This window comes from Emys orbicularis, chromosome 4 (assembly GCF_028017835.1).
Source record: "Emys orbicularis isolate rEmyOrb1 chromosome 4, rEmyOrb1.hap1, whole genome shotgun sequence".
In the NCBI taxonomy this organism is placed as follows: Eukaryota; Metazoa; Chordata; order Testudines; family Emydidae; genus Emys; species Emys orbicularis.
In genome coordinates, this window is record NC_088686.1 from 84918956 (window position 1) to 85063134 (window position 144179).

At 40.4% G+C, this 144179-nt stretch overlaps 2 protein-coding genes across 7 annotated transcripts; both read left to right on the plus strand.

Moving 5' to 3' along the window:
• The first annotated feature begins 26659 nt into the window (after positions 1 to 26659).
• Positions 26660 to 89157, plus strand: LOC135877570 (golgin subfamily B member 1-like). Its single transcript, XM_065403058.1, has 28 exons — positions 26660 to 26717; positions 28426 to 28569; positions 29849 to 29998; positions 33200 to 33322; positions 33924 to 34091; positions 34514 to 34699; positions 36551 to 36673; positions 36872 to 36985; positions 39709 to 40030; positions 40431 to 40546; positions 40939 to 41056; positions 41828 to 41919; positions 42953 to 43104; positions 49123 to 49276; positions 50003 to 50126; positions 52876 to 53006; positions 55871 to 55980; positions 57921 to 58089; positions 59641 to 59745; positions 60937 to 71775; positions 72190 to 72341; positions 77820 to 77979; positions 80727 to 80879; positions 81620 to 81787; positions 84416 to 84513; positions 86761 to 86895; positions 87781 to 87895; positions 88887 to 89157. The coding sequence occupies exons 1-28, from the start codon at positions 26673 to 26675 to the stop codon at positions 89043 to 89045; spliced, it is 14625 nt and encodes a 4874-aa protein (XP_065259130.1). The 5' UTR covers positions 26660 to 26672; the 3' UTR covers positions 89046 to 89157.
• Positions 89158 to 98473: 9316 nt separating this feature from the next.
• On the plus strand, positions 98474 to 113655 carry LOC135877208 (actin, aortic smooth muscle). Of its 6 annotated transcripts, XM_065402593.1 has the most exons (9): positions 98504 to 98602; positions 100540 to 100548; positions 100633 to 100668; positions 102183 to 102293; positions 106497 to 106581; positions 108720 to 108881; positions 109930 to 110121; positions 111665 to 111846; positions 113512 to 113655. In XM_065402593.1, exons 2-9 carry the CDS (start codon positions 100546 to 100548, stop codon positions 113653 to 113655), a joined length of 915 nt encoding a protein of 304 aa, XP_065258665.1. In that variant the 5' UTR covers positions 98504 to 98602; positions 100540 to 100545. The 6 variants fall into 6 exon arrangements, with proteins under 6 accessions (XP_065258660.1, XP_065258661.1, XP_065258664.1 ...); XM_065402588.1 differs by having other exon boundaries at positions 98474 to 98602; positions 100540 to 100668; XM_065402589.1 differs by having other exon boundaries at positions 98474 to 98602; positions 100540 to 100668; positions 102270 to 102293.
• Positions 113656 to 144179: the final 30524 nt, after the last annotated feature.

The following is a 144179-nucleotide window of genomic DNA, read 5'->3' on the forward strand; positions in this document are numbered from 1 at the left end:
GGGGCACCTGTCCTAAACCAGGAGCCAGAAAGAGGCCAAACGGACAGTTCCCCAGACCACCCCACAGAGGTAGTGGCAATGGTGAGAGGTCCAGAGCTATGGAGGCTTGAGTGGAAAAGGGTGCTAGGGATGGAGAGAAGGATCGAGCTGGAGACCAGGTGGCAGAGTGAGGCGGCAGAGCAGGAGCAACAGAAGCATGCTGACCAGGATAAACAGGCAGCTTGAACAGGAGAAGAGGGTCAAATAAATCATGCCTATGGGACCCAGGAGGAAAGACATAAGGGAGTGCTCGAGCAGGGGGCTAGTAAGCAAACCAATGTGGGTGTGAGGGACCCCATCACTCTGCCAGTAGCCTGAGTCATTATGCACATTAATGGGATTCTGACTGCATGGAGTTATTTTTCTTGATGTGTTATTTTCTATAATGATGTAACAGGATAAAAGCCTGACGACTCAGGTGCAAGCGCACTATAGCCAGACTCAGTGGTTGAAGGGTGAGCTTGCTATCTATCCTTACCAGGGAAACTGAGTCAGTACTGTGTGTATCAGTGGTACAGCTAAGAGGTGCTGTGGCCCAGAATCTGCTGGGAGAAGGGAAGACTGTGGTACAGCTAGGAAATGCTGGGGGCTAGAAAGCCACTAAAAGCAAGGAAAATGAGGCACAAATAAAAGATCTCTAGCCCAGAATCTGCTAGGAGTGGTGAGTCTCTGGTACAGCTAGGAAATAGCTGTGGGCTAGGACTCCACTGGGAACAGGGGAAAACTGCTGGGTACAGTGAGACACTGGCACTTCTAGTACCTATGAGCTAGAAGGGAGAGCAGACACCCCAAATTATCTCCCCCTTCCTCTCTGCCCATGACATCAATAACACTTGAAGAACAAAGGAAGCAGGATTGGACTGCGGGAGGGTTCCTGACTGAAAGAGGTTCAGCTAGTAAGATTGCTGAAACATGTGGTGAGAGAGACCTTTGCTTTAAATTCACTTACCATGTGAAGTTAGGCATTAGTTGCATTTTACTTTTATTTCTTGTAACCAGTTCTGACTTTTATGCCTCGTTACTTGTAATCACTTAAAATCTATCTTTCTGTAACTAATACATTTGTTTGTTTTATCTAATCCAGTGTGTTGGACTGAAGTATTTGGGAAACTCCATTTGCGATAACAGGATTTGTGCATGTCGTTTTCTATTAATAAAATGATAGACTTTACATGAGCTTGTATTGTCCAGGAGAGAGCTGGGCAGTACAAGATGTACATTTCTGGGAAAATCTCGGAATTAGCTGGTGTTGCTCTGCAGTGTAATTCAAGAGTGGCTGGCTGCATCACTCATATGCTATAACTGGGAGTAATTTACATGTTGGAGGCTGTGTGAGAGCAGACCAGGAGTGGTTTCTCTCACAGCAAAGTAGTGTAAAAGGCACCTCAGGTTAGAGAACTGAGGGAACATGGCTGTTCAACAGTCCCAATTGTACCGTGGGTAATGTCACAGCCTCTACTACTGACTTTTACAAAATTAGGCCTATTTCTGAAGTTGATGATAAGTCTTGTTGAATTTCAGAGGACTTACTTTGCTGCATTTTGTTTGCTGAAAAGTTGACATTGTCAATGATAATTTGCTTGATATTTTTAAAACTATATTTTAGCTACTTGTATTCAGAAATGGGGGGCCTCCCAGACAGGGGCCCAGGTCAGGCGCCTCTTGCAGGCTACTATTTTGGACTAGTCTAGGCTGACCTCCCAGGCTAGCTTCCTCTTCCTGGCTGAGTCTATGTAACAGTAAAGAGTTGAGGAGGGAGGGCAGGCAGGCAGTGCAGGTCCATAGCCCAAGCCCAGGGGAGATTGCTTGGAAAAGGAAAGGATCCTCTGCACATGGAGAGGCTATATTATCTTTTCAGGAATAATATAAACTACTTTTTGGAGTAGGTAGCAGTCTTAGATATAAATATGTCCCCGGCCAGGCAGCTTGGGGATCTGGCCTTGCTGGGAGCAGCTCCCTCTCACCTACCTTCTTTGGCTCCTGGTTGCTGAGGGGGGATATGGAGGGGAATTGGGGGGAGGGACTGGGAGTGTGCAGGAAAGTGAGAGAAAGTGTATGTGACTGTCTTTGAATTGCAGCCACTTGGCCTTCAGGGATATTCCCCCAAGCAAGCAGGGACACAGGATAGTCATTGGTATGAATGGCACTTCCATTGGTGTGTGTCCTGTAGGCTGTGCATTTCAGCAGCAATTGCTCTGCTCTTTGAGGTAAGGAACTACCTGCTTGTATTTACTAATCACTCCCATACCACAATAAGGGAAGAAACCATCTCTGCTGTTATTCTTCTCTGGTCAGGTGGGGTAGTGGATGGGATAGTAGGATATATTTTGAGGGGGCACCTGCTACCCCCTGACACCGTTTGGTGTCATCACTGATAGCTAGACTAGCTCTCCCTACCCTTGCATCTCCTTAGATATCACTGGTGATATTACTGTGCCATGGAGAAGGGCCAAATTGCTGATGTTATTTATATTGACCTTTCCAAGGCATTTGAGAGCTTATTCATCTCCTATAAAAACTGAATCATGATCTTGGCAAAGTTTCATCAGTCTATTTTAACTTCCTATTTCTTGGCACTATGTGTCGACTGTAAATTGTCATGGTTGCAAGTGAGTTTAAATTCTGGGGGATTGAGAGGAACGAGTCAGTCCTTTAATGGTCAGATGCTAAACCCACTGTCATTTAGCGAAATGGTGCAGTGGATGATATAACTCACAAGCCCCAACTTTTCTCCCTCCAAAACATCCAGAGTTGCTTTATTGGTAATAATTTAATTCTTTAGAGTAAAAATAAAATTCTGGTCACCCTGCTGTTATGTTCTATGTTGAGAGTGAGGAATTGTGAACTGCAGTATACTACCTTGAATTATAATCTTGATGGATCTCTTAAATTAGCCAGGGTCAAACTGGGGTCTTTGCTTTCCAAGAAAACATCAAGGTGCTACAGGGAACAATGCTAAATATGCAAAATGTCAGTAAATAAAGTATGAAATTAAGGTTGGCACTTAGTTCTAGAAAGGGAAGGTAAAAAAATAAATATAATAAACCAGTGTCTGATTTTATTTTACATTGGTCTAAATCAAGGGTCTCAAACTTTAATTTACCTTAGGGCAGGTGCCAGTCCTGCCAGCGGGCCAGTAATGTCACTGAATATGGTGTTCAGAAAAGAAAATGTTTATATTGTATTTTTTATTTTTAAGAAATTCAAAATAAAAAATACGTCATACAACTGTATACAATTCTTCGCCTGCCAGAGAGCTTTTAGTGTTTACCAGACACCTGGCAACACTTCAATTCTGTCAGTTTGTTGATGTTTGGCCTCAGTGACTGAGCAGTTGAAACCTTCAGGATTGCAGCAAGGTGTGCATCAGATAGTTGTGTTCGGTATTTAGACTTATTTATATTCATTGTGGGGGGGAAAAGTGATGCTGCCTCCATGGCTGACTCTGCCTGGCAACTAATGATGCTGACTCTGCCCGGCGACTAGTGATGGTATCTCTGGCCCTCTCCCCCAGCCAATAGGAGCTGCGGGGGGCAGTGCCTGCTGCAGACATTGCCGGCAACATGGCTGCATGCGTCCCTCCTCCACGGGCCGCAGTGGGGAGGTTCTCGGGCTGCAGATGGCCCGCGGGCCAGGACTTTGAGACCTATACAATTTCATGGACCTCCAAACAGCTGATAATTTGACAAGAGTTCCCATTTAAATCCTAGCAGTTAGCTAAGTTTTATGTAACCATCATGGGGACTGGAAGGGCCCTTGAGAGATCATCTAGTCCAGTCCCCTGCACTCATAGCAGAATTAAGTATTATCTAGACCATCCCTGACAGGTGTTTGTCTAACCTGCTCTTAAAAATCTCCAATGATGGAAATTCCATGACCTCCCTAGGCAATTTAGTCCAGTACTTAACCACCCTGACAGTTAGGAAGTTTTTCCTAATGTCCAACCTAAACCTCCCTTGCTGCAATTTAAGCCCATTGCTGCTTGTCCTATCCTCAGAGGTTAAAAATAACAATTCTTCTCCCTCCTCCTTGTAACAACTTTTTACGTACCTGAGAACTGCTATCATGTCCCCTCTCAGTCTTCTCTTTACCAGACTAAACAAACCCAATATTTTCAATCTTCCCTCATAGGAAGTAGCATAGCTGGGGGGGAGTGGGGCAGCGGCCGCTCCCCCACTGAGCATCTTGGCACCTTTTTAATTTTTACTCACCCGGTGGCGCTCCGGGTCTTCGGCGGCACTTTGGCGGTGGACCCTCACTCGCTTTCTTCTGAAGAAAATGCCGCCAAAGATCCGTGGAGCGAGTGAAGGTCCCGCCACCAAGGTGCCGCCGAAGACCCGGAGCGCTGCCGGGTGAGTAAAAGCACCGCCCCGTCAGTAAAAGCGCCGCAGCGGGTGGCTTTTTTTTTTTTTTTTTTGATGCTCCTCCTGTTCCCTCCACCTGGCTACGCCAAGCCACTGCTCATAGGTCATGTTTTCTAGACCTTTAATCACTTTTGTTGCTCTTCTCTGGACTTTCTCCAATTTGTCCACATCTTTCCTGAAATGTGGCGCCCAGAACTGGACACAATACTCCAGTTAAGGCCTAATTCAGCACATAGTAGAGTGGAAGAGTTACTTTTCTTGTCTTGCCTACAACACTCCTGCTAATACATCCCAGAATGATGTTCACTTTTTTTTTTTTTCCCAACAATGTTACACTGTTGACTCATATTTAGCTTGTGGTCTACTCTGAACCTCAGAACCCTTTCTGCAGTACTCCTTCCTAGGCAGTCATTTCCCATTTTGTATGTGTGCACCTGATTCTTCCTTTCTAAATGGAGTACTTTGCATTTGCCCTTATTGAGTTTCATCCTATTTACTTCAGATCATTTCTCCAGTTTGTCCAGATCATTTTGAATTTTAATCCTGTCCTCCAAAGCACTAGCAAACCCCTCCCAGCTTGGTATCGTCTGCAAACTTTATAAGTGTACTCTCTATGCCATTATCTAAATCATTGATGAAGCTATTGAACAGAACCAGATCCAGAACTGATCCCTGCGGGACCCCACTCGTTATGCCCCTCCAGCATGACTGTGAACCACTGATAACTACTCTTTGGGAATGGTTTTCCAACCAGTTTTGCACCCACCTTATAGTAGCTCCACCTAGGTTGCATTTCCCTACTTTATGAGAAGGTCATGCGAGACAGGATCAAAAGCTTTACTAAAGTCAAGATATACCATGTCTACCACTTCCCCCCTATCAACAAGGCTTGTTACCCTGTTGGTTTGACACAATTTGTTCTTGACAAATCCATGCTGACTGGTACTTATCACCTTATTAACTTCTAGATGTTTGCCAACTGATTGCTTAATTATTTGCTCCATTATCTTTCCAGGTACAGAAGTTAAGCTGACTGGTTTGTAATTCCCTGGGTTGTACTAATTTCCCATTTTATAGACTGGCACTATATTTGCCCTTTTCTAGTCTTCTGGAATCTTTCCCCTCTTCCATGACTTTTCAAAGATAATCGCTAATGACTCAGTCAGCTCCTTGAGTATTCTAGGATGCATTTCATCAGACCCTGGTGGCTTAGAGACATCTAATTTGTCTAAGTAATTTTTAACTTGTTCTTTCCCTATTTTAGCCTCTGATCCTACCACATTTTCACTGGCATTCACTATGTTAGATGTCCATTTGCTACTAACAGTTTTGGTCAAAACTGAAACAAAAAAGTTATCTAGCACTTCTGCCATTTCCACATTTTCTGTTATTGTCTCTCCCCTCCCTCATTGAGTAACAGATCTACCCTGTCCTTGGCCTTCCTCTTGCTTCTAATGTATTTGTAGAAGGTTTTCTTGTTACCCTTTATGTCTCTAGCTAGTTTGATCTTGTTTTGTGCCTTGGTCTTTCTAATTTTGTCCCTACATACTTGTTGTTTGTTTATATTCATCCTTTGTAATTTGACCTAGTTTCCACTTTTTGTAGGATATTTTTTTTTTAAGATCATTGAAGAACTCCTGGTTAAGCCAGGGTGGCCTCTTGCCATACTTCCTATCTCTCCTGCGCATTGGGATAGTTTGCTCTTGTGCCCTTAATAATGTCTCTTTGAAAAACTGCCAACTGTCTTCAGTTGGTTTTCCCCATAGATTTGCTTCCCTTGGGATTTTACCTACCAGCTCCCTGAGTTTGCTAAAGTCTGCCTTCTTGAAATCCATTGTCTTTATTGCGCTGTTCTCCCTCCTACCATTCCTTAGAATAATGAACTGTACCATTTCATGATCACTTTCACCCAAGCTGCCTTCCACTTTCAACTTCTCAACCAGTTCCTCCCTATTTGTCAAAATCAAATCTAGGACAGCCTTTCTCCTTGTGAGTTCCACCCCAATCAAATTATAACATGATACTTGGTAATGGTGTTTAATATGGTTTCGTTTATTGTCCGCCATTTTCGTTTGTAAAGGACAAGTAATCCGCCATGTTAGACAGCCTTCTTGTTCCCTTAGAAGAGAAAAGGTGAGAAATCTAGTGGCTTCTTGCTAGGCAACGGGACGGATTATATAGGCTGGGAAAAAGCAGGAAAGGGTTCTTCCTCTGCTCTTACCTTGGAGAGAAGGGAGGAGGTTCTCTCCAGAGCTGTTGCTTGGGAAGAGATCCAAAACCAGTTATCTGCATAGATAACAGCTCAACTCTAATTGTGTTGGAAAGGATCTAGTTTATTGTTGGGGTTTATTGTTTTTAAGGGAAGCATACCTCCTACCTTGAGTGGCTAGGGCTTTTACTCACAGACAGGATGTTGCAAAAGGGGTTAGGGTGGGAAGTTCGTTAGGCCTCTTACCTGATTCCTCATCGTCATTCTCCGGTATGGTAGTCCTGTCCTGTTCCAACAGTGATCGTGGTCTGGTGAGTCATTCATCGAATCCTGGTCTCAGCAGCAGCAGCAGCATCTGGACACGATATAGAACAGCCATCATTTACCCTTTTGTAATCTCTGTGTGAAAGAGTGCAGGGTTATAAAATCTGTTCAGTATTATTAATCCTCCCTCCCCATTCCCTTCTTGTCTATCCTATTCCTAATTCCCTAATTAATAAAGAATCGATTGTTTAAGTTGTGGTCTCTGTGATTAGTTCGGATAAGCTCTGATAGATTGGGAGACTTCTGTTAGCTCCCCGCAGTCTTTTGGAAGTAGGATCCTGAAATCCTGAAATAATAAAGATTAACAAACTAACACCCTAGTAGCTTTCTCCACCTTCTAAAATAAAAAATTGTCTCCAATACATTCCAAGAACTTGTTGGATAATCTGTGCCCTGCTGTGTTCTCTTCCCAACAGATGTCTGAGTAGTTGAAGTCCCCCATCACCACCAAGTCCTGTGCTTTGGATGATTTTGTTAGTTGTTTAAAAAAAGCCTCATCCACTTCTTCCTGGTTAGGTGGACTGTAGTAGACCCCCTACCATGACATCACCCTTGTTTTTATTCCTTTTATTCCTAGCAAGAGATTTTCAACATGTCTGCCTCCTATTTCCATCTCAACCTCAGTCCAAGTGTATACATTTTTAATATATAGGGAAACACCTACTCCCTTTTTCCTCTGCCTGTCCTTCTTGAGGAAGCTGTAACCTGGTATACCAATATTAATTTCCAATTATGCGTATAATCCCACCAAGTCTCTGTGATGACAACTATGTCATAGTTGTGTTTATTTACTAACATTCGGAATTCTTCCTGCTTATTCCTCATACTTCTCGCATTAGTATACAGACATCTAAGATACTGATTTGATTCCCCCACTCTTGCCTTGTCTCTCCTTTATCCCTGCTATAACAGCCCATGCTCCCACTCCTCCCACCCCCCAATTCCAACCCTTCACCCAGGTCTCCATGTTTTTGATTTACCTGTGGGCTTTGTCCTTCTTCCTGGAACAGCATCCCATGGTCAAGGAAACCAAAGCCCTCCGGGCGACACCATCTTCGCAGCCAGGCATTCACCTCCAGGATGCATCTGTCTCTGCCTGGGCCCCTATCCTTGACCAGAAGGATTGAAGAGAACACCACCTGCTCTCCCAACTCCTTCACCCTTACTCCCAGAGCCCTGTAGTCACTTCTGATCAGCTGAGGGTCATACCTTGCAGTATCATTAGTGCCCACATGAATGAGAAACATGGGGTAGTAGTCAGAGGGCTGAATGATCCTTGACAATCCCTCCATAACATCTCAGATACGGGCCCCTGGCAGGCAGCATACCTCCTGGGATGCCATATCAGGGTAACCGATGGGTGCCTCTGTTCCCATCAGAAGAGTCACCAACCACCACTACCCTATGTTTCCTCCTGGGAGTGGTGGCTGCAATCCTCCCAGCCTTGTGGGTTTTTTCCTCAACATTGGGGGTTATTCCTCAACATTCATTGCCAGGGCAACATATTGGGTTTTCAGTCACCATGGTAGGTGGGTTGGGAGTATGGGTGGAACACTGCCTGCTGCCAGAAGTAACCATCAGCCAGTGTCCTCCCTGTGACAGAGCCATATATGCTTCCCATGGTGGTGTGACAGCAATCCTCTGTAGCTAGATAGTTTCCTCGGCCTTGGATGTCTCCATGTGAATACTCTCAAGGAATTCCTTGTGGGCATGAATGCTCCTCAGCCTAGCCACCTCCTCCTGTAGCTCTCCCACCCGCTTTCCGAGAGATTCCACCAGCAGGCACCTTTCACATTGGATGGTCCCCCCGAGCCTGGCTTTCTGAGAGTGGGAAATTCAGGCCACACTCTCTGCAAATCCACACCAGGATCTGGGTAGAGGCAGCCATGGTTAGGTTGTCTGTCTGGATACAGGCACAGGTGGAGGAGACAGGAGCAATGTAGGCACTGGCAATATGCCCCTTCCTAACAATAGTGATTATGTTACGTCTTCCTCCCACAAACTCCCTCTCAAACTCCCCTGTTTGCGGTCCCTTGATCTCTTAGCCTCTGGCTTTTAAAGCTTTCTCTCCTAGGTCAGCCCTACCCCCTCGTTAATCACACGGGGAGGGTGATCACAAGGCTGATGGAGGCTGATCAAAGATGATCAAGGATGATCCAGGGAACAAAGGCTCAGACAGTCACCAGACACACAATCCCAACTGACCCTGTAACTGAAATAACTAAAATAACCTGAAAGAGAGAGAAAAACACAAACAGCCAAACAAACTCACTCACCCCGAGGTTAGTATTCGCACCTTGTTCATTCAGAAGGGGGATCTCCTTCTCCCCCTCTCAAACTTCCCTATTTGCGGTCCCCTGTTCGCTAGCTCATATACTGAGTGTAATTCTTAGACTTCAATAAAACACATTTCCGTAATGCAAAGTCTCTAATAGTGCAGCTATAAAGCTGCTGCAATTCACTAAGAAAAGTCCTGGCTAGTTTGTTGAATTATTTTTACCATAAGCATCTTCATACTTTTCCAGCTAAAAGCAAAGCAACACTATTCATCATAGCAAAACAAGAATATCAATTTCTCCAATCCTCCCAAGTAATGGCAGTATTAAACTTGTAACATGAAAGCAATTGATGTGGTAAAGTTGCAGGAAATGCACAGGAAACTTGTTTTGAAATGTCCCAGCAAGGGTCTCTGTTTACATAAATTCAAGCAATTCTTTGGAAACCCTGGCCAAAATGAGGCATCTGAATATGCAGACAGTGTATTTCAGTACTTTGACAGAAATGGGCTGAATTTCTCTTACAATGAACATTCTGTTTGGAATTATGTATGGAGTTTAAATACCATAGCAACGGGTGCCTTAGAAATACCTAGCGAGACAAGGTGGATGATGTAATATCTTTTATTGGAACAGTATCTGTTGGTGAAAGAGACAAGCTTTCAAGATGAAGAAGAGCTTTGTGTAAGACTGAAAGCTTGTCTCTGAGGCCTGGTCTACACTGGGGGTGGGAGGGATCGATCTAAGATACACAACTTCAGCTACAAGAATAGCGTAGCTGAAGTCGACGTATCTTAGATCGAATTAAAATCACTTACTTCACGTCCTCGCAGCACGGGATCGATGGCCGCCGCTCCCCCGTCGACTTTGCTTCCGCCTCTTTCCAAGCTGGAGTTCAGCAGTCGACGGGAGAGTGATCGGGGATCGATTTATCGTATCTGCACTACACGCGATAAATCGATCCCCGATAGATAGATCGCTACCCGCTGTTCAATAAAAGATTTTACATCACCCACCTTGTCTCTCTGATACCCTGGGATTGACATGGCTACAGCAACACTGCATATATAAAATTCATAGATTAGAATACATGGATATGAAAGAGCCTTGCTGCATTACCTGGAAGCTGTTCTACTAAATATTTTAAAAGGTTTCACAACAGGAATAGCAGAAATATGTTTTTCTTTCTTTCTTTTCAGGATAATATAATCAACATTTTGGAGTAGGTAGCAGTCTTAACTATACCATAAAGGGACTAGTTTGAGCATAAACGGAAGTGGTCATTCAAAGTATATGACACAGTGGAATGGCTATCTTCATAAGGAAGAAATAAGGAAAATTATAGAAGTAAGAATCAGTCGGACACAGAAGAATCACTGTAAGCATTTTTGATGTAAAGTGAATAAGTAATTTCCATTTAAAAAAATCCTATCCTAAAGACCAGGTTGTAGTTTATTGCTGTATAATGCTCTCAAGTCTTCTCTCCAAAACTTTTAGCCTCCATTTTTATACATTAAGGAATCATATTTAGACCCATGTCTTGTACTCCTTTACAGTTAGGACTGGTTGAATTTTTTTTAACTGAAAATGGGGTTTCATAAAAAACATTTTTAAATAATAAATTAATGGTTTTTGAAAAAAAAATCTTATTGAAAATTAGGAAGACTTGTTTTGAAATAGTGGGAAGAGTCCTACTTTTCTCAATTTTAACTTGTCTCCCCTTTTTCCAAAGGACACCAAGATTAAAATAAAGTTAGAGAAAATGAGGGGGAAAAACCCATACCCATCTTTCTACTTTTTCCTACTTGAAAAAGTTGGGGGTGAAAAGGAAAAAAGAAGTGAGAGAAAATGGAGGAAAAGCCCATCTCCTTAAAAAAACCAAAAAACCACCCAACCAAAACCTCCCCCTTTTCCACTGGCAGTGGGAAAAGTTTAAATAAACCTTAAAAATATGAAAGAATTGGAACACTTCCTTGTTCTCTCGCTCTTTTTTTTTTCTTTTCACTTTTCTAATGCAAAAGTTTAAAAAGAGAGAGAAATGGAAAAAAGAGCAGTTTTGAAAAAATGAAATGTTAGGTTTTTAATTTTTTTTTTTGTTGCAATGATAAACAAACTGACCAGCTCTACTTAAGCTCCACTCTGTTGCACTGATGCAAATGAAAGCAGAATTTGGCCCATGCTTCTTAAATTGGAAGAACAGATAATCAGTTCTGAATTTGTGCCATGTTTCTCATGAGCTGTCTGGAATTCTTCAAAGCTAATTGACATACAAGCAAAGGCATGATCCTGAAAGGACCTGCATCTCCAGTTGTCCCTTTGTAGTTGTAGGCCCAATCCTACAATTGTGTATTCAAAACTCCACTGAAGTTAATAGAGCATTTCCCATTTCAGTGCTCTTCAACATTTCAACTGCTTGCTACGTTACCACTATTTGGGGTAGACATGTATAGCCCCCATCACTGTGATATATGAGCGCTTCAGAATCTTTGAATGCATTTATCCTCACAATAGTTTTGTGAAGTATGTACAGAAGTGCTTTTATCCCCCGTTTTTAGATAGAGAACTGAGACACAGTATGCATCATAAGACGCTGTACAGAAGTTATTTCTTTTGCTAATTTATGGAGGTTAATTATATAAACCAAGGTCAGGTAATACACTCTGTACTTTGTTTCCTGAAACACATCCTGATGTGCATTGTATTCATCCTGTATTGGACCTCAGGAAATTCACTGAGCTCCTTTAAAAAGAGCGAGTTGTGTGAGTTCTAGTAAGTGCAGCTGCAATATATTGTCCTTCCCACGCTCATTCTAAAGGCATCAATCACCATCATAAATACTTTAAAAAAATAGCAGATCAGTCTTCTTGTCAAAGTATTTACAATGTCAGACAAAGATGGACAACAGCTATGGATATCCAGCTTTTAACCGCAATGAAGTGTATTTCAACTAATGGATGAAAATGGAGATGGCACATATATTTTTTTTCTCTGGGGATCTCCCAAGGTGTAGTAACACAGCTTCATGCATGTACAGACACACACACACATATGTGTTGTGTTGTGTTGTCCCTGGAGTAATATGCTCTATTAATAATATACAGTAATGTGGGATTTTAGACAGTCAACTGAAATTTTGGGGCAGCTTGACCAGTCTTGTTTGGTCTGAAAAGATGGTACAACTTGCATGTTGCCCCAGAAGCTACTACACTAAACCAGCATTGAACAGGGCAACGAGAAGATTATAGATTACAGCATTTCAGATAAATTATTTTAGAAGTTAAGGGGACAATGCAGACAAATATTTGTCATGGTTATTCCTTATACATTTGTAACAACAACAAAAAGCTCATATAGACCAGTGTTTGTTAAATGTATAACACTGGCATAATTTGATTGCATGTGATTTTTTTTAAACATAGCAACAATATCTGCTTCTGACTTTCAACACAGAAAAGTATTTTTTGGCTAGAATAAAGGCTGTGGAGCCAGGGCTCTCAGGATTCAGCCCTAATTCTATTTTACTACATGCCTCAGACAGTTGCTCTTTCCACTGCAGTCTCTTTCCACTTTGCCTTTACACTCATTTTACGCACCCCCATCCCTCAAACACTTATGTAGGTGCTTAACTTTACTACCATGAATAGTCCCATTGACTTCAGTGGGACTACTCACAACAGTAAAATTAAGTATTCGCAAAAGTATGTGAAGGATGAGGGCTAAGATACCAAACTGCTTCAAGCTGCACTACTTTACCCCTTATATCTGTTTCCCAGCCTACTTACACTTGGAGCCAAATTTTGCTCTCTGTTATGATGGCATCAGTCCAAAGTGACTCCACTGGCCATTGTAAATGGAAGCAGAATTTAGACTCAATGTGCAATTTCACTATCATTTTCACCATTGCAGCATTTGGCCTAAAAGCTTATGCTTAAGGCTTATGCTCGGTCTGAATTTGCATGCAAAATGCAGAACATTGAGCAGCAACCTGAAAATCATGGGACCAACAAGATTGTTGTGCCCAAGAGGTGGAAAATATTTCTTCTCCCCACACAGTGGATGGTTTTCACACCACCATGGGGAATGTGATTTATTAGCTGTAAGACCCTTACTCAGCACAGACTGTGACTGTGCAACTGCTTTTCAATTTACTCAATGCTTTGAAAATCAAACATTAATTATTTAGTGCCATTTAGGTAAGGAAGGCATGTCAGTAGGAAACTTCACCAATAATGCTGCTGCTTTCAGCAATACTGTAGACACAGTGGCCTAGTTGTCTACAGTAGACTTTTATAGAAACATTTGCCAGTTGTTTACTATCACTCAAAAGTAGCAATAGCAGGTGCTTGTGTAGTCAGGGCACAGGTGTCTATTGCCAGTTTTTACCTAAATGCTGTCTAAATTCACTTTGAGCTTAGGGGGCAAATAAAAAGCAAAAGATTTTATCTGTGCTGCAAAGCACACAGGGTTAGTCCTATGGATTTGCTAGAACAACATTCTCTGGGAATTATTTTGGAGAAAGTATATAAAATTATGACACAATAAAAACCCAGGGCTTGATCTGATCTTATGCCAGTTTTACACTGATGTAACTCCATTGATTTTGATGGAATTACTCCTGCTTTACATTAATGTAAGAGCCACATTAGTCCCCAGACTCCAAGGAAAACATCTCTGCATGTAAACATAGTGTTTTAATATAAGGTGTAATTTATATCTCTGCATGGAAGCTTAAATCAATTTGATCAAACTATCAATATGTCAATTTTCTTTATTTGTACAAGAAAGTTTTCACTGAATGAAGCACAAACAGATAACTGGGTGCTGAAAATGCTGCAACTAGACAACAGAAGAAAAGCGAGGTGATCTGTGATGCAATTGCAAAAGAACAAAAATAAAAACAAAAGAGATATCAGAACATCAACTCCAGTGTACATATTATATGTGATTTACCTTGTCAAGCCAGAGAGGAAGCCTGTTATAATTTTACACATTAGGGAACAAATAGTCCTTCCGCTGCAGATCTTTTATTCACTCAGACACAAAGGATGAAACCATTTTCATGTCACGTTGCAGTGTTTGGTACAGTATATAATTTATCAATATGTGGGATTGAAAAGATGGGAGGGAGGCACAAGGTTCCATCCCATTCTCTCCCCTGACCTCAACAAACATGAGAATTGTTGGAGAGTCATGTGTGGGAAAGGGATAATGTCATGGCTTTTTCTTATATTTATTTTTGTTCATTGGTGGCCAGTGTTGGGACATGTTTTTCACCCCCCCTTTCATTGCTGAGCTGATGTATTAGGTAATCTCAATATTAAGAAGGAGGATCTTCAAAGAGTTCCATACAGAAGTTATTCTATTTACCTACCTACCTGTATTGCCATCATCATTGTAGTATCTGAGCACCTAAATTGAATACACTCAGGTCTTGGATAATTAAGGATATCTTTTGGGTAATGTAGTAAAATATGGACATTATGTTTTGAATACCCTCCAATGGTAGCTCTAATTATAACATTTCTTCATACAGGAAATTGGTATCCAGAATTCTTAATAGGAAGTTGAATATGTCTGTTTGGAGAACAGTAAAATAAAGCATAATGGATTCTTAAATAGAATATCTGACAGTATGCTTTTTCTTTAGCTTAAATGAAAGATAGAGAAACAATTTTATCTCGATTTCAAAATATACAGGACTTTATCCATTAGTGATCTAAAAAAATCACTCACTTGGAGCCCAACCCTACATTTTTGTGCCTGTAATTCTCCCACTGAAGTCATATATTTAAACAAACTATATGGAAATTATAAATATGCCAGGAAGCCATCAATTATCGCTAACACATCCAAGCTCTTGCTTCACTTTGAATCTTTTTATGTTTCTACATATGTGTTCCCTCCATGTTGATGGCTTGCCATTTTTTTGAATGGTTGGTTTTCCTTATGAAAAAGTATTTGCTACATCTGTCTCATTTCCCTTATCCCTTATTTTCCTTCTGCACCCAAAATTAGTGAAATTCCACCAAACTGTTTCAATTGTAAATTATCCTCCTTGCCCTTCACAAGCACAATCACTAGAACACATGCAGTTAGCACCAAATGTAATATAAATTTCAGGAAAAGAAAAGTTAAGGCATAAACCAGGGGAAATCAGAGCAAGTTTTGTGAGACCGGATAGACAGAAACCCAAAGGTACTAAGAAATTTCTAGAGGCAGGAAATCCAACTTCATGGAGCCTTCAAATAATTTCTGTTTATAAAAATCAGTTTTCCAGCAGATACATATGTCAAAGTATAAATACCATGGAACACTACTGAGCACAGCTGTAGTGAAACTCTATTTATACTCTGTCTCTGGGTGAAAACAAACAAAAAAGGGAGGCAATGTCACAGTAGGGGCAGTAGCTCACTAAATCAGGAGGAAAAGGTGAATTAGGCATTTCTAGCACAAATAATAGAAATATCCAACACACAAGTCCTGGCAATAATGAAGGACTTTAAATACCCAGATATCTGTTGGAAACGTAGTACAGCAAAACACAAAATCTCCCATAAGTTATTGGAATGTGTTGGGGACAACTTCTTGTTCCAGCTGGTGGAGGAAATAACCAGGAGGAACCATTTTAGACTTGATTCTGATTAACAGGAAGGAATTAGTTGTAAATCTGAAAGTTGAAGGCAAGTTGGGTGAAAGTATTCATAAAATAATAAACTCCGTGGTTCTAAGGAAAGGAAAGAGTAAGAGCAGCAGAATAAGGACAATGGACTTTAAAAAAGCCGACTTTACCAGACTCAGACAACTAATAGATAAGGTCCCATGGGAGGAAAATCAAACAGGAAAAGGAGTTCAGGGGAGCCAGCAATTTTTCAGACAGATAATATTAAAGGCACAACAGCAAACTATCCCGATTAAAGGAAAGAAAGGAAGAATGATAAGAAGCCAATATGGCTCCTTCAGGACATGACTTGAAAATCAAAAAGAAATCCTAAAAAAGTGGAAACATGGACAAATTGTTAAGGATGAATACAAAAGAATAGGACAAACTTGTAGGGACAAAATCAGAAAGGCTAAGGCACGAAATGAATTACATTTAGCAAGGGACATAAAAGGCAATAAGAGATTCTATAAATTACATTATGACCAAAAGAAAGGAAAGCATAGGTCCACTATTTAGCAGGGAAGGATGACATCAAAAAGCCTGTGGTGTTTAATGCCTATTTTCCTTCAGTCTCCTCTGAAAGAATTATTGTGACCTGATGCTTAACACAGTTAATATTAACAAGAAGGGGGAAGAATAGGCTAAAGAATATTTAGATAAGTTAGATAAATTCAAGTTAGCAGGGCCTGATGATCACCCTAGGGTACTTAAGAAGCTATATGAAACAATCTCTGAACTATTAGCGATTATCTTTGAGAACTCATGGAGTAAGAGTGAGGTCCCAGAGGACTGGGGAAGGGCAAACATAGTTCATATCTTTAAAATGGGGAACAAAGAGGACCTAGGGAATTAGAGACCAGTCAACCTAATTTCAATGCCAGGCAAGATACTGGAACAAATTATTAAACAATCAGTTTGTAATCACCTAGAGGTTAGTAGGGTTATAAGGAATAGCCAGCAGGTATTTGTCAAGAACAAATAATGCCAAACCAATCTAATTTCACTCGTTGACAAAGTTATTGGTCTAATGGATAAGGGGAAGCAAATAAATATGATTTATCTTGATTTTAGTAAAGCTTTTGACACTGTCCCACATGAATTCTCGTAAACAATCTAGGGAAATATGGTCTATATGAAATTACTATAAGGTGGGTGAATAACTGTTTGAAAGACTGTACTCACAGCATAGTTATAAATGATTCACTGTATCTAGTGGGATTCTGCAGGGGGTCTTTTCTGGGTCTGGTACTATTCAATATTTTCATTAATAACTTCGATAATGGAGTGGAGAGTATGCTTATAAAATTTGTGGATGACATCAAACTGGGAAGGATTGCAAGCGCTATGGAGGAAGGATTAAAATTCAAAATGACCATGATAAACTGGAGAATTGGTCTGAAATCAACAAGTTGAAATTCAATAACAGCAATTGCAAAATCCTACAATTAGGAAGGAAAAATCTAAAGCATAACTACAAAATGGGGAATAATGGCTAAGGCAGGGGTCGGCAACCTACAGCATGCGTGCCAAAGGTGGCATGCGAGCCGATTTTTGATGGCACGCAGCGCAGGCTGAGCTTCTTTGCCCGCCACCGTTCTGGGGTTCCTGCTGCTGGTCCTTTGCCAGACGGGGTCCCGCCGCCGGTCCCACTCATCGCCCGCTGCCTACCTGGGTGAAGGAACCCCAGACTGGCAGTGGGCTGAGTCCCCGGCTGGCAGGAGCTGACGGCTGAAACCCCAGATCTGGGGCGGGCTGAGCCGCTCAGTCACTGCTCTGGGGTTCTGGCTGCTAACCCTTGCCAGCCGGGGTCCCCCCTGCCGCAGCCCCACTCACCTTGCTTCCGGTTGGAGTTCCAGCGCAGGCCCCCTGCCAGACAGGGTCCAGGCCTCCAGCCCTGCTCAGCCCTACCAGCCACCAGCTCCACTCACCTCAGCTGCCAATCTGGGGTTCCAGCCGGTTAACAACTGATCACTCAGAAGACTGTGTGCAGCTTAAAGTATCCAAATAGGTGCCAGACATTGGAAAACTCAGCAAGGAAAAGCAAGGGCAAGGATCACACTAAACTGATAAGATCTGCATTTTAATTTAATTTTAAATAAAGCCTCTGAAACATTTTGAAAACCTTGTTTACTTTACATATAACAGTAGTTTGGTTATATATTATAGACTTATAGAGAGATCTTCTAAAAAACATTAAAATGTATTACCGGCACGCGAAGCCTTAAATTAAGAGTGTATAAATGAAGACTTGGCACACCACCGCTGAAAGGTTGCCGACCGCTGGGCTAGGTGCTTGTACTGCTGAAAAGGATCTGGGAGTTCTAGTGGGTCACAAATTGAATATGAGTCAATGTGATGCAGTTGAGAAAAAGGCAGATGAGGGTATATTAACAGGACAGCCCTTTGTAAGATAAAGGAGGTAATTGTCCCACTCTATTCAGCACTGGTGAGGCCTGAGCAGAAGTATTGTATTCACTTTTGGGCACCACACTTTAGGAAAGCTGTGGACAAATTGGAGAGAGTGAGAGGAGAGCAACAAAAATGATAAAAGGGTTAGAAAACCTGAGAGGGGAAAAGGTTAAAAAAACTGGGTAAATTTAGTTCTGAGAAAAGAAAACCAAGGGGGGACCTGATAAAAGTCTTCAAATATGTTAAGGGCTGTTATAAAGAGGACTGTGATCAATTGTTCTCCCTTCTACTGGAGGTAGGACAAGAAGTAATCAGCTTAAATCTGCAGCAGGGAAGATTTAAATTAGATATTAGGAAAAAATCTCTAACTACACCTCTACCCTGATATAACGCTGTCCCCGGGAGCCAAAAAATCTTACCGTGTTATAGGTGAAACCACGTTATATTGAACTTGCTTTGATCCGCTGGAGTGCGCAGCCCCGCCCTCCCGGAGCACTGCTTTACCGCGTTATATCTGAATTCGTGTTATATCGGGTCGCATTATATCGGGGTAGAGGTGTATAAGAATATTTAGTACTGGAACAGGTTACCAAGGAAGGTTGTGGAATCCTCATCATTGGAGGCTTTTAAGAACAGGCTAGACAAATACGTTTCAGGGATGGTCTTGGTATACTTGGTCCTGTCTTATTACAGGGGGATGGATTAGATAACCTCTTGAAGTCTCTGCCAGCCCTACGTTTCTTTTGATTCTGTAGTAAAGTGGAATGAAAGTCTCAAATTGTTTGTATGGATTGCATTGTACAAATTGCACTTCAGGTTAATGGGAAATTGTGTATACCGTAAAGAAAACTACTTCACCATAAGAGGTACCCACTCTATAGGAAATTCAGCAAGTATTTTAGCAGTAAGGAAGAGTTTTGCTATCTAACATACTTTTTTAACTTACATGCAGAAGAGGATTAGATAAATTTATATGCCAGTAGATGGCGCTTTTGCCTTGCTTAAACTGTCTAAACTAGCATAAATCATCTTTACCTGTCTTGTGACCATTTCTCCTAACATTGTTGCTTTTTAATGTGTTTTTTCCTTTCTGAGAGGGGAAAGTTTTCACTTTGTGCAACAGCTCCTTCCTTTAGGTTTCTGTTTGTTTGTTTGTTTGTTTTGCCTGAAGGTTTCATTTAAAAGATCTAAGCATCATATCTGCAGTAAACTAATCTCCCTGGAAGCATAGGTTCAAATTCAGCCAGGTGCTTTGCTTACAGTTAAAATATACAGGGCCCATTCTTCAGAAGTGCTGACTACTGACCACTCCTGTTAAAGTCAATAGGAATGAAGTCAGCACCAGGCCTATATGCCTATGTTTCTGTGAAAAGGTGTTTGGGTGGCTGAGCTAAGAGATCAGGAATCCTGTCAGCTTTGTGCTGATTGCACATGGTGTATATTTAGGTGCTGTTATATAAATAAAAAGATGGGTCCAGATACACAGGCCCACAAGGTGCTGAGACACAGCCGGCCTCGCTGGTGAGGGGGGCCTCCAGGATCTTGTAAAGGGATTGTTATCCCTGTTTGATTGATGGGGAAACTGAGGTACAAAGTGGAACATGCACTTAAGGTGACACAGTGAGTCTTCCCAAAGCTGGGACTAGGGTCTGTGAGGAACATCTGTTCAGCAAGGGCAAGTGAGGCTCCTGCCTGCCCCAGGACATGCCCTGGAAATGGAGTCTGGGGGATCCTAGCCCCGAGTAGGGTGACCAGATGTCCCGATTTTATAGGGACAGTCCGGATATTTGGAGCTTTGTCTTATATGGGCGCCAATTCCCCCCACCTGATTTTTCACACTTGCTGTTTGTTCATCCTAGCCCCGAGCCCCATCCCTCCACACAAGTGTGGGAACACCCCCCTCCTTCCCTTCTCCGCTTGACAGCTCCCTGCCCTGTACAAGCCCCGCCCCCATGCCGGAGGCTCCACCCCCGGCAGCTTCCCTCCCCGCGCGCACTCCTGGGGGCGATGACGCGACTGGGAGCGGGGGCGTCTCGCCATTGGCTGCGCTCTGAGAGACGACGACGCGCTGACGTATGCCCGGCCGTGGTGCTGCTGACGCCGGGATGGTGGCGAGTTGTTGTGCCTGCAGCACCTGGGCCGGGCCGAAGAGGAGGAGCCGGAGCCCCTGCTGCTGCTGCAGCCGGCACCGCCGCCCCTAGGGCCCGCTCCTCCTCCCCGGATACCCTCGCGGCCCAGCCCCCCCCCCTCCGGTGCGGCTCGCAGGTGAGCGGGGCCCGGATTCCCTCCCCCCTCCCCTCCGGTGCGACTCGCAGGTGAGCGGGGCCCGGATTCCCTCCCTCCCTCCCTCCCCCCCCCTCCGGTGCGGCTCGCAGGTGAGCGGGGCCCGGATTCCCTCCCCCCTCCCCTCCCCTCCGGTGCGGCTCGCAGGTGAGCGGGGCCCGGATTCCCTCCCCCCTCCCCTCCCCTCCGGTGCGGCTCGCAGGTGAGCGGGGCCCGGATTCCCTCCCCCCTCCCCTCCCCTCCGGTGCGACTCGCAGGTGAGCGGGGCCCGGATTCCCTCCCCCCTCCCCTCCGGTGCGGCTCGCAGGTGAGCGGGGCCCGGATTCCCTCCCCCCTCCCCTCCGGTGCGGCTCGCAGGGGAGCGGCACCGGGATCCCGGACCGGCCTGGGCTCAGCTGTAGCAGGGGGAGGGGGGTGACTCCTCCTCAGCCGGGTCCTGCCCCGGCCTGCGGGGAGGGGCGGAGGTCGGGCTCCCATTGTCTGCAGCCAGGCCCCGTCCGCCCCGGGCAGCTTGCCCGCCCCCAAGGACATAGTGGCTGGGCCGGCGGCAGCACTCAGCGGTGCCCTCCAGCTTCCTGGATCCTGATAATAACTCGGGACGCTCTTGTTGCGTTGCTTTGTGACGCCCTGGCAGGGCAGGGACTGGCCAGTGCTGGAACAAGTGACTTCAGTACGCCCTGGGTTCACACCGCCACTGGGGAATACCCCTTCCTCTCCCAAACATGGCATGTGGCCTGGAAACCCGGTTGGGGAGAGGGTGCCACTGTAGTGCAGCTGTTGCCTGGGTTATGGGCTCAGGCTAGAGCTGCAGTGGGCTCCCAAGACTGTGGTGTAGTTATGATTGAACAGGAAATATTCAGGAGATGTATAAGCCATTGCATCTGAGTTCCTGGGGCATCTCACAAAGAAGGGCATGCCCAGTGTAGCATGGGGGAAGGAAGCATTGGGGATATTGAGGGAAGAGAGACGGCAAGTGGAATTTCTCTTAGATTAAAACCTAAGTAAATCATAAAGCTGCATATGTTGCCCTGGGAGAGAAGCATCTCAGAGTCTGGCGGGTACCGAATGGCTTTAAACAGTGTAGAAGTTGGACTAAATTCAAGTCTTTGCAAGTGTGATTTGTTAGTGATGCAAAAAGAAATCAGAGAAAGCTGAAAAAAAACACCAAATCCATGTTCTTTCCAGTGGAAGCCAATGGATCTAAAGAAGGATTTATAGATGGGGTGGAGATAGTTGGCTCACAGATTATAGAGTTCAAAGTGGAGTGGTGCCCGTTTGAGGATTTTGTTACCATACACACTTTCCAGAATTATAATGAAGGCTACATCTTTGTCATGGAAAACTTAAGGGGAAGCCAGGGTGAAAATGGGAGATGTTAGAAAAATGTATTTCTATTCACATGCTCTGGTGTCCACTCAGTATGTTTCTATTTTTAATTAAAGGGACACTTCAATATGGAACTTTGCCAAGGGTTTTAAAAAAAAGAATGTTACATGTAATTCCAGGCACTACACACCCACCTGAATTCCACTGTAGCTTTACAATTATATTTTCTTATTTTTTTGAAACAAGTCTTTCTTCCCTTGCTTTGTTAAAATCCTGTATGGACAATGAAAGTGGAGTTACTATAGAGGAGAAATAATTAAACTAAATACCAAGTGCTATAAACTTCATACTGTGAACAAAGTGTTTTCTAATTTTTCAGCTATGTTAATTTATGCTCTACTTGCAACTTGTAGTACGCTTGAATTCAGATGAACCTATGTAGGCTAAAAGGACCAGTTTGAATAATTATCTCCCCTATTTACAAATAGTAAGCCTACATGTCAGACCTAGCTTCTGACCCTTCTTTCAGAACAGTAAAAATGATGCAAAACAATCAAAAATAACTTTAGATCAAAACATCACTGTTTCTCTTCATAAGCCTGTGTTCTGGGACTAAAAACTTGTTAATTTAAAGGATATTTTACTTTTGTTCTTAGCCTAAGATTGAACTGTTCAGTCTGAAATCCTATTTAGGTATTAGTTTTAATACATTAAAGACAATTTTGTGGTGTTTTTAATATAGTGTGCAGAAATTTTTGAGCTTCCGATTTTCCATGACCATTCTCAATGAGGACAAAATTCATTTGGCATTTGTGGAGAAATCTTGACTTGCAAATAACATTTGTTTGCTAACATACATACAGCACAGCTTTCCATTAACTGAGCATATTTAAGGATGGAGCTCCAGATGTATGAAAACGTCCTGTGTTTCTGGTGCCCTACACACTCAAATACATGTGACTAATTACTCCATGTATGTTAATGTAAGAAATATAAGAAGGTATTCAGAAATGTAGAATGCACCTTACACACAAATATCTGAGTTACCTTTTGCTGTGGGTTTCATAACCTTGAGTTTGCTGACTTCATTTATATTCTCAACCACAATGTTGACTTTTAACATAGTTTTTTTTTTTGGCAAAGTGGAGGAATGACTGCCCATGCAGGCAGCACCAAACTTAGGATTCACTGAATGTGGAGAGGATGGAAGCAAGATAATGCTATGGCAATGAACAAATAAACTATTAAAAAGGTATATTTCCTCCTAAATTTACACATATCAAGTACAAAATAATGGATTTTTTAACATTAAAAACACTTAGGAGGGTCTTACTTACAAATTGCACCATTGTACATAGTGTGCTCCTTTGCTCTCACTGGTGGTATGGGGAGAACTACCATTCACACCTATGGTTGGGATAGAAAGGAGTACCTTTATGGTTTCATTCTTTGCCATCCCAGTATTTATGGAACGGGGTCCGAGAGAAGCACATAAGTCCCTGACAGCCCCTTGAGGACAATTAAATGACTACTCATGCGTATACAACTCTATCTGTAAGTGATATTTAGGGTTGGGGCAATTTTACAAATACATGAGTGACACTATACACATGCATACAGCACATGTGAGTGTTTGTAGGAGTGGGACCCTGCTTAGCAATCATTTCTTTCTGCTCCTCCCTCTTACGGTGTGTTATAGTAACCACTCAGTTAGAGCCATACTGCTTCCATGGCTCAGTGGAGACCAACATGATGTCCCAGAGCCTGGATGGAGGCACAGGCCCTTTGTAGTTTCTCCCAAGTTCTGTTAAGGTTTTGTGGGCTGTTTTCCTGTCATAGTGGAAAGTGGTGCATAGTGCAGTTAAATCAAAGATGTCATCAAAGCAGAGTGCATGAGGTGAGGTAATAAGGACTGAAATGGATGCTGTACTAGGGCTGTGCGGAGATTTGAACATGGGTGTGAGGAGTTTGGAATTGATTTGGAAAGACAGAGGAAATCAGAACTTTTATAACTTCAGGAATGGTCACTAAGAACATTGGGGCCTATGGATAATTAATGTCCTGCATAGCAGACCAGCATTTGCTAGTTAAGGTCACATCTGAAAAATGCACACATGGTAAGCTAAGTAGAGCTCCATTTAACTACTTTGGAAGGAGAAAGAATTGAGTTGTGTGTGCCAGGATTTGATTCCAAAGGGTTCAGTTCTTATAAACTTTAATATATGGAGATATACCCTATCTCATAGAGCTGGAAGGGACCCTGAAAGGGCATAGGAGTCCAGCCCCCTGCCTTCACTAGCAGGACCAAGTACTGTTTTTGTCCCAGATCCCTAAGTGGCCCCCTCAAGGATTGAACTCACAACCCTGGGTTTAGCAGGCCAATGCTCAAACCACTGAGCTATCCCTCCCCTCCTTGATGCTCCTGCTCCTACAAACCATTTCTTCTGGCTGATTTAAGAAAAACAACCCCGATCAGTATCTCCCAGTTGGACTGGATAGTTAAAGAGAGTTCAGTTGTAAAGAGAGTCCAATGCAGCTGTGCTGCCCAACTTGTTTTGGTACACTTGCCCTTCCTGAAAGCCCCTTAATTAACATCCGTAATGTAAATAACATGTCAAAACTATTGGTCAGGGTATCCAAGGGGATGTGGTATGTAGTGAACTAAACTTGTTGCATCCGCTAATGCTTGTTGGGTTCTAAAGCATTTACAAGTAAAAAAAATTTACACACAGCCCCAAGGTACACTGAGCCAGATTCTGCCCTCATTGTACCCTTTCCTGTTACTAGGAATGCATAGGTGTTACTGAGGGCAAAATTGGGTCTTGTGACTCAAGAGGGATGCAGGAAGGAGAGTTTTATACTATATATAAAGTAATGATATCCACATCCTTTTTAAAGCCAGAAGAGACTGTTATGATTCCTGCATAACACTCTGTGATCCCTGCTTCTAGCTCATCAGTGGTAAATGCTTAGCTTTAATAACAATCTGTGCTCTCATTCTTCATTTCCTTTCAGATAAAGTATGTGCCAGCACTTTTAATAAATTGATCAGCTGAATTCAGAAGCGCAGCTGCTCTGCTGTGCTTTTACTGAAACTTGTGCATGCAGATTTGAAAAGGCAAAATACATTCCATTGAAAAGTGTTGCTTGTGGGGACAGGTGACTGAACAGATACAGTTTGGCTTCTCATTTGTTGTTGCAGCTTGAAGACTGGTCAAAGTGAGAAGTACAGCAAGATGGGTGGTAGTATTCTTAATGCAGGCCATCAAACCAAATCTGATAAATTATAGCACAGGCCTCTCTTGAAGAGTTAACTAAATTCTGTCAGACGAGTCAGACGTTCTTAGTGCTGCAGTACATATCAGTTGACATTTGAGCTGCCTGTACTGTGGGATTAGCTTTCATGTACATGCTGTCAAAATGGATCTAATAGGAAACTTGCTTTAGAAAGATGTGATTAAATTCAGGAAGGCCTGTTCTTGCAATGTGTGGCAGAGCCATTAGTGTGAGTAATCCCTGCATCAAGGGGAAAAACACTTCAAGGGCCTTGAAATGTTTGAAATAGAGGAGCCCCAAAGCTGCATGGTATCAAGTTGGCTACTAAATTTAAAAATTACTTATAATTTAGGTATCAGGCTCTTTGAAAGCTTGTGTTTGGGTCTGAACCAGAGAGGTGCTGAGCACCTACAATTCCTAGTTAGTGCCCTTCTCAAGATTTAGGCCCTTAGGCATATGAATGGGAGATGCTCAGTTGTTGTACAGTGTGATATGCCATAGTTAAGGCTACGATTTAGTCATGGGTATTTTTAGTAAAAGTCACCTGTCCATGACTTATACTAAAAATACCTGCAATTAAATCTCGGGAAGGGGGATCACGGGAGGGGGCCGGGGGGGGGGGGGGCGGCAGCGGCACCAGCTGCTGGGGGCTGCGGAGAGTGGCTGCACTGGCTGGCCAGCCATGGACCGCAGCTGTTCCAGCTGGCCAGGCACCGCTGCCTGGGGCCGTGGCTGTTCCGGCCGGCTGGGGACCAGGGCTGCGGCTGTTCCTGGGGTCCACCTGAGCAACTGACCCCCGAGCCAGCTGTGTGGGCGGCCCTGGGGTCAGCCACGCTGGCCCCTGCAGAAGTCACGGAGGTCGCAGAAAGTCACAGAATCTGTGATTTCTGCGACCTTTGTGACAGACATGGAGCTTTAGTCACAGTGTCTTTATTTTTTGTGCACAGCAGTCTGTTCATTCTGTAGAAATATGAATTGGAATAATATTTGTCATACTGCAGAGGCAAATACAGCATGAGTCTAAGGTCAGGTTATATGTTAGCAAACTGAGTACAGTCTGTACCTTTTATTTGTAGGCGGAAGTAGCACTAGTGCCAAAAAGTACTTTAAGGCACTTATATTTTTAAGATTGTCTTTTTCAATTTAATTTCTGAAAATATTTGGAACGATAATGTTGGTACTTTATGGCTTCCCTGTCTGCAGAAGTAACATAATGTACAAAAGAATTAAACAGCACTTTCTTAATAATCAATAGCAACTCGTGATGTGACTCGGGTGTCAAAGTTCCTATCGGGTTTCAGCAAATGCAATCCTGTTTTTTTTTGTTTTTTTTTTTTGTTTTTTTTAAACGATATTAAATTAGCTTGAATTATCTTGAACTGAAAGGCCTGGAGAAAAAAATAGCAGAAAACAAGCCTGTTATGTATATAGTTTTCTAAGTGGTACTAATATTCATAGCAATATAATTGTATTTCCTTATTCCTTCTCACAGCCATCTTGAAACTATGTGGAAATGGGGCACTGGAGATGATTCATCCCCTAAAGCAGCAGTAAGTATTAAAACAAACAAACAAACAAACAAAAAAACCAACCTTGTAAGTGCTGACTTTTTAAAAAACTTGTGAATTTTGAAAATTTCAATTCAAGATGCAGTAATAAGTATCTGCTTTTTTGCAAGGATGGTGGTTTAACCTGCTTAACCTGTTCTTCTAAGGCTAGGTCTACACTACCCGCCTGAATCGGCGGGTAGAAATCAATCTCTCGGGGATCAAATTATCACGTCTTGTCGGGACGCGACAATTGATCCCCGAATCGACGCTCTTACTCCACCAGCGGAGGTGGGAGTAAGCGCCGTCGACGGGGAGCCGCAGAGGTCAATTTTGCCGCCGTCCTCACAGCGGGGTAAGTTGGCTCTGATACGTCGAATTCAGCTACGCTATTTGCGTAGCTGAATTTGCGTATCTTAAATCGACCCCCCCCCCCCCGTAGTGAAGACCTGCCCTCTGATAGTCACTAAAGGTCATGGTGGCTTCATGCTCCCAGTCCAATTAGCTTCAATCCTCAGAGTCTAGCCATAACTACACTGCTCACCTTCAGCGTGTTTATCTTGACTTAAGAAAAGATCAGTAGAAGCCATGTAAACATTAAATCAATCCCTTTTTGCAGGCTAGCACTTGGCTGTACAGATCATTAGTTGCAGTAACACGAGCAGAGAACCTCAAGAATTAAAATCATACTGACTATTTAAACATCAGTATTAGCTTTAAAATGCAAACTCTTGCGGCTTTTTGCCATTTTCCAGATTATTATATTTAATGGTATGACTCTTATAGCTTGTAATGGGAAGAGTTTTTCTCTCTTCTGCTGAAAGTACTGCCAGGTATCTAAAATTAGGCAACATTCAGTGAAACTGTTAATCTCTTCTAGTAATGGGTAAAAATCTCTGTGTATCACATCTCATCCCTCTATAAAAGAAAAGTTTCTAAATGGATTTGTAAAGTAACTAGTGCTGTAATTTTGTGTCAACTCTTTTTGAAAACAATTTTTTGTGGTGAGAGGGAGGAGAAATGCCTCTTTTCTCCCCTTAGTTTTTTTTAGTTTTTAAGCTGGCTCTGTTGTTTTAAAACGGTAGGGTGGTGTGGATTCTTTGGATATTTTCAAGAACTCTCCCTTGACCCTTGTCCTGATAGGTGCATGTGTTCCACCCACCGCCTAGATTTCTGCCATCATGCCTTCTTTTGGCAAGTAATCACACTTAAGTTGAGAAGTTGAGGCTTCTAATTTTGCAGTGGAATTGACTGGAAATGAGAGATTTTTATTGTTTACGGTAGCACCTACAATGTGCTAGCTGCTTTCCAGTCAGACAGAAAGGGACAGTCTGTGCTCCAAGGAGTTCAGAATGTAAAGACAGACACTCATACAGAGAGTAATGGAAGGGGAAAAACAAACAGGGGTTTCGTTATCATGTCAGGTTATAACAGCATAGTGTCCCCACTGTATTACAGTACAGTTGGCACTGAAGGGAACAATCTGTGTTACAGAGATTTCAGTTACCAGGGTTTCATTTCAGTGCTGCTTCTGTGGCTCATATTTGACAAATTATCCTGAAGCTGTCTAGACAGTATGTTTAAGTTTTAAAAATACTACCCTCTGCCTAAATTTGATTGGGTTGGCTGAAAAGCTGACGACTGTGATTTGTGCACAGCCAGCATTGTCTGCACCATTTTGTCTGTTCAAAAGTATACTTAATGTCTGTAGGCTCATGGCTCGCAAGATGCAGCAAACATGTCGGTGGCTGATTTGACTGAACAGCTGACACGTACTGAACAGCTGGTAACGCAGCTCAAAGAACTTATCAGAGAGAAGGATAATGAACTTCGGAATAGAGATAATCGGTTAAAGGTACTGTGTGTACACATCAGTGTGATTGTCCGACTACAGAAGAAAATGAACTGCAGTCATGTTTTCTTGGGTGAATAAGCTGTTTTCCTAAAAACAGGCTTAAGAGTCAGTTATATCAATATTAGGGACTGAGGAAGCAGTGATCACAGTTTGCAGGTGCATGGGGATACGTTACAGCTTCCTACCAATTTACCTCCTGTTTCCAGAATTTTTAACCAGCTTTGGGTATAGACAACAAATGGTTCCCTAAAAAGAACAGATGCTCTTGATAAATGTGGGGGACTATTATCAGTTGCAAATTTAAGGTTGTGCAAAGCTGGACAGGGACATTTTCCTCCTTTTAGGCTAATATTGTCCAAAATATTGTTTGGCATTTAGTTAGGATGCAGACTTATCCCAGACTGAGCTGCTTTAGATACAAAAATTTTTCCTCCAAATTTCCTTCAATCATAATTTCTGTATTCCTTATGGTACTGCATGTCACCCTTGATTTTTGGCCACAGTAAATGGAAGGAATTTATACTAGATGCCCTATATACTGTTGAGGGGTTTTCACCATTGACTTCTTCGATTAGAGCTCATATTTGTAGTGAGTTTTTGAAAGGTATGTTTTCACCCTTCTGTTTTAATGGGACATTTTCATATTAGTCTAAAAATAAGTTTCAAAATATGGCCTTTTACAAAACCTAATATTGAACAAAGATTTTTTTGTTAAAACAAATCAAACCAAACTATTTTAAATTAAACATTCCACTGCAGTGTTGTGAATCTAAATGTAGCTGACCAGAGGTACAAATGATCAAGTGACCAGCATTCATAATATCAGTGTAATATTTAGTTTGTCATCAAAGAAGTGGAGCACCTCATCCCAGTTACATTGTCCGAGATGAGTAAAAAGCTGAGATAGTGTAAGATGAGTCACCTGTCTTACAAAAATAGGGGTCTTTAGGTGTCTGCAGTGGGGCATCTGAAAATTAAGGCACTCCAAATCACTATTTACTTTTGAAGGTTTAGGCCTTGAAGTAGTATTACTAACAAAGGAAAGGAAAAAATTTGTAATATGTAATTTTTAATGTGACGCTCCCCCTTAAGTTACAATACCTGTGAGTATCATAGTAGTCCAGTGCAGATACTTTGCAGTAATGAAAGGAATATTATCAGGCTGCCTTATAGTTGCAGGGCTTCTGGGCATGAAGTTAAAATGTCCTTGTGGAGGTAGGAGTTCTTGGTAACTGTTTTAGATTTATGATTTTATATATATATACTCTGATGTTGGTAGGAAGAAAAAGAAGCTTCTGAAGCCAAGCTTTCAAAAGTAAAGCTGCAAAACAAAGCCAAGGTAACATCACTAACCTCACAACTGGAAGAACTTAAGAAGCAATTATCAGGATCGGAAGGACAAGAGAAAAAAGCAGAGGAAAAAAAGAGAGTGAGTTTGTCCTTCCATTTTTAAAGTTAGACTTCAGTTTACCATGATCCTGAAATCAGATCTGCATGGGTGGACCTGATTTTAAAATCCAGGATCCGAGATGAACTATTTGGGTCAAATTAAGGCTTTGTGTGTGTTTTCCATCCATCTTGTATATTCATCCACCCATCCACTTTTTTATAGCTGTTTACAAAAGTTAAGAACTGTTTCCATGGACATTCCATTCAAAATATAATGGAAACTATTTTTAAAGGAGTAATGATTCCTTTTGGATGTTTGCACTCCACATTTTCCTCCATCTTGCTAACACATGAGAACTAGAAAAGGAAATTGGTTAGAAAATAACTAGAGCTGCCAAGCGATTAAAAAAATTAATTGTGATTACTCATGCAATTAAGAAAATTAATTGTGATTAATCGCGCAATTAATCACGCTGTTAAATAATAATAGAATACCATTTATTTCAATATTTTTCACATTTTCAAATATATTGATTTAAATTACAACACAATACAAAGTTTACGTTCTCACTTCACATTTATTTTTGATTAAAAATATTTGCACTGTAAAAAAAAAATAGTATTTTTAAATTCACCTAATACAAGTACTGTAATGTAATCTTTCTATCATGAAAGTTGAACTTACAAATGTAGAATTATGTACCAAAAAACCCTGCATTCAAAAACAAAACAATGTAAAACTTTAGAGCCTACAAGTCCATTCAGTCCTACTTCAGCCAATCGCTCAGACAAACAAGTTTGGTTACAATTTGCAGGAGATGATGTTGCCCGCTTCTTGTTTACAATGTCACCTGAAAGTGAGAACGGGCATTCGCATGGCACTGTCGTAGCTGGCGGCGCAAGATATTTACGTGCCAGATGTGCTGAAGATTCCTGTGTCCCTTCATGCTTCAACCACCATTCCAGAGGATATGCGTCCACGCTGATGATGGGTTCTGCTCAATAAAGATCCACAGCAGAGCGCACCGACGGATGTTCATTTTTATCATCTGAGTCAGATGCCACCAGCAGAAGGTTTTATTCTCTTTTGGTAGTTCGGGTTCTGTAGTTTTTGCATTGGAGTGTCGCTCTTCTAAGACTTCTGAAAGCATGCTCCACACCTCGTCCCTCTCAGATTTTGGAAGGCACTTCAGATTCTTAAACCTTGGGTCGAGTGCTGTAGCTATTTTTAGAAATCTCACATTGGTACCTTCTTTGCGTTTTGTCAAATCTGCTGTGAAAGTGTTCTTAACATGAACATGTGCTGGGTCATCATCTGAGATTGCTATAACATGAAATATATGGCAGAATGCAGGTAAAACAGAGCAGGGGACATACAGTTCTCCCCCAACGAGTTCAGTCACAAATTTAATTAACACACTACTGTATTTTTGTAACAAACATCAGCATGGAAGCATGTCCTCCGGAATGGTGGCCGAAGCATGAAGGGACATATAAATGTTTAGCATATCTGGCACTTAAATAGGTTATAACGCTGGCTACAAAAGTGCCATGCGAATGCCTGTTCTCACTTTCAGGTGGCATTGTAAATAAGAAGCAGGCAGCAGTATCGCCTATAAATGTAAACTAACTTGTTTGTCTTAGCAATTGGCTGAACAAGAAGAAGGGCGGAGTGGACTTGTAGGCTCTAAAGAAGCGGTTCTCAAACTGTGGGTTGGGACCCCAGAGAGGCTCACGACCCCATTTTAATTGGATCACGAGGGCTGGCATTAGACTTGCTGGGGTCTGGTGCTTTGGCTTTGGGCCCCCCAGCCTGGGGTGGTGGGGCTTCGGCTTTGGCCCTCCCACCCGGGATGGCAGGGCTCAGGCAGGCTCAGGCTTTGGTCTCACCTCCTGGGGTTGTGTAGTAATTTTTGTTGTCAGAAGGGGGTCACGGTGCAATGAAGTTTGAGAACTGCTGCTCTAAAGTTTTACATTGTTTTGTTTTTGAGTGCAGTTACATAACAAACAAAAAAATCTACATTTGTAAGTTACAGTTTCACGATAAAGAGATTGCACTACAGTACTTATGAGGTGAATTGAAAAATACTATTTCTTTTGTTTATCATTTTTACAGTGCAAATATTTGTAATAGAAAATAATAATATAAAGTGAGCACTGTCCACTCTGTATTCTATGTTGTACTAGAAACCAGTATATTTGAAAATGTAGAAAAACATCCAAAATATTTAATAAATTTTAATTGATATTTTATTGTTTAACAATGCAATTAATTGCGATTAATTTTTTGAGTTAATCGTGAGTTAACTGTAATTAATCGACAGTCCTAAAAATAACTACTCGCAAAAGTGAAGGGGTCTAGTCAGTTTTTATTATCCAAGGGCAAATGTGAAAAATTATACAAATGGCAAATTAAATTAGATAAGAATCTTTCATTTCAGTAATTGAAGTTTTATCATAAACGGGTTTAAAAATGTTTTAAAAATTATATCAGTATTTCTTTAAAACAGCATGATGTTTGGCACATTAGTACAATTGTTGTACATGCAGCTTGTAAAACAATTGTATTTAATACTTAAAAGATTTTTTTTGTTTTAGAGAAATTAGACATAACTTTATAGGGCTAATAGATTTTATGCATGTCTTCCAAAGCATACATAATTTAACAGTTAACCTACTAATACAGTTGTGATCTATGATAAAGATCACTGGTCCTTGCTCGGAAAGCGTATAATTAGGTTGTCAGATTTGTAGATGCATGGTTTGTGATTGTAAATTGTAAATAATTTCTACAAATTAGTTATCTAGGACATTTTTTTACAGAATTCCAGGTAGTAATGTTTTACTTCAGGATAGTTTGATATAGACTCAATAACCCTTTTCCTCTTCTCTCTACATCCCTTTCTTTTCTGTTCTTTCCTGGCTATGTGGGTTGTGCTTGCCAAGAGAAATGTGTGGACTTTTTTTACAGGATGATGCATGTCCATCCAGCATATGTGGTCAGCATGATATACTTAAACTTTGGCGGTTTTGCACAGACTTGACATAAATACTGTGGCTTCTTTGTTTAGTATCTTGTTGGGACATTAAAAATACTGGGGTCCTGAGAGGAACTCTGAAATATGCAGTAGTATTTCATAAGTAGGATGACAATTTGCCTTCCAGTATTGTCTGAATTAGTGGAGTTGTGGGAATCTTTTATTTTGCCTTTAGAGGCTAAAATCTCCCTATTTACATATAGGTATCTAGAGATGGTGACCAGGAAAATGCTGCAGCTAACCGTGGGAAATTATTAGTACTTAGAAGGAAGGTTGAAGAACTAGAACTCCAGAACACACACAAAAATGAAGAACTACAAAAAAAGGTAGGATTTTATGTGATGTTAACAAGGGTTTTTCATCTACTCAGTGTAGAATTACTTTTAAAGACTGAACAGATGTATTGTGAAAATAGCATGTAGAGATATCAGTAGAGGCTAAATGCCAGATCCTGCCCCATTGAAGGAAATGGAAGTTTTGCCATTCATTTTATTGGTGAGGAGTTAGGCCTTAAATTTGTTTTTGCTGTGGTTTACAAATAGTTGGAATTGGGAACACTGTGAATAGGGATAATGGTAGCTTGCCAACTCTCTGATTCTGGCTGAAAATGCTGCCTGACTTCTGTTTTCTTTGTGGCCTAGTATTTTTTTGGCAACAACAGGAGTAAATTTAAACAAGTGATAGCATCCTCCAGGCTGTAGCTGTGCTGTACAGAGGCCTCACCTGTGAACATTTCTGTTGGCGATGCAAAACTGCAGGAATGCTGATTGTGCAGAAATTGCATGGATAATAGGGCCAATATCAGGCTCATTATTTATACCATTGCAGTCAAAATTTGATCATGTCAGAAACTTGACTTTCAGTAACCTGGAAGAGGGTGGGTGATAGAAATGTAAGTTACAAGTATAGCCATCTTTTCATTCCCAGATTGCCGAATTGGAGGCCCAGCATCAGCGAGGGGCTGAAATGGATGCCATGCTTGCAGAGAAGGAAAAGAAACTAGCTGAAAAAGAAGCCTACATCATTGATTTGCAGCTAGCATGTGACTCAAGCAACGTTGCCAAAGAAACGCTTGCCCCTAGTGAAGAATTAAAGGTATACCATTAGTATATGTTTGTTAATGGCAGCTCAAGTGGCAAATCTGCATAGACCTATATGGGTTCCCCCCACCAGATGTTAGAGTCAAAGGATCCTGCTCCATTATACTAAGGAGCATACCCCTATGTCTTGCACCATTGCTTATATGAGAAAAGTCCTATTCTGATGAGTTCCAGTTAAGCTGATTAATTTTTATTTGTGCATAACTTTTTTCCAGTCCAACTTGCAAAAACATCATGAAATAATTCTTAGTAATATTTTGGAATGAGCTGGCAAATTTCACTGACAACTTAAAACAAAAGTTGAAAACTAACTCTAAGCTAGCTTTAGCTGTGTAGAGCCTAATGAATTCACGATGCTGTCATTTTTTTTAGCCCAGGTTACATTTCTCTAATTGTCTTATGTCTTGCACTCCAAAGAATCAGCTGTCTGTGAAAGAGTCTTCACTGCAGAGCATGCAGATTCTAGTTCAAAACCTTACCAAGAAGGTTGGAGATAGTGAAGAAAGATGTAGCCTACTCCAGGAACAGATTGAGAGTCTTAAAAACCTTCAGAGCAAAGAGAGAGATCACTTCCAGGAAAGAGAAGCCATGTATATAGAAAATGTAGGTGAACAAATCGTAAATTCTTTGGTGCCCAGAGTTGATACAGTGGATGTACCAGTTACCACTATATCTCAACAATTAATTTACATCTGCAGTTCTTGATTTTTTTGAAGATCCTTTCAACAGTGATCTAGCTGGTAATTAGAGCTTATGTAACAGTGAATTAGGAAACAGTTTTTAGTGTACTATGGGTGGCTTGTGTCACTGAAATGAATGGGGATTTAAACATGGTGGGAAGAGGAAATCTAATGGGTAACTGTGTGATATGAGTTGAACTGAGCTAAAATCGAAAAGCTACTTATCCCTCTTTGCCCTCCCTTCCTCCCAAAATTCACCACCAAAATATGTACATGCCATGACTAATAGTGTCGTCCTCTTACTGTAACCCTTGTCCTCTGTCATCCCTTCTCCTAGTTGTTTAGACCCTAGCCTAACAGCATGTCTAAAACTAGCTATTCAGGGCAGGGACTCCCTTTTTATTTGTTCTGTGAAGTACCTTGGCACACTTTTGAGCACAATTAAATAAAACTAGTGCTTTTTTTTTTCTGCTTCATTTGATCAAAGCAGCTTTCTTGTTCAGCTGCTAAAGGAGCTGTATAGAGTTATAAAAGAACTTAGTTAGAACTGAGACAGCTGATTAACTAAGGGGAGAATGGGCAAGAGAATCTTGAAGTGCCTTAAAGATGTGGAAGTGAAAGAGCAAATCAGTTTACAAGTAGTACACCTCTACCTCGATATAACGCTGTCCTCGGGAGCCAAAAAATCTTACCGCATTATAGATGAAACCGCGTTATATTGAACTTGCTTTGATCTGCCGGAGTGCGCACCCCTCCCCCCCCCACCCCCCCGGAGCACTGCTTTACTGCGTTATATCCGAATTCGTGTTATATCGGGTCGCGTTATATCAAGGTAGTGGTGTAGTAACAATTGTGTCCATTCCTGAATGGTGCTGAATACCTTCAACTCCCACTGAGATCAGCTTGCTGAGCACCTCCAAGATTAAGCCCTTATATTGATAAAGTACTTTCCATCCCAATACTCCCAAAGTGTTTTACAGACTATATTTAGATATCACTTTACCCACATCAGAAATGCTGATTTTCACCACAGAGGTCACTGCAGCTGTTTAGTGGCCTGCAGTACTGCTAATCATTTTGGGACAGGAAATAAAGAATAATATATCCAGGTGAAATTACAGAGGCTATTTTGAAGATGCAGAATGTAATCATTCAAATAAAAATCTAGCTGGAACACTGGAGGTAACATGACTGTTCATCTTAAAAAAGAAAATGTTTTTTTTAATATTCGTTAATGGTCAGGCCGCTGTGGTTTTATATCTGTTCCTGACAAAACTTGTGAGGTGACCAGGAAAGACAAGTTTGGAAATGTAAAACAAGTAGTTAAGGGGGGGGAGGTAGCTGTCCTACATGGCTTCAATTTGGGAAGGGTTGGGAGAGCCAGGATAGAAGTGGCCAAAGGTCAGGCATGTGTATATGGAGATGAAATGTTAAAGAATCATAAGGGAAACAACCAAGGCAAGAGGGTCGAGGTGTGTGAGGCCAAACAAAAGCAGATACTTTCATTATATTTGTAATGGTCATTCACTACAGTGTGATATTCCCTAGGGGCAAAATTCTACCCTTACTAAAGTTGTACTTACTCTGGTCAAACTCCGTTGGCTTCATTGGAGTTACTTTAGATTTACACTGGTGTAACTGAGAATGGAATCTGGTTCTTGGAATGGTCAATACTAGTACATTTAATTGGTTGCATTTTTTTTAATGATTCTGTCATGCATGTATGTGTGCTTTAGAGGTTGTTTCAAACTAAGTTTGAATAATTTGTTTTCAGATACGCATGTTTCAGAATATTATCCAGGAAAAGGAAAAGGAACTGGTTGGACAAGCCCAGAAACATGAGCAAGAGCTCTTTAAATTAATTGCTAAATCTGATGCCAGTGCTGATCTAGAACAGGTATGTTGGCAATGGGAACTCACTGACTTGCTTTGATTTGGGCAGCTCTGCAGGAGGATAGGCAAGGAAGAAAATGCAGGTTATAGGTAATGCACTTCTGTGAAGTACAGCTCAGGTGATATTTTGGGAAGATGGAAGAAATGCCTCTTTTTATTTTTTCTTTCCTGTAAAATATAATTCCTTTATTTCCTTGGCTAGTTACTAAAGGCGTTGAAACAGAAGCTACATGAAAAGGAGGAAGTCATGCTGGGTAGGACACAGGTGATAGTCATGCTGCAGAAAGAACTAGATGGCAAGGACCAGCTGCTGAAGGTAAGAAACTGTACATGGAGTGTTCATAGTCTAGTCAATTCATGAGTTAAAAAACAAGTTCTTTGATTTTATTTATTCCAATTTATACAAACAGCACTGGGTAGACACACTTTATGTAGGTGCCATTTGTTAAAAACATTGTACCAACAAGTATAAACGCAAAGCTGAAAATAAAATAAAAATCAGCCCTTCCTTCACCCTCCCTCCCCCAAATACTCCATCCCACTCACAAACACCAGCCCTTAGCTTGGCCCTATCCCCTCAGAAGCCTGGAATAAGAGGAGCGTTTTACAGTATGCCCTTAAAGTCAACAGATTGGGGTTATTTCAGGTCAAAGGAGGAGGAGTGAATTGCAAAACTGAGGGCCTTTCCATCAGAATGCCCAGTTGGCAGCCCTCTTTTAAGGATTCCAGCTTGAGTGTTTCTCTTGTTTGTAACTACAATAGCTAACTAGATTGTAGGCTTTCCAAGGAAAAGGTACTTTGTCTTCCTTTGTGTATATACAGTGCCTTGTTGTGCAGTGGAACCCAAACCCTGATTGGGGCTGTTGAGTGCTACTGCATTAGAAACATGGGGTGGGGACAGGGAGGTTAGGAAAGATTATTGCAGGCCAAAACCAACACCTTAAATTCTATCCAGAAACCAATAGGAGGCAGCTAGTGCAAGTCCTGGAGCACTGGGCAAAGTGCTTTTTCCAGGAAATTTCACTCAGTTTGATGGGCTGCCACACTTTCCATCAGTTTCAATGGTTTGAGAATATAGAATACATTGCAGTAGATTGATCCTGAGGTGACAAAAATATGGATCATGATAGCAAGGTCAGAATTGGCCAGATGTAGATGAAAAAAAGTGGCTTGATTACTGCTGCTATAAAATTAATCAAATAAAATTACTCCCTATTGCAATTTCAAGGTTTGGGGAACAGGAACGGAAACTGACTAACCTTTGTCATTGTTTCCATTTTGAAGTTCTCACCTTATGGAATATTTCATTTCTTTTCTTTTTCTTTTAGTTTTAAGATAATTTTTTTTAAAAAGACTTATACTTGATAATATTTTTTTGTGTCAGCGTGTAGCAGTTCTGTTTACCAATCCACCGTAAAGCTTGTTGAATACCACTGTAATCTCATGGCCTTTAAAGAAACCTGGGAAAAAGAGAGCTAGGAAAACACCACTTACCTACTTATGTCTGAAAATTTTCCAGATTAAAATACTTAATAAATCTTGCTGGACTGCAGAACATTTACTTAGTGTTCTTTAACAGGCTATAGTGAATGCTGTTGATACAGGCAGCAAGCTGTCAATCTTTCGCATGCTTTATACTTTTGTTACCAGCTGTATAATTATTGGAACAGCATCTTCTAAGGACTTTCCAGAGTCATGAACACAGATACACATCCTTCATTGAATCTGTATGCACCGAGAACACTTGATGGACTATTATTATCCAAGAAAGATATTTTTTTTAGCCGTTTCTACTCTGGTAATCAAAATTGTCATTGGGTATGCATATCAGGATCTCCCTTGTGATTTTTATACACACTGTCTGAGTTGTCTACTATATCTCTGATGGAAAAGTTCAGCTGTTTAAGATGGAATAATCCCTGGGGGGGAGGGGGAGAGGGAGAGGCCAAGAGTTGGGCACATGTGAAGGTTTCCCCCAGTGGTTATTTCATCTTAATCAAGTGAACTTTTCCATCTTGCTCTCCAGCCATGCTATCCTATTTGCTTTCCTAATTCTCAAATATACACAATGTGCTGTTAGTTTCCTGTCCCAAACTTTCTAGATCAAGGTTTACCAGACAGTGCATAGTCTAGGGCTCATTATGAAAGTACTTGTTTTTTATATAAGTGTCTGATTTGTGCTGGCTATTCATTTATAAATATATTCTGCAGTCTTGTTCTGCCTCTTTATTAGCCTCAAGCAGCTAATGTGAAATCACTAAAAACAAAATTACAAAAAATAGAAAGGACTAGATCACCGGTTCTCAAACTGTGGGTTGGGATCCCAAAGTGGGTCGCAACTCCGTTTTAATGGGGTTGCCAGGGCTGGCGTTAGACTTGCCTGAAGCCCGGGTTACAAGCCGCCCCCCTTCCAACCCGGCCGGGGCAGCGTTGCTCAGCTTCAGTTCCTCTCCTCCTCTTTCCCCCCCCGCCCCCCTTCGGGGCTTGGGTGGGCTCAGGCTTCGGTCCCCCCTCCTGGGGTCGTGTAGTAATTTTTGTTGTCAGAAGGGGGTCATGGTGTAATGAAGTTTGAAAACCCCTGGACTAGACAAAACAGTAGATAATGTAGGGGAAAGACCAGAAGGATGGGTTATAAATGACTTAGACTTTTTCCATCTCTAGTTTCCTGAGTAAGAACTTTAAAAGGGGACCATAGCCAGGGGCTGTCAACTTCTTTTAGTTTTGGTCTTCAGAACTCAGCAGAGCATGATATGGGGTTTTTCCAGAGGACCCTTTCCCTTTTTATTCCCTTTCTTCTTTATAAGGGGACATTTCCTCCTACAGAACCAGTCAGGATGTAGTTAGCACTAGAGCAGTGCAGGCCTTCCATTGTATCTTCAAGCTACTGCTAGGGAGTTCAGACCATAGATATATATGACAGAGCCTTATGCTGCCAATTGACCAGCCCTGAGTGATCTCTTTTTAAAGTGTGTTGCATGTGCAGAGGAACACATAGGGGTATATCTAGAAAATCTGAAACAATTTTCTTTTTTAATACAGGAAATTAATGAAAACCTGAAACGTCTTCAATCAGAGAAAGAGAACCTCCAATCTAAACTGGATGCTGAGAAACATGTAATGAGAGCCCAGCTAAGAGACATGATGGAGAAACATGAACTTGAAATGACGAAGGTCCAGGAGAAACATAATGCTGAAGTGCATGAGATCCAAGAGAAGCATGAAACTGAGCTGCAGGAGAAAGACCAAGCTCTGCTGCAGCTTCAGAAACAAGTGGCAGAATTAAGAAATAATGGAGATAGTAATTCAGAACAGTCTGTAGATGTAGATACTGTAACTAAACAAAAGATGGAACAGCTAGAAGGTATTACATCGAAGAGTAGCTTTTATATTTGAAAAGCTTCCTGTCACTCCACTGTATACTGTGTGCCAAATTCAGACCTAGTATAAACTGGATACAGCTTCACTGACTTTAGTGGAGGAGGAGTTGTGGGTACTTTTTAATTACTTGGGAGATGCTTAGATGCTATGTAGAAGAAGGCCCTAGAAATAAACTAAATACATTACATTACGTTACATGACATCTAAATTTGGCCTAGCATTTCTTAAACAATCTCTTTTCCCTTCTAGCTATGACTATAGCATAGACATTTTTGCAAGTGTAGCTGAGTAAATAGAACGTGCTGAATCCTGAAATATGCGTTATAATTACATTGATCCTTTTACTAGAATTCTAAATGATGATTGTGGTGTTTGTTTGCTAGCTCAAGTGAAGTTGAAAACAGAAGAGGCCAGCAAATCTGAAGCTAAATTCCTTAAAATGAAGGCTTGGTCCAAATCAAAAATCAAACAGCTGGAGGATGAACTGAAAAGCATACATGTAACATTTTTAATTTAACATTATATGCCTGTTTTACAATGGGTTGTGATTGTAGATTTGATTAAAAAACTAAAATGCAGCCTAAAAGGGCCACTAAGTGGGATTCTAAAAAATACCTAACATATGAATAGAAAAGGATTGATGTTCCTGAATTCAAAAAGTTAATACAAGGGAATGTTCTAATAAGTAGTGTAATAGTCTGTAACTTAAACACAGAGGAAGAGGCCTGCCAGTTTACAGTGACCTATTGCACTTGACTATTTTAGAAACATTGTTACTCAAAATCTTATAAAAAGAAAAGGTTAAAGAAACTATTGTATTTGCTTTGTTTTTTATCTTGATTTTGGCATTTCAGTACATTTGAAGGCAATTAACAATGTTTCTCTTTATAGTTATCATCAAAGAATAATGACATATCTGCCTTAAAGAACTGTATCTCAGAATTAGAAATTGAAAAGAAAGAACTACAGTCAAAACTGAAAGCGTTTTCTGAACTCAGAATTCAAAATGGTAAATAATTAATAAAGCAATTGTGCTGGTTTTTTTGTTTTACTCTATCGTCTTGGATTTTGAACTGATAACTTGTAATAAAATAAAGACAAAGGGTTTTTTTGTCTTTGTTATGATAAGGTTTCAAAGGAAGACAACTTGGCAGCTTTAAAATTGAAATACACTGCATAATGGCAGTGTATTTATTCTGCTTTATTCTACAGAGATTACAAAGTTAAATTTTCTTCATTAAATTCAGAATAGCAGCAAGGGATACAGCTACATGTATTTCAGATAGTTACTGTGTAAGCTTCCCCCCTCAGTACCGCCTGTGTATTATACCTGAGTCTTTGACATGCATGCACTTTTGGAGTTGGCCTCTCTGAGCAGAAAGTATCATTGAAGCAAACTGCTGTGGTTTTCTGTGATGTAGACAAGGCACTGCACATGGATTCAGGAGATCTGAGTTTAGATTCCAGGTCTGCTGCAGTTTGACATTGGACAAGTCACTTTATATCTCTGTGCCTCAGTTCCCCATCTATAAAATGGGGGTAATAGTACTTCCCTTTGTAATTTTGATTGTCATTGATGTAGATTTAAAACATTGACTGGTATTAATAATAATCTGAGTTAATTTTGTAGGGAGATGGACTGCAAAGCCCATCATTGATACCTTCCAAGCCAAATGATTCTATGATCTCAGTTGGGGCTTCCACTCTTCCTTTAGATATTTACTGATTTACCATGTTATTTTGGCATCAAATAATGAAGCCAATTCATTTGTTTTTGCAGAAGAACTGCTGGCCAAGCTGGAAGTCTACGAAGAGCAGCAGCGAAAATTGCAGGCTGATCTCGAACAAGTTACAAAGAGGGCAGCTTCACAGGTTTTCTGTTCAAAGTTGATTCATGTGAATTGTTGATTAGCTTCACAGTGCTAACTGTAGCCTTCACAACAGTATTATTGGAAACTTGAATTTGAGTTAAAATTAAATTTACTAGCATACAGAATTGAGACACCAGTTGGGATTCATTCAGCTTAAAAAGCCTCTAGGACAGGTTTTAAATTGTTTTGAAAGTGCTATTGAATTCCTGCATATGTAGAAAATCCATGTAATTTTCAACAGTTTAATGTTCATCTAGTTACAGATAACTCAAGAGATGTCAGAATGGTACTATTTAATGTAAAAACCAAATTGATATAATTAACTAATAAATCTTCTATCACAAATGTATAGTGAGACACAAAAGTGAGAGGGAGAGGGTACTTTAGAAATGTCTGCTAAATAGCCCCTGAGAATGATGGATCTTGTTTGTTAATCCTGATATCTGTAGAACCAGCAGAGCAGGCTGAAAAACATAACCGTATTTTGCAAAAAATTCAAAGGAAATTAATTTTTTGTACTAAATTTTTAATGGCAAAATTTTGAAACTATTTTTAATTTTTTTCCCCATAAACTTTATTTTGGTGGGGGAACAAAAAACCTTCACTTTTTTACTTTGTGTGATTTGGGGGGGAAAAAGGGGTGTGTGTTTTTCCTGTTTTAAAAAAAAAAGGAAATGTTTAATTTCAAAAAGTGAGCAATTTTGACCACAAGATTTTCAATGGAAATACAGTATTTGTTCTGGTCAGTAAGCCATTTTTGTTGAAAAAGCTTTTAAGTAAAAAAAAAAAAGTTGACCACAAGCAGCTTTGGCTTTTTTTTTTAATATAAGATAAACTTACAAGGTCTTCTGTTAACATGGTTTTTAATGTTAAAGAAAATTATCTACTTTATTTGTTGGTCTTAGTTGTATTTGTTATTTATATAAAGCTGTAAGTGAAGCACAGAGGTGAAAGTTCTGTGCCTGAATAGTTTATAATCTAACTGTTGCGTTTATTTTGGTAAATGTTCTTTTCATGTCCAACTTCTCTTGTAGGCCAGTGAATCAGGCAGTGTGGATGAGTTTCAGAGTCAGCTTTTGGAGTGGCAGGAGATTGTACCAGAATCAGAGGAGGTGCATGACCAAGCCAGAGAGGAGAAATCTGCCATAGCCCTGAGAGTGGCACAGATTGAAGAAGAGAGAGAAGGTGAATTGAAGTATTTAAGATGAAACTAGATCATTATGCCAGCATAGCAGGTATTACAAATCTGTTTGTGCAGTTCAGACAAAATTGATATCTTTCCTCCGTGTCTCACTTCTGTAGTCAAGTGAGATTTAGGCAGCTAGTGATGTTAGCAGAATAAAGTGGTTACTGTAATTCAGTTTGTATGTTGGATTGTTCCCTTGACTCTGTCTGTTTCATACATTCATCACTTTGCATCATGTTTATTGGTGGATGTTTTAGTCTGTTAGCCTTTGCAATCTGAGCTGCTTATCTTTGGGGTCATTAGTTGGATTTATTTCAGAACCTTAATGTCTGCATTTGAGTTATCAATGATGAAAATGGCAGCTGCTTGCCTCGAATTAGAGGAGAAGATATGGGGAGTTGTAGCATTGTTTAAAATTTGGTGATGGGATAGAAAGTTGTGCTTTGGCAAAATATACATGAAATTCGGCGCTTCTCTGTAAATGTCAATAACCAGCAAGATTTTTAAAAGATTTTGAGATGTACTAACAGACATGCCATTGATACTGACAAATGGAGAGAACTGGCAACAGATTGCTAGTTTAAAATGTTAAATATTATATCAAAACCACCATTCCAGGTGATCTGAGATTTTATGGTCACCAATGATGGTAAAATTAAAAAAAAGTGTTTTCTGTTTGAAAAATCAAACTTGTGAAAAAGTCTAAGTATTAGATTTCACACTAATTTTTATTTGTTCCCCTCCTCCCCCCACGGCAGTTTACCTTAACTTCTTTTCCCTTTGGTATCGGAATGCGGATTGAAGGCACAAAGGTTAATGTGCACCATCTATAAATAAAATTAATCCAGTTAATTAATTTGCATAGCCTTTTGTTAATCTGTAGTTTGAATGTTTTTGAGACTCAGCTGATGGATTTCAAAGTTCATTCTGTAAGTCCCAAAATCTTTAAGGGCCATTTCTCTTCTCTGTGAGAGATTTATACATGTAACTCCTTGGGCATTGAGAAGAGAATAAACCTTCTTAATTTTAAGTACTACTTATCTCAGGAGTGTTGTAAACAGGTCCTTATGCAATAATATTAACAGTTGTAAAACTTCATCCGTGTCCAGTCATTGTTTAATTTTGCAGTTTTTCCCCCTTGGGATATGCATGACCTTTCTGTTTCTTTTTTCCTGCCGTTACACCTGATGAGCACTCAACGTCCCTTCCCCCTCCACTCCTACCCTACACTGCGATTTGGTCAGCCAATAAGAACGTAGTTTCCCATCAGTTTTGTGCATGCAGGTTCCAGCCGTGACAACCTGTAATGTACTGTTGCTGTTTTCCTCTGTAAACCTTTCTTTGGAGGAAATCGCCAACAGTACCTTATAACAGCTGCTGTTGGTGGTATGTGGTTTTTAATAATACATGTAACAAATGCTAGTTTTTAAACTTGTTTTCCTCTTGCAATGCCTCTTTCTTTGTTTATATTAACAGAATCTTCTTTCTTCATTCTCCTTTGTATTAATAGCTGACTCCATATTTACCTTGTAACCTAGTTTAAAGGAAAACTGTACAACTTGCAGTGATTAATTTTCATAAACAAATAGCTAAGAATCAAATTCTGACCTCTATTTTTTTTAGAGATTACATTAAAAAATTCTTATGGGACTAGATTAGGTTTTTTTTTCTTTTGGTTTTATGTAACCCTGCTTCTCTCCGCCCCTCCCCCCCCCAAAACCCCCAATAACACCCCACACCTTGAATATTCCCTCCACCAAAGGACAATCTTGGAATAAATGTTTACTAAAAATGACTATATATTTGAATAGTATCTTTCAAAGCCATTTGCAGAGATCCTTGTCGCTGCATTGGTAACTCCAGAGAATAGGACTATGGTGGCTTTCACTGGAGGCTGCCATTTTAGGCCCTTATCTTATAGTAGGGTGTACTAGCATGAACCCCTGTATTAGGTACAGTGGGGAGCTCCTTGTGTATAGAGCTCCATGCTATTGGATCCAGTTGCAGATTTGAGATCATTATGATACTTAGTAGTAGGACACTGATGCAGGCTGAACACTTATGCAAGTAACTATACTCATATTATTCATAGTTCTGTTAATGGCAGTGTGTCTGTGTGAGGAAAATTTTGTATAAATGTTTGCAAGATCAAATCATGGGGCTGAAATATCAGCTTTTCTATCAGAAGTAATTGCAGATCAGATTTTCCAAGTTGTAACATGATCTTACTTTAGAAAATTGTATTAACAGCAATTGTTAAATTACTTGTTAAATTAACCAGAAATGTTGTAATAAAATTATACAACTTACCTGACAGCTCTAAGATCCTCCAATTTTTGGTGCTTTGTAATAGGGAAAGTCATTAGTAATTTTGCTATTGACATCATTTATTACGTGATAAGTAGGGCTGTCTATTAATTGCAGTTAACTTACGTGATTAACTAAAAAATTAATAGTGATTAATCGCAATTTTAATAGCACTGTTAAACAATAGTATACCAACTGAAATATATTACTTATTTTAGGATGTTTTTCTACTTTTTCAAATGTATTGATTTCAGTTACAACACAGAATGCAAAGTGTACAGTGCTCACTTTATATTATTATTAGGGCTGTCAAGCGATTAAAAAAAGTAATTGCGATTAATCATGCTGTTAAACAATAATCGAATACCATTTAAATATTTTTGGATGTTTTCTACATTTTCCACTATAATGATTATATTGATTTTAATTACAACATAGAATACAAAATGTACAGTGCTCACTTTATATTTATTTTTATTACAAATTTTTGCACTGTAAAAAAACAAGACATAGTATTTTTCAATTCCCCCATTACAAGTACTGTAGTGCAATCTCTTTATCATGAAAGTTGAACCTACAAATGTAGAATTATGTACAAAAAACCCCTTGCATTCAAAAATAAAACAATGTAAAACTTTAGAGCCTACAAATCCACTCAGTCCTACTTCTTGTTCAGTCAATCGCTCAGACAAACAAGTTTGTTTACATTTTCAGGAGATAATGCTGCCCGCTTCTTGTTTACAATGTCACCTGAAAGCGAAAACAGGCGTTCCCATGGCACTGTTGTAGCTGGCATTGCACAATATTTATGTGTCAGATGCGCTAAAGATTCATATGTCCCTTCATGCTTCAACCACCATTCCAGAGGACATGCGTCCATGCTGATGACGGGTTTTGCACACTAATGATTTAAAACAGTGCGGAACAATGCATGTTCATTTTCATCATCTGAGTCAGATGCCACCAGCAGAAGGTTGATTTTCTTTTTTGGTGGTTCGGGTTCTGTAGTTTCTGCATCGGAGTGTTGCTCTTTTAAGACTTCTGAAAGCATGCTTCACGCCTTGTCCCCCTCAGATTTTGGAAGGCACTTCAGATTCTTAAACCTTGGGTCGAGAGCTGTATCCATCCTTAGAAATCTCACATTGGTATCTTCTTTGCGTTTTGTGTAATCTGCAGTGAAAGTGTTCTTAAAATGAACAACATGCTTGGTCATCATCTGAGACTGCTATAATATAAAGTACATGGCAGAATGTGGGTAAAACAGAGCAGGAGACATGCAGTTCTCCCCCAAATTTAATTAACACATTATTTTTTTTAATAAGCGTTATCAGCACGTCCTCTAGAATGGTGGCCAAAGCATGAAGGGGCATATGTATGTTTAGCAAATCTGGAATGTAAATACCTTGCAATGCTAGCTACAGAAATGTCATGCAAATACCTGTTCTCACTTTCTGGTGACACTGTAAATAAGAAGCGGGCAGCATTATTTTCTGCAAATGTAAACAAATGTGTTTGTCTTAGCGATTGACTGAAGAAGAAGTAGGACTGAGTGGACTTGTAGGCTCTAAAGTTTTACACTGTTTTTGAGTGCAGTTATGTAACAAAAAAAATCTACATTATTTGTAAGTTGCACTTTCAGGATAAAGAGATTGCACTACAGTACTTGTGTGAGGTTAATTGAAAAATACTATTTCTTTTACGAATATTTGCACTCTAAACAGGATAATCAAAAATAATATAAAGTGAGCACTGTACACTTGGTATTCTGTGTTGTAACTGAAGTCAGTCTATTTGAAAACATAGAGAAACGTCCAAAAATATTTAATAAATTTCAATTGGGATTGCATTGTTTAGCAGTGCGATTAAAACTGATTAATTGCGATTAATATTTTTAATCATGATTAATTTTTTTGAGTTAAATACGTGAGTTAACTGTGATTAATCGACAGCCGTAATTATTATTTTTTCATTCCTCCTTTGCATTGCCAAATTATTGGGACACTGTCAAGTTTACTTAAAAAAACATTTGTTTGTTTTTTACAAATTCTGATACTCACATTGAATAGCATCTTGCTTCACAAATCGTTCCATTGATTTCAGTGGGACTATTGGCAAAGAAAGGTACAACTCAATGTGAGTATGGGTATGAGAATTTTTCACTTTTACAAAACCTAAGAAAAGCCTGCATATTTTTTATTTATTTTAATTCTAGTGGAAACCATGTTTAAATAAAATCAAATGAAGATTCCCGAGCAGTATTTGCAACTCAACCCTGAATTATTGTTGTAATGCATAAAACCAAAACATGATTAAAAGCAAAAGTGAAAATGACTACTTTATTTTTACTGTCCAAGGCAAGAAGTAAACAACCAAAATAAATGGCAAAACTTACAAAAACAAGCTCCCACACCAAACTAGGTATCTAAAAAATCTTTTTAGTTTTATTAGTTTAAAGTGGGAGTAGTAACTTAGCCAAGGAAATATTGTAAAAATATGTGAATTTTAACTCAGTGGTGTCCCATACAAAACACTTAAACCCCTTTTTTTTTTTTTTTTTTAATTCGACCTAGTATTGTAGAGTTGCACTAATTGGATCTCTTATTACCTTATAGTTTTCCATTAATTCTATCATTTTGGGGAGGGGGGGGGGGCAAAAAGAATTCCTAACGACATCTAACAGATAAATGTGACAAAAATAAATTTTATGGGTATTGGGTACCGTAACTTGGGTTAAGTCAGGGGCATTCCAGTGGGAATCAGTCTGTCCCAGTGTTACACCAGGAATGAATTTGATCCATTTCTTACCTCATTAAATGCATGAATATAAGTTTTTCTATGAACATCATGGACTGTGGGGAGAGCTGACTTTGAATTAGATTAATTTGTTGAGTGCAGACGCCTTATCTACTCTCAAGTTCAACAGTGATTAAAGTATGGAGCCACCTTTATCTTTATTTCGTCATGCTGTTTTGTCTGCTTTGCATGAAACATCTATTCCCCAACCTATCACACGTTTTGTCATATCACAAAACAGATGGGAATGTACTTAAAATGGAAAAATCATTTCTAACACTGGACAGGATGCATATTTAAGCTTCCATACTCTGAATTTATTCAGGGTGTGTTATTTACAAGTGATTCTATATTTGTTTTACCAAGAATCATATTATTAATGTCTGATAAGATGGTTTGATGCCAGTTTGCAGTGTAACGCGTGCTTGTGACTTCCTCAAATTATCTGGCATTGTAGCTCACACTAAAATTAAAGATACAAGCAAGGAGCATTTAATTTCCATAAAAATGCATATGATTGTTCAGCTGTACAAAAATACAGCAATTTCAGCTGATGTCTTAATCATACAAATTAGTTGTATTTTAACCTGGCAGATTGAACTGAGTTGTAATTTGGCAATTTAATTGGCTGCATTTTTATTTTAGTGTCAAAATACAAATCCCTCTTTCATAGTCAGTCTTTCTAAAATGCTGCTGAAGAAGTAAAATCATACTTCAATAGACTTCTGAAAGAATTACATGAAAGTTATTCTTACATTCTGTGTAACATTGTTGGGGGAAATCACAAGGTGAATGCTATGGATTGCTCCGATAATCTTATTCCTGTCAGTCATTCATAGGAACTTCAGTCTGTCACTGATCTCTTTGTAACTAGTATGTGTGTGATGTGTAAATGTAATTGCTTTCCTGTGGCACAAAACTGATTGAGGATGACTGGTTCTTTCCTGGCTGCTCTGATCCAGCCATAGTCTCAGGGCAGCAGGAGCTGGAGGAGGAACTGACTGCAGTTCAAAGAACTGGCAGGCTGCAGGAGGCAAGAAGGAAGAGCAACCAGGCCAGCGGGAAACATCAGGTAGGTTGGTAGAAATAAAAAACACATTTTACCTATATGTTAATCAAGGACAGTAGTAATTCTGTTATTTATATGGCGCCATAAGTATGCATGGTGCTTTACAGCTGAATACAAAGATATAATTGAAGGACAGGAGGCAAAGAAGGGTTTACAGAGGTAAACAAAACAAAGGTGTGTGTATATAGGCATAAATGATACAGGTAAATTCTAGTAGCATCATAGGTTTCTCTTTAGGTTATGAAATTTACATGTGTTTAATCTCAAGTCATTAAGAAATTTCCCATGGAATAACACGCATGCTGCAAGTTAAGCCAGTGTTTAAATACCTTAGTGAATCAGGGCTGTTTTCAGCTTAGGAACAACTGTTACTTATTCTTCTTGTCAGTGGGATGGCATGGGATGATCTCTAAAGAGCATCAATTAATTCTAGTGTCCTTCTTTGAGGTAATCATTGATTTTTTTTTTCTTATAGATGCTTGTGATCTTTATTCGTTAATGTATATGTAGGGTTAGGAGATATCAATATCATGCTCACATCTTACAGGAAATTTTTTTCTATATTTAATTACCTCTGATATCTCAGACTTAGATTCATTAGCAAAGTTCTGCCTTAATTCAGAAGTCATTCATATAATTTTAATTGCAACTGTCCCTTTTGACAGCTGAGTGTGTATCTTAAGTACATGTCTTTTTTTATTGATCTCTGCTCTCATGTCCTGTGTGTAGGAGGAATACAGCTTTGACAGAAAACAATGCTTTCAAGAGCTGAATGTCACCTTGGATAGCACTGATTCAGCTGAAGGAGAGAACATGGGAGGTTGGTGGCCAGAGTACACTTCTCCTAATGCAGGTGTGATAACCGCTAGACCGTTTATTAAAGCATGCACAGCATCTGTATTTTGTGTTTATTTTTGTTTTTCAAATTTAACTAACAACCCATTTTGTGGTGTATTCTAATCTTTGTTGAATTTTTTTTGGCTTGCATTTTTTTCCATTTCATTTTGAAGCATGTGCGTGCTGGATGAACTGTCTAGTTTTGGTTCAGAACTAGAACACAGTCCTGGTTTAACATCTGGGACTCTCCCAATCCTTGTGCCCGTCAAAATGTATTGTCCTGTATGGTAAGATTATATATATTTTTAAGTTATTAGTCTTGTTCTTGTTGAAGTGGCTCCACTTTATATAATCTTGTTTTCCAACCAAACCATTATATTCCACTTCTGTGTCATTTTAGTTTTAAGATTAAATGCTTGTGTATATGTATGTGCATTATTTCTTCCTCTATTTTCATATCTGTGAAAGATGGTAGTTGTATCTTATTGGCAGTTTATCAGTCAAGTCCATATGTTACAAGTGTTTCTTTAGTTATGATAAAAAATCAAGAACTGTTGCAGGCGTTTCTTAGTACTGTACAATCCAGAGTTTTGTTTTGTTAGCTGATTGATCCATTTAAAAAGCATCTATTTTTTCACATGGCACTGTTAGGTAAAACTTTTCTGAAGAAGCTAATAATTTATGCCATCAGAATTGGCTGCTTTGTGTTTATCAAGGAGATTATTCAACAAGAATAGCATAAGGAATATGCAGATGTGAAACCCTGGTGCTTCTCAACTAGAATGAAACTTGACCTGAAGAAATGTGATAGAAATGGGAGGAAATATAGTTTGACAGTTTTACTTCGTTCGTATGAGACTGGAAATGATTTTGGCCCAGTACCTTAGTTTGGCAGCAGAATGCAGTGATTTAAATCACCAATTTAATGGTTAAAATCAGCAAGCAGGAAACCTTGATTTAAATAATTGAGTTAATTGTGCTTTGCATTTTTACTTTATTTTCATATAAAAAGGTTGAATCTCATTAGTTGATAACCATTAAAACATAGTGATTTGCAGCTAAATATAGCCTGTACATTAAATTCGGTGTTTTTGCTAATCAGGAGGATATACTATACTTATACATATTTATTTAAGCAGTTATATAGCTTACCTTACATTTATACAGATTCTTAATTTTTACATTTTTATGTTAGAAGATGATTAATTTTTTACTTTTGTGTGGATCTATTTGAATGGAAATTCAAATTTGATTTAAAATGCACAAAAACAGCATTTAAAACTTTTTAATTAAATAGGACTACCTTAAGTGCTAGATACATAAACTTTTTTCTTATCAATAAGTTTATCAGAACATGTTTTGCATTTAACACTAACTAATTTAGTAAACAAAGGAAGTCTTATCTGTAGTTAGTGAATTTAACTGATTTTTCTGGTTTCTTAACTCTGAATGAACTAGTCATTGAACTGAATTGGTTGAATAAACTGAAATGAATGGTGGCTGCTGTAAAAGCTGGTTTAACACGTCCACAAACTCTGATTCCAGATGCTTATTCAATGACTTCCAGCAGTTCAGTGGTTTGACTTTAACAGTTGGCAGCAAACCATGTACGGCTTAATATTATTTTTGTATTTAATTTAAATTTTTTTAATAGATTATCAATTTCACATTTAATTTTAAATAGGTTTACTTTAAAAAAATAAACCTATACTTAATTTAAATAAAAAAAAATTGAAACAAGTCAGATTTTTTTTAAAATACCAAAAAAAAAAATTTTTTTTTTAATTACAGTATGTTAGTCTGTAAAATTGACCTATGCTGATGACGGTCCTATCTGGAAGGTGTTGCCTTCTGGACTCCCAAAGCGTTTCTTAAACCATCATATGACTTTGCCTGGCTAATAATATACTGGTGCGCAAAGGTTGCAGTCTCACGCATCCTAGAGCACTGTGCAGTGGTTTCAAGAAGCCACATGTCAGTTATCGTTTACTATGTTTTCCTGTCTAGCATGGATTGGTTCAGCTACTCATCATTCCCACTTCGCTCTCCATAAGGCAAAACTTCCAAGTGTGAGCATTCCAGAGACAAGGTGGCGAGGTGATATCTTTTATTGGACTGAAAATAAAAGATATTGCCTCACCGACCTTGTCTCTCTAACATCCTGGGACCGACACAACTGCAACTACACCACATATAACAAATATGAGCATTGTCATTGTACAGGATAGCTAATTTTTGTCTTTGCAAAGTCAGTGTACCCAGTGAATATTCCTTTGTCAGGTCTGCTTTAAAATAAAATTGCTATTTTCTGTTGAACCGATGAGCTCCCAGCTTTTGATAGTCCACTTCACTTGATATATGTTAATGGTGCTTAGAAGTGGATCCTGCAAACAAACAACTTTACTCAATTGAGTAAAATTACTCAATTCATAAACATTCACAGGATTGGGCCCTTTGCTTGTACATAGCAAGATAACTTTGCTAGTTTTTATAGGGGATCTTGAACTGTGAACTTAATCCCATTATTTGAAAAGTTCAGGGAATATTTGATCATTAAAGCCTTTATAAATATGGTGACCTGTTTTTCAAAGATGCTGAGCATCCAAAATTCCCACTGAAATCCATTGGAACCTGCAGGTGCTCAACACCTCTGAAAATTAAACCAATAATGGTGTGGGTAGTTGCTAGACTTATGTTATCTGTATGTGAAACACGTTGTTTGGAACCATTCTTGAAATAGATATTTTCCCTTTGAAACTACATAGGTTTGCGGACAGTAGTGGAAGAGTTGGAATTGGAAAGAAATCAACTACAGGAACAAATTCTAATCCTGGAGGAACGCTGTCAGGACTTGGAAGACCGAATACAGCTGCAAGGCAGAATGGAAGCCCTTCAGGTGAGCTTTTATATTTGTGTTAGGAGCCGAAGATGATGTAGGGAGACTCATTTAGTGTTCTCTTTATATTTGGATGAAAATAGTCTATAGCAAAGCAAAAATGAAGATTAGCAAAAGATTCTACAGTATATTTTTGTACTTCAAAAATATTATATGGGGTAATATTACAGTCCGATGAACTCATACTATACTGTGTGGTACTGAACAGTGGAAAACTGCACCCATTTTGCTCACTGCAAGAAAGTCACGCAGTGAGAAATATTTCTTACCCTGCAAAAACTGAAAAATATCTTTGAAAATAATTATTCAGTAAAAAAAATAATCGTTGGAAGCCTGTTACTAGTGGTAGCAGCATGTTGAAATTCAATATCATTTTTGTCATCAACAGTATAGGGCCTGTTTCAGAGGTCAAGAACTTGATTCTTCTGTTACTGACACAAGTGTATTTTCACTTACTCTACATCTGCATTTCAGTAGTTACTTCGGTTTTATTCTGATGTGAGTGAGGAATCAAGCCCTAATAACTACTTATCTTTAATATCACTTCTAATATCAATAGTACATCATTTTCTCATAGGCTAAAGGAGGTTGCATAACACTTCATAATCAGAGAAGTTAAAAGCTAATAAGAAAATGAAATTATTGAAGTCAGATTTAATAAGGGAATGGCCTGTAGGTGAAGGGAGGAGAGAGATTTTTCTAGATAGATGGAAGCTCCCAAAGTGGTAGAGCAACCCCCATATTTATGAGAGTTGCAATCAGAGGACACATGTAAACCAAGATGATCTATCAGATAGCAGGCAAATAGGGTGTGAAATAAATACACATGAAAATCTAAAAAGTAGGAGGACACTATGGAGAATAATTTGAACATTCACTTTTGACACTTGAGTAACTTACTATGTCCTGTACAGAGTAGTTGATCTGTAACAGTTGTTGATTCCCTGTCTTGGTAAAATGGTTGGTAGTATCTATTACATTTTTAAAAGCCCCATACATTAAAATTAGAATCCTTCCACGGCAAAGTTTATCTAATGCACAAAAGGATGTAGTTATCCCTACATATAGTTTAAAACCTGTGTGTGAGTATGCTTCTGATGTTTAGCTACCAGCCTACAGAGAGATCCTGGCCCATTTAATTCACTTGCAAAAGTTGCATTGACTTCAGTGATGTCAGGATATCACCCCAAATCTGTCCTTTTTCCACAAGATTGAAATCGCAATAAATTACACCTTCAAAGTATAGAGGGAGTTTCTTAGCAGTTAATGTCTCTATTATTCTTTTTTAATATGGTATGGTATTTAGGTTGTTATGGTAACTGCTTGTGATTTTAAAAAAATAATAGTAATAATTGTTTCACTTATTAATGACTGTTTCTAGAAACCTCCCAAAATTAATCCATGAAGACACCAAATGAAATAATAAATTAAAAGCTTTCCAAACAGATGTTTTAAAAGTTTCCTGGTCCATACATTATTTTGTTTGACAATTTTCTAAGCTTTCAAAATGACATGACTAACTTCTCCCTAAAACTCCACAGTTGTGGTATATATCTAATTGTTCCTTTAGCTAGTAAAATGCATATATTAAATTACTGGGTATTTTTTCTAAATTAAGTTGTTTATATTAAGAGGCAGACAACCATATGTTAATATTTGAGAATCTTGTAACAAAGCCTTTCAATACAGGTAACATTTGGTGTAGAGGAAGAAGGGCAGCCATTGAGGGCTGTACAGGTGTGTTCTGCCCACTCCAAAGTGATAGCATATTTTCCCTAGAGGTGACAGGTTTGCCATATTGTTTGTCCTACCAACTCTTGTTGGTGATTTTGGATTTCTGTATGTTGCTTTTGGTTGTGGTTGCTGGTTGTTTGTTTGTTTTTGTTTTATTTTGTTTTGCAGTTTTACTCATGAACTGGTGCAGTGAAGTTGGCTAGAGTAACAGAGTTATACTGTGTTATAAACTGTGTCAATGGAGCTTGCTTTATTTTTCTTTTCACCTCCTTCCACAGATTATTTTGCAATCTATTGCAGATTGCTGGTTGCCTTTGATCAGAGCAACAACAAAAGTTAAAAAAGATCTGCAGAGAAGCAGTTGGAATTCATTACTGTGTTCAAATCAACATGGAAAATGTTTTCAAAGAATGAGCTGTCTCTGGTGTTCTCCTTTTAGAACTTGTCTTCACTGCAACAGTTAGCTTGAGTAAATAAATACATTAGAGTTACTCCATTCAAGTTAGTCAGTCTTGAGTGAGAATGGAATGAGAGCAGCCACTCTGAAACAACACTCCAGCTACCTAGAGTGACTTGACTGGCACCACAGAATCATTAATTAGCAGCTGATGAGTAGTAACTCCAGCTGCTGAATTCCCATTTTATTACTAGCACCATCAGCACTCAAGCTTCAACCAACCAACCCCCTTATGGGTCAGCTAACTCACCACTTAAAGCACCACTTTATTCGATCTAGAGATTTTGGGTGTGGACAGGAATCAGATTAGGGGCAAAACGTGAGTTATACCTCAAGCTAACAATGTAGTGAAGGCAAGCACAGAAAAGTAAGCTGCTTTTACACAGTACGAGTATTTGTGTTTTGTTGTCTTTTTGTGTAAAGTGTTTAGAGTCTCTTGAGTTTCATGTTATGATGCAATCACTAAGGGAGAAACCTCTCAAAGGTGAGTAACATCTACTGTTTGAACCAGTAATATTTCAGACCTGAATTGGTAATCACTAATATGCTAGAACAATAATCTTTACAGTGTGTAGAATGTGAAACACTATGGGGCAGATTTTCAAGATGTCTATTTTATTGCCATTCTGGATATTTGTGAGCTGTAATCATGTTCACCATTGCTTTGTTGCAGAGTGAAAATGAACGTTTGCAGACCCAGCTCAGTCAACTGCGTACCCAACAAATACGAGATGCAGAAAAGCACCAAGTGCTTGTTTCCAGTTTGAATGAACAGCTTAAAGGGTAAAACATTTTTTTAAAAACATTCAGTACAAAACCAGTTGCAATTATACATGTCTTTTTGCAGCTTTAAATTTACATTTGCAGTGAAACATAAAGAATATAATACTTTCAGCAAGCTTGAAAATAAGTCTTGATTTTCACTACAATAGTAAAATCAGATTATTTCTGGACTTGGTTATTTTTATGGTAAGTGTACAAACAGTGAATTCATAGTAATATAAATTGTATTTAGAAAATTATTAGGGCTTTTGAGTAATCACAGTTAACACACGCAATTAACTCAAAAAAAGTAACCGCAATTAAAAAAATTAATCACGATTAATCGCACTGTTAAACAATAGAATACCAATTGAAATTTATTAAATATTTTTTGATGTTTTTCTACATTTTCAAATATATCAATTTCAATTACAAAACAGAATACAAACTGTACAGTGCTCACTTTATATTATTTTTTATTACAAATATTTGCACTGTAAAAATGATAAAAGAAATATTTTTTTTCAGTTGACCTCATACAAGTACTGTAGTGTAATTTCTTTATCATGAAAGTGCAACTTACAAATGTAGGGGTTTTTTTGTTACATAACTGCACTCAAAAACAAAACAATGTAAAACTTTCAAGCCTACAAGTCCACTCATTCCTTCTTCTTGTTCAGCCAATCACTAAGATAAACAAGTTTGTTTACATTTATGGGAGATAATGCTGCCCACTTCTTAATAACGTCACCTGAAAGTGAGAACAGGTGTTTGCATGGCACTGTTGTAGCTGGCATTGCAAGATATTTACTTGCCAGATGCACTAAAGATTCATATGCTTTGGCCACCGTTCCAGGGGACATGCTCCCATGCTGATGACACTTGTTAAAAAAAATGCATTAATTAAATTTGTGACTGAACTCCTTGGGGGAAAATTGTATGTCTCCTGCTTTACCCGCATTCCGCCATATATTTCATGTTATAGCAGTCTCAGATGTTGATCGTTTTAAAAACACTTTTACTGCAAATGTGACACAAATCTCAGAAGATACCAATGTGAAATTTCTAAAGATAGCTACAGCACTCGACCCAAGATTTAAGAATTTGAAATGCCTTCCAAAATCTGAGAGGGATGAGGTGTGGAGCATGCTTTCAGAAGTCTTAAAAGAGCAACACCCTAATGCAGAAACTACAGAACCCAAACCACCAAAAAAGAAAATCAACTTTCTGCTGGTAGCATCTGACTAAGATGATGAAAATGAACATGCGTCGGTCCACACTGTTTGGATCGTTATCGAGCAGAACCTGTCATCAGGTGGTTGAAGCATGAAGGGACATATGACTCTTTAGTGCATCTGGCATGTAAACATCTTGCGCCGCCGGCTACAACAGTGCCAAGCAAATGTCTGTTCTCACTTTAAGGTGACGTAAACAAGAAGCAGGCAGCATTATCTTCTGCAAATGTACTTGTTTGTCTGAGCGATTGACTGAACAAGAAGTAGGACTGATTGGACTTGTAAGCTCTAAAGTTTTACATTGTTTTATTTTTTAATGCAGGTTTTTTTTGTACATAATTCTACATTTGTACGTTCAACTTTCGTAATAAAGAGATTACACTACAGTACTTGTATTAGGTGAATTGAAAAATACTATTTCTTTTGTTTTTTTACAGTGCAAACATTTGTACTCAAAAATAAATATAAAGTGAGCACCGTACATTTTGTATTGTGTTGTAATTGAAATCAATATACTTGAAAATGTAGAAAACATCCAAAAAATTTAAATAAATGATAATGTATTGTTTAACAGCTCAATTAATTTTTTTAATTGCTTGATAGCCCTAAAAATTATACATTGGCTTTAGAAAGTTAAGACTGGAAAATAACAAGCTCTGTTTTCAAATACTACTTAATAAAATGAACATTGAGTATTAGAGTTCTAAATAAATATTTTCTTGCTAGATTAAGTGATAGAAAAAGCTTCCTTGAAACTTCACTTGCGGAGAAGGAACAAAAGCTGTTGAGTACAACAGAAAAACTAGAGCAGACTGAAAATTTGAGGCAGTTACTTCAAGAAAAAGATCTTCTGAACAAGGAACTTGATGAAAAGCTTTTGCAAACTGAACAGAAGGTAAGTGGAACACACAATGAGGCACTGAACATAATTACTTTTGGAACAATATTGAATTTAAATGCATGTAGCCTTCTTTTGATTTGGAATCTATTGTTTTTTGTAAAAGTCTTGCAAAGAATTAATAGAAATAATGAAAGAAAATATAATCCTGTTATATTGGGTAACAGTTTCCTAATTGAATGCAAGTTTTAGGCCTTTTTTTAAAATGTGTTTTACAATTTGAAGTAAATGTCAATACCTGGAAAAGGTACAGGAGAGACAACACTAGCAACCCGAACCCTTTTATTAATGATATATTGGATACATACATACAATGCACTCCACCTCTTCCGAAGCTGCTCCTTCATATGGGGGAAGTACAATAGTTCAATCTCCATGCCTATTCAACTTTGGTTTCTTAGTTGAGGCTGCTAACCAGGATGCTAGTTTTGATTTTGGCATCTGCTCAGTAGGAGCTGGACTGAGACTTGTCAGTTCATTTCACAAAGGCCACTGAATATCTGTTGGATGGTGTAGGGGGCATGGTTCCCCTCAAATCCTCTCCAGAGTCCTCTTCAGGTCCTTGGACTGTCTTTCTCTCCCCCCATGGCAGATGCCCAAGGTGTTCTTGAAGCAACAAACAGAAAAGAAAAGTTCTTTGCTCTCTTTCTTCCCATATGTGGGGGGGGGGAGAGTCCATGGGAAATTGAAAAGATGCAAGGATGAACTGGAGTTCAGGCAGTCTTCCTGGGTCAGCCCTTTGAGCTTAGTCTACACAGGGTCCCCTTCTTCATCGTTCGTGCTGCTCTGAGTCTGTGTCCTGTGGCTTTGGGAGCAGTGAGGCTCGTTGCTGTCTCCCTCTCGGTGGGCCTATCTCGGTTGTTGAGGTGGGGCAGCCTACTCCCTCTTCACTGCCCCTTCTTATGGCAGGTTTTCCCTTTTAAGCTACTCCTTCCCCCTACACCCTCCCGGCAGAAGAAGCATTGCAGGTGCTCCTCGTTGGTGTTGAACAGGCCGAGCGAAGCTTTTTAGTCCCCTCTCTGTCAGTGTGAGGGTGTGCCCCTTCATAGATGGTAACAACTTCAAATTACCTCAGCCAGCTTGAAACTGATTCCCTGACCCATCTAATCCTATCTCATTTTACATTCCTTTTGAATAATAGTTTGTGTTCTTGTGAATAAATTTTGTTTTGACATCTCTTGGATGAGATATAAATGACCAAAATTTTGGGGTGTTTACCTTGGCTTCCTGGTCATATTCCAATAACACTATTGTCATTTTTCCTATTTAGAATCTTCTGCACTTTCAGTTGAATGTGGTATTACTTACTTACTTGTGCTGAACTGTTGTCTGATGTTGCTGTGACTCATTATACAATTACTATGCTTTATCCCTACAAATCTGTGTCTCATTGGTCAATTAAAAGGTCCCTGCGTGTAGACTGTATATCAGTTTCTTTATAAATCAGAATTACGTAAACTTAAATTCAGGATTGTAATTTACAGACATATAGGCATTATTTCTTTTGTGTACTTACATATCTCCGTGAAAAATTTCTTTTATGTTAAGCTGGATGAAGTCTTGAAGAAGTACAACGCGTATGAAGTGGAGTGCACTGAACAGAAAATAGCTATCAGTGATCTAACAGAAAAAGTTGCCACATTTAAAGAAAAGGTAACTCATTAAAGTGATGTGGAAATTTTTTTACATGTGCTTAGTTTGGCTTGATCCATTATAATTGTCTAGCAGAATATGTAAAAATTAAAAGTACTCGCCATTTAAACTTTTTTGAATATGAAAGTCATCATAAAATAACCCTTAGTTACCGTATATACTCGTTCATAAGCTGAATTTTTTTAGTAAAAAAGGGAAGCACCAGAGATGGGGGTCGGCTTATGATCGGGTATAGAGAGGGAGAGGTGGGACACAGCCCCTCCCCCCAACAGAGGGAGCAAGGAGAGGCAGCACAGCCAGCAGAGCCAGAAGGGAAGAGGCAGGGCCAGAGTCTCTCCGCTTCTGGCCACGCTGCTCTCCCCCAGCCTCCAAAGCAGCTGCAGCTCCGGGGCTGGCAGGCTGCAGCTTTGCCGCTCGGCCCCACCCCCCAGAGCAGGCTGTGGCCGCGCCGCCCGGGTGCTGGAGCACGCTGCGGCCATGCCGCCCGGCCCAGCCCGCTGGAACATGCTGTGGCCATGCCACCCAGTCTGGCCCGCCGGAGCAGGCTGCGGCCGCGCTGCCCAGCCTGCCGGAGCAACTCCAGCTAGGTCAGAGACATCCTCCCCTTGCCCTCCCCAGATAAGGTGGGAAGGGATGGGATGGGGAGAGTGTGGGGGTCCTGAGCTAGGGGTGGGGTCATGTGGGGGGTGGTCACAGGGGTTACTGCCCTGACTCTCAGCTTCCCAGCTTCTCCCCCTCCTCCCTCCCCCCCCCCAAAAAAAAATTTCCCCACCAGTTGCTGTCCCGGCCCGTCAGGGTAAGCAGCTGGTGCGCCGGGACGCTTTGTTTACTTAGGTTTACCTCCGTGCCTGTGGATGCTCAAGGTAAACAAACCATCTCGGCCCACCAGCGGCTTATCCTGATGGCCCGGGAGCCAAAGTTTTCTGACCCCTGAATTATAGGGTCAGCTTATGAACGGGTTATAAAATTTTTCCATTTTTACTTATCCATCTTGGGGGGGTCGGCTTATAAACGAACCAGCTTATGATCAAGTATATATGGTAATTTGTTACTATATCATTATACAGGTTTTTAGTTCAAGCATTGTTTAATGAGACTGATTATTTAGCTTTGGGTACTGGTCTCATAAGCAGGAGAGCAGTTTTTCTTCTCAACTAGCGTATTTTGTAACATTGTTTTCTTGATGTTTAGACCTTGAAACAGGGTGCCGTGGTAGAATTGATGCAACTGGAACTTAACCAGACAAATGAAGAACTTGACAGATTGAACACAAACCATTTAGAGGAGAGATCTCAACTAATTCAAGACCTCCAGCGACGTGAAAGAGAAATTGACAACCTCAAGGAAGTACTAGTGGAAAAAGACAAAGAAATGTCTGCCCTCTCTTCCAGTATGACTGAGTATTCTGAACAGATTGTCATTCTAAAACGCCAGATCCAGTGCAAAGAGGAAGAAATAAGAGAGATGGAAGAAGCATTGACAAAGGCTGAAAGGGAAACCCACTTACTCAAAGAAGTTCAAACAGCTGATGTAAGAGATACAAGCATGAAGATTTCTGTACTTTCTGAGCAGAGTAATATAATGGGGTTGGAACTGGAGAAATCTAAAAGCCAGACTGAAGCTAAAACCAAAGAAAACGAGGAGTTGATAAGGCAAATAAGTGAGAACAGCATAACAATTAAGGATCTACGTTCTGAAATCAAGTCCAACAAGGTTACATACCATAACAAGCTCATGGAGTGTGAGTCACAGATTACTTTGCTGAAAGAACAAATTAATAAAACTTCTGAAAAACTACAAGAAACCGAGGCAAAATACAGGGAAGAAACTAAATATTTGAAATCCCAGCTTGATGAAAACAGCTCTATAAAGGAGAAACTAAAGAGTTTGCTTAAAGAGAAGGAGAACAAAGAACAGAGTTTTGAGAAGGAGTTAAAATCAGTTAAAGATTTATACAACAAGCTAGTTTTGGAATCTGCAAATAAAGATGAAGAATTGGCTAAGTTATCCAGACAACTTGCAGAACATACTGAACACCAAGAAACAGTTAAAAACGTTTTACAAGAGAAACTAGAGACGATTACATCGTTGGAGCAAAAACTTCAGATTGTGGAGCAGCAAAGTGAAGAGACTAAACATAAATTAATTGGAGACCTGAAAGCCAAAGAGATGCAATTTGAAGAACTTAAGAACCACATAACTGAAAGACAAGAAATAGTTAGTAAGATGGAAGCAGAGACACAAACAGTTATTTTAATTAATAAGCAGTTGCAAGCAGCTCTTGAGGGGAAAGAAAAAGATTTGTCAGAGCAAATAAAAGGAAATGAACATCTGAGAAATATCATAGATACTGTGGAAAAAGAAAAGCAACAATTAGTCAGTGAAAATGAGAGTTTGTCCAAACTATTGGACATGAAGGAGTGTGAGCTGTTGAAGAGAAACAAGGCTGTAGCAGAGATGGAGAATAAGGTATCTGTCAGTGAAACAGAGTACCAAAAAACACTTTCAGAGCTAAATTATGATAAAGAGGTGTTAATGAAAAAGGTTGAGCAACTTTCAACATTTGTAGAGCAAAAAGAAAATTCAGTCACAGAGCAGCTGCTAGAGAAAACAAAGGAATGCAATGTGCTAACCAATCAGCTGTCTGAAAGCAGGGTGCTGACACAACAGTTACATGAACAAATACAATCATTCATCATTCAATTGAAGGATGCTAAAGACAGAGAAGTAGAAAAAGAAGAAATGCTAAATAATAAGTTGACTGAATGTAACACACTAGTCCAACAGCTCAGCCAGAGTGAGGAAAAAATATTATTATTGCAGAAAGAAATTCAAGACATAACTGTGGATTTTGAAGCTAAAGAAGAACAAATCCTTCACAATGTTTCCTTACGTAAGCAAGTAGAGGAAAATAAAGTGGATATGGAAAAGTTACAGAATGAAGTTCGAAAGCTTAAGGAGGCAAATATAAAGTTATCTCAGTCAGTGGAAGAGAGAGATTTTACTATAAAAAATCAAGATGTAGAGCTTGAGAATCTACATAAGCAGGTTGCTGAGAAAACCGGAAAAAGTGCAATGTTAAATAACCAAGTGGAACTACTAAGGAAAGAAGGGGATATGCTAAAACATGAAAAGGAAGACATTTCAGTTATATGCAGCAAAAAGTCAAGTGAATGTGCTGATCTTCAGTCTCAGTTGACGCAGCACCAGTCAGAAATTGTGTCAGTTAAGCACCAAGCACACATACTAAATCTAGAAAATGAAAAATTGAAAGTCGATATTGAAACAGTTAATGCTACAGTAATGAAAAAGTCAGATGAAATATCTGCCTTGACTTCACACATGTCTCAGCAAGATTATAATATTTTAGCTTTGAAGCACCAAATTGATAGCCTAACCATTGAAAATGAAAAATTAAAAATTGGTGTTGAGGAAAAAGACGCTCTCCTTTCTGAGAAGGAAGCTTTGATTCAGCAAATGAAAGAAATCAAAGTGGCAGGAGAAGGGCAGCATTTGAAAATAATTTCAGATTTGCAAAACCAGGTACAAGCTCTGAGCTCTGAAACCAGTCAGCTTAGACAGGCAGCACAAGAAAAAGAAAATGAATTTAAGAAGCAAGCCCAAGAATTAAAGTTGTTTAAAGATAAATCTGAGGAGTCTGATTTGCTTAGATTTCAACTGTCTGAGAATATGGAGATAATTTCTGACCTTCAGTGTCAGCTTAAAAATATGATGGAAAAAACAGCAGAATTGAATCAGTCAGTTATACAGAAAGACGAGTCTTTAAAGCAAAAGATAGATGAATATGTTAATTTGAAAGCACACATTTCTGAAGTACAGGAGTCTTTCTGTATGCAGCAAAAACAGTTAGAGTCTTTGACCTCTGAAGCAGAACAGTTAAAAACAATTGTTCTAGAGAAGGAATTGGCTGTCAGTAATGCCACATTAGTCAATGATAAATTGAAGACAGATCTTCATGACAAAGAGAGAGAATGTGAGGTCTTAAGAAACCAGGTTACAGATCTGGAAGAAGCCACACTAAAACTAAAAAAAGAGATAAATGATCAGAAGAAAGTAATAAATGATATTAGCCAGTCCATGCTAGAAAAAGAATCTTCTCTTGTGGAAAAAACAAGTCTCCTCAAAAAGCTAAGTGACAGAGCAAGTGAAGATGAAGAGAAGATACAGTTAGTTTCTCAGCTTCAGAGTCAGATGCATGAACTGACACAAGAAATACAAAAGTCCAAAGAACTGGCACAGGAAAAAGAAAATGCTTTCTTATCTCTGCAGGAAAAATTTGCAGCTCAGTATGAGCAAAGAAACACACTTAATGTATTACTTAGTAAGAAGGAGGAAGTTATAGCTGGGCTACTTAATTCATTAAACAAAAAAGATGTCAGTATACAGCTGGCAGAGAGCAACATTAGTGCTCTTACTAATGAGATAGAGATGCTTAGAGAGGAACTAGAGAAAAGTGCTGCAGCTGTGAAAAGCCTTACTAGTGTTTTGCAGGAAAAAGATGACAATTTTGCTATTAACCAGAAGAAAATTGATTCTCTGACAGTTGAACTGGACTCTGTAAAACGTGAACACCAAAAAGCACAGGACCAAATAAATATATGGAAACAAGATACACAGCAAAAAGAACTAACTTTACAGACTCTCTATGTGCAATGCACTGAACAGGCTAAAAATATTGAACATTTAAAGTCTGAGCTGAACAATGTACATTCCAAATCCTCTCAAGACTGCCGCGACAGCGCTCTTGTAATAGAGAGATTGCAGCAACAGGTGGATTCTTTAGTGAAAGAGAAAATTCTCTTACAAGAGACTATTGATAAGTTGATTGTAGAAAACAAAGAACTTATTACATACCAAAATCAGTTACAGCAAAAAACAGAAGAACTACAAGAAATTCATGAAAAACTAGAAGTCACTGAGAATTACTCAAGAATGCAGATAGATACTGTCAAACTGAAGATGAAGAATGAAAAAGAGCAGTTACAGATGCAGGTTAGTGTGAAGGGTGAAGAAGTCTTTGAATTAAAGCTTAAAATTGAAAAGTTAGAACAAAGTTTAGTTGAGTCAGAAAACAAGTGGGTAACAGAACTTGATAGGGCAACTCAGCAAAATGCCATTCTTAAGGAGCAGCTGAGCAGTTTAGAAAGTGAAATGAAACCAAAGGATGGTAAAATCCAGTCTTTGCAGCAAGAGCTGGATGTTATAAAAGAGGAGCTAACTGAAAGCCTATCTGCATTACTTAGTAGTAGACATTTCTTCAAAGAAAAGGATGCAGAGACTTCAGATGTTGGTCAGCAAGTTAGTAGTAGTAAAACTAAACTGGAAAAATTCTCTGCCATGGTATCCACTATTCTGAGCAAAGAAATGGAAGGAGAGGAATTTCAACTGCTTCTTTTAGAAAAGGAGAAAGAAATGGGTATTATAAAAGATAAGTTAAAAAGTATGCAGTCGATAGAGAAAGAAAAGGAGTTGTTGCAGAATGATCTTGAAAAGGTGAAAAATACCTGTCATTCTGAAATTGAATGTCTGTCAAAAGAAATGGCCACTGTCAAAGACACGTTGTATAAACAACAGTCTCTTGTGGAAGAAAGAGAAAAATTGTTAGCAGAAATGAACAAGGAAGTTAATTTGCTTCAAGAGAAGCTAGATAAATCAGAAAAAGAACTCCAAATCAGTCATGAGAAGTTGAACATTGAAGGTAAAAAAATAGTGAGTCTCCTAGAAGAAATGGAGAAAAAAGACCACCGGGTAGAAAATTTAACTTCACAGACTAACCAGCAGAACGATATAATTTCTGCACTAAATCAGCAGCTGAAAGAAAAGGATTGTTTTGTTGCTCAAGTCATGGAATCCATGTCTAATGAAATGGTGAAGTTTTCTGAAGAGCGAAGTATATTAAACACCAAACTACAGCACCTGGAAGCTGTTCAGAGTAGTTCAGTAGAAAATATTAATAGAGTATCCCAGCAACTTGAAGATTGTAAAACAGAACTGCAACATAATCAGGTTAAATTAAGCAACAAAGAAACTGCATTTAATGACTTAATAAGTGAAAAAGAGCAGCTGCAGTTTAATCTTGAGAAACTAGTTAAGGAAAAAGAGATCCTGAAAAAGAAGCTTCAAGCTGCATTGATAATAAGAAAAGACCTAATGCAAAAAATTGGAAAACTTGAAAGGATTGGACAGGAAGAAATAGAAAAAGAGCATAAAAAAACGGAGGAATTTTTGAAGAGGGTTGATGAGTTAACACATCAGTTGAAACTTGTTGAAACACAAAATAAAGATCTTGAGTCCCATCTTGAAACTCTGAAGCAACAGCTGTTTGAGAAAGAGTCCAAGATAAATAACATGAATGAAAGTTTTTCTGCCAAAGTATCCAGTTTGGAGCAGCTCGAGGACAGTGTTGCAAAGTTAAAAGATATCCTTGCTGAAAAAGAAAAAGTATCTGAGCAAAATCTAAAGTCCATGCAGGAAAAGGACTCTATGCTTGCTCACATGCAGTCTGTACTTAGTGAGAAAGAGAGAGAATATGGAGAGGAACGTTCTCATCTTCTTGCAACTCTTGAAAATCTCAAGGCTGAAATTGTAGACGAGGAGGAATTATTGAAAGATACTAATTTGGTAGAATCTTATGCTGGGGACATTGGTAATAATTCTGTGGATTTCAATAATGAAGTTAGTCAGCCAGGTCAATTAGAAAGAGATAAAGAAATCCTTCAAAAGAAACTTCAGGCATCACTTTTGACCTGGAAAGAAAATATTAAGAAATTGCAGAAAGAAAAGAAAGAATATGCTAAACTTGTAGCGGTATTTGATGAACAAACTAAAGACCTTGAACTCCTCAAAAATGAACACAAAGCACTCCAGGAAGTTCATCAAAGAAAGTGTAAAGAATTTGATTGTAATCAGTTGCTAATATACTCTCTACAGAAAGAGTTGGAGTCTCATGTAGCAGCACTTCAAGAACAAGAAACTATTGACCAAAACAAGTTGGAATCAGATGAACAAAAACATGAGGTTCAAGATGTGTTAGGAGAATCAGAACAGGCAGTGTTTGAAATGACAATGAAAGACAGTGAGTTAGAGGAACTAAGTAATGACTATACAAAACTTTGTGAAGAAACAAAAAGGTTAAAGGATGAGTTGAGAAAGACAGCAGTTGAACTTGGTGAGAAAACAGAAGAGACAGTAAACTTGAAGAATTCTATGAGTCAGCTGGAACAGCACTATAAGCAACACAAAGACAGCCTGTTCGTTGAGATAGGTCAACTGCAAGAAAAGTTGGGAAAATATGAGACTGAGGTAATGGACCTTAAAACTACGATTGAACGTATGAATAACGAGAAGGAAACTGTAATTAAAAAGAGTGTAGAGGATTACAAGACTATCCAGAAGGAATCTGAAAAATTGAAGGTTGATCTTGAACAAGCCAATATACAAGTTGCAGAAAAGAATGAGGAAATTAAGGAACTGCATTGTACTCTAATGGATTTCAAAGATAAGTTTGATCCGGAAAAGGAAATATTGAAAGAAGCTGTGCAGTTACAGCTCAGTTTGCAGGAAAGCCAGAAAGAGGCCAAACATTTTAAAATGGCATTTGAAGACATGAAGCAAGAGAGAGAGGAGTTCATCAACAGTTTGGAGAAATCCAATGCAGAATTACTCAATATGAAAAAGGAATTAAAACATTTCAGCGAAGAAAACAAAGAACTGTTGATGGAGTTAAGTATGCTACGTGAGAAGACTGTAGAAGCTTCTGAGGTTAGCAATACTGTGGTATTATGCAAGAAAGTTAAAGATGAAAATGCCACTGACAAGGAACTGGTACAGTCACATTCAGAAATTAATTTGCTCCACGGGAGATTACAAGACCGAGACATCTGTATTCAGTCACTGGAACATGATCATTCTGGGAGAGCTAAGCTAATAGAAGGAACAAAATATCAAATTCAGAAACAAACAAAAACAACCCCAGAGCAGATGGAGAAAAATATAAATGTGGATGAGTTTCAACCACAAGAGCAAAAGAATGCTGCAGATGAAAAGTCCAGAGAACATCTCCAAAGAAAGCTCCAAGCAGCCTTAATATCACGCAAGGAAGCCCTGAAAGAAAACAAATTTCTGAAAGATCAGGTTGACAGAATAACGTTAGAAAAAGAAGAACTGACCAATAAAGCATATACCCTTGAACGCTTGTTGTCTGAACTTGGCAGAGAAAAACAAAACTCAGATACTATTTCTTCATTGTGTGAAGAGGAGACCCTTGTTTCTGAAAATGCTAGACTGTTAACTGAAAATGAAAACCTAACTGCTGCATGTGAAAGTCTTAAATCTACCATGGAGACTATAGTTCAGGAGAAAGAGGCTTTTTCTTTCCAACTCAATACCTTAAAAGATTCTCAGACAGTTGAATTAACAGGATGGAAAGCTAAACATAATGAATTAAAGCAGGAATATGAGTCACTTCTGCAAGCCTATGAGAATATCAGTAGCAAAATAGCAGAAATGAGGCAGGTTATTGATGTCACTAGAAAAGAAAAGCAAGAAGCTATTCACAGATTCAATGAAAGGGAATCTGAAAAACATGAGCTTGAGAAACAGCTTCAAGAAGTCATTAATGAAAAGAAAGAAATAAAGGACCAATTGAAACAATTTGCTGAATCCAAACAATTGGAAATTGATGAATTACAGAGTGAAGCAGAAAGGCAGACACATGAACATGCATCAAGGATGGAAGAATACCAGCATCATCTTCATGGAGCTGCTCTGCAGAACAAGCAGCTAATGGAGGAAAATGAGCAATTGAAACACACTTCTGAAAACTTAAAGCAGGCTTTAGAGAAAACTGAGAATGAAAATGAGGTCCTTCATAATGACATGAATGTAACTAAATTAGCTTTGGAAAACCTGCAGGTTCAAATGGAAGTGTCCCAGACTGATATGCAGTCTAAAATCAGTGATGTATTAAATGAAAGAGAATCATTATTAAAGCAGATTGCTTTGTTAAATGATGATATTTCAGTAAAAGAGAGAAATATGCATATCCGAGAGCGGGAGAGAGAATTGATTTCCGAAAGAGTAAAAGAAACTGAAGAATCTTTGGACCAGAAAAACAACTGTCTATCAAAGTTAGAAAATGAATCTAGAAGTCTTAAACAAGAAATTGTTAGCTTAAATGAGAGAGTTAAGATTTTAGAAGATGACAAGTGTCTTCTACAGGAAGAACTTGAAAATGTGCAAGAAACTTCTTACAAAGTAAAAAATGAGAGAGAATTTCTGGAGACAGAGTTGCTTAACCATATAAAAAAAGTGGATCAGCTGACAGACAGGCTGAAATCTGCACAGTTACAAAATAGTTTGTTGATTCAACAGTTGGAAGACTTAAAGGCAGAGAAATGCAGTGTGATTAGGGAAAAAGAGGAACAACAGTTGCATCTTGTAAAAGTATTTGAGGAGAAAGTGAAATGTGCCCAGAGGGACAATAGTGGTACAAAAAACAAAACCAAAGAATTGCAAGAACTCTTAAAGGAAAAGCAGCAAGAAGTTAACCAGTTGCAAAAAGATTCTATTAAATTCCAGGAACTGATTCTGGACTTGCAAAGATCTGTGAAATTATCACAGTCAAAGAGTGAAAATTTTGAAAAAGATCTAAATAATACCACAGAAAAGCTCGCCAAGTCAAATGAAGAAATAGACAATCTGAATGAAAAGCTTTCTTCCCAAAAAGCTTTGTTGGATGAGTCAAAGAGTGAACTGGAAAGGCTTGCAGCTGAGAATTTAAGTGGGAAAAGGGAACTTAAGAAGAAAGAAGACCAACTACAAATTCAAAGGAGAGAATTTGAGAAAGAATTAGAGCTTGGCCTTGAGCAACTGAAAACAGTTCACAAAAGAGAATGGTTGAACCTTGAGGAAAGACATAATATTCTTCAGAGGGAGAAAGACAGGGCTGTTAGTGAGCTTCATCAGTTGCAAGAGGAAATCAATATTAAGGACTCTCAAAACAAGAAACTTCAAGCTGATTTGAATGCAACTTTGGCCAGATTAGCAGCTTTTACAAAATGTATGTCCTCTCTTCAAAATGACCGGGACCGGGTAATTGGTGAAATGAAAACCTGGGAAATACAGTTTAAAGAGGTTATTCAAAATAAAGAGAAACAGATGGATGACAGTAGTAAGAAAATAATGTCCTTACAAGAAGAAATGAAGGACAAAGTGGCTCAGATACAGGAACTGAAGATTAAGTATTCCATGTTAGAAGAATCCAAGAATGAAATGCACTTGTGGCAAAAATCTGTAGATACACAACACTACAGTGAGCTGTGTAGAATAAAGGAAGAAAATGTGACTCTTATCAACAGACAACAAGAATTGGAGATTGCTCTTCAGTCAAAAGAAGCAGCTTTGCAAGCACTGCTTAAAGAAAATAATTCTCTTAATCATCTTATAGAGAATAGTAGTGATGCAAGAAGAGAGATAAAAGCATTGGAAAGTAATTTTGCTAGAAAAGAACAGGAATTACAACAACTTCTATTTGAAAAGGAAAAGACCCGTGCAGAGTTGGAAAAACAGATTGCCATTTCTCAGCAAATGAAGGTAATGCTGAACAACAAAGATACAGAAATTTCTCTACTGATTTCTTCTAAGGGTGGGGAGATTTCTGGATATCTAACTCAGATACAGACTCAGCATAGAAAACAGATTAATGAGTATGAACAGCAGATAAGGTCTCTGCAAAAAGAGAGAGAACAATCTGATGAGGCCTGTCAGAGGATGGAAAATGAATTGAAAAATCTCCAGATGAAAGCAGACAAAGCAATTCAAGATAAGGCTGAGATTGCTAGTGAAATTGATGCCTTTAAAAAATCAATGTCATCTCTCCAGTATGACAGAGATGATCTCTTTTCTAAATACAAAGATCTGGAGCATCATCACCAAAATGTTTTAAGTCAGAAAGACAGTCTATTAGTGAACAGTGCTAGTGAGAACAGTGCCCTGAAACAAGAATTAAGAAAACTTTTGAATCGGATAGATGATCTTCATTCTGAAAATGCAATGCAAAGTGCACAACTAATAAAGTACAGGGAAGATCTTAACCAAGTTTTGTCATTGAAAGATCATCAGTTGAAAGAGTTGCTTAAACAGCAACTGGATAGCATTAAGAACCTTGAACAGGAAAAAATTGATCTTCAGAAACAAATCAAAGAAATGCAGCTGACTAATAAATTGCAAAAGGAGAGTACAGAATCTTTAGAACATGAAAATCAAAAATTAACTTCCAAAGTTAAAGACTTAGAGTCTCTAATTGCATCAATAAACAAAGAGAAGCTAGTTTCTGAATCTGGAGAGAAACCACAAACTAGGGGGAGCCGGCAACATAAGCAGAATAAAGATTTCAAGGCTAGTGTACAACCTGGTGAAAAACTTCAGGACAAGTTTCAAGAAGTCCAGAACGTAGTAGGCAAAAATACAAAAGATGTAGAAGATAAATACAGTATGATAGCATTTGAACACGATGCTAACTTCCTGTGGAAGGAAGCTGATGCATCTTCAGAGAAGAGGCTATTAGAAGCACAATTTCAGAATAAAAAATTGAAATCCCAAAATGAGTCCTTTGGAAAAGCAATGACTGCTTTGCAAGATGATAGAGACAGATTAATAGAGGATTTCAAGGTACTTCAGAGTAAATATGCATCTGAACTCAAGTCTGAAAAAAAAAGAGCAGATGAACTTGAAGCTGACCTGAATTATTTTAAATCAAATCTCTTCAGTGTACTCAAAGAACATACTTTTTTGAACCCAGTGCTTATTGATGGTGAAAAGATCACTCTTGATCAGTTCGCTGATGAAATAGAAAATTTGTGCAAGACATTAATCACCCAAGACCGTGAGATTACCAGGCTCTCGTCAGAGTGTGGGAATTATGTTCAACAGATTGATGCCTTTTCCAAGTCCATGGCTAGTCTTCAGGATGACCGAGACAGATTGCTGCAGGAGCTCAGCAAGTCAAAGGTAGTTCATGAAACTAAACAGGGCATGGCTTCATTTCCCATTGCCTCTGATGGCATCAATGAGATAAATTATCTTAAAAGCAATTTGGAAATATTTCAGATGGATAGGGAGTGACTGGTAAACTTTGATTAGATGTGTTATGTAAAGTTCAAAGAAAAATGCAAGGAGTTAGTCTGTCTCTTTTGGAGACTTGTGACGTTTTAATTTACTAATTTAGCAAAATACTAAGAAAAATGCAGGTTGAACAAGGAAAGCACAATTAGAATCAGACTGGTATCTTAGACAACAGGGACCAGTACAAACAAGAGAGGAATGAGAGGAAGCCATGTTTCTACAAATATAGTTTTGGTACTAACAGGGATTTTTCTGTCATACAGTTTTTATTCTTGTTTACCAAACCTGTTTTTCATGTAGGCTAAAGAAGGAGCTAGCCTTGCATCTGTTGAGATAGCAAAACTAAAGACCAAGGTAGATGACCTCGAGAGAGCCTTGCATCAGACAAAAGCCTTCCAAGAGGAAACTGAGATACAGATATCATCATACCAGAATGAACTAGCTGGATTAAGGTACAAATATTGGATTGAACAAAAAGTATAAATTGCTTACGTAAAATAATCTTTAGTGGGATACAGTAGACAAAATGAAACATCCTTATACAATTACCTGACAAACAAAAAAGGTTTACAGTTCACCAAAAAATTGCTGTGGAATGGTTTCCATTATGTGTGATGTATTTCTGTGACCTTTTCTTTTGCTCCTCATTAACTTCATTCCTTTATATAGTGAAATCTTGCTCAACATAAAAGACTCTAATGGGCCTACTTGGGAGCTGAATTTTCTGTCTTGTTTGGTGGCTTTGATATGTAAAATTTTAGTTTGGGTCTTTGTAATTAATTTCTTTGCTAGGTATTATATTGCTCCCTAGAAGATTAACCATTAATCATTTCTATGCAAAAGATGCATTTCCCACAAACAGTAGCTGCTCTTGTAAGACAGCTCGAGATGTTGGAAAGTTTGTAAGCTGTGCAAACTGCTCAGCTTAAGTCATAGTAATACTGAAAGTCATCCCAGGTTGAGGTTTGAGCTGAATCCATGCTCCAGCAGGGGTTCACTTGAATTTTGTTCACATCTCAAACTTTTGGAAAACGTTTTGGCGCTACATGGGTATATGTAAACTTTGGGCCTGATCCTGCAAGAAACTGAGTGCCCTTCACCCGGATGGAAACCAGTGGGAATTTTTTAAATGGTTAGCATCCCTTAGGAGGCACACCACTGGATCTGAATGTTTATTGGGATGCCGGTCAGAGCGTATTTCTAGTTCAAGCCTGTGGGAAAGGACACGTTGAAATTAACAGGGGTTTTTTCTCTCTCTAACTAACTACCTCAGACTCCTCCATACAGTTGGAAGTGGGAAATAGATTGTGATGGTTCATTTCAGCAGAAGCCATTTTCACTCTGTATCTGAGACTGGTGTGCAGTGACCTAGAGCATTTCCCAGCAGTTATTGGAAGCCATCTCATCTTAGTGATATTGTGGTTCAAATAAAGGATCTCAGTGTTTTTACAAGAAATAGTTTATTTTCTTGAGATCGGAGCTCTCCTGTTGCTGACGAGCTGAGGCCCAACCCCACTTTGGTACTAGTAAATACTTGCCAACAGACATGAATCCATCAAACCTAATTCTAGCAGTGAGATTTAACCACGGGGGGACGTGAATGAAGAGCATTCCAAAGTAACCTGCCCACCAATTCCCTCACAGAGCTCACAAATGACTTTCAATCATAAGTGGGAAGGGTTTGCACTCCCCTAATGTCGTGCATGACACTGTCACGCGTAGCAGTGTTGCCCAGAGATACAATTTGTTTCCTTAGTAAAGTGATTTGAGTCTACGTAAAAGCTATCCAGGTCATCAGGATTTCAGTACATTTAAAGTTTAGTAGAAGCCCTCATTCTGGGGGAGTGGCACTATATGTGAAAGAAAATGTAGAATCAAATGAAGTAAAAATCTTAAGTGAATCCACATGTTCCATAGAATCTCTATGGATAGAAATTTCATGCTCTAATAAGAATATAACATTAGGGATCTATTATAGACCACTTGACCAGGACAGTGATAGTGATGATGAAATGCTAAGGGAAATTAGAGATGCTATCAAAATTAAGAACTCAATAATAGTGGGGGGATTTCAATTATCCCCATATCGACTGGGAACATTTCACTTCAGGATGAAATGCAGAGATAAATTTCTCGATACTTTAAATGACTGCTTCATGGAGCAGCTGGTACGGGAACCCACAAGGGGAGAGGCAGCTCTAGATTTAGTCCTGAGTGGAGCGCAGGAGCTGGTCCAAGAGGTAACTATAACAGGACCGCTTGGAAATAGTGACCATAATACAATAGCATTCAACATCCCTGTGGTGGGAAGAACATCTCAACAGCCCAACACTGTGGCATTTAATTTCAAAAGAGGGAACTATGCAAAAATGAGGGGGTTAGTTAAACAGAAGTTAAAAGTACAGTGATTAAAGTGAAATCTCTGCAAGCTGCATGGGCGCTTTTTAAAGACCCCATAATAGAGGCCCAACTTCAATGTATACCCCAAATTAAGAAACACAGTAAAAGAACTAAAAAAGAGCCACCGTAGCTTAACAACCATGTAAAAGAAGCAGTGAGAGATAAAAAGACTTCCTTTAAAAAGTGGAAGTCAAATCCTAGTGAGGCAAATAGAAAGGAGCATAAACACTGCCAAATTAAGTGCAAGAATGTAATAAGAAAAGCCAAAGAGGAGTTTGAAGAACGGCTAGCCAAAAACTCCAAAGGTGGTAATAAAATGTTTTTTAAGTACACCAGAAGCAGGAAGCCTGCTAAACAACCAGTGGGGCCCCTTGATGATCGAGATACAAAAGGAGCGCTTAAAGACGATAAAGTCATTGCGGAGAAACTAAATGGATTCTTTGCTTCAGTCTTCACGGCTGAGGATGTTAGGGAGATTCCCAAACCTGAGCCGGCTTTTGTAGGTGACAAATCTGAGGAACTGTCACAGATTGAAGTGTCATTAGAGGAGGTTTTGGAATTAATTGATAAACTTAACATTAACAAGTCACCGGGACCAGATGGCATTCACCCAAGAGTTCTGAAAGAACTCAAATGTGAAGTTGCGGATCTATTAACTAAGGTTTGTAACCTGTCCTTTAAATCGGCTTCTGTACCCAATGACTGGAAGTTAGCTAATGTAACGGCAATATTTAAAAAGGGCTCAAGAGGTGATCCCAGCAATTACAGACCGGTAAATCTAACGTCGGTACCGGGCAATTTTGTCAAAACAATAGTTAAGAATAAAATTGTCAGATACATAGAAAAACATAAACTGTTGAGCAATAGTCAACATGGTTTCTGTAAAGGGAAATCGTGTCTTACTAATCTATTAGAGTTCTTTGAAGGGGTCAACAAACATGTGGACAAGGGGGATCCAGTGGACATAGTGTACTTAGATTTTCAGAAAGCCTTTGACAAGGTCTCTCACCAAAGGCTCTTACGTAAATTAAGCTGTCATGAGATAAAAGGGAAGGTCCTTCATGGATTGAGAACTGGTTAAAGGACAGGGAACAAAGGGTAGGAATAAATGGTAAATTCTCAGAATGGAGACGGGTAACTAGTGGTGTTCCCCAGGGGTCAGTCCTTGGACCAATCCTATTAAACTTATTCATAAATGATCTGGAGAAAGGGGTAAACAGTGAGGTGGCAAAGTTTGCAGATGATACTAAACTGCTCAAGATAGTTAAGACCAAAGCAGACTGTGACGAACTTCAAAAAGATCTCACAAAACTAGGTGATTGGGCAACAAAATGGCAAATGAAATTTAATGTGGATAAATGTAAAGTAATGCACATTGGAAAAAATAACCCCAACTATACATACAATATGATGGGGGCTAATTTAGCTACAAGAAGTCAGGAAAAAGATCTTGGAGTCATCATGGATAGTTCTCTGAAGATGTCCACGCAGTGTGCAGAGGCAGTCAAAAAAGCAAACAGGATGTTAGGAATCATTAAAAAGGGGATAGAGAATAAGTCTGAGAATATATTATTGCCCTTATGTAAATCGATGGTACGCCCTCATCTCGAATACTGCGTACAGATGTGGTGGTCTCATCTCAAAAAAGATATACTGGCATTAGAAAAGGTTCAGAAAAGGGCAACTAAAATGATTAGGGGTTTGGAACGGGTCCCATATGAGGAGAGATTAAAGAGGCTAGGACTCTTCAGCGTGGAAAAGAGGAGACTAAGGGGGGATATGATAGAGGTATATAAAATCATGAGTGATGTGGAGAAAGTGGATAAGGAAAAGTTATTTACTTATTCCCATAATACAAGAACTAGGGGTCACCAAATGAAATTAATAGGCAGCAGGTTTAAAACAAATACAAGGAAGTTCTTCTTCACGCAGCGCACAGTCAACTTGTGGAACTCCTTACCTGAGGAGGTTGTGAAGGCTAGGACTATAACAGCGTTTAAAAGAGAACTGGATAAATTCATGGTGATGAAGTCCATTAATGGCTATTAGCCAGGATGGGTAAGGAATGGTGTCCCTAGCCTCTGTCAAAGGATGGAGATGGATAGCAGGAGAGAGATCACTTGATCATTGCCTGTTAGGTTCACTCCCTCTGGGGCACCTGGCATTGGCCACTGTCGGTAGACAGGATACTGGGCTAGATGGACCTTTGGTCTGACCCGGTACGGCCGTTTTTATGTTCTTATGTATGTCGTGCTGTATGGAGAGGCTCGTGACCAAAAGTTCCAACCCTTAGGGAAGACTGTCAAAAAGCAGAGCAGATGCCCCAAACTGGTTATATGTTCTATAATTAGATTTCACCAACCCAGTAACAAACATGAAATAAGAGCTACAATAGTCTTATAATGGAGTCATAAACAATCCCTTTGGACACACCAGTCCATCTTTCCACCCAGGCAAGCTGGACTGTGTGATAAATGGTCATTTACACCAAAGATCACAAAATATTCAGGTTGCTCCCAGTCCCAAGAGACCAGTCACTTACCCCAGGTAAATCTGTACCTTAGATCTCACACCAAAGACAATGCTAGGAAACTAGGAAAAGAAATGAGAGAGTTAGTTACAGGTGCAAGCAAGCATATATATATATATATATATATAATATGAGTTTGTCTATGATTCAAAACGTGGTAAAGTTGTAGTAATTTGTCAATTAAAAATGTCTTTCAGGGCTAACCCATGCCAAGCAGCATGGGACTCTCTTTGCTTATTTTTAGGAATCTTTGCCCCAGACAGCATAAAAGATTCAGTTTCTCCTTTTCAGGGATTTTTATCCCCTCCACTCCAGAGTCCAAACTGATGGGATGAGTTCATGTGTAAGTCTCTCATTCCTGGAGGGAATTAGGAATGCAACCATCAGAGCCTTTCTCTCCTTTGATGCTACACAATACCTCATTTGCCTTTAGTGGGCCATCTTGTATTCAAGATGAGCCCTTTCCCTTAATTAATTATTATTTTCTTGTTTAGTACATTATACAATTACAGAGGTTTACAGTGCAAATAATCAATATAACTACACCATGGGCTAGAGAGGTTATAAGTGAGATCAGTATATGCAGCATCCTACAATCTTTACCTGATAAAGTCTAAACACCTATTTATCAACTTAGCATTTAATATCTTTTGATAGTGCTAACACACAGGTAAGCAAGACTGGTTTCCAGCTGTGCATTTGTAAGTGTTCAGGGAGGCCTGGGGCCATGGCATGAGCTGGCACCTGGTCTGCCAACATCACTGTCTCTCCCCTTGTCAGCAAAGTATGTGCAGTATGTTTTTCCATGCCTTGTTCTCTAGGCTTTCTAACAGCAGAAGCCTTCGAAGGGCTTGGGCATGGATTTGTATTTTCAGCTACTGCTCTGTGAGTGTGTGCACAACTTGGAATTTTTCAAAATCAGTGAGGCCAGCTTCATTCTTCACATTAACTTTTATGCAGTAGGTAATAATTAACACCTCGTTTAATATTTTGTGTTCAGAATGGAAAAAAACCTCCTGCTGACAGAGTCCCAAGCACTACGAAATCAGTACCAGATGGCTGTTGCAGACAAGGACCGGCAGATTGCAGAATTACAGAAATTACAGCATGACATGATTGTTAAGGAATCTGTATCCATTGGTAGCAATTACCCAATCAAGGTAAACCAAACCAAATATTTTAAAAAACCAACCAAACAAAAGCCATTTCCAAAAAGAGATCTATGACAAAGCATGAAACCAAAGCATTGGAGGATAGTGTATGAATATTTAAATAAAGCTCAAGGAGTGATCCAGGGCTTTACAGAACAATAAGCCTAACATCTGTACCTGGTTGAATCAATCATTAAAAATAGAATAGTAAAATATCTGGAGATCATGCTATATTGGGTTTCATGGTTTAAGCAAAGGAAAATCATATCTTGTAAGCATTCTTGGAATGTCTCAGTAAAGAAAAACTAGTTGACAAAATTAGACTGTCAAAATGTTGACATGGTCTCTCACAAAAGTACTAAAAAAACTAAGTGTTTGTACGCACCCAATACAATGGGGTCCTGGTCCTCCTAAGTGCTACAATAATATAAATAATAAATAGTCATGTGATAAGAAGCAAAGTATTGTCATGGGTCAAAAACTGGCTAAGAAACAGAAAACAAAGAGTTAGTAATAAATGGTTAATTTTTATCTTGGCCAAAAATTAACAGTGGGGTGGTTCAAAGTTCTGTGTGAGATCCAGTGTTACTTAATGTATTTATTAATGATCTAGAAAGGGGAGTGAGCAAGAAGGTAGCAAAATTTGCAGATGATACAAAGGTTATTTAAACTAGTCCAGTCCAGAGAGAAACTTCAGAGGGACCTAATCAAATTAGGTGAATGGGCGACACAATGGCAGATGAAGTTCTGTGCTGATAAGTGCAAAGTAATGCACATTGTAGAGAAAATATTAAACTAGTTTTCCACCTTACAGGATTCTGAATTAACTGTATCAAATCAAGAAAGGGACCTGGTTGTCATTGTGAACAGTTCAATTAAGAGCTCTGCTCATTGGGCTGTTGAGGACAGAAAAACTATCAAGATGCTAGGATGCATAAGGAAGGGGATGGAGAATGATAGTGAATATATTACCATATCTTTACATAAATCAGTGGTGTGGCCTCATCTGGAATATCGTGTGCAGTAGTGGTCACCCCATCTTGTAAAGGTTGTTGCAAAACTAAAGAGGGTGATAGGAATGATCAAAGGCCTCGCTCTTAGGAAGAGAGATTGAAAAGAATGAGGTTGTTTACATAAGAAAAGAAACAAATCGGAGGGAACATGATAAAAGTATATAAAATAATTAATGGTATACAGAAGTAAATCAGGAGCTTCTGTTTTCCCTTCTCATGCCCCAAGGACAAGGGGACATCCAGTGAAATTAAAAGGTGGCAAATTCTGTTTCACACAAAATGTAGTTAGGTTGAGAAACTCATCCCTACAGTCTGTTACTGAGGCCAAAATACTGAGCAAAATTCCAAAAGGAATTGGTCATTTATATGGATTACAAGAACATCTAGAGCTATAAATATTAACAAATGTTGGGATATTAAACCTCATGTTTCAGGGTGTAAGCCAATCTGTAATTGTTGGAAATTAGGCAGAGACCAGATGTGAGGGGAAGATTATCCCACATGTGTCCAATGCAAGGTTTCTTGCACCTTCCTCTGAAGTATCTGGTAGTGACTGCTGTTGCTGACAGAATACAGAACTAGATGGGCCACAGATCTCATCCAGTCTGATAATTCTTCTGTTCCTCAGATCTTGTGTATGAACAATAACGATCTAAGGAAAAGTGTTATGTTAACCTAATGTCATCTTTGATGTTTCTGACCCAAAGGAAAGTTGGAGTAAGTTAACCTTCTAATTTGGCTAATGACGATAACAGTTAGTAGCCAAGATTAAGACTATTGTGTACTAACCATTTCTGATCATCAAATCAGGAGCAATATGAAAAACTTTCTAACAGTGATGACTGCTGGAGTGTGGAATAGTATCTTGAAGGAAGTGGTAGAAGGCCCATTGTATGATTATATATGTAAAACTGGTACTAGAAATGCTAGGTAGGAAACTGCCCTTCATTGTTGGAGTTGGATAGGATTGTAGAATAGCCAGGCCAAATAGAGATGGACACGGCTCATCTTCTATGATTCAGTGTAATGAATGATGGTGTATTTTTGTAAAGGGATACTCTCTCTTCTTTAAATACATACTTGCAAAATAACCACCTTTCTTTATCAGTGTTTAGAACTTTAAAAATGCTTTTCATAGTTTTTCTTTCGCTCATTTTCCTTCACTTAGACACTTAATCAGTGAAGTTAGTCTAATTTGTTTAGAGTCATTTTCACTTCATGTTCTCAGTGTTGCAGTGGGTGGATTGGAAACACCAGTGGGATGTTAGTTTATGTCAGTGTTCCCCAAACTTTTTGTGTTGCACCCCTCCCTATCCGTAATAGAACCTGTCCGCGCCGCAGCCAAGAGCAGAGCCACAGTCAGGGCCAGGGCTGTGGTCAGGAGTCGAGGCTGAAGGCCACAGCTGGGGCTGTGGTTGGAACTGCAGCTGGGGCCAGGAGCAGAGCCGGCATCGGAGCTGTCACTGGGGGTGGGGCCAGAATGGAGCTGGAGGCAGAGCGGGGGTGGGTGGAACTCCCTCCCTCCTCTCCCTCTGTACTCCTCTGTGGGGGCTGGCCCGGTTTGGGGACCACTGGTTTATGTAAATAAAAACAGTTTTTGTTCGAAACTTGGGACAGGCTTGTGAAAGGGAAATAATAATGGGACTGTAGACATCACTGATTTAAAAGTGTGTTAAAACAATGGATTATATATCATTATCAATTTCTGTAGATTTAACCTTGAATTTTTGGGTGGTGTTTAAGCCATTAGAAACAGTCACTCTGGTCGGAAGTACAAACAGTCCTGAGCAATTGAAACATCTTTTAGCTGAGAAGAGCCAGCTTCAGAATGAACTGCAACGCTGTCTTCAGGAGATGCACCAGAGGGAGCTGCGTTTCCAGCAGATGAACTCAAAGGTAGGGAAGGTGATAGCTGTGACTACTCTGGGTAAATGTGGAGCACAGTTAATGTGAATATAGAAATATTTTCATCTATCTGAATCTGGGAACAAGGCATATTTAATTTGTGTACTGTGTATTTATATTACTACAACATTAGATCACACAACATAGTTGGCTCAGAGTGGAACTGGCAAGCTAAAAATCAAGAATGTCTTTGAACTATAGCTGTTGTTTGACTGAGACAGGGCCACTTGACCCTGCAGTTTGCAGTGCAGAAGTCGCAGCACCAAAACTATATCTCATTCAAAGCAAAAAAGACTACAGTTAAGACGGGAGCAGTTGAAATTCCTCCACACTTAGTACAGTATTTGAGCCTTATTGTGCCAAATTTTCAAAGTGCCTTAAAAATGCATGCATAAAATCAGCAGGTAAACCCATTTGCAATTATAAATCAGGCAAACATGTATGCACAAGCAGTTGTGTGTGCAGTTTTCTATCTTGCACCATTTTGTGAGCAAAACTCTATTTGTGCATGCATGTTTATAGATGACCTTTGGAAAAGGATTCCTTTAAAATCTTTCCTTTGTTTTCTTTTGAAAATTGTCAACTGCTGCCTTTGCCATCACACTGTCTGTTGATGCACTTTTTTCAGCCTATATACAATTGCTCTTCTTAACTATAAATCTCATCTCTACAGTATATCTCTTTAGCGAGAGAATTGTTAGCTCTTGTTTTGAAATGGTGAATTGTTTCAGGTAATGCAGTCAGTAGAAGAGAATGCTGTATTGTCTGCCCAGTTGAAGACAGTATCCCAGACTCTAAGAGAGAATCAGCTGCGTTACACTGATCTGCAAAATCGTTATTTCAGACTTGAGAGGGAATACCAGACAGTGCAAGTTAGTTCCTTTCAAGATACTGCTCAGGTAAAACGAACATACTATTTTTCTGTGCTATCTTTTTAGTCTCGTGACCCAACTCCTGATTTTAAAGGGTTGTGATCTTTCCTAGTTTTCCTTTAGTGCTTAATGTGAAGTAAACACCTCATATAGTATTGGTATTTTTGCTGGTTCATGTATCAGTTATGAGTTAAGGAAAATAGCTCTCTTGTTTTTGTAGCTATATGCCACTTTAGCTACTGTCATTTGAACTTGATTTCTCTTATTACTGTTCACAGATTTACTTGTCTTTGCAGTTGTAAACTGTTTCCATGCTACAGACTGTAACAGACAGATTTTTTTTTTTTAAACCAATGCAAGTTCTGTCTTTGGAGTGTTTAAAGGAAGGAGTCCTATGATTTTTATCTCATTTAAAGAGCAGGCTGTAGCAACTCCACTGAAAAGCTAGCTGCCAAATAGGTGACCTTGGTGGGAAAGTGGTGGAGGTGATGTTGATAAGAGCAATGTTAAAGGATTCATACATTTAGCCTCTATTGCACTTGTATCATACCATGGATCATCTAAGATTAATCATAGCCAACTTTGGCTAAACTTACCTATGAATGTGCTAATGAGTTATTGAGCAGCGTGACATGCCATTTCTGATCAGTCCCTTTGGCATTCTGAAGAGGCCTTCATTTTGCATTGGGATGTGACAAATGTAGATAATTGGATAATGATGTCTGGGGCTCTAGCTTTGTCACAGTAAATTTTGTAAGATGTTAAGGGTAATGCTTATGGAAATTATGAAAAGTCAGATCTTTTTGTGCTAACTGAACTACATTTGCAGAGCCAGCCTTTTAAATTTCTTTTTTGATAAACATGTTGGTACCCTTTGTCATCTTTTACATACATATATATTGGGATGCTCAAGAGTACCCACGGTTGTGAGGCAACTCCCCACTACCAGCCTTTAGCATGAAGTGGTCTTGTCTGTGCCTGATGTAGCTCGGCTCCCTGAAACTAACGTTCTTTGGCAACACAAGCACTGACACCCAGGTCTCTGCAGACCTTGCTGTCTCTGTGCTGGTTAGTGATAGGCCACACCAACCTCCAGTGCTCAGAGCATTCTCTGCAGTGTCCAGCCCTTAACCCCTGGACACTCACAGAAATTACCAGGTTGCCATTTCAAGGGGGTAGTGTACACAGTGGCTTGTTTGTCAACTGAGGATCAGCTCGTGAACATCGCAGCACTGAGATATATTTATCATGAAAACAATCATAAGTTTATTATCAAAAGCTAAGATTTAGAGAGTGTGATTAAGGATAATAATGGAAACAGGTCACATAAAATCAATATATGCTTTCTAGAGACTAAACTTTAACAGGTTAACCGTCTGTCTAAAGAAGTCTGTTCTCACCTAAAGCAGCCTCCCCGTGTTTCCAACCAGTATAGCTGGGAACCTTCTTTCATGAATGCAAAAAAGCTCTGTTCTTGTTTCCTCGGTGAAGGAGCAAATGGTATCCTTTTTCCTTCTCCTTATATCCCCTGAGGTCCATTGCTTTTGTCCCCAGAGAAAGGACGATCCCCTGTGGTTCATTCTCTAGTTTGCTGACTCCAAGTTGGTTTCACATCCTCGTGTTGACATTGAATGCAAATAGGGCTTCGTTTGTATTGACCTACAATGCTTAATTTACTTGTGAACTGAGGCAGGCAGGTGAATATACATGCTTTGTCTGGCAGAAACCTGTTTGTCAACTTTTCCTTGATTCACACATTTTTACAAACTTATTTTGTGTGTGTGTGAGAGTTAGAAGCATATTTTCTGTTGTGTGTGTCTGTAGATGTCCACGTGCACATATAACTTCTTACATGTATTTGTACATGAACCTCACACTGATATTAATGACCATTGTGATCCTGGCTTTATTTAAGATCTCAAATGATATTCTTTATAGATAACTACTATGAAAGCAGTGTGCTAGGTGTAGTGAGATTGTCAGACCTGGTAGGAGTTGTTGTTATAGAACAATGAACACTTTGCCAGCTGTACCAGTAGGCCTCTTTCAAACTTACCACGTTTCAGTTCTCCTGCTTTCCTGTTCTTAACAAACATTGCCTTAAAGCTTTGAAGGGTGCCTTACCACCATCTCGCTCTCTCTCTTTTTTTAAAAACTAGTCTTCCTGTATTACCTTGCTGGTTTATTGGTAGGGATCCCTTAGTGCAAACCCACCATGTCTGTCCTTTTGTGTGTCTGCAGTGTGCTGCTGATCCCCTGCTCACTGAAGGCCTTTCTTTGGGGGTTGTTTTAAGACTTTCTCTCACTTTTCTGTAAGTGTTCAGCCTGCTCACTCACCCCATTTATTTATTCACATGCAGAAATCCCCGAAGGCCAAACAATAAATGTGCAAATGGAAGTCATGGAATCTTTGAGTCTTGTGGCTTGCATAGGAAATGTCCTCCTGGCAGCAAAGGAAAGACTCTGTTTGTGTGTACATTTGGGAAGTTGTAATCCCAGAATTTGAGGATTAAATGACAGAATATTAGATACAAACACTAATGGAACTAGTGGAACTAATGTTTTTCAACTGGCAGAACAGATTTTGTAACTGGAAACATGGTCATCAGGTTCTTATTTTTTAAAAGTATTATTTTAATATTTTATATTTTCTAGGGTGAAACTAGAGCAGAGGTTCCCCCAGGAGCTCCGCAAGAGAGAGCTGCAGTTATTGTTGAAATAGACAATATGGAACTAAATGAACTCAGAAAAAGGTCAGGATTGATGACATCAATTTATGATGTTTCTTTTCTTGTTTATGACAATGCTACTTCTGCTCTACTGCTTCACACTCCTGTTTCTTTGCAAGGCTGTTTTTGGAAGCTAAAATTGATGTTTAAGAAAGGGAATGTTTACAGTGAATTTATAAGAGAGGAGGGATGGTCCAGTGGTTAGGGCGCTGACCTAGGATTTGGGAGACCCAGGTTTAATTTGCTTCTCTGCCACAGACTTCCTGTGTGACCTTGGCACCTCTGTGCCTTGTTCTCCATCTGTAAAATGGGGATAATAATGATTCCCTACCTCACAGGGATGTTTAGGATAAATACATTAAAAAGATTGTGAATCATAGGACTGGAGGGACCTCGAGAGGTCATCTAGTCCAGTCCCCAGGGTTCATTATTATCTAGACCCTCCCTGACAGGTGTTTGTCGACCTGCTCTTGAAAACTTTCAATGATGGAGATTCCACAATCTCCCTAGGTAATTTATTTCAGTGCTTAACCACCAAATTTTTCCCAATGTCCAACCTAAACCTCCCTTGCTGCAATTTAAGCCCGTTGCTTCTTGTCTTATCTTCAGGTTAAGAAGAACAATTCTTCTCCCTCCTCCTTGTAACAACCTTTATGTACTTGAAAACTGTTATCATGTCCCTTCGCAGTCTACTCTTTTCCAGACTAAACAAACCCAATTTTTTCAATCTTCCCTCATAGGTCATGTTTTCTAGACCTTAAATCATTTTTGTTGCTCTTCTCTGGACTTTCCCCAATTTGTCCACATCTTTCCTGAAATGTGGCACACAGAACTGGACACAATACTCCAGTTAAGGCCTAATCAACGCGGAGTAGAGTGGGAGAATTACTTCTCGTGTCTTGCTTACAATACTCCTGCTAATGCATCCCAGAATGATGTTTGCTTTTTTTGCAACAGTGTTACACTGTTGACTCATATTTACCTTGTGGTCCACTATGACCCCCAGATCTTTTTCCGCAATACTCCTTAGGCAGTCATTTCCCATTTTGTATGTGTGCAGCTGATTGTTCCTTCCTAAATGGAGTACTTTGCATTTGTCCTTATTGAATTTTATCCTATTTATTCAGACCATTTCTCCAGTTTGTCTAGATCATTTTGAGTTATAATTATAAGCACTTTGAGATCTACTGATAAAAAGCGTATATAAGAAATAGGCATTATTAAGTGTGTAGTTGAATTAACAGTTTAAATATGAAAAAATTTGAGGTATATTTGGTGATATTTTATTTTTAAAACCAGACCTGTCGTACTCAAGTTACGAGTGACTTGACTTTGACTCCGGGTCAGTATTACAGTTGGGCAAACAATGGATTTTTCAGTTAGTTGGCAGTTCCAAAAAATGTACAAAATGATTTTCAGGTCAAACTGAAAAGGAAATTTTTGAAATTTTGGGGAAATCAAAAAGTAATTTTTTTTTTAATTGGGTCAAAACTGAGCATTTTGTTTCAATTTTGGGGATTTTGACAAGAGCTAAGGAGAACTAGATTCACAGAAAGCCTAGGCAGATGAGGAGAAGAAGGAGTCCTCCTCCCTTATTATCTTTAGGCCAGTGGTTAGGAATCTTTCTTGGGATGTAAGAGAAACCCAGGTTTGATTTTCCCCCTCTGCCTGATGTGGACAAAGGATTTGCACTTGGGTCCCCCACATTGCAGGAGAGTGCCTAGCCACTGGACTACGGGATATTCTGGTGTGGGTCTTTCTCAGTCTCTCCTGTGGAAGTTGTTCCACTGTTTATAAATAATTAGTCTTTGGAGCAGGGACATGAACCTGGCTCTCCCACTTCTTAGGAGAGTGCCCTAACCACTGTGCTATAGAGTCATTCCCACTCTTTTTTCCTGGCCCAGTGACTGAATTGCCTTATGAATGAACTACTTCCCAGCCATTTTGTGACCCTAGTCCTCCTTTGCTTATGTCAAAATACATGAAATCAGAAAGAGAAATTTGGAGTCTGGTCAGAACAAAATATTTTAACATTACAGAAACATTCTGAGTGTTTTGGTTTTCTTGAAACTATTCAGCAAACTCAACATGAATTTGTGATTAGTTTTGGGTAAGCCAAGACTGGTGAAATATTTTCACTGAAAAATGCAGTCTCTAGTCAGCATACCTGAACCTCTGTAATAAATACAAGTAAATTACATAAAAGGATGATCAGGAAATTTAATCTTCCTTTCTGTGCTTAAATTGATTTAGTATTTGCATTTGCTGTAGGCTTGCAGAGACAGAGCAGCAGTATGATTCAGTGCAACAGGCCCTGTCACAGCTGACAGAAACACTGTCAGAAGAAAGGAGTAGGAGAGAAGCTGCAGAAGAGGCCTTAGGACTCACTGAGGAACAATGTAAAAGGTTGGAGATACTTGCACAATATTTTTCCCTTTTCAGACCATATGAGCTGACCCTACAATTGGAGCTATGCAGCAAACCCTTATGTTCACAGGGAATGCCTTTGAAATCAGTGGGGGGCGGGGGAGCTCCACATGGGCACAGAGATTCATTCGTATGGATCTAATTGTAGTATCAGGGCCTAAACAACCAATTGCAGGTTTTTCCCTCTTGGAAGAATGTAAGGATTTTCCTTCTGAGTTACTGTGGCTGATGTTAATACTGAGTGTCTAGTGTGTCTAAAAATTTGAGCTTGAAGTTTTTATTTGTTGTTTGCCACTGTTTTTTTTAGTGAGGTTAGTGATGAAAAACGTTGGATTTCCGTGGCTAGGTACAGAACCAGTTTGACAGCAGTGAAAACTTCTACACTGCTTGGCTAGTGTGCATCAAGTGCAAATTGCAGGGTCTTTGTGCTGATCTAAATTTAAAAATGTCTACCAATTTTCTAGCTGAACTCACTAGTCAGTACTGTTTCCCCCCCCCCCTTGAATTAGCAGAGCATTCCACGTATAACAGATTTTATACATACACTCAGAGAAATAGATAGCCATATATTAATTACATCCAAATAAATAAAATCACCATCCTAATTTGAGAAGTACTAAATAATCAGCTAGAGAGAGGAAAAGAAAGTTTGGGTTAGTATGAATAAGTAAAACATCCAGAATCGAAAATAGAGACTGAAAAAGACAAATAGTTTCCTTTTGTTTTCTTTACCAAAAGCAGTAAGTACTAGCTGAGCTGTACAAAAGAATATTTTCATAGGTAGATGATAATTGATAATGGTACTTCTAAAGAGTAGATAACTCAGTAATGTTTCCCCCTGCCTTTTCAATTTCTTTTCTCTAGACTCGAAATGAGTAGTTACAGGTCTGTACCTAGAGAATACACTGTTCAGATGGAGTCTGAGGAGGAAAGAGAGGCTTTGATCATCAATCCTAGTGAACATATTGTTGTACGTAAGGTAAGTAAATGTGTAACCTGGAAGAAATTCTGAGTCATAAGTTGCCTAAAAATGGGTGCTCACCTTGTACACCGCCAGCTGCAAATGGCTCAGAGAATGGGGAAGTCTTTTCTCTTCAAATTATTTTAATTAAATCATATTTGTAATAAATAACCTGAAAGAATGGAGCAATAAATGAATAATAAAAGAGTAAAACTGTGAACAACTAAACACATTGGCCAGATCCTCAGCTGGTACAAATCATCATAGCTGCTTTGGCTTCATTTATACTAGCTGAGGATCTGCCCATTGTATGTGTAAACACTCTCAGGTGAGAGATTGCTGTTGTAAATATGTATATCTGGAGGTTGTCTTTTCAAGGGATGAACTAAAAGAGAAATATTACAGGTATGTGGGAGTGTAATGAATTTACTGAATATATTTTTGAATCAAACACCTGAAATTGGCCAGCATCTCTCTCTGTACTAAAAATCAAACATCTAAGAATCTTTTATAGTGCCCAGAGATCATGGTGATGGGCATACCCTGGAGAGATACATATGTGTACGTTCAAAATGTCAGTAAAATATTGAAAATAAAACAGTATGTTTGACTTTACCTTTCAGTATGCTGTTATGGATGGTAACCTGTACTTTCATGCAAACATCAATTAAATAAAATATACACCGTTTATGTATATTTTGGGTGTATATTGGGTATTTACATGTATTATATAAATTGTTTGTGTGCATATAATTTAGTCTGTATCTCTGCTCTGTGTGCATGTAATTAAATATTATACTCATCCTGTAGCCTCTTTCCCCTCCCCGCTTATCTTTTGTAACTGCTCCATTCTTTTCCCCATGAATCCCTTATTTTAATGGCATGTGCGCAGACACCCTCTTCTGCAGACCCAGTTGGAAGGATTACAGTACTTCACAAATCTAGAGTATAATGAGAGCTGCTCTTGCATCTTTTTTGATGATTATTTATTTGAAATTGTTTCCTACAGATGAAAGGAGGAGCCCTTTCTTTCAAAAGATGGCTTCGAGGGCGAAGCCTTTACTGCTCCAAGCTGCTGACCTCCAGAGCAAAATCCCGCTATTTATTCCTCACATACTTGGTGACACTACATCTTGTTATTTTTCTGTGCCTCACTGGCATTCTCTAAATGCACTGCAATTGCTGGGTAAATTATTTTCCTTTAGATAATGGTGTGCCAACGCAAGATAATGGACTTTTCACATGCTGTTGTTAAACTATGCACTGGACACAGTTGTATATATCCTCATTATAATATGTGCATTTTGAGCTTCTTGCAAGAAGTTTCTGTATATCACGGTTACTCCAAAGTTGACTTGAATTGCTCCTTAACAATGGAATATTATATTTGCTAAAGAGAAGATATTCCCGTTCAGTGCAACCTATAAAGAAACTGCTGCATTATATTGTTTGGGAATATATAATGATTGAATACTATTGAATTGGGTTGTAAATGGTATCTTTTCTATATAAATTTTATTTTAAGAAAGTTGCATTATAAATTTTAAGCGAATATCAACTATTACTGTTTATTAGCTTCTTGATAATAGCAAGAAGCTTTACAGAGTGCAATAAAAAAAAAGCTGGGTTCATTGTGAGTTTCTTGACTGGAAATAAAACTTTAAGAACTGAACTCCGCTCTATGGGTGTGTGAAGAGTAAATACTTGTAATTGTCTGTGTTGTTGCTAACAGGACGCACAATTATGTAATTATATTAATGAGAAAAGACTGACAGCTAACAACAAGGAGAACTTTGATACTAGGAGTTTGAATATCGAATCAAAATTAAGACATTCCTCCTTAGCTAATCTCAAACTGCTTTTAGCCAGATCACATCACTTCAAACTGCAGTTGCTCTACCCTATCTCAGTTAGCTGAATTACTATTATTTTTTGCTTGTTATACTAGCTTCTGGCATCCCCGGTCAGGATCAGGCTCCACTGCACACATAGGGCATCTGGACTGCTGGCTTTTGAAGTTTTCTTATGTTCTCTTAAACCTTTGGATAAATAGGTTGTGTGTTCATGCACACATTTCAGAACATTTCTTCTAATTCAGTTAAGTGAGAAGCACATAATACATTTTCAAGTAAGTGGTGAGGAGACATACTTTCAGCTGTTTTCTGTATGAGCATAATGAAGCATCTTGTATAAAAATATGCATGCTTTGTTATAATGTACACTGAAGTTGAGTGAAATTTTCTGAGTCCAAAAATAATTTTTTGTGAAGAAGAGAGACTGCTGCTAATGCTGTGACCTGATGATTACTATGTAATAGGGAGTTTTGCATTATTTTACCAGTGATTTCAGCTATAGCAAATTATCTGTAGCAGAGTAGTTCACTTTCTGAACCTGTTTTTAACAGAACAGATTACTGTGTATGCAAAATGTAAATGAGACATTAATATCAGTTGAGGCTTTAGCTGGGATCACAAAAGTCCTTTAATGTAGTATTCCATGTTGGATGTTAAAGTCTTGGAGATGTAGTTTTTTAAACACCAGGTGACCCATCAGAATCAGATTTAGTGCTTTTTTGGCAAATATGATTTTTTTTTCCTTCAAGTTTTACCACCAAAGGCTGCTGTCCTGCTACCTTTTTAGCCTTTTTCTTCAGTTCATTAAATGTTCTTATCTTTTCATCAGATACATTATGCTGCTTGCACCATACATTATTTATAGAATCATTTTTAATTAAAGCCAGAATAGGATATTGGTGCACTTTGAATCAGCTTGATAGTGATAGCAATTGTATTTGTGTTTACATGCACTCTAATTACAGATGACACACAATACAGGTTAAAGTTTAAGTGAAAGCCAGAAAACTAATTAGCTGAGGCCATGCTTTTTGCCATACACAAATAGTTATCTGATCCAGAAGAGCTATGTTAAAGACGTGATACCCATTAAAAGAGCCATGTTAGAAAAAAATTAGCTTATCAAATGACCTTGTTAAAAAGGAATAAATTATGGTCACCTTAACTTTCCTCCTAAGGATCACAAAGGAGTGCTTGCAGTTGGGGAAGGCTGTCTAAGTAAGCTCTAACTGTGTGATTGTCACGTTCTGGGGTGCAGTTCAGATCAGTGAGCGATTGTGTCACTGTTTGTATTATAACCATGAGTGCCCCAAAATGCTTCTGCTCCCTGCCTGTGGGGGACACATAACCAGCATGCACTTCATGTTCTGTATACTGTACACCTGACTCAACGCTTTGAATCCAACAGCCTGCCAGCAGTTACCACAAACACACTCATGTCTTACCAGACTTGGTTAATGTTAGCAGTGACCCCAACACACTCCCAGTCCCAAATGTTCCCCAAACCATGTGCTCTGCAGTGTGTAGCCCTCTCCTGAACAGCTCAGGGAAATAATAGTTTGCTTATTCCTTTAAAGAGACAAAAGCACATTGTAGCTTATTAACTTACAACTGGGTTAGAAACACCCTTCCTTGTAAATACTGCACGGCATAGTAAAAATAAAACAAATTTATTAACACTAGGACATAGGTTAAGTGATGCCAAGAAATAGAAGTAGAGAAGGTTACAAGCAAGTAAAAGTGAAAACATACATCTAAAAGTCTAAAGCTTAATCCAGCAAGTTACAGGCTTTGTTCAAGATGGTTCCTCTCTCTCTCACCAGTCTTCCTTTTTCCTACCCCTGGCTTTCCCTCAGTTAGGATCTTCCACAGAAATACAAGATGATGGCTTCCTTTGTCTTACTAGATGAAAATCTTTATAGGTTTCTTACCTATATTCCATTTCCAGAGATTTAAAACTCTTCCCACCCCCATTGAAGGACTCAGCTTGCAAGAGCTCTGTTACCTTATGTCTGTCTAGTGATGGATAATTTAGGGGTTCTCTGCCCCTCCCTTTATAGTTCAGTAAACCTTTGAAAATCAGATGTCTCAAAGTTCATTGACCTTGCTTCAAGAGGGAGGATAACCTCATGCTCTTCTTCCCTCGTGGTCTTCCCATACCCCTGCTCATTTCTATGTAATTTGGGCTTCCACTGTTTTTGGTCACACCTTGCTTAATTTCTTTGGAGACAGATGACTTGACATTCCCTCTGGTCTTCGAGAAACCAGTTTCTCCCTTTGGGTAAAAGACTGTAAAGCATAATATCTATGAGTATTCATAATCCCTTATGTAGAGTTAGTACATACAGTTCACATTATTAATCAGCAGTGTGTCATGAGCTTTCATAAAGGATCTTGCTCAATGCACTTTTATAATACAATAATATTGTATGTCAGTTGATTTAATTGTTTGAGATTCAGCCCTCTGTCTTTATAGACCAATGTATTTTTTGAAAAGTAAAATTGAGACCAGGCTTCTCTCTCCTGCGGAGTGTAGATGCCAAGCTGTCTCCTCCCACACTTGCTAACCTGATAGCTTTGTTTACCTAATGTGTAAATAGACCTTCATTGTCTCTGCCTGATGACGGACTGGTCAGAGAAGCAAACTTACTCCTTTGTCTAGGGCAGACCTGTTTACTAGCTCCCTCTGACATGCCTGGTTTAAACACATTTTAGTCATAGTTCTAGCATATATCCATAACTCTTAATACCCATTGCGTATGTACATCATGCAAGAATATTAATGATCAGTGAGTTTAGTTTTCCAATGACATTACATGACATCTTTTAGATACCTAACACATTGTTATAATGAGTGTGTCAGGCCTGACACGTTACTGACAGAATAGTGAACCACAAATAAGCCTGCGTGACACAATGATACTTAAATGGTCAAGTTTACCGAGATACATTTAGGACTGACTTGATCCTCCTTTCTAAGTTTGGCACTCCCATGCATATGTGGGTTTAGAAATCCTAGGAAGAAGGCCAGGTTGTAGTTAATTGTGTGTTGTTGTTTTAACTTTGTTATTAAATGGCTAACCCATTTTTGTAAGACCTAACACAAGAAAAGGTATCTCCTAGTTGATAAAAGATCTGCATGCATGCAACATTTCATAAAAATCTCTCTCAACTAGTGTGGACTTTGCAATACCCAAGATTCACAGTCAAATTTGGCCTTTTATAATAGTAATGCTTGTAGCTGTAATGCTCTTGTCTTCAACTTGCTTTCAGCTTCTTGCTGTGGGAATCCTCATCTAAAACCACTTGTCTAAATTAGTTTTGATTTAGCAATACTTTATAGACAAGCAGAACTGTCCAGGTTTATGGTGACATAACTGAAATGAGTAGCTTTCCTAATTGTCTTCAGAAATGCAGTATGCAGTGATTGCACAGCATTCATGAAATTATTGTTGGACCTGAGGATATTCCACACCACACTCCTTGATAGCGCTTGGGTATTGTTCAGTTTAGACCATATAAAAGGCCATAGTTCCACTACTCTTATTGGAGCTTTGCTGAATTATAACAACTGAGAATTTGACCGATTATCTATTCAGAAGTGTTTGTAAAATGTGTTGTTAGGATTCAAGTGACTTCAAATAGTGGGCCTGATTCTGATCTTATTTTACCAGTTTTTACACTGCTGTAGCTTTACTGCGTTCAATGGAATGGCTCCTGATTTATACCAGTGTAAATGGTAACAGAATTGGGACCATTGTTTTGAAGACAAGGAAGGAAGGGAGGAGATGGGTGGGTATTGTGTCGTTCACTATATGACTGATTTTAAATGGTTTCCTATTTCGTACGTTAAAACAAATAGGGACCATGTTTGGAACTTGAGACTGAGATTCAGGACACATGAATTACTTCTTCACTCTGCCACTTCCTCTGTGACCTTGCATGGCAATTGCTTCTACTGTCTCAGTTTTCTCTGTTTGTAAAATGGGGATATACCTAATGACTGACACAAAATAGAGGGAGGACATAAAACTAGATGTTTGCAAAGTGCTGTGATCCTTTTGGATAAAAGGATCTGTATCAGTGGCAGAGTGTTATTTGGAAGTTTGAAAATGACTGCTGTTCAGCTGTGTGAAAGAAAAAGGGAATGATGAACAGTTTAGAAGTCAGTCTGACTGCAACAATGACAGCTGTTCAGAGATCAAGAAAGTTTACATAATCAGGCAAGGGGATACATACGATCACGTGAATAACCTTTCTTCCTGTGTATAAGACCTACTCTCTAGAAGTGAAAGGCACTTCTAGAGAGAGAAGAAAATTGAACACCTGGTGAGTTTTGAAATGGAAAGAGTCTAATGGCTACAGGGATGTGGCAGATACAAAGCTGATTGTAAGAACTTGTCACGTGGACTGAAGTGAATCATCGACTGAGGGTTGAAGGAATCTTGTACTTGAATTCTGCTACATAGTCACATGGCTACATTCGGGGTGGGGTATTTACAAAGTCAACCTTTATTCATAGTAGTGTCTGAGATGAGTAGTGTCTCCTTTTCGGAGAATAGTGAAATAATGCAGAATCTCAATTACTACTGTAGGTAAATGTTGACTCCTTAATAGCAACCACTGTAAGTGCGTCGGCCAACAAAGCTATTGCTTATTCTCTTTAATGGGACTTTATTTCTTGGATTTTGACCAAGACTGTTTATTTTCTATTTAGATTCACCATTTCGTGATCTTATAAAAGTTCAAGAACGTCACAGCCCTTTTGTGATAGACACACTGTATATAATAACCCTCTTTAGATGTAAAATAGTTATCACTCAGTTGGGTGACTTGTTGCTGATTCAACCCCCATTTTCAGGTACAGAGTCATCCAAGCACCAAGATAAGCTGGCTATTTTCTGTCTCTGTACTACAAAAACAGATAACGTGTACAGTTGCAACACCAGTACTGTACATGGTAAGAACTTTTCCTTTAACCAGTGGCAGCTTCTAGGTGGCTGGTTAGAGAATGATAGTAGGCTATTTTTAGTTATTTGTGGTGTAATGAAGCAAAAAGCTTTTCAATGACAGCAATGGATGTACGGATTATTTCAGTCTTATTCAATCCTTGTGTGAGAGGGTTTTTTTTTTTTGTATTTTAGTGGGGGGAAAGTCTACTATTAACCATAACGTAGTGAACAACTTAGTGGGAAAGAATCCAGGGTTGTCAGAAATTCTGCCCTAATTTATCCCGTCCTTTAAGCTGTCACTTTGATAAGCACAAGCTGAAAACAAACGTTTCCAAAAATGGCTTGACAGATGTAGGTATTCTGCGAACTCCATTCCTCAAGCTGATATAAATGTAATAGAAGGTGAGATCATTTCACTTTTACAAAGGAGCTTTTACAAATCCTCGCCATCTCCTGTTCCCTTGGGTAAGTATTGCCCTGAGATAATTTCACATTGTATTTGATGATTTAATGCTACAGGTCTAGGATCTCAAAGGTACCTGAAACTCTTGCTCTATTGTAAACCATGGGCTAGATCTTGCTTGTCTCAGTCATGCAAGTAATGCCAAAAGGACTATTCCTTAAGTGATCAAAATGTAACCCCATAGTTATAAAGAATTATTAAAAAGCGCGCCATAGAACTTCACTTCCTTTGTGACTTGGGAGAACTGGTGCATATAAACTGAGCTGCCAGTTAGTGAGCAACCAGAATAAAAAAAGCAAGGATAACGGAGCACAAAATGAACTTTCTTTATGTATTCTGTTGCTTGCAGTTATTTGACATTTCATAGTACAACAGTAAATGTGCTGCATATTTTGTAAAAGAAATATAATGTCTTAGTAATACAAGACCTTTTCAGTACTTAATTTAATTTTGCGAGTTTGAGAGGGATGGGCAGGTTTTTGTGTGTATATACTAACAAGACTTTAATGTCATATAATTGTTTTAATATTAAAGATTTGAATTCAATATGAATGGAATTATGTACTCCTAATGCATATGGGAGTCCACTTGTATGGATGGTGAAACTGCACACACCTTCCAGAAAGATTTATTTAGGAAGGGCTAAGTACTCTTGGCTATAAAATGCAGGACTGAACTGCAGTAGATTTAGAACCTTATTAGTGTTTTCTGGCTGGATAAGGACCACATTGGAAAACATGGAATCAATGCAAAGTTTTCTATTGTGTTTTAATGGGTTTTGGTTTAGGAATTAAGAATAGCAAAGGTTGTTTAAAGGCACTTAATGCTCTGTCTCTTAATGCTCAATGAAGCATCATATACATTGAGCAAGCATTACAAAATAGCGCTGAAACTGTTAACTCACCTGCAGTGCATTTTACAGTATCACATTGTGGTAAGAGAGCAAAAACCACATCCTTCACCTGCTAAGTTAACTTTAAAACCCCCATGTTACGTTATTGTGCAGGTACAAAATACCAGTCGTATAACTGGTTAAAAATGCTGGTCAGAATTTGTTACTTAGTTTCAAATTATATTAAGAAAAATATTGAAATATTTAATAATGTCCTAGAAGACTTACCCCTGTTTTATGAATGATAAGTAAAGAATAGCAAGTGAAATACTCAATGCAAAATAAAACAAAACAAAAATAAAAGTGAAATGCAAGATCCACAAAATTCATGTTTAAGCCAAAGCCAACCTTCCTGTCTTTGTTCCCTTGTTGGTTTTATTTAAAAAAAAAAAAAAAAAAAAAATTAAAAGCTCAAATATTCCTTACAACATTTCAGCCCTGAGCTAAATTGTTTTTATGGTCTAAATATAAAACTCCTGAAGCAAAAGTTTACAAGAGAAGTATTGGCTTAAGCAGCAGCCATGTTTAAAATGTTTTTTTCATTGGATGAAAAATGGTAAGAATAAAAGTATACCTTGGGATCCCTAAGTTGTAATCAGCACACTATCTTTTCATAACTTTCTCAGAAGATCATAAAACCAATTTCCTCCTAAATTATCCCACTATTTTAGTGGACATTGTTAGTAGCAGTTTTTGTAAGTGAGTTAAAATTGGAAATAAAATTGCAATCCAGCTAATTTTTGGAAATTCTCCTTCCCGTTCTGAATACCTACAGCAGATATCCAAAGAGCTGCTTTCGTGGGAAGGAGCTAATTGTTAATGCTTCTGTAGGTTCAGCAAAAAGAAAGCTGCAGGCATGACTCCATCTTGGAAGTATTCTGAAAATGATGCACTGTAAGCCTACGGAAGGGGGAGGAGAGGGGCGTTTCAGAACCCGAGCTGTAGCTTCAAAGCACTGTTTGTTCGGCTATTTGTTGGAGTGCTAGCACAAGCCCCACTACCCCAAGTCTAGTGTTAACCCAGGCTGGGAGGCTCTCCACTGCAGGCTGGACAGATGTGCCCTAAGTGTTGAATGCTTCAGCATTTGGGGCCTTATGATGCTGAAATAATAAGCAAAACATGGCTTTCTCACTAAAGATAAAGGGCCAAATTCTGCCATCGGTTATATTTACACAGTAACCCCAATGACTTGAATCTCCACTACCCTAACCTGAGTGGAGGCATAGAGCTCTGTGAGTTGCCATGAAGGGAGAAGCATGTTCTTTCTACTCTATTTCTGCCTGTGTAAATGGAGGGGAGTGCCTGGTCTGAAAAGTAAACTTGAGAGATCCCAAACAGAAGTCTATAGATGAAATCAAGGCTCCAGTGAAATCAGTGGGAGTTGTGCCATCGATTTTAATGGGGCCAGGCTTTCACCCCATGTGTTGGTAAGCTGCTAGAGTCAAGTTGTTTTTGGCTAGTTGAGCCAGTCATGTCCCACGCCACTTCCTAGAATAGCCCTGTTGATAAGGAATTCACCATTTACAAATATAGAATAGTTTCTGTAGCAAGCACTTAACATAACAGAGCAGCTGCCATTTAAAAATGCACGGCAAACACTTTCCTGCAACTTTGTGGAAGGATTATTTTTAGTCATTCGTTTCTGAGATTGGCTCTTACACGCTGGGGGAGAAGGGGAAATTGGGATATGTTTGTAGACAACATAAATGGTGTTTAGTACAATTGATCGTGTTACTCTGACACTCTCACTTGCAATTTAGTGCTAAAAAATCTCCCAAAACAGCATCTCAGAGTAACCTGTTTGAATGCAGTTATTACCTGTAACAAATAACCCCCCTCTATGGTCTCCACAGAGCCATGCTGATCTGAAGTACTAGCATTTGAAAGAGATTTTTCCTCTCTATTGATTTTATATATGTAAAATATGAAAAATGAATTCAGTCTTAACTATCCAAGTACCAGGAAAAGTGGATCATCTAGAATAGTAATTCAGCACTGGCAAAGCAGGGGAGAGATGACCATTTCTGTTAATGGGGAGAGATGAACATTTCTGCCCTGTCTGAATGTGGCTAATGGTCATTCAATAACACCAAGATGTCTCTGGACTCTTTGGGGGTGCTTTAGAGGTCATGTAGATAAAGGTTTGCCTTTTGGATGTGGGAGACAAAGGTCTTGGTCCAGCATACCTCTTCAGCATATGTTTACCTTTAAGCAAGAGTAGTTCCATTAGCTTCAATGGGACCTACTCTTGCTGAAAGTTAAGCATATGCTTAAGTGCTTTGTTGAATTGGGGTCTTAGTGTAGTCTTCGCTGTTTAGGGTTAGTTTTCAAGACTCTCTTTTACAGCAATGTAATTTCTAAATGATCAAGAGCTGCTTCTGCCCTCAGCTACCTGCAGTAAGTTGCTGTTGCTACAGCCTAGAACTGAGAGATACGATGTGTGATGAAGATGAAACCACTGCTCTTGTATGTGATAATGGCTCTGGGCTTTGCAAAGCTGGATTTGCAGGGGATGATGCACCAAGGGCTGTTTTTCCATCGATTGTTGGACGTCCTCGACACCAGGTCAGTTTGTTCCAAAAGGACAAAGCTGTATGGTTTTATTTCTCTTACACCGCCCTTGAAAACTGTGTTAGGAATGAAATAAGCATAATGTAGGTCTGAGCCTGTAGTTCTTTTGTAAAAAAAATTAATTTTCTTAATGTTTTCCCCTCAAAATCAGGGAGAACAGGAAAAAAAGACAAAAGGACAAGAACTTATGGAATGGGAAAGGAAAGGAAGGCAAGGGGGCAGGGAAGGAAAAGGAGAGACTTATCTTGATTTTCATCTGCTAGGAATTAATCAAAGTTTTCTAAAAAGTTAGACCAAATATTTTCAAACTTGTCTGAGGTCCCTCTTCTCCAATGATCCAGTTCTAATGCAGGCCAAACTTTCACAAGTTTCCATGGGACACTGGTGTGTTTAGAAACTGAGGATTTGGGTTGGATGGCTTTATGGGACTAAGCTGTCTTGCCCTTGTTGGAATGCTTTTGCCAGTTCTCTGGAAAAGGTATTGTTGGGCTGTCAAGTCAATTATTGATCTGCAGGAGAATTTTGATGGCCCTTTCAATGGTATTCAAGTGCACTAGTGAAACTGCAACTGGTGCTTCAATATCATGAAGAGGGGGTGTAGCAATGATCTCTTCAAAATTTCATTGTAAATATTTTCAGCTTTATAAAACTGCATACCTGCCAGTCAGTAAATGAAAAATCCATCTACTCTCACGATTTGCCACTGTTATTTAACATGACATTGATAGCCCTCTTTTTGCCTCCCATTATAAAACTGTCTGAACATTGGGACCTTAAATCATAGATTAGGTGACTAGTGAACCTTCTATGAGGGTAATTGACTAATGATCCTTAGCTGATAGAGGACTATTAGCATAAACAAAATATATTGCTGGGAGACCATAAATAATACTAGCAACCAAATTTATAGTAGAGATAAGGTCCATTTATCGTTACATTAAGCACTGGTAGAGACAATTAAGTTTCCAATTAAAGTCCTCAATAACATCCCTTTATCAAATCCAAGCAGGACTGATAAGTGTAATTTTGTGGCTAGCAGCTTTTTTTAACTGCTTAAATGTCCTTTATATTTAAAAAGAAAATACTTGTATTTTTAATAATTTTCAAAATTGAGTGCTTGCCACAAAATGTAGAATATATTCTTCTACTTGTCAAAAGTTGTTTACTTATTTCAGTAAAAGAATGGATGGAATTCAAGGTCAGGATGTTAGATTCCTGAAAACTAAATGTGTCTTGGTGTAGCTATGAATAAAACATGATGAATGAAAACCTGCAATACTGTATGCACAAAACATAGTATATTATTTAGCTGTTTGTCTTGTACATTGGGTTTTATTAATCATTAGCGTTAACATGTAGTTTTAAATTACACACATGCATGCAGCTCAATGGCTGCATCTCCTAAATCATGAAATTAATTAATATCCAGCTACACATGGAATAGATTTTGATGGCAGTTGTTGAATAATATTGTCCCAAATATGCTGTTTACATTACCTCAGGCAAACAAGATACAGTGGCTATTACAATCAAGACAAAGTCAAAAAGATTATCCAGGGTTGGATACAGCCCAATGTAAATAATATGTCTGAAAGTATTTTTAAAAACTTCCTTTTAAATATGTTGTATAAATGTTTTTCATCTCTCCTGTTGGTGTGTGTATAATGGCCTTTTTAACAAGAGAGAAACAGGGGTAATCGTGAAACTGATGGTACACAAAACACTGCCAAGTGCACACAGAAAAGGTGGAAAATAGAGAAATATTCTTTCCTCTAACTTTTCAGTTATAGCTTTTTGCAACAACTAAGGATGGTGACTAGAGTAAGTACAACATTTTCAGGCAAAAATGTGATTTTTCCCCCCCCCCTCAAGATGAGTGTCCCTTTAAAATATACAATACAACACTAACTTTTGACAACTACATTTTCCAGGGTGTTATGGTAGGAATGGGTCAAAAAGACAGTTACGTTGGGGATGAAGCCCAGAGTAAAAGAGGGATCCTGACACTGAAGTACCCCATTGAGCATGGGATCATCACTAACTGGGATGACATGGAAAAGGTGAGTGTTTTTCTTAATTTCATTTTGTCTGAGTCATTATTAATTTGTTTTGGGGGTAGCACCCACAATGTGCTGGACATGTTCTAGGCAGAAAGCAGGCACAATCCCTGCCTCCAGGAGCTCATAAAAGAACAGACACACAGAACTTATGGGGAAGGTTGTACAGTACATTAGTGGAACAGTCAAGGTGGTGATGGGTCTTGTCTTGGCAATAATCAGGCGGTCATAGGTTGCTGAGGCTTTTTAATTTTTCCAAGTAGTGCATATAAAATTATACTTATTATTCCTCAGCTTTGATAGTGTGATCTAGAAATACACGAACTGTATCTGCTGCATGTACAGAGTGCTAGCACCAGTTCTGAAGTCCTAACTTAGGCAAAGCTGCTTTTTTACATCTATTGGAATTTGGTCAAAGTAAAAGTTTCAGATTGGGATCCCCAGAATCCCAAAGGAGAACCCTTAAAACATTTCCCCTTAACCTAGAAACACAAAAATAGAAGACAGAAAGGACCGATCCTTTCTCCTGGCCTCACAGACAAGAAAGCATGAAAGGATGTCTTTGCCTTGCATTTATATGTTGCTCTCTCAGTGCTTTAGAAGATCTAGGCAAAATGTATTGGGGAATTCTAAATATTTAGAGCAGAAAATATGGAAATTGTCCTTAAATCCCACACTGGCCTCTGAGCACAGGTTTATTCCCTATAGAACATTTTTCTGTTGAGGGCTCCAGTTTAGCCATAAATATCCCAAGGTGACAATGCTTCTTTATTTCCTATCAAGTAAGATTTTCCTGGCATTTGTCTAATGGGCTTTATAACTCTTCCATGGAGTATCCATTAAAGGAAGGTCCTAAAGTGGGCACAGACGTTAAGCTGTGCTTCTGGAGAACACATTGGAGAGATAAAGGTCACCAAAGCCTTGAAGGACTGTCAAAGCTTGCATTGCTAAATATAGATAGCACTGTCTACCATGAAGGATCTCAAAGTGCTTTACAGATTATGTGGCAAATAAACTCAGTTACTGTAGAATTAATGACAATTCAACTCTGGGTTCAGGTCCAGGTTTAGTCATCTGATTTTCAAAGAAGGTGGAAATCATTGGACTTCATTTATAAAGCCTACATGAGCTAGGACTCATAATCCCCATTGATGGGGACACTTAGGTTACCATAGAAGCCAAGGAGCAGCTTTGCAGCCTGAAATGGAGAATTCCTTCCCTCACATAACCGTCCAATGCTTAGGTCGGCTACTGCATCTGGATTTGAACCTTATTGGGCACAGCCACTTAATAGAATTTGGCCCCAAATCTACTCTGTTATACTCCTGCAAACTCATTGATTTCAGCTCTAAACAACAGCAAAATTTGTCCTGACCCGCGTATGTTTTTGTATGCATATATTTAAAATTCACTGAAACTGTATTTGAAATGACAAATGCCTCTTTCAACACAACTTTGACCCACCAAGAAAGGAAGCAGTCAGCAAAATGTTGCCCTAAACTGTCTTTTCATTTTAGATTTGGCATCATTCTTTCTATAATGAACTTCGTGTTGCCCCAGAAGAGCATCCTGTGCTGCTGACTGAGGCCCCCTTGAATCCTAAGGCTAACCGGGAAAAAATGACTCAGGTAACGATTTGGATATTGTTGTGTTAATGCTGTGCTGCACGGGTTGTTTCAGCATAGGGGCCAAAGGTTAAATGGTCCTAGATACACAACTCCCCCCTTCTTCCATGATAGGATCAATGGCCATTGGTTGGGACATGTGGAAAAGCTTGTTTTTCTGGTGCCTATGCTGTTCCTGTTCTGTGAATAATAATAAAATATTTAGTTATTACATTTGGAAGTGATTCATATTTCTCAAGTGCCTTACAAACCTTAAGTAATCTTCCTTCACAAGAGTGGTTTGTTGCATTGTCCCATTTTTCTCCTGGGGAATGTGAGGCAAGGAGGTTAGGCCCCACATTTTCATAAAGAGTCTCTAATTTTAGGTGCCTGGCTCTGGACAACTGTAGCCTGATATTCAGCAGGGCTGAGATGTCTTACCTCTCGTTGCCTTCAGCGGGAGTTGTGAGTGCTCAGCACTTCCGAAACTCAGGCCTTTAAGTGTCTAGTTTTGGGCACGGACAAACTGAAGCATGTACCTTTTAAGGACGTAGGACTGGAAATCTGGAGAATTTGTGTAATCAGCTGGTCAGTGTGTTGTGTCATTCTGAGTCTGAGCCACAGAGGATGTGAGTTTGTTATTGATCCCTCTATAGAGCTTGGCTCTTTAGCTCCAGCTGTAGAGACTCATGCTTTATCCTCTGCCGGTTATCAGGTCAAACCCCAACGTATCAGAGAAGATGCAGCTGTCATGTAAGTGGGGACTTGTCTAGGATTCAAATCGCTGTAGGCCTTATACACTCAAGTTGAGCTTTCTCCATCCAGAGGAAATATGTAATTCACTGCTTAGTGCATGTTTTGTGTTTCCCCATCTCCACAGATGATATGGGTCTGCTACAACTGCTGCTAAAGAGCCAGATTCTGTAGATGGGGCTGTAGAGACTTAAGCCTTTAACTCTGCTGGAGGTCTCCAGTTCAATCCCCGGTGTTGGCCAAGATGACAGTCATCACACATCCACATGATGTAATGAGCTAATATTCATATTTGAATATGCAGTATGTTATTTGCATTAATTCCCTCCCAACCAAATCCATTCCTTGGCTCCACATCAAACCATAATTTTCTCTACTTTTTCTCTAGCTCTCTCTTCAAATTCTCCCTCTAATCCTGCCCCCTGCATGGTTCCCAACCTGTCTGCCCACTGCCATGTGGCTGGAGCAACACCCTACATATTGGGTGAGGCGTTACTCCAGCCATATGGTAAATGTGAGTGTTGGGGACTATGCTCTAGGCTCTAAGTATTGACACACAGCCTAGGGTATCTTGCCCACAAGTCTGCAGTGCTATCAGCTGAAGCAGCTTCTCAGGAACCAGGAACAGGGTGTTAAAAATGGGAGTCTCCCTGCCAGTTTGGGGATTTAATAGGTCTAGAGGCATCCAAACTTAGATGGCACTTCTGAAATTTTTTCTATTGTGTGACATGCCCCCCAGGCCATCTAGCAGATTGGCATCAGAGCCTGATCTAGAACTCCAGGAGTTTGTGTCTTCTAGAGCACCACTCCATCTATAAGGCCATACTGCTTCCCTCAAAAATTGGAGTGCGGAGTCAACAGTAGTAAATACAAATATATATATATATATATATATATATATATATATATATGCTCAGCACCAAGAAAAAATTGACATGGATCTGCATTTCCCTTCATGCATATTTTTGGCATGCATTTAATATGACCCTTATGTGTCTAATGAATATGTAAATGAGTTAATTAAGCAATAAGAACTGACACAGCTCCTTACTGGGAGGTAATACAACGTAAGGGGTATTGCAAAGCACATGATGAAGATAGCTGCTTTCAACAACCAGACAGTTGTTTTCACAGCAAGACGTGCTTGGTAGTGTGTCCCTGCCATTATGCAATGATGATAAATTCAATTTTAAAATTAAAAAAAAACCACATGATTATGTATCACTTATTACATTGAGCCATTAATTGGAAATGAAATGCCAGTAATTAAAATGTAGTTTGTCACTGAAAGGAACAAATCCTTTTTGTTAAACCATAGTCTCTTTGCAGAGATGCTAACATATGAAATCAAGAGTCTAAATTTAACCCATCTGTCTTCATTGGCTCCCACTGGTGTAAATGCAGGTCTGGGAGGGAAGTAGTAATGAGGGAAAGTGGCCACAACATTCCCTCCACTAGGGGAGACAAATTGCTCTCAGGAATGTGGGCAGCACTGACTGGGAAAGGGACGCACCCATGTTATCAGTGCTTGCCCTAAACAGCTTTTACTAGCAGAGATCCTAGCGAGGCCAGTTGAAAACTAAAGCTGCTCCACCTGGTGGAATCCTGAGGGAGAACCTGTAGTATGTAAATAGAAGCATATTTTCTAAGGTGGAAATGGTACATTAGGTACCTAAGTGTCATTTGCGCCTTTGGAGATCTGCCCTGTAACATAGAAGGTTCTCAGATACTATAGCAATGGGTACGCCTGCTATAGGTACTTAGCGAGAACTTCATCTGTGGTCCCTTTTATCCTCCTCCAGGGCAAGGGGCTAGGTTACCACAGAGATGGAAGTGCAGTTTACATCTCTGTGTGCCCGCCTTGCTGAATATGGCCTAATATGGGCCTAAGCCAAATCCTAGTGAGGTCAGTTGGAAGACTCAGTTGATTTAATTGAACTTTGGATCAAACCTAAGCAAGCACAATGTGCTGCCCCCCCTTGGAAAACTGGATCAGGAGAGAACTCAAGAATACTGCAAGTGGAGCTGACAAAGGAGGGAGGTGCTCTCAGTTTGTAGGAGAGGGATGGTGAGTGCATTGCTTAGGGACATTCTTTGCCAGCATTTGAAGAAGTGGTAACATTTGTCTTGGGGGGCCTCACGGTCTAATACCTATGGGGAGGTGGTGGCAGCTGGGAAGGTTTTATCAGAGTGGGGAGGTAGACAGTGAGTCATTCTTGTTTAGTGATTAGAGCAGGGACTGGGAGTCAGGACTCCTGGGTTTCATTCCCATTATACACTTAACTTCTTTTGTCAGTTTGGAGAGACAAGGTGGGTGAGGTAATATCTTTTAATGAACCAACTTCTGTTGGTGAGAGAGACAAGCTTTCGAGCTCCACAGAGCTAAGCTTCAGGTCTGTGTGGCTCAAAAGCTTGTCTCTCTCACCAACAGAATTTGGTCCATTAAAAGATATTACCTCACCCACCTTGTTTCTTTAATATCCTGGGACCAACATGGCTACAATTACATTTGTCAGTTTGGGAAAGTTAGTTACCCTTTCTTTGCCTTAAGTTTCCCTATCTGTAAATTGTGTATAACAACACCCACTTCACTGGGGTGATGTAGGGTGACCAGACTGCAAATGTGAAAAATCGGGACAGGGGGTGGCAGGTAATAGGAGCCTATATAAGAAAAAGACCCAAAAATCGGGACTGTCCCTATAAAATCGGGACTGTCCCTATAAAATCAGGACATCTGGTCACCCTAGGTGATGTACAGCTTAATATTCATATTTATATAAAGAGCTATAAAATCTTCAAAGGAAAGGGGCTATAGAAGTGCATATTGTTTATAACTTTTTGCTACTGCAAGTTCTTGAGGAAACAAGTGTGGAAAGCAAAGGAGATTTGTGATATTTTTAACAGTGCTTTGACACCAGGATGAGGACAGATGCATGGGGTTTAATGGTTTAAAAAAACCAAAATCCCAAACCCAGACTTTTAAATAAAAAAGTAACATTAAAATGCAAGAGAAACAATATAAAATGTATGTAATTTATTTTCCTTTTCGTTTTAGACTAGTGGGTGAACTTTACCAACAAGCTGTGTCTTATTTATGTGAAGAGTAATATTACTGGAAAAGGTGCATCATTAAATAATAATTCTTTCCAGCTGAAAATGCTTGACAGAACAATAATTAACTTTTAAGTTCAAACACGTATTATTTACAGTGTGTGCTAAATCCTGTTTATAATCTGAATATATTTTATAGGGATAAAATATACATGCTAAGGTTATTTTTTTCCTTTGGGTTGACACAGAATTTTGTTTACACAGCAGTGAATGGATGAAATTAATTTTAGTAGGTTGTTGGGGAGATGAGTTATGTGGCTATAAACCGCACTAGTAAGTGATCTATAAGTTAAGGAAAGAGTTACTGTCTCTTCAAATGCTTCTGATTGTATAGCCTAAAGATTCCTAAACTCTTAATTGCAGATCATGTTTGAGACATTCAATGTACCTGCTATGTATGTAGCAATTCAGGCAGTTCTATCTCTATATGCATCTGGTCGAACCACTGGTGAGTTTCTGTGGGTGTCAGTCTTACTGTCTGTCTCTCTCATGTATGCTGATATAGACACACTATGTATGTTCTGTCAGGAATCCATAGCCATCTAGGAACTGCATGCTTGCCCTATGCTGTACAAGCATATCATGGCCCTGGCCATTACAGGAATAGAACTCCTCTCTTTCTGTTCCAAAAGTACTAGCCCCCTACCTGTTAATTTATAGGAGAATTTCTATGAGGAGCATATAACCTATGTTTATATTAGAGAAAGACGATATAAATTGAGACTCCACTTAACTGCACACCAGATAAAAGAAGCAACCACTTAACCGACTGATGTTCCAAATCCCCAACTTTCTTATTTATTTCCATGTTATCTTTACCATTAAACATATTCCTGACAAAAGAATACCATTGAATCATTATAAGAAAATATCTTGTTTAAACATTATACTTCTCAATTATCTAACTCAGAGTCTGCTGCGAAGAGATAATTAGCATTAGCAGAGAGATCCCTCCCAACCACCATTTAATACCGGATCAAGCATTAAGGCCATAAATTATATTTCAGTAACACTAAGGCCTTGGTACATTTTGAAAAAAATTGAAAATACCATCTGGCTTTACAACCTGGTGCCACAGTCTAGTTCAGGGTGGGCAAACTACGGCCCGCAGGCCGGATCCGGCCCACCAGCCATTTAAATCCGGCCCTCGAGATCCTGCGGGGGAATGGGGTCTGGAGCTTGCCCTGCTCCGGCGCTCCAGCTGGGGAGCAGGGTCGGAGGCCACTCCACACGGCTCCTGGAAGCAGCAGCCTGTCCCCCCTCCAGCTCCTACACCTAGGGGCAGCCAGGGGACTCCGCTCTGCATGCTGCCCCTGCCCCAAGCGCTCACCCCGCAACTCCCATTGGCTGGGAACCACCTGCAGATGGGGCAGCGTGCAGAGCCGCCTGGCCATGCCTCTGTATAGGAGCCGGGGTAGGGACATGCGCTGCTTCTGGGAGCTGCTTGAGGTAAGTGCTGCCCGGAGCCTGCACCCCTGACCCTCTCCCCACGCCCCAGCCCCCTGTCCCAGCCCTGATCCCCCTCCCACCCTCGAACCCCTCGATCCCAGCCCAGAGCACCCTCCTGCACCTCAAACCCCTTATCCCCAGCCCCACCCCAGAGCCCACACCCCCAGCTGGAGCCTGCACCCCTTACCACACCCCAGCCCCCTGTCCCAGCCTTGATCCCCCTCCCACCTTCCGAACTCCTCAGTCCCAGCACGGAGCACCGTCCTACACCCCAAACTACTCATCCCCAGCCCCACCCCAGAGCCCACACCCCCAGCCCGGAGGCCCCCCCGCACCTCTCTCCCCAGCCCGGAGCCCCCTCCCACACCCTGAACTCCACATTTCTGGCCCCACCCTGGAGCCTGCACCCCAAACCAGAGCCCTCACCCCCTCCTGCACCCCAACCCCAATTTTGTGAGCATTCATGGCCCACCATACAATTCCTATTCCCAGATGTGGCCCTTGGGCCAAAAAGTTTGCCCACCCCTGGTGTAGTTTGTGAAAAGAGATAACCCGTTTACAGGAATCAACCTTTGTGGCAAATTGTTGATTCCTTTAAAAGGCTCCATTCTGTGTGTACATCTGTGTGTATTTAATATTGGAAACTTTCATCCACTTTTCAATGGAAAAGATGTTCTTCACTTCCTGCCCTAAAGTGCAGCAACACTACACAGTGCAGTGCACTGTTAAACAGTTGCTGTGTTCAGCCCAGAGGAGGCTGTATTTTAATTGTTGATGAGATGATCTCTGTGTGTAGTTTTACATCATTTTTAGTCCATATCGTGCTTTGAATCTTTTGAGATGAAGAGCTCTGTATAAATGTAAGATCATTATCATTAGCATCTGTTGAGAGAGAACAATACAGTACAATTGCAGAATGCTTCATGCTTTTGCCAAAGGCAGTTGCTTCTTTGTGTATGCTAACAATTTCCACCACATACAAGCAGAGCTCCACTTATAATGAAGACAAAAGGGGTTATCATATGAACATTGCCCAACAAGTCCTTTTATTATTGTTTCAGCTTTCTGTTTAGAATGTGCAGAAGTTGTGGGTTCTACGTTGGCTGAGAATGTCAAGCTTTTCCTTTTCTTTCCCAGGAATCGTTCTGGACTCCGGGGATGGTGTCACACACAATGTACCCATCTATGAAGGTTATGCTTTGCCCCACGCCATCATGAGGCTGGACCTGGCAGGCAGAGACCTCACCGATTATCTCATGAAAATTCTCACAGAAAGAGGCTATTCTTTCGTCACCACTGGTAATAAGATGCCTTCCATATGCAACTTACATGCGCATGCTAACTCTCTTTGGTGTCGTATTGGACTGCAAGTGTGTATGTGATTTGCTGCACCAAAGCTGTGTTGCAGGGTACCACCCTCGATAGGCCAGAGAGATGGACCGTGTGAGCTAGTGGGCTTCTTCCATCTCTAAGATTTAGGATGCTGGTGCTGTGCAGGCTGAGCAGCAGGAAATCTACAACAGAAATAACTTCCCCCCCGTGTATTATCACAGCCATTTTGCTCCCAAGCAGAACTAGTCTCTGGCTGTATTTTTACTACTGTGTTCTGACTAGTGGAATTTGGTGGCACAAACATGAATTAATCTGCACAATGATGATGTTCGTCCATCGTTATCGATGAAGACCTCAACAACTCATTCACAATCTGCACAATACTCCTAGAAGGAAGTATGACACAATCACCATGATTTTACAGATGGGGAAACTGGGGCATGGAAATGTTAAGTGACTTACTGGAGGCACACATTGGTCAATGTCAGAACTACAACTAGAGCCCAAGAGTCCCTACATCACAAGTCTGTGATTAATCCACTAGACCAGGGGTAGGCAACCTATGGCACATGTGCCAAAGGCAGCATATGCGAGCTGATTTTCAGTGGCACTCACACTGCCCAGGTCCTGGCCACCGGTCCGGGGGACTCTGCATTTTAATTTAATTTTAAATGAAGCTTCTTAAACATTTAAAAAACCTTATTTACTTTACATACAACAATAGTTTAGTTATATATTACAGACTTATAGAAAGAGACCTTTTAAAAACGTTAAAATGTATTACTGGCACGCGAAACCTTAAATTAGAGTGAATAAATGAAAACTCGGCACACCACTTCTGAAAGGTTGCCGACCCCTGCACTAGACTATGCGGCATCCCTGCACACACAAACATGTGTGATGGAATCTGTCCCAAGTGTGTCTTCTGGCTGCCATATTGTATGTTGATAAAAGATATAATTAATGTGATCCTTTAAAAAAAATAACATTTCTTATTTTTGTTGGGTATTTGTAGCGGAGCGTGAAATTGTGCGGGACATAAAGGAGAAGCTTTGCTACGTGGCTTTGGATTTTGAGAATGAAATGGCAACAGCCGCTTCCTCTTCTTCTCTTGAGAAGAGTTATGAGCTTCCTGATGGGCAAGTCATCACCATTGGGAATGAAAGATTCCGATGCCCAGAAACTCTCTTCCAACCTTCATTCATAGGTGGGCCTGGGCGCTGTTTACAAAGGGCTTGGTTGAATTGGAAAAGAAGGTTGTGTTTAACTGTAAGGGAAACATTCAAATGTAGAGACTTTTATGTCCTGAGAACCTATAGTTTCTACTGACTCCATCAGGAGTTGGGTTTGCTCAGTCCCTCTGATAAATGGGGAAGTTACTCTCTGGAAAATGTAGACAGGTCTGCTGGTCTTGCTATATATTAATTTTCCTCTCAGGCTAGAAAATACCAGGGTTCTAAGACAGTGACTTTTCATGTTTGTTTCAAATACCTGTATCAGTTCACCAGACTAAGACCAAAGCTTACCAGCCAGTACTTCAGTACCATGAGAAGATACTGCTTCCAGTTCAGACTGATTGAAATCAGTACAGCTGTACATTGGTGCTAAGTGAGATAAATATCTGATAATGTAAGAAAAAATATTTCTCATCCAGGTGCTGCCTCTGCTCCACAATCAGTTCCTCTAGTCTTCAACTCAGCAAGCAATAGAGTATAAAACCCATGTATTATTATTTTCCAGTAGTTTATCTACTGGAAAATAATAGAGTCAAAATCCACCTTCAGTTTATGGTAGTTCAAGCCTTCCTCACAGAACTCCCATTGACTTCAGCAACGAGAACTGAGTAACGACAGCAGGATTGGCCCATAGTCAATTCAGTCCTGCTTCCATGGAAGTCTGTGGTAAAACTCTCACCGATTTCTATCTAGAAGTCTGGTCCATTGAAGCACCTGTATAGCCCCCATCTCAGTATCTGAGCCCCTGTCCTAGAGCAGGAGCAGGCCTCTGTGGAAATTCTGTTTTACAGATGGGGAAACTGGGATGTGGAAAGGTTAAGGGACTTGAGGATACACAGTAGCAGAACCACCACTGGTGCCCAGCAGTTCTTGGGCACACAAGTCCGTGTCAGAATGAGAGTTCTGAATTATTTGAAAGCGTGACACTGTTCAGATTGTACTCTGTCACAGGGAAACTCCTTGTATCTCTTCTGTGGTGAAAAATATCACCACCATAAGTGGGCTTTACTGTATTTTCATGTTACCCAGTTATTCAAACTGGCTTATAAGAATCGTTTTAACAAACTGGAGTTAGGAGTGGGTATTACTTCTAGCTAATACCAATATACTTGACCATAGGAACAGCAGACTATTGTGGAAACAACTCAAACAGCTCTTTTTTTTTTTGTTTGCTAAATAATGGCATCAATTTATACTTGAGGCAATCTAAATTCCAAGCATTAGAACACAGTAGGAGAGAATCTTTCTTGTTTTCAAGTCTATTTTATGTCTGCCATTTGTAATCCTGTTCCCACCTGGGAAAGTAAAAAATTGCACTTAGCTTTATCTCCCCCCCGCCCCAGCATCTCATAGCTTGTTCCTGGAATTTTCTTAAGGGAGTAATGTCAGCAAATACAGTATGTTTAGGGACCATTGACCCTGATCTGTATGAGTCATGCTTCCACGTTGACAGTAGTAAAGAAATGGATTCCTTAACCTATGGATGTAATGTATTGAAATATTATTTTCAAACAGGAATGGAATCTGCAGGTGTTCATGAAACCACTTATAACAGCATTATGAAATGTGATATTGACATCCGTAAGGATCTCTATGCTAATAACGTGCTCTCTGGGGGAACAACAATGTACCCTGGTATTGGTGATCGCATGCAGAAAGAGATTACAGCTTTGGCTCCAAGTACTATGAAGATTAAGGTAATCCTAACACTTTATACCGATTTTTTTTTCATGTTTCTTTTGTTAAGAAATCAGACCACACACATATATATATATATATATTCACAAGAGAGTTAGTGCTTAGAACAGAAGACTGGGAGCTACTGCAGCTGGATTCTGTTCCTGGCTGTGCCACAGATTTTTGTGACCTTGGGCAAGTCATCTAACCTCTCTTCCTTATTTTATCAATGTCAGGTTTCAGAGACAGATTTGTCAGTTATTGGCATAAAAATGGTAATTGAAACTGTGTGAGTGAATGAGGTCTCCTAAAGAAAGTGTAAAGAGGGAGCCAACAACAGCCCTCTGTGACTCTAATGGAAATTGGAATAGGAGAAGAGAACCCATCAAAAGAGACACTGTGAACGAACAACCAAAGAGGTAGAAGGAGAACCAGGAGAGGATGGAGCTGCAAAAACCAAAGGAGGACAGGGTCTAGGACCCTGTGAGGTTGGAGGCTCCCAGAGCTCAGGCTGCAGCCGGGCCTGAATGTCTGCACCACAGTTAAATAGCCCCTTAGCCCGAGCCCTATGAGACTGAGTCAGCTGACATGGGCCAGCTGTGGGTGTCTAATTGCTGTGCAGACATATCCTAAGAGACCAAAGAGAGTCTGCTAAGCCAGTGACTGTGCCTCAAATGGAGGAGTTCCAGACTAGAAGAAAATGACCCAGGGGAAAACATAATTTGAGGTAGCTCAGTAACAGGGCTGGACACTTTGATAAACCCCTCGGGCCCTGGGTCAGCACCCGATGGCCCAGGTCTCTCTATCTTGCGCTGTTCCCCACCCCTCCACCCACTCCTTTGTAGTTACCCAGCTCTGGGGGAGCAATTGGAGCATGAGGGGTGATTGAGGCCACAGTCTGAGCTCCCTCTGGGATGACCGGATTTCAAAAGTTACCAGTGATTTGGGGGGGCTTGACTGGAGACACCTTAATAGGGCCTGATTTTCCAAAAGTGCTAAGCACCTGCCCACTGAGACCCCTTTAAAGTGTCTCAAACACAATCGCTCTTGAAAATCTTGGTCTAAAGGTATATGGGACCCAATCCTGTGAGGTTCTGTGCAATCTCAACTTACTTGAGAGAAAGTCAGTTAGGTATATTGGCCCACATGCATCCAAAGAAAGTTAAAGCACTACAACACATTTTAATGAAAAGGCCATCTAGGGATTTTAGTATGGGTTAATATGCTGTGACCCCCAGGTATGCGTATAGCAAGTGGTTGTTTTTCATCTAGATACATGTAATAAGCACCTGATGAGTACTTTCTTGGCTTCAAGGTGGATCAAGCTACTAAAACCCCCTTGCAATCTGCAGATAGCTGACTGTTTTGGTTCTTGCCCATTTTTCATTACCATCTTCAGGTCTGATTCAGAATAGTGCTGAGTATCTGCCACTCCATTGGCTTCCTCTCAGGTAATGGCCCATATAGTCAGGGGCCAAATTGTTACATTGAAATAATTCTGACTGCAGCTGCAAGGCAGAAGAGATAACTGCCTTTTTAGCTGTTGGATGTTTTATTTCAGTGGTGTTGCACTGCTGTAATGGGGAACTGGCTTTGACCCAGTAAAATTGCACAGACAAGAGATATTACTGTGTGAGCTACTCATTTCTCTGCTCGTAAAACATTACACTTCTCTCCCCTTCTAGATGATCGCACCACCAGAACGTAAATACTCCGTCTGGATTGGGGGCTCAATCTTGGCTTCTCTGTCTACCTTCCAGCAAATGTGGATCAGCAAAGATGAATACGAGGAAGCTGGTCCTTCCATTGTCCATCGCAAATGCTTTTGAGTACACTCATGATGTGCCATCAATGATAAGTAATGGTGGTTCTCTATACCACATCCCCCCCTTGTGGGAAGTACATGCTTTAGGCTTTCTTCTACCGCTTATTAAAACACAATAAATGGTTATCATGCTGATTAGTATATTGTTTGTCTTGTTTCTGAACGAGGAAAAGACACTGTAATTTAACATGCAATTGACAGATGCCTTCCAAGAGTAATTATAGCAATAAAACAATAAATTCTGTAGAACTTTTCCTTCATGAATCTCAGAGCGTTTTACAAACGTTCATGAGTTAAACATCACAAAGTTGCTGTGGTGTTGATCAGTGTTATTACCCTCTTTTACTGATGGAAAATCTGAAGCGCACAAAAATTAAATGATTTCTCCAACCTTATATAGGTAGAAATTCTCCCCTTGTGCAGAGACCCAGCACAAAGTCTATGCACCCTATAAGCCTTATTTTGAGTATTATGTGATGCATAGCGTTTTTGCTGTCCCAGTGTATAGGGATGAATTTCACCACAGTGAGAAAGTGGCAGACACAGCAAATTTAGATGGGTCCTAAAGTGCAAAGTCCTTTGTGCAGAAGTTACATATAATCTTTTCCTTTGCTTCCCATGATTGTTTGGCAGGAACCCATGCTACCAGCCACGAGTGTCAACAAACTGTAGTGATTTTGTGCTATAATTACATGTACCAGATTAATTTACCTATCACACATTGTTCTGCTTAAATGTCTCTTTTTTTTAGCAGTTAATTGATTTTAATTAACTTGCTATCACTGTCCTTTTTATGCCAAAGAAATGAATACTGAGTAAATAACAAGCCTTTCAAATGTATTATCAAACTCTTCTGGTTTAATGGATCAATAAAAGTGTAATTATCCATGCTAAAGTGATTTACATTAATTATATAGTGACCAGTTTATCTATTAAACATATACTAATAAGTAGTCATAACAGTCTATTTTAATTTAATTAGATCATGAAAATTGCTTTGTTAAATTCCAACTAAGTGTTCAAGATAAGCAATTTTAAAATTAAACTAACAAGTTTCACAATTTCTATAAAAAAATATTTGCCTGTACTTCCAAATGGCTCAGCCTATTGTAATGCTCTATCCTTGAAATTGATGACAGGATTTGTATCCTCCTTGCTATGTTTCAAGTGCCAAACAAACTCATTTGACATATGGGCCTGATTCTGACTCCTTAGGCAAGCCTCCCTTTGACTTCATGACTTTAATATCAGGCCTTCTGGGTTCACTCACTCTGAGGTATGCTAGGTAAGTATTATACCTGGTCCTAGATTGAGAAAGCATGGCACAGAGAGGAAGAGTGATTTGACAAGGTCTTCCAAGGGCAGAGTCTGGAATATAATTCAGGATTCTTGACACCCAGTCAAGCAATCTAACAACTGGACAATGATCTCTCTCTCACTGATGTCACTGCACTCTGCACTGATACTTTCTAAATCCTTCATTCATAGCTGGAAGGAGGAGTTGTCAGCAAGGATAGCTATTCTCTTTCAAGGAGGGAAAAAACACATCAACTGTGTAGTGTGTTGATTTTCCATGGCCAGGGAAATAGATTCAATGCACACTTCCTCAGCTCACAGCCTGTTTATGTGGCCTGTGCTCTAGGGAAAGAGTATTTTTTTTAATTGCCAACTTTTATAGAAGCCAGGTTTTTTCTTCTAGGTAAAATGACCAAAGGTTTATTTCAAGGCAACGTTCTTAAAGTATGAAAAAAATAGAGGATGATATAAATAATTCCCATTCCCTTCAGAGGTCACATAACAGACATTGCCCTGGACCACAGCACGTAAGCAAGAAGTGATTAACTGATGTCAAGGTCAGCAGTTCTTATCAAGTGCTGCTGCTGTCCCATTTGTTTTTCAGATAGCCTCTTGGGTACTGCCAGTCAACTGTTGTCCATTGAATTGAACCAGCATTTTTGGTTGACATTTGATCTTCCATCTGCATGCTGTGTGTTTGTCCATGCCATTTCCAACTCCTCTGTGCAACTGGGCAAAAAATTAAAAGGTGATGACTAATACTCTCGAGGGACTGATTAGTAATTAATGCAAAATGCCAGGTGTTTGCCTTTGTTCCATGAATTACATTACAAATCTATATTTATGTTCATGTTTCTAAAAGAGAAAAAGTTTCTGTTGCAGAGGGCTTACTTCATAACACAACTAGTGTTCTAGGAAAGTATCATTAACTGATCCTGACATCAGATAATGTGATTCTGTTCCCTTAATGTATTTTTCAGAGACAAACTAAATGTATGTAGAACTTGATGTTAATTCATTATCCTTCATAATAGGAACATCCACAGCCTTTTGAAAAAGAACGTTATGAATGTTTTAAAGAAGTTATCTAATTCTGTTAGCTGCTAATTCTAGCCCTATGCAAACTCACCTCTTCACCCAAATACTGCTCTCTGAGAATGGGAGCTGAAAGACCACTGAGTCAGTAGCAGGCAAAAATATTAATCCTTGTCTCGTTCCTAATTTTGAATGGCAGCATAAATTCTAATTGTCAGTAACTGTATTTTCCAAACAAATGTAAATATTTGTAAGAATCACTGAGAATCTTCAAAATAAATTTTACCATAAGCTTAATGGCTTGGCCTAGGTTTATATCACCACTTACTCAAGATGCTGACAAACTGACAACAATGTGGATTGAGAATAGCAGCCTTGAACAGCTCTTGAAATTGATCTTGTCATCTCTCTAGGCAATACAGAATAATCTTTAACCTGTGTGTCTTGCAGCCAGTGATGTTTGTGGGGATATCCTTAGGTTCTCAGATTATTGATGTGTATTTATTTTTACAAATCCTTGTAATGTTGAAACAGAATATAATCAGGTTTGTTAATGAAAATGCCACGTTTATTCTGGTTTTGCCATTTTTAAGGGTTTCCTTAAATTTTCATGCTTTTTAAAAAACCTTCCCCAACTCCTTGTACATCTCCCTTCTGTGCATACTCACATCCCATTAATCTGAGCAAAAATTGTCAGAGTGGCACAGCCCTGGGACATACAATTCCACAAACTCATTTTTACAGGTCATACTCTGAGAGCCCCAAAGCAGTAAAGGGGTGAAGTATCCTGGCTAATGTGGTGTTGCCACAAAACATATCAGGATGTACCAGTCAAGTTATATTGTTATTTTAGCATAATGTGTGTGACTGATGAAAAAATGACTGAGCATACTACACTGCCTCATAATAAGGTTTCTGAAAATGACTGACTAAAATGAAACTTTAATAGAGAAACAGTCAGCAAAGGGACACTGGTCAAAATGTTGCAAAACATTTTGGTTTTGTAAAGCTAATCTGTTACCCAATCTAAAATCAGTAGAAGTGTTTCCATGTATATTTGTAAATAGTCCAGCAGAAGTAGGTTTTTTTTGTTCATTCCCTTGCCCTATTTGCAACACAAACATTAAAGCATTGTGCCACTGTGCTAGAACCTGAAGGTGGAATTGACTAGAAATAAAAGTGAAACTGACTTGTGTATATTCTTCATCTAAGCAATCCAAAAAGGAAACCAACAGCCTTTCAATTTTTAAAAATACTCTGTTTTGGTAATCTGTCAGTGCTATTTACCTAGGTAAGTATATGTTTTTTTACCAGAGACAGTGTGCCTTTAATGGAATTTAACCATTGAAAATGAGACAAAAAGAACTTGATTTAGTGTATTTTATTTTTTTAAAAATCTGAAAACTGCTTTTAGAACTACTTAGGAAAATGCATGTATTTGATACACATTTGTCTCATATAAGCAGATATACTTTTGGAAATTGCCTATATTTAATTTTTTGTTTATTAAAAGCCTTCTGACATGCTTCAGCCCAGTTATATTTTCCTCAAACTAAAAATTCCCTCGTGCCCTGCCATCCCCTCAGTCAAACCATTGAAAAAAATATATGGGCCCTTGTACTGAACCATAAAGATCAACTGACTCTGGTTCTGTTGTACACCTGAAACAGGAGAGCTGAGAGCCCACTATTGAGAATGCCACTGACATTTAAATCTAAGGCTTGTTATCTTGAGTGTCCCACACTGAACTCACCTGCAGAGAACAGTGGCCTCTCAGGTAGTTAGGTCCCAACCCATGAAGGATATCAGTATTTGTGCAGGTGCTTCTGTGTCATTAATTTGTATAAAAAGTTACTCCATGTTTTCTGGGTTGATCTTATAGTACACCTCTACCCCGATATAATGCGACCCGATATAACACAAATTCAGATATAACGCGTTAAAGCAGTGCTCCGGGGGGTGTGGCTGTGCACTCCGGCAGATCAAAGCAAGTTCGATATAACGTGGTTTCACCTATAATGCAGTAAGATTTTTTTGGCTCCCGAGGACAGCGTTATATCGGGGTAGAGGTGTATTAACAATTGGGTTAGAGCTCCAGAAATCTTTCCCAAATGACACTACTCAAACTTCTCTCCACTATCTAGCCTGAGGCAGGTTGAGTGTCCTTTAATGAGCACAGCTATGCAAAAATATTTTAAAAAGAAAATTCATGTGTGTACTGTATTTATTGTTTTTAAATGTAGATAGCAACTTCTTGAAGTACAGCATCCGTGAATGCAATTGCAGTTTTTCTGCTGATAATTAGAACACTCCTTTGGGTTTTCTTTTCTTTCTTTCATCTGCCAAACAAAATTCTATTCAAAATCCTTGTCTGGCATATTCATCTGGCCAGCTGAGACTAATGCTTGAGTTCTCAACGCTCAGAATAGGAATCTGCATCCTGCAGCTGATTCTAGTTTCAATGTGGAAGGCACTCAATTATGTTCTGAATACATCCCTAACAATCCACGTGTGCAATCTTATTCAAAATTAAGATGCATTTTTAAAAGAGAATTAATTATGCGCTATGAGGAAATTCTGATAAAAAATAAAACCATTTTGACAACCCTCTTGTTCCTTGGGATGAAATTGCCTTCAGCCCCATTTAAGCCTTGCTTTAGCTCTCCACAGGGGCTTGTGGACATCAGAATGCAGCAGGTGGGGATTTCCCAACCCCCAAGAGGGTGACTCACCACTGGCTGCAAAAACTCTTCCACGGTACACCTCATGTATCTTTTTACTCCAACGGTGTCTCTATACCCATATAAGCTCTAAAATCTGTCCTCAATTATACCTGTGCAAATCCCACTCAGCAATCTCAATTGCTATGCTATTTGGGTTCCAGTGATGTCAACAGTATTACTAACCCCAAGCATTCAGAGATCATGAGTCAGTTCCCAAAAATCATACCGATGGCTTAAAAATAATTATATTTTAAATAAAACAATACATTTGATATTTTTAATTTACCCGCTGTATCACTCGGGTCATGTTTTCTATTTCTTTTTTCAACCATGAGCACTATAAGCCTCTCCTTTAAAAGGAAAAAAAGATGCTAGCTTAGATTCTTACTACACCAGGAGCTGGGACTTTTAAGAAAAACACCAAATATCATGAGATTCATGGTAAAACTGTGAGTCTGAAATACCATCAAAAGGGTTTCATGCGGTAGAGTGTAGTGTAGATATTGGGAATCAGATTGGTAATAGCCTGATTAATAGGATAGGAACTCGATGACATTACTGTGCTCTACAAAAGGGGATATTGGCAAAGGTCATTTGGATTTTTAATCAGCCCTATTGTTTCTAAAATATAACAGCAGCTAGCAAACCCACTGGAGGCTCCAAAGGTGGAGCATCATTTTTTGAAGAAAATATAAGACAGGACCATAGGGTAGTAATAGTCTTATATAATCAGCTGTGGGCACTCTGCTTTATTCATTCTTTTGTTGTTGTGCAACTCAATCTTGTTCTTCTAGATCTCAGTAAAATAAATACTTTTGTTAATAGGCTATGGATGACTCACAGTGTCTATGAAGGCATATACACCAAGCTTACCTACTCTGGGGGAAACATTAGAGTAAAAACATACGGAGGTACCTGCACTGTAGAGGCTATGTCAGACTTCCCCACCTGAATGAGGACTGATGTGATATGGAGGAAGCGGATCACCTTTGGAAGAGGGTTTGTGGCTGTTCCGGTTGTAGAGTCCAACGGCAGACTTTGCTGTTGTGCTGGTGGTGGTAAGGGATCATCATTCCTATTGTTCTGGCTTTTAAGGCGTAAAATAGATGCTCTGTAACGAAATTATGTTCTCTGACCAGCTAACCACGTCTGTGTGCTGACAGAGCAATGAAAGGGAAAAAGGCATGGCTTCTCTAAGGTCGTATCATTTACATGACTAGGTACTGAGGAGGCGTTTTCACCCTTCACTCATGGCAACTACTACTTTATTGCTGTACTAGTAGCTGAAAGCCTATGCTGTCTCACAGGTGTAATTCATAAAGTCATGTGTTTAAAAAAAAGCCCAAAATGACTGAACTTAAAAATCTGATGGTAACAGACTGAAACCCAGAGATGATTGAACCTGGTAATATTCTGAACGAAAAGAGCCCTCAAAGATGCTTGTAGCTATTTCCATTGCTTCAGACTGTCTCAACACATATTCTAGGCTTCAGAGTGCCACACAGAGAGGCAACAATTCTGGAATCTTATTATATGGGTACTACACAGTGTTCAGTCAACATACTATATACAGGCAGTCCTTGACTTTACAACATTCGACTTACGATGAACGGCACTTACAACGTTTCTGAATTGACTGATTCGATTTACGACAATTGGTTTCGACTTTACAATGCTCGGTTCTGCAATGGAATGAATTGTGGTTCCGAGTTATGACGTTTCAACTTACGACACGATTTTCAGGACCCAATTGTGTCTAAGTCCAAGGACTGCCTGTACACCTCTGCAGGTGTGTACAGTGGCCTTCAGGAAACAGCAACATAGTGTCACACAGAGCAGAGTTTCCATTCTGAAAATTTACCATTTATTCCTACCCTTTGTTCCCCGTCTTTTAACCAGTTCTCAATCCATGAAAGGATCTTCCCTTTTATCCCATGACAACTTAATTTACACAACAGCCTTTGGTGAGGGACATTGTCAAAGGCTTTCTGGAAATCTAAGTACACTATGTCCACTGGATCCCCCTAGTCCCCGGTTGTTGACCCCTTCAAAGAACTCTAACAGTAAGACATGATTTCCCTTTACAGAAGCCATGTTGACTTTTGCCCAACAATTTACGTTCTTCTATGTGTCTGACAATTTTATTCTTTACTATTTTTTCAACTAATTTGCCCAGTACCGACGTTAGATTTACTGGTCTGTAATTGCCAGGATCACCTTTAGAGCCCTTCTTAAATATTGGCGTTACACTAGCTATCTTCTAGTCACTGGGTACAGAAGCGGATTTAAAGCACAGGTTACAAACCATAGTTAATAGTTCCGCAATTTCACATTTGAGTTCTTTCAGAACTCTTGGGTGAATGCCATCTGGTCCCGGTGACTTGTTACTGTTAAGTTTATCAATTAATTCCAAAACCTCCTCTAGTGACACTTCAATCTGTGACAATTCCTCAGATTTGTCACCTACAAAGGACGGCTCAGGTTTGGGAATCTCCCTAACATCCTCAGCTGTGAAGACTGAAGCAAAGAATTAATTTAGTTTCTCTGCAATGACTTTATCATCTTTAAGTGCTCCTTTTGTATCTCGATCGTCCAGGGGCCCCACTGATTGTTTAGCAGGCTTCCTGCTTCTGATGTACTTAAAAACATTTTATTACCTTTTGAGTTTTTGGCTAGCTGTTCTTCAAACTCCTTTTTGGCTTTTCTTATTACGTTTTTACACTTAATTTAGCAGTGTTTATGCTCCTTTCCATTTACCTCACTAGGATTTGGCTTCCACTTTTTAAAAGATGCCTTTTTATCTCTCACTGCTTCACAGAGAACTTAAGTGACTTGCCCAAGGGCACACAGACAGCAGGGACTTGAACCCACCTCTCCCAGTGAGTAGCCTTTCTTCCTGTCCTAACTACAGCAGTTTCTTACCTGGAGAATTAATTAGGAAAGTATTTAATATATTGTTAGCTGTCTTTTAATGAAATGTATTAGTTGGAAATGAGGAGGAGGAGGAGGAGCCAGCCTTATGACCATCTAGCTCTGTCAGTGGTCCACTGCCCACACTTTGAGAACCTCAGGTGTAAGAACATACGCTGAAGACCTGTCTCGGTTTATATTCAGGTAAAATCCTAATTGATTCAATGAGAGTTTTGAGTGAATAAGGACTTCAGGATGTGCCTCATAGTATGTAAGGTGGTTGCGGTAGTGAAAGGCACTATATAAATGTAAGATGATATTAATATTTTGTTGAGCTGCAAAGTAGCCAAATTCACCCATCCTTGGTGATACTGAAAATGTTCAATGGAGCTATATGCATAAATTAAATAAAACCGACTCTGAATACAGTGGAGCCTTAGCATTTTCTACTACATTAGCAGCTATACTTGTACATGTGTTGCTTTGATCCTTTGAATTATCTCAGATTGTTGTTAAATAATTTACCTGCTAGTCTTTGAAGAGAACCTAAAAATGCAAAGAGAGAGAGAACAGGCCATGTGTATTAGAAAAATTATCCTAGGCAGCAGCAAACTAGAAAGGATTTAATGCATCTTCACCCAGTTCCTTAGGGTTGTTGAAGAAATGAGAGAATAACACACTACTATGAGTAATAGATTTAATGTTAATAAACTGCAGGCTGGTTTCCCAGGTGTGACAAAGAAAATGAACTGTAATGATACAAATACAAGAAAACCAGTTATTAATTCTATTTTAGCTAGGTAAAGACAAAGTTTTCACGGACCTAGCAAATTGCTCTTACTTTTCTGATTATACAAGGAGCTGTATTTCATGAACGTTGATGTTTGCCAAGTTCCTGGACCTCAGGGCTCCAACTGTCTCTCTGAAGCAAGTACAGATTTTTAATAGCCATATCATAGAATAAGCATTCATCAACATTCTTGAAGTTCCTTTCCTGGAAACATATTAAATAATGTGGCTCTTAAATAAAACAAAAACAAAACAAACAACCCCCCTGCCCCAAATTGTAATAACCAGTTTTTTCCCCCCCATCCAAAAGCAGAAAGTCTGCCCAGCAAATCAAAATATTTTAAAATAGACAGTTCTCCTCCAGAGGCTCATGTTTCTTTCTGTGACAGGTATATGCAGGAGAAAACCTTTATTAATACATAGGGCCAGATCCTCAACTGGTGTAAATCAGGGTAGCTCCAGTAACTTCAGTGGACTATGCCTGTAACACCTGTAATATTTAAACATTAATGCCTTTTTTTCAAAATAGTAATTTATTAAACCTGTCACCTGTAGCACTGCACTTAAAAATTTTGTTTCAGCTCAACAGTACTTTCCTGTCTCCCTTAAAATGATTTGTGATCCAGAGTGAATTATTTGTTGTCACTGATGCCCATAGTCATTCCTCATGCTCTCTTAAAAAGTACAGATAACATTTTTCAATGATTTTATTTGCCTAGGCTTTCCCTGACTCCACTCCCAAATTAATTGGGCTGTATTTTTGGCAAAGTATGATCTTTTTGGAACCATAAGCTAAGAAACTGGTGAATCCAGCCACTAGGGCTTTGCTGATACCTAGGCCACTTCAAATTGTAAAGGCAGTGAAGTTAGAGAATTCAAGGAACCAGAGAGACTAAAGAGAAGATAAGATGAAAAATGGTGTGTTTTTTTTAAAGTAATGGAAATAAGAACATAAGAATGACCTTACTGGGTCAGACTAATGGCAGATCTAGCCCCGGTATACTGTCTTCTGACAGTGGCCAGTACCAGAGGCTTCAGAGGGAATTAACAGATCAGGGCAACTATCTAGTGATCCATCCCATGTCATCTAGTCCCAGCTTCTGGCAGTTGGAGGTGTAGGGACATCCAGAGCATGAGGTTGCATCCCTGACAATCTTTGGCTAGTAGCCATTGATTGACCTATCCTCCATTAACTTATCTAATGATTTTTTGAACCCAGTTATAGTTTTGGCCTTCACAACATCCACTGGCAACGAGTTCCACAGGTTGACTGTACATTGTATGAAGAAGTACTTCCTTATGTTTGTTTTAAACATCCTGCCTATTAATTTCATTGAGTGACCCATGGTTCGTGTGTTATGTGAAGAGGTAAATAACACTTCCTTATTCACTTTTGCCATACCATTTATGATTTTATAGACCTCTATCATGTGCCCTCAGTAGTCATCTCTTTTCCAAACTGAACGGTCCCTGTCTCTTTAATCTCTCCTCATATGGAAGCTGTTCCATACCCCCAATAATTTTTGTTGCTCTTTTTCTAATGTGATTTTTTTTTTTTAAGCTGGAGCAACCAGAACTGCACACAGTATTAAAGGTGTAGGTGTAACATGGATTTATATACTGACAATATGATATTTTTCTGTCTTGTTATATATCCCTTTCCTAATGGTCCTAACATTCTGTTCGCTTTTTTGACTGCCACTGCACATTGAGCAGATGTTTTCAGAAAACTCTCCACTATGATTCCAAGATCTTTCTTAAGTGGTAAAAGCTAAGTTAGACACCATCATATTATAAAAATAAAAACATGAGCACCTGGGGAACACCAAATTACATGGCAAAATAGATAAAGGAGAAACAGAAAATATTGAAGCCAATAACGACCTTTAGATCTAAATGATTATTGATCACCTTAGTGGATGGTACAACAATATATTACAGATGGGTCAGTCAAAAAGAAAATTGCATTTGCATTTGCAATACACTGTGTACACAGAAATAAGAGGGAAGAGACAGAAATGTATAAAGATTATGGAACCAAATCATCCCTAGAGGAAGTCCTTGAAATCAATGGCATCACACTGGGGATGAATTGGTTCTTTAAGTTTTTATGATTTATCATGGAAGGGATTTGGTGAACCTTTCCTTCAAAGGTAGAGAGTGTGAGGCAATGATAAGCACTTTATGTGAGGAGTGAGGCTGTGCGTTCTGCTGGCAAAGGCTCATTACCTGGGGCTGTAATTGCTCATTCATATTGTGACAGAACATACCCCCCCCCCCCCCCGTGTTTACACCCTACGCACCATTGTAATAATGTTTCTACAAAGTATGCCTTGTGAGGTGTCATTTAAAAACTCCTAATTTGCTGGTCAGTATTGTCCTGGTAAAATGTGTGTAGCAACACTGTAAAAATGTGAAGTTATAGGATTCCCCTGTATGGTGTTATTAACACATGTTCCAAACCCCACAGTTCTGCCTAATTAGAAGTTGGCAGACAGGTCTGTCCTAAACAAAGGATTGTGTGCTCCGTTTAATTTGCATTTAAGCAGTAACAGAGTCATCAAGCAGGAAGGGAAGACAAAGGAAGTTGAAACAGGTGAAAAAGCCAGCAGGAAATATCCTTTCATCTAGAGGCTTTGTCTCCTGGGTCTCAGTTGGAAATGTTTTTCAAGAGGGGGACTGAAACTATAAAAAGAAGGGACAAACACCCTAATTTCTCTCCCTGCCTATTGCATTCACCGCACCTGAAGAGACAAAGGAAGTAGCTGTTAGACTCTGGGGGAGGGGCCCTGACTTGTCATACTGCTTGTCATAGGGCTTAACCTATCCTCAGTTGCAGAGGAAAAGAATTTCAGGCAGTCCTAAGTCAGACAAATCAAACACGGGAACCTCCACTGGTTTGGGGAGGGAAACTCTCTGTAACAGGTTGGCTTGCTCCTTTAAGGGCCAGAGACCTTGGTCCAGTCAGCCCTATTCAATTAGCCCCAGTACTGGGTGCTAGATGTCAGAAGAAAGAAGCCCAGAAGTGGAGGCTGGCTGGAGAGCAGAGCAGAAGGCTGCAAGGAGCCAGAGGAGAGCACTAAGGCAGGCAGAGGCCTATTGGAAGACTACAGCTAGGAAGGCCTGGGAGTGGGTGCTATGCAAGGAGTAGGAACCAACCCAAAAGAGCTCAGGAGAGGATGAAGAGAGAGACAGAAAGAAGTCCGGGATGGGTGAAAGCTGAGTCTAGAGGGTGGGCAGAAGAGTGTTTGAATTAGAGGAGAGAAGGCAGATCCCTTGGAAAGGAGTTGGGCCCAGTTTGAAATAGAGGCAAAGACTTTGTTTTGTTTGCTATGAACTTGGATACTCTGGAAGGAAGTGAGACTAAACATGGTTTAACTGAAGGGCTAAGTCACTGAAGCAGCCTGGAAGGCATTGGTAGCTGGGCAAAGTCGTGGAAGATGGCAGGGAACCTGAGACAGATCTATGTCAACACCCCACTGTGATATGAGGGAGCGCTCCAGGACAGTGAGTTTTGATACATCCCACAACAAACAAATCCATTATCAACTACTATATAATTATTGACATTATGTCGCACATCACAGCAACTTGACGTGTGGTAACAATGGGGATAAAACCTAGGCATATTCCTGCCCCAAAGTCACTTGAAAGTTTCCTTTAGCTATCAGTAAGGCCAAGATTTAGTCATGGTGTTGCCGGCACAGAGGCCCGAGGACAGCAACAGCGGGGTTCGTTGCCCGGTGTGCTTCGCGCCAATAAACACACCAGGGGTGGAGAAGCAAACAAAGTTTATTTGGGATCCCAAAGCGGTGCTAGGAGACAGGCACGTCTCAAATCAAGCACACTAACAGAAACAGTTTTTCTTCTTTTATACATTTTTGCAGCTAAGCCTCACCCCTCCCTTCCCCTCCCTTCCTCCCCCTCTACCCCTCCCTTCCCTGGTAACAGTTACTAAGCAAATAACGATTACATTTAAGCAGTTAAGTCATTCTTGGCAGCTATAAGCCTAGCTTGTTAGTAACTTCTTTAAACCGTTATCTTGTCCTTTTTCCCTTCAGCCAGAAACATGCAGGCCTCATTATTACCGCTTGATACCGGTGTGAGCAGGGGGTTGCACACAGATAACTGGTTGCTTACATATTCCAATTGCACCTGGCTTTTGAGGTTGATTAGAGTTTAAACATGGAAGAAGTTTGGTTCATATAGGCCTAGTGCAGGAAGGCTTCATTGACACTTTGTGGCCTTCCACCCTCCCGAGTTTCCTAGGGTTATGCCTAGTGATACCAACAATGGGTATTTTTAGTTAAAATTGTGGTCAGCTCACAGGCAGTAAACAAAAATTCACGGCCCATGACCTGTCTATGACTTGTACTACATACCCCTGACTAAATCTTGGGTGCTCCGGGCGGGGGCTCAGGGGTGCCACAGGTGCTCTGAGGAGGCAGGGGGTGACCCAGAAGCGCCATGGGTGCTCTGGGGCAAGGGGTGGCCCAGGGGCGCCAGGGGTGCTGGGGAGGGGGCAGTGGCACACAGTCCAGGACTGCCGCTGGTGCTTGGGTGGGGGGGGGGGGGGGGCGGGGACCATATGGCCCTGGACTGCTGCTGGTGCTCGAGCGGGGGGCACATGGCTCAGGGGAGGGCGCGGTGGCCCAAGATTGCCCCATCAGCAGCTGGTGCGACTGGCCCAGGGGCCTCCCGAGCTGCTTGGGCGGCCCGGGGGGGGGGAGGGGGTCAGTCACAACAGCCGCTGCAGAAGTCACAGAGGTCCCAGAAAGTCATAGAATCCATGACCTCCATGACAGACTCACAGCATTAGCTATCAGTATGTATGGCACACAGCTGAGAAGTTCTGACTACATGGTAGAGGCCAGTGGTACACCGCAGCCTGATCACTAAAGTGCTCTATGTGTATGTGTATACAGCCCATGGCAGCAAGCCTCCCAGCTTGGGTAAACAGATGGGCTTGCAGGGCTCATGTTAGCGCACCAAAAATAGCTGTGTAGACATTGTGTCTCAGGCTGGAGCTTGGGCTCTGAAATTGAGGGAGAGGGTGGGCTTTAGAGCCTGATCGCTAGCCTGAGCCACAACTTCCAAGCTCTGTCTACACAGCTATTTTTAATGCAATAGCCTGAGTCTGCCCATCCAGGCTGGGAGCCTTGTGCTGTGGGCTGTGTACTCATACCCTAAGGGTATGTCTACACTACGAGAGTAGTTCGATTTCACTTAAATCGAATATGTGGAATCGATATTACAAAGTCGAACGTGTGTGTCCACACTAAGGACAGTAATTCGACTTTGTGAGACTTTGTGAGTCCACACTAACGGGGTAAGCGTCGACATTGGAAGCGGTGCACTGTGGGCAGCTATCCCACAGTTCCCGCAGTCCCGGCTGCCCATTGGAATTCTGGGTCGAGCCCCAAATGCCTTCTGGGTAAAAAAATGTGTTGAGGGTGCTTTTGGGTACCTGTCGTCATCCGTCCGTCACTCCCGCCCTCCCTCCCTCCCTGAAAGCGCCGGCGGGAAATCAGTTTGCGCACTTTTCTGATCAGTGACAGTGCGGACGCCACAGCAGTGCGAGCATGGATCCCGCTGCGACCATCGCTGCAGTTGTGGCCGTTCTCAACGCCTCGCAGCTTATCATCCACCTTTACCAGAGGCAGATGCAGAGAAATCAGGAGAGGAGGCTACGGCACCACCGTGAGGGCCTGAAGTCAGAGAGTAGCACAGAGCTGTCAGAAACCACGAGACCCTGTGCCCAGGACATCACGGTGGCAATGGGTCTTGTGGATATTGTGGAACGGCGATTCTGGGCCCTGGAAACAAGCACGGACTGGTGGGACCGCATAGTGCTGCAGGTCTGGGATGAATCCCAGTGGCTGCGAAACTTTCGCATGCGGAAGGGGACTTTCCTCGAACTTTGTGAGTTGCTGTCCCCTGCCCTGAAGCGCAAGGACACCCGGATGTGAGCAGCCCTGACTGTCCAGAAGCGAGTGGCCATAGCCCTCTGGAAGCTTGCAACGCCGGACAGCTACCGGTCAGTCGCGAACCACTTTGGTGTGGGCAAGTCTACCGTGGGGGTTGTTGTCATGCAAGTAGCCAAGGCAATCGTCAAGGTACTGCTATCAAAGGTAGTGACCCTGGGAAACGTGGAGGTCATCATAGATGGCTTCGCCGCGATGGGATTCCCAAACTGCGGTGGGGCTATAGATGGGACTCACATCCCTATCCTGGGATCGGACCACCAGGCCAGCCAGTACATTAACAGAAAGGGCTACTTTTCAATGGTGCTGCAAGCACTGGTGGACCACAGGGGACGTTTTACAAACATCAACGTCGGATGGCCGGGCAAGGTTCATGACGCTCGCGTGTTCAGGAACTCTGGTCTGTTTAGACGGCTGCAGGAAGGTATTTACTTCCTGGACCACAAAATAAGTCTTGGGGATGTGGAGATGCCTACAGTGATCCTCGGGGACCCAGCATACCCGCTAATGCCCTGGCTCATGAAGCCCTATACTGGCGCCCTGGACTCAGAAAAAGAACTGTTCAACTACCGTTTGAGCAAGTGCAGAATGGTGGTGGAGTGTGCCTTTGGCCGTCTCAAGGGGAGATGGAGAAGCTTACTCACTCGCTGTGATCTCAGCGAAACCAATATCCCCATTGTGATAGCTGCTTGCTGTGTGCTCCACAATCTGTGTGAGAGCAAGGGGGAGACCTTTATGGCGGGGTGGGAGGTTGAGGCAAATAGCCTGGCTGCTGATTACGCCCAGCCAGACAGCCGGGCGATTAGAAGATCCCAGCGGGACGCGCTGTGCATCCGGGAGGCTTTGAAAGCTAGGTTCCTGACTGAGCAGGGTATCCAGTGACTGTTAAGTTTGTGGACACAGATGCTGAACCTGCCCCCGTTTCTTTACCCAGTTACTGTTGACTATCCTTCCAAGTTACATACCCCCTTCACCACCTTCCCAAAAAATAAAATCTGTTCCGTTTTGTTAATGAACACCGTTGTCTTTATTACTGTTTTCGCGGGAATGTTTTAAACCGGGGACGCAGACTGTGGCGGGGGGCGGGTTTAGTGTTCTGATGCAAATGATGCTTCTAAACTCCGGGAATGACAGGCTCCGCAGTGGTGGACTGGTTGTTTCAACGGAGCCTGCCAGCACTCCTGGGCGGGACTGCGTGTATGTGTCGGCCAAGTGACTTTCTGGCAGGGGGCGGAGGGTTACAGACCCCCTGCTGCGTGGCTCTGTGATCCAGGATAAGGACTGCGGCATAAGATCTCTAACTGCCCTCCCCCGCCACAAAGTCACAGATCAACCCCCCCCCCCCCCCAGAACATGAAAACCACCTCCCAGACTGACCAGGGTAAGTGGTGACTGCACTGTGTATGTGTCCTGATGCTGGACCTGCCCCCGCCTCTGTACCCTGCTAAAGGTGACTGTCCTGTCCAATTACCAAACCCCTTCCCCCCCTTCAGACAGAGTCTCCTCTAAAAGAAATTCTTGGAAACAGTACTTAACAGAAACGAATATTTTATTATGAACCACACATGAAACGGGGGGGGGGGGGAACTTGGACGGGGGCTTGTGTGAGGTGGGTAGGAAAGGACTTTTCAAACTTTGGGGAACGAGAGCCTTCTAGTGCTACAGCAGTCTGCAGGGGTTGACTGAAAGTTTTAACGGCCCTTGCCGCCCCTCCTTCTTTGGACTTTGGGTGAGGGGGGTGTGGGACTTTGTGGCGGGGGAGGGCGGTTAGAGATAGACTGCAGCGGGGCTCTGTCCTCCTGCCTCCGGTCTTGCAGAACATCCACAAGGCGCCGGAGCGTGTCCTTTTGCTCCCTCATTAGTCCAAGCAGCGTTTGAGTCGCCTGCTGGTCTTCCTGACGCCACCTCTCCTCCCGTTCCATGATTGCTCGGTGCATTTGGGACATGTTCTCCCTCCACTGTGTCTGCTGGGCTGCCTGGGCTCGGGAGCAGTCCATTAGTTCTGAGAACATGTCCTCACGCGTCTTCTTCTTCCTCCTCCTAATCTGCGCTAGCCTCTGGGAGTGTGATGCCAGGCTGGGTTGGGAGACAGTCGCAGATGTGTCTGTGGGAATGGGAAAAAGGGAGTGAATTCCTGAGACAGATAAATGAAGTTGTGAACAAAGAACATAGTCTTTCTCTGTGAACAAGACCATGCACTGCACCTCTCACATGCGCACTCAGGACAAGGTCGAATTTTCGGCCCTCGCCTTCAGTGCCTGGGGTCTTGCAGTTGCGATCTGAGAAGCGGGGCAGGACACCTCAACTTTTGTAGCAGGCAAACATGGTAAGCCGTAGACTTGTGGCTGCTTAAAACTTTAATAGTAGCACTGGGCTCCTTTCGCATTGAAAGCAATGCCAGTCTCTGCTGGCAGCAATCAGGGAAGCATGAGCTCTGCCCCTGTCCCACCACCTCGCAGCTGTCCCAGGGAAAGATCCCTGTATGCTGCCCCTCTGCCGCCTCCACCGCGTGGCTGTAAAGCAGTCCCAATACTAACATTCCCCTCCCTAATTCAAAGCAGGGCGTCATGTGCGACATCACGCTGATGAGGATCTCGGAGAGCGACAGGGAACGGATGCTTCGGGAGAGCATGCAGAAACCAGGGCCGTATGCCGCCATGCTCTGCCGTGCTATGATCCCAGAGTACTTGATAGAGTCATGGCGTGGAAACGTGTCGTACCATGGTGGACCTAGCAAGATCGCCCTGCCAAGGAACCTGATGCACAGGCTTGAGCACTACCTCCAGGAGAGCTATGCTGAGATCTCCCATGAGGATTTCGTGTCAATTCCCGGACATATAGACCGTATTTTGGTGTAGCTGTACTGGAAGGGACTACAGAGTGGAGCGTCCTGTGGTTGCCTAATCATGAAAATCCGGACATTATTTGATTTTTTTTACATAGTTGGGACTAAATAGTTGCCTAAGGCAAAGAAATCATGAACAACCAATTGTTGATATTATAAATATTCCTGTTGTGTTAAAAATAAAAGTTTATATGTTTAAATGACTGAATGAAAACCCCATTGTTAATATTATAAATATTCCAGTTATGTTAAAAATAAATGTTTAGATGTTTAAAGCACTTACTGCTTGATCCTTCCCCTGATTCGGTGTCCGGGGTAACGGATGGGGACGGTTGGTATGGGATCTCGGTAAGGGTGACGAAGAGCTTCTGGCTGTCGGGGAAATCAGCGGTGCAAGCGCTGTCGACTGCCTCGTCCTCCTCATCTCCTTCCTCATCTTCCCCGTCCGCTAACATTTCCGACGAGGAACCGGCCGTGGACAATATCCCATCCTCAGAGTCCACGGTCAGTGGTGGGGTAGTGGTGGCGGCCGCACCTGGGATGGAATGCAGTGCCTCGTAGAAACGGGATGTGTGGGGCTGGGATCCGGAGCGTCCGTTTGCCTCTTTGGTTTTTTGGTAGCCTTGTCTCAGCTCCTTGATTTTCACGCGGCACTGCGTTGCATCCCGGCTGTATCCTCTCTCTGCCATGGCTTTAGAGATCTTCTCGTAGATCTTTGCATTCCTTCTTTTGGAGCGCAGCTCGGAAAGCACGGACTCATCGCCCCACACAGCGATGAGATCCAAGACTTCCCGATCAGTCCATGCTGGGGCCCTCTTTCTATTCTGGGATTGCACGGCCATCTCTGCTGGAGAGCTCTGCATCGTTGCCAGTGCTGCTGAGCTCGCCACGATGTCCAAACAGGAAATGAGATTCAAACTGCCCAGACAGGAAAAGGAATTCAAATTTTCCCGGGGCTTTTCCTGTGTGGCTGATCAGAGCATCCGAGCTCGGACTGCTGTCCAGAGCGTCAACAGAGTGGTGCACTGTGGGATAGCTCCCGGAGCTATTAGCGTCGATTTCCATCCACACCTAGCCTAATTCGATATGGCCATTTCGAATTTAGCGCTACTCCTCTCGTTGGGGAGGAGTACAGAAGTCGAATTTAAGAGAGCTCTATGTCGAACTAAATAGCTTCGTGGTGTGGACGGGTGCAGGGTTAATTCGATGTAACGGCGCTAAATTCGACATAAAAGCCTAGTGTAGACCAGGCCTAAGTGTCCAGTCATTTAATTTCTTTGCCACACAGGCTACTTAAGCCCAGCCTTTGCCCTCATGTTCTTCCTGGCCATGTCCCTAGTGCAGTATTACCAACTCTCTCATGATATTTGGTGGTTTTCATCAAGCCCCTGGAGTCAAGTGATTTTGTGAGAATCTCAGCTATTTTCTTAAAAAAGTAAATTTTTGCCCCTCATGGTTGTGGGGGGAAATTTGAAAAGGTGACCTAAGTGCAGTCTCAAGGCTCAGAACACAGAAGCCCAAAATGTAGTATTTTTAAGCCACTCTCAGGCTTTTTTGGCCCAAACTTTTGAAGGCTTGGAGCTGGCAATATTTACTGCCTGTATGATAGTGTGAAGTTTATAAAAGAGGCAAACCAGCACTTCTGAACCATCCTGAAGGGGGAAAGGATGAAATTGTTACAATGGCTTAATGTAAATATCAGTGCTCTAATATAGTGGTTCTCAACCAGGGGTATATGTACCTCTGGGAGTATACACAGGTTTTCCATCAACTCATCTGGTTATTTGCCTCATTTTACAATGGGCTACATAAAATGCACTAGCAAAGTCAGTACAAACTAAAATTTCACACAGACAAACTTGTTTATACGGCAAGCTGTCAGTACAATATTTATATTCCAATTGATTTATTTTATAATTACAGGCAGTCCTCGGATTTACGACACAATTTTTTCCTGAAAATTGCGTTGTAATTTGAAATGTCGTAACTCAGAACCGCAGTCCATTCCACTGCGGGATCGAGTGTCGTAAAGTCAAAACCAATTGTCGTAAATCAAATCAGGGTGTCAATTCAGAAATGTCGTAAGTGCCATTCATCGTAAGTCGAACATCATAAAGTCGAGGACTACCTGCATATGGTAAAAGTGAGAATGTAAGCAATTTTTCAGTACTAGTGTGCTGTGACACTTTTGTGTTTTTATGTCTGATTTTGTAAGCAAGTAATTTTTAAGGGAGGTGAAACTTGGGATTACACAAGACAAATCAGACTCCTGAAAGGGCTACAATAGTCTGGAAAGGTTGAGAGCTAAGTTCCCTGTAAGCTACACAGCCATGTGGCAGCACAGTAGCCTATTAAGCAGGACGCAGGCACTCAGGGAACCCAGCCCCGGCAGACCTGCCGCAGCCATGGGAGGGGCGCCCCTCCACACACCCAAACCCAGCCCTGGCCTGGACCTGCTGTGCCAGAGGAGAGGCGCCCCTCCCCCGGCCTGAACCTACCCCAGCTCCCGAGCTGCCACAGCCAGGGGACAGGTGCCCTGAACCCGGCCCGGCCTGGACCTGCCATGGCTGGGGGAGAAGTGCCTATTCCCCGAACCTGCCGCAGCCGGGGGACAGGCATCCCAGCCCCAACCCAGCCTGGCCCCCAACCTGCCGCGGCTGGGGCAGAGGCGCCTAGCCCATGTCCCCAGCCCGGGAGCTGCCGGGGCGGGGAGAGGCGCCTTTCCCCCCGAGCCCTGTTGCTGCTGTGGGGAGAGAGAGCTGGAGGAAGTCCTCTCTCCTTGCCGTAGCCCTGGGGTAGCCTGCACCCCAAACCCCTCATCCCCGGACCCACCCCAGAGCCTGCACCCCCAGCCAGAGCCCTCATCCCCCCACCCCAACCCTGAGCCCCTCATCCCCAGCCCCACCCCAGAGCCTGCACCTCAACCCTCTGCCCCAGCCCTGAGCCCCTCATCTCCGGCCCCTCCCAGAGCTTGCACCCCCAGCTGGAATCCTCACACCCCTGCACCCCAACCCTCTGCGCCAGCCCTGAGCCCCCTCCCACACTCTGGACACCTTGGCCCCACCCCCACCACATGAATTTTGTTATGAATTTTTGACACATCACCTCCATATTGGTGCACATAACAAAATTCATTCTGTGCATGTGTGGGAAAAATTAGAAGGAACACTGGTTGAGAGTCACTACGCTAATGTTTGGTAGTGGACGTGCAAGAATAAAGGGTATGCACGTAATTAAATGCATCACTTTGGATATTAATTCATTTCAGCAATGGTGTAGTCAGATACTGCTACAAAGCAATAGAGAATATTCCTTAAATAAACGGGACATTGGTGCTGGGTTTTGAAACAAAGGTCACTAATTGGCTAGATTTGGTTTAGATTTTGACTTGCAAGACTCATGAGCGAAACCTTCCCCAGAAAAGGCGACTTGTCTGTGGATTAGCGTTGGGGGGAAATATTGAATTGCCATTTCTTTTCTGTATCTAGAATAATGAATAACTGATGATATGCAGTTTAGCCAGACTACATCAAGTTAACAATTTCTAATCCTGACTCTCATGCTGTGCCTCCCTCTGTTGCCTTGGGTGAGTTACTTAATCTTTCTGCCATCTGTACAATGGGGATAATACTCATCTAGCTCACAAGGGGAGTGGGAGGATTAATTGATTAATGTTTTTAGAGGGCTTTCAGGATTAAATGCCCTTTGTAAATGCGAGGTAATTATCTTCAGTGGGGATTACATTTTTCTTGTGTAGTAAATGAAACCAGGGGGCCTCTCTTGCAATCTTTATCCTGGCTAATCCTGTTGAAGTTAGTGGGAGAAGGTGCTGCAGATTTCATCTTATTTAACAGAGACTAGTACTACCTGGGCCGGCTCCAGCTTCCATTAACATAAATGGCTGTTTTGACATTGACTTCAGTGGAAGTAGGAAGGTGCAGTACTCTCTGAATACAGATCGCACACATTCCCGTGTAGCTAGCCACCGTAACAGTCTGCGAGGAATGTTCCACTTATGGCAGTTTTTTCATCCTGGTAGTCTCATAAAGAGCATTTTCCATTGCAAATCATGCACTAAATCAGCTGCCTGGCTCACACATAAAGAGAGTGCTGAATTAGCATGACATGACCCAAGAATGCAAAGGGATTTCTTTCATTACCAGAGGCCTGATGCAGTTAAGAAGACAAGATGGGTTTCCTAGACAACCAGGGGTGCTGCTGTGTAAGTGAAGCAAGGCATAGAGACTGAAAAGAGAGTTTATCAAGTGCAGGAATCAGTTTGGGAGGAGGTCTGAATAGAAATATTGAATTTTGTTTTAAAATGCAAAATATATCAAACTCTAACTCTTCTTGGACACCAGTTAAAGGTGCTAGGAAGCAATAATGACAATTTCAGAACTGCAAGTACCAGGATATACAGTGTAAAGCATATGCCTACATATGTCAACTCCCCACGTGTATGCACTCATAAATGCTCACATATACACCATCCTTTCCTCATCCAGCTCAGTCTTTGTTACCAAGATCACACCCAGATAGCCTTAACTCATCCGTCTGATGCCAATGTTCCTGTGTCAATGTTTATGTTCTCCTGTTTGTGATTTGGGCTCTAGCATTATATCCCCTTAGTAACCTTAACCAGTCATTACAAATGTGTGTATTTGAAATTTTAGAATTGTGAACTGTAATACATTGTCATTAGTAATTATTTTCTGATGGATATACTATATACCCCTTAGTTTTTAAAGATACATTTAATTTGCATGTGTGTCAAATGAAAAATCTGTGTATAATGTATGTGGAAATAGGTTAACTGTGAATGTTATACTATTTGGAAATGTCATTGTTAGAGCTCTAGATTTTCAGCTCATGAATGTGAGCTGCCTGATGTTTTGATTTTGCAGTGCAGCATATTATTTATGGTGAAGATTTTATATGTTGGCATTTTGATGAGCTCTGCACTTTTTGTAAGTGATAATTGCAGAAATGGTCATGTTTTCATTCAGTGATGTACTGGGACATTCTGTTTGTAAAGGACCAGATAGTTTATGCCATGCATTGTGATCCCACATTTGTAATGTAGCATATTTTTGATGAATTGTTTTGAGACAGAGATCAATGATGCATTTTAGCAGTGTGGGTGGGCTGATCTCTAATGTGTTATTTTGTATTGTTTCTTGTTCCAGATATTTGCATTAATTTATTTTTAAATGCTATTCTGTACTGGGCAGAGTTAAGGTTGTTTGGGATGGTTTTGGTGATTATGATTCAGTAGGATTGATTGGTTGATTGATTTTGAGAAGCATATAGTTGAGGGAAAGCAAGATATGTAGATATGTGGTTTTAGTCTGTATTTCCTGGTTTTGAGGATTTGAGTGAACCACCGGCTCGGGAGGCTGGCCCCCTATCCCCAGCGCCCCCAGCCTCCCTGAGTGCCAGGTGGCACAGCCCCAGCACCCGGGGCCCCCCCCCAGTGCTGGGCAGCCCCAGGCAGCCCAAGTCCTGGCCGCAGGCTGGCTACGGCCACCCTAGCCCCAGCCCCAGCAAACTTCCCTGAAGAGGAGCAACCATCCTACCTGGGCTGGGGCCAAGGGGGAAGAGCAAGCAGGAAGGGGCCTTATGGGCAGAGCATGGATGAGGTCATGCTGGGCTGTTTGGGGAGGCATAGCCTCCCCCAGCCTATGATACGCGCCACCCATGGTTTTAGTGCCACTAGTGCACCATAATATATATCCTGTTTTTAAAAAGAGAGGAAATTCTGAGCATGTGACACATGGTTAATCTATCTATTCACAGATATGATTTTCCAAAATTTATAGGACCTGATTTAGTTTTGCCATTGATTTCAATGGGAACAAACTCAGACCAATATTGTATGTGCTGAGCCAGTTGTTATTATTACTTAATATTATTATTATTAGTTATTATTATTACTAAAACACCTAGGAGCCCTAGTCATGGACTAGGACTTCATGGTGTTAGGTGCTGTACCAAAACAGAACAGCCAGTTTCTTCCTCAAAAAGCTTAAAATTATATGATGGAACTAATGTAAATATAATGTACAAGGCCAGTTATCTGAAGGAATTAGTGTAAATACAGACAAAATACAGATCATCTTTATGTGTGCACAGGAAAAGAAGTGGATAAATGAGACACAACTGTTATACCCTGCTCTGAATTTCCTCTTGTAAGCCTACAGAATTCCTTCTGGGTCAGAGTTATCAAGCCGCACCTCTTGTATAGCTTATCATACCTACCAGGGACAGGAGTCTGTGCAGGTGGCACTGAACAGGGGCCCTGGTCATAAAATCCAGGCACAAAGTGTATCCAACTTTGTCAGAAAAATGAATAGCATCTGAATGTTCCTCAGGGTGTGTATATAAAACAGAACCATGGTCAGACAGGTGAGGATGCTCTGGGGAAATTCAGAGCCATGTCTGGATCCAAACTGCACAGACAGCCCTCCAACTGGTCAAACCAAAACCATGGATCTGAATTGGAGCTTGGAATTGGTTTTTGTGACTTGGGCCCCCCTCTTAATTACGATATTATGGATTTACACATTGGGTCAGATACTGCTCCTTCTGACATTACTGACATTAAAATCAATGTCTCTTTGACTTCCATAGGAACAGGATTTGGCCTATGAGAATGCAAGTCTTGCTAGTATGTACTTAAATGAGTTTAAATGCTCTTTGTCTGATCTGTTTCCGGAACTGCATTTTGCAGATTTGTGTTATAGATTTGTGCCCAAGCCTATTAAACAAATAATGGGTTCTCTAAACACATCTCCAGTTTAATGCTTTCAATTTCTGCCCAGAATATCTTACAGCAGGCCTGCACAACATGCGGCCCGCGTGGGCTCACTGTGCAGCCCGCGGGGGGTGAGTAGGTGGGCTCACTGTGCGGTCCATGGGAGATGAGTAGGCAAGCGGTGGGTGAGGGAGGGGGGCTGAGGAGGCGAGCGGGCAGTGGCGGGGGGGTGAGTAGGCAAGCCGGGGGGTATGGGGGACTGAGGAGGCGAGCGGGCGGGCAGTGGAGGGGGGGCAGGTGAGCCAACGGCGGGGGAGGAGGCAGCTGAGGAGGCAGGCGGGCAGTGGCAGGGAGGCAGGTGATCTGGCGGCGGGGGAGGAGGCAGCTGAGGCGAGCGGGCAGGCAGTGGCGGGGGGTGAGTAGGTGAGCCGGGGGAGGGGGGCTGAGGAGGCGAGCGGCGAATCTGTGGCTGACCTGTTCTACTGATCTGGTCTGGCTCCCATCCCCTCTCCAAGGGTTGCAGCTGTCTGGAGGTGCCTGCCTTCCACACCTTCCTCATTCACACCTCATTCATTCAACAGGGCAATTGATTACAAAGTGGGGGGAAGATCTTATTCTACGTCTAGCAAAAAAGACATTTTTCTTTTACCTTAAATATACTACCTTGGGGGCCCGCTATAACATATTACCAAGGTTCAATACCGCTGTTTCGGTGGGGCGCCGCTGGGGAAGGAGGGTTTGTTTCCACAGGGTGGGCAGAGCTGGGGGAGATGTTTCAGTGGCGCTGGGGGGGTTGTTTCCAGGGGGTGGGAGGGGGGTGTTGTGTTTCGGGGGGGCTGGGCAGGGCTGGGGGGGGGTTCAGCCCTCAGCTGTTTTCTTTTGAGTAATATGGCCCTCGCTGCTTTACAAGTTGTGCAGGCCTGTCTTACAGTGATGACTGAAAGGGCTTCAGGTGGTTCCTTGCCAATTATTCTTTGTAATGTAGTCAAATCTCATTCCATCTAGTATTAATAAATAGTCAGCAAGATGCTTCATGTTGGAAGGAAAATGTATTGCTAGGGGATAATCTGAATCTCTCCTAATAGGGCTCTTATGTTTGCTAATGCATTGTTTTAGTGTTGTGTTGGTTTAGCCAGCCCAAACAATCCTAGAGAGGCACTTCAGTCTAGTCCTAAAGTGCATTCATTTATTAAATCAGGTAAATTGCTGTGTTGATTTAAGATGTAATTTCAAAGTTTTGTCTTATCTTTCTCTAAATGTCTCATGACATTTTGCCCTTCTATCATGGGGTATATGTTTCCTTCATTTTAAAAGAGTTGGTAAAATGGTTTGCTTTGATGGGCATACAGCACGGTTCCTAGCAAGTTCAATGTATGCAAGTATATGAGAACATAAGAATGGCCATACTGGGTCACATCAATGAACCACCTAGCCCAGTATCCTGTCTTCTGACAGTGGCCAGTGCCAGGTGCTTCAGAGGGAATGAACAGAACAGGACAAATTATCAAGTGATCCATCCCGTCATCTAATCCCAGTTTCTGGCAGTCAGAGGTTTAGGGACACCAGAAGCATGGGTTTGCATCCCCGGCCAACCTGACTTATAGCCATTGATGGATCCATCCTCCACGAACTTGCCTACTTCTTTTTTTAAACCCAGTTATACTTTTGGCCTTCACAACATCCCCTGGCAATGAGTTCCAGCAGCTGTGCATTGTGTGAAGAAGTACTTCCTTATGTTTGTTTTAAACCTGCTGCCTATTAATTTAATTGAATGACCCCTTGTTCATGTGTTATGTGAAGGGGTAAATAACACTTCCTTCTTCACTTTCTCCATACCATTCTTGATATTATAGACTTCTATCATGTCCCCCTTTAGTCATCTTTTCCAAGCTGAACGGTCCCAGTCTTTTTAATCTCTCCTCATATGGAAGCTGTTCTATACTACAAATCATTTTTGTTGCCCTTCTCTGTACTTTTTCCAATTCTAATACACCTCTACCCCGATATAACACGACCCGATATAACACGAATTCGGATATAATGCGGTAAAGCAGTGCTCCGGGGGGGGCAGGGCTGCGCACTCCGGTGGATCAAAGCAAGTTCGATATAACGCGGTTTCACCTGTAATGCGGTATGATTTTTTGGCTCCCAAGGACAGCGTTATATCGAGGTAGAGCTGTATATCTTTTTTGAGATGGAGTGACCAGCTCTGCATACAGTTTTCAAGGTGTGGGCATACCGTGGAGTTATATAGTGGTTATATGATATTTTCTGTCTTGTTATCTATCCCTTTCCTAATGGCTCCTAACATTCTGCTGGCTTTTTTTTGTTTTGTTTTTGTTTTTGACTGCTGCTGCGCATTGAGCAGGTGTTTTCAGAGAACTCGCCACAATGATTTCAAGATCTCTTTCTGGAATGGTAACAGCTAATTTAGACCCCACTATTTTGTACGTATAGTTGAGATTATGTTTTCCATTGTACATTGCTTTGTACTGAACCACATTGAATTTCATCTGCCATTTTGTTGCCCAGTCATATGAGATCCCTTTGTAACTCTTTGCAGTCAGCTTTGGAGTTAACTATGCTGAGTAATTTTGTATCATCTGCAACCTTTGCCACCTCACTATTTACCCCCTTTTCCAGATTATTTATGAATATGTTGTACAGCACTGGTCCCAGTACAGATCCTTGGGGGACCCTGCTATTTACCTCTTTCCACTGTGAAAATTGATCATTTATTCCTACCCTTTGTTTCCTATCTTTTAAGCAGTTACTGATCCATCAGAGGACCTTTCCTCTTATGCCATGCCTGTTTACGAGCCTTAGGTGTGGGGCCTTGTCAAAGGCTTTCTGAAAGTCCAAGTACACTATATCCACTGGATCACCCTTGTCCACATGTTTGTTGACCCCCTCAGCAGGGCTTTGGAGTGGAGCCCGGAGCTGGAGCGCGGAGCAGTTCCGGAGTAGTGGAGCTGCAGGTTTTTGCCTGGAGCTGGAGCGGAGCCGGAGCACAGCTCCAAAGCACTGCCCCTCAGAGAATTCTAATAGATTGGTGAGGCATGGTTTTCCTTTACAAAAGCCATGTTGGCTTTTTCCCAACATATGGTGTTCATCTATGTTTCTGATAATTCTATTCTTTATTATAGTTTTAACCAATTTGCCTGGTACTGAAGTTAGGCTTACCAGTCTATAATTGCCAGGATCATCTCTGGAGCCTTTTTTGGTGTTAGCAATCTTAGCAATCTTCCAGTCATCTGGTAGAGAGGCTGATATAAGTGATAGGTTACATACCACTGTTAGTAGTTCTGCAGTTTCATATCTGAGTTCCTCCAAAACTCTTGGATGAATACCATCTGGACCTGTGAATTATTGCTGTTTAATTTATCAATTTATTCCAAACCCTACTTTACTGATGCCTCAATCTGGGGCAGTTCCTCAGATTTGTCACTTAAAAAGAAGAGCTCAGGTTTGTGAATCTCACTCACATCCCCTGCAGTGAAGACCCATGCAAAGGACTCCTTTAGCTTCTCTGCAAAGGCCTTGTCTTCTTTGAGTGCTCCTTTAGCACCTTGATCAACCAGTGGCCCCACTGATTGTTTGGCAGGCTTCCTGTTTCTTTGTATTTTTTTTTAATTGCTGTTTATTTTTGTGTCTTTTTCTAATTGGTCTTCAAATTCTTTTTTGGCCTTCTTGATTATGGCCCACTTGACTTGCCAGAGTTTATATTCCTTTCTGTTTTCCTCAGTACAATTTGACTTCGAATTTTTAAAAGATGTCTTTTTGTCTCTAACTGCCTCTTTTACTCTGTTTAGCCATGGTGGCAGTTTTTGGTCTACTTACTGTTTTGTTTTTAATTTGGGGTATTCATAGAGTTTGAGTCTCTATTATGTGTTTTAAAAAAAATGTCCATGCAGCTTGCAGGTATTTCACTCTTGTGACTTTTCCTTTTAATTTCGTTTAACCTCCTCATTTTTGTGTAGTTCCCCTTTTTGAAGTTAAATGCTATTATGGTGAGTTTCTTTGGTATTTTCACCCCTACAATGATGTTAAATTTTATTACATTATGGTTGCTGTTACCAAGTAGTTCAGCTATATTCACCTCTTGGATCAGATCATGTGCGCCATTTCAAACTAATTCAAGAACTGCTTCTCCCCTTATAGGTTCCAGGACTAGCTGCTCCAAGAAGCAGTCATTAATGGTGTCTAGAAATTTTATCTCTACATTCCATCCTGAGGTAACATGTTCCCAGTCATTATGGGGATGGTTGAAATCCCCCATTATTACTGGGTTCTCAGTTTTTGTAGCATCTGTAATCTCCCTGAGCATCACAATCACTGTCACCATCCTGGTCAGGTTGTTGGTAGTATATTCCTACTGCTCTACTCTTATTATACAAGCATGGAATTTCTATCCATAGAGATTCTATGGTACTGTTTGATTCATTTAAGATTTGTACTATATTTGACTCTATGCTTTCTTTCACATACAGTGCCACTCCCCTACCAGCGCAAGCTACTCTATCATTCCTGTGTATTTTGTACCCTGGTATTACCATGTCCATTGATTATCTTCATTCCGGCAAGTTTCTGTGATGCCTATCAATATCTTCATTTAATACCAGGCACTCAAGTTCATCTATCTTCATATTTAGACTTTGCATTTGTATACAATTTACCGATGTTTAGTTGTCTGCCTTTATGTAATGTGATTGGAAGTCTTTTTCATTTGACTGTTTCTCTTCAGTTCCTATCTGTACTTTATCAACTTCTATCCTCTCCTCTTTACTAGGATATAGAGTATTCCCTTTAATAAATCCTTCCCTAAGGGATATGTCTGTCCAAACCATATGCTGTCCACTCTTGTAAGGTTTCTCCCAACCCTTAGCTTAAAAACTCATGTATGACCTTTTTAATTTTACATGCCAGCAATCTGGTTCCATTTTAGTTAAGGTGGAACCCATCCTTCCTGTCTAGGCTCCTCCTTTCCCAAAAGGTTCCCCAGTTCCTAATAAACCTAAATACCTCCTCCCAACACCATTGTCTTGTCCATGCATTGACACCCTGAAGTTCTGCCTATCTAACTGGAAGAGGAAGCATTTCAAAGAATGCTTCCATGGAGGTTCTGGTCTTTTATCTCTTATCTAGCAGCCTAAATTTGGTCTCCAGGACCTCTCTCCTATCTTTCCCTGTGTCATTGGTACATACACGTACCACAATAACTGACTCCTCCACAGCACTGCACATAAGCCTGTCTAGATGTTTCAGCCAGTCTGTAATCTTTGCACCCAGCAGGCAATTTACCATGTGACTCTCCCAGTCATGACAAACCCAACTACCTATATTTCTAACTATCTATATTACTATTACCTGTCTCTTTCAAATAACAGGGGTCCCCTCCCCCAGAAAGGTATACTCAGTGCAAAAGGGTACCAGGACATCTGGAATGAGGGTCCCAACTGTGGGGTCATTTCTCTCCACCTCCAGCTTGATGTTCTCCTTCCCAAGGCTTTCATCTTCCTCAACACCACTGAAGCTGTCAGATTTGGGAATGGAGCCACTGTATTATGTCCCTGAAAGTCTCCTCGGTGTACCTCATTGTCTCCCTTAGCTCCTCCAGTTCAGCCACTCTTGTCTCAAGAACCCATCCTTAGTCTCTGAGGGCCATGCGTTGCTTGTACTGAATGCACACACATGCCACCTGCCCACAAGGCAGGTAATCATACATGCTGCATTCAGTGCAATAAACTGGAGAGCCCCCACTCTGCTGCTGGACTTCTGCCTGCATTATTTGTACTCTTGCAGGGTTTTTTTGTTTGTTCTTTGCGTGTTTTTTTTTTTTTTTTGCGGGAGTGAGGGGTGAGTTATTGGCCTAAGTTTAGAGCATGTTTGTTAGATGTATCTGGCTCTCATGCTCCCTCTCTAAACTCCCCCACAAAACTCCCTTGTTCGCTAGATCCTCTGATTGTTCTCCCTAAGCTAGCTCCACCCCATTGCCAAGTGATTCTAAAGGCATTAGGGACCAAAGGATGGCAGACTAGGAAGCTCCAACTCTTGCCTACCAGGTTGCTAGGTTCAGCATACAGACCCCCATACAAACCACACTATAAACTTAAATCAAGCAGGCACACGTCAACAAACTAACTAACTGATGACAAATTCACCCCAAGGGTCACATAGTTGCTCTTCCTTCAC

Excerpts from the sequence above, each read along its gene's own strand:
- LOC135877570 (XM_065403058.1), top strand. The coding sequence starts at position 26,673 with ATGTGGAAATGGGGCACTGGAGATGATTCATCCCCTAAAGCAGCA. Across the intron at positions 26,718-28,425 it reads ATTCATCCCCTAAAGCAGCA|GCTCATGGCTCGCAAGATGC; the intron begins GTAAGTATTAAA and ends TAATGTCTGTAG. Across the intron at positions 49,277-50,002 it reads AGGCCAGCGGGAAACATCAG|GAGGAATACAGCTTTGACAG; the intron begins GTAGGTTGGTAG and ends TCCTGTGTGTAG.
- LOC135877208 (XM_065402588.1), top strand. The coding sequence starts at position 98,474 with ATGTGTGATGAAGATGAAACCACTGCTCTTGTATGTGATAATGGCTCT. Across the intron at positions 98,603-100,539 it reads TTGGACGTCCTCGACACCAG|GGTGTTATGGTAGGAATGGG; the intron begins GTCAGTTTGTTC and ends TACATTTTCCAG. Across the intron at positions 102,294-106,496 it reads ACCGGGAAAAAATGACTCAG|ATCATGTTTGAGACATTCAA; the intron begins GTAACGATTTGG and ends TCTTAATTGCAG.